The sequence below is a fragment of the Ranitomeya imitator genome, chromosome 3, assembly GCF_032444005.1.
Source record: "Ranitomeya imitator isolate aRanImi1 chromosome 3, aRanImi1.pri, whole genome shotgun sequence".
Classification (NCBI taxonomy): Eukaryota; Metazoa; Chordata; class Amphibia; order Anura; family Dendrobatidae; genus Ranitomeya; species Ranitomeya imitator.
In genome coordinates, this window is record NC_091284.1 from 399,548,902 (window position 1) to 399,693,080 (window position 144,179).

General features: G+C 43.3%; 2 protein-coding genes across 2 annotated transcripts; one reads left to right on the forward strand and one right to left on the reverse strand.

Annotated features, from left to right (window-relative positions):
- Window positions 1-2,554: 2,554 nt before the first annotated feature.
- HPCA (hippocalcin) lies at window positions 2,555-21,359 on the forward strand. Its single transcript, XM_069757071.1, has 4 exons — window positions 2,555-2,749; window positions 14,778-15,158; window positions 16,309-16,414; window positions 18,461-21,359. The coding sequence occupies exons 2-4, from the start codon at window positions 14,781-14,783 to the stop codon at window positions 18,556-18,558; spliced, it is 582 nt and encodes a 193-aa protein (XP_069613172.1). The 5' UTR covers window positions 2,555-2,749; window positions 14,778-14,780; the 3' UTR covers window positions 18,559-21,359.
- On the reverse strand, window positions 21,008-85,996 carry TMEM54 (transmembrane protein 54). The gene is made up of 6 exons (XM_069757070.1): window positions 85,876-85,996; window positions 54,572-54,765; window positions 33,568-33,627; window positions 33,237-33,425; window positions 32,985-33,113; window positions 21,008-21,774 (listed from the first exon to the last, which is right to left on the reverse strand). The coding sequence occupies exons 1-6, from the start codon at window positions 85,886-85,888 to the stop codon at window positions 21,694-21,696; spliced, it is 666 nt and encodes a 221-aa protein (XP_069613171.1). The 5' UTR covers window positions 85,889-85,996; the 3' UTR covers window positions 21,008-21,693.
- Between the last annotated feature and the right edge of the window lie 58,183 nt (window positions 85,997-144,179).

The following is a 144,179-nucleotide window of genomic DNA, read 5'->3' on the forward strand; positions in this document are numbered from 1 at the left end:
CCTCTTCCCCCCCCTAATAGCCCCACAATCCAGTTATCACTCAGTGATATATTTAAAAAAAAAAAAAACACTCTCCTCTCCTCATGCCCAGTGCTGCTCCTGGCTGCAGTCTCAGCAGCTGCAGTCTGCCCGGTCACACAGTAGGTGCGCGATGATATGACGTCATCGCGCACCCGCAGTGTCAGCGCAAGGCAGAGCAGGGAATGATGGGAGAGGGAGCGTCAGCAGACGCTCTCTCCTCCATCATTGCATTCAACTGTATCGGCGGGGGGGTGAGTCGGCGGGGGGGGGGGTTGGTGAGTCAGGTGGAGGGAAGTCAGCGTTGGCGAGCGGCCCACGACTGCCACCGGCCCTTCTGGCATTTGCCAGAACTGCCCAATGGCCCGTTCGGCCCTGATGGGTCCTCTACTTTTATCATATGCAAAAAGAAAACCAAACTAAAACTAATGAAAGTGTCCCAAGATTCTTCTAGGAACCATGGAGTATAAATCGGATGACAATTGCAGTCAATACTCATGTAAAAAACCTTTGGCCATGTTCACAAATAGTGTAAATGCTGTTTTTTTTCCTCATGCATTTTATCCGCATATTTCCAAACTATGCAATAACAATCTTCTCTGATTATTGAGGGGTTTTTATGCTTTTTTCCTTTTACTTCTCTTTGAAGTAGTGTTTTTTAAAGCTTTTTTTTTGTACAGAAAAGCTTTGATGCTGCTCAAAAAAGCGCAACTGTGTCTTTTTTTCAGGATCCTCATAAAAACCTTTGAAGAAAAAAAAGCACCAAAAATGTTCTTGGTCTCTAAAATCTTTTTTTGTCATGAATTTTTAATCATGAAAAATCGATGTCAAAATAAAGTTTGTGTGAACACGACCTCCCGGTGTGCTTACACCCAGGCTCTGAATCATCAAATTGATGACACCAGAATTAAATCTCTTTGAAAAGTTGCAATATTGCTGCGCATGATGGAGTTTCTGAGAAATGTTTTCCCGCCAGATTCGCCCAAGTGGGCAGAGCGGAGGCAGGACGAGGGCATGATGCCACAATTCGCCTGATTTATGACAAGCTGTGGCGTGCCTTATAGGGGACAAACGGCCATATCTCTCGTGTGAGGATCGCATCCCAAACCCCGGACTGACCGTCTGGTCTCCTGAGTGTGACTGCTGCATAGAAATACATCCTGTCATGCTCAGGTCAGGAGAGCCGAATGCCAGCCCGAGGATCGCGATGTGATCCTCACACGAGAAATACATCCGTCTGCCCCTTGCACCAGAAATCTTACTTTAGTCCCTGACTGGAGTAAGATGTGTGACGAGATGAGAGACACTTTTCAGACACTCCTGATTAATCAAGACACGTCTTTCACACGCCTTCCATCGCCGGTCTGGGTAAATCGAGACTTGACACATTTCGCTCAGTTGTTGGAACACGAAATTCTCCAAATTCCTCCTGCGTATTTTCTTATCATAGTACATTTCCACGATGAGCTTTTGATTATTTTTTTACTTTGTGTATTTTCAAGAAAAAAAAATGCAAGTGAGGCTACTTTCACACTAGCGTCGGATTCGGCCCGTCGCAGTGCGTTGGGCCGAGATTCCCACGCTAGCGTTGGATGCGCTGCCCAACGGGTGCAGCGGATGCATTTCTCCGGCGCATCCGCTGCCCCATTGTGAGGTGCGGGGAGGTGGGGGCGGAGTTCCGGCCGCGCATGCGCGGTCGGAAAAAGCGGTCCGTCGGCAGCAAAAAACGTTACATTTAATGTTTTTTGCTCCCGGCGGTCCGCCACAATACGGCGCAACCGTCGCACGACGGTTGCGACGTGTGTCAATACGTCTGTAATGTTACTCTATGGGGCAAAAACGCATCCTGCAAACAACTTTGCAGGATGCGTTTTTTCCCCTAAACGACGCATTGCGACATATTCAAAAAAACGCCAGTGTGAAAGTAGACCTATTTTACTTAATGGGTGCAGAAAATCTGCAACATCAAAAAGTCACCAAAAACTCATTGTGGGAAAGTAGCCTTAGAAATCAATGGAAGTTGAGTTTCCAAGAGTTTTTGAAGCAATTTTTGAGGCGGATTTAAGTTTTCAATTCAAAAGCTCCTGAAAAAAACGAAGTGTGAACGAAGCCTGAGCCAGCAGTGATTTCTGAGGGCACAGTAACGCCTGAGGAGAGGATAGCTGCGCACACAGCGCCCGGGAAGTCTCCCAGGTCTCCAGCCATCACAGGAGGAGAGCGGTCGCTGCTGTGCATCAGTCTCTGATCTTTCTGAAGCCTCATTCAGTTTGTGCTGAGAACTGGACTGAACCACGTCCCGCATAGGGGGGTGCACTATTTTACATGTATTATTCTGCTTGGTTTACGGTTCCGATGTCTTGACTATTTTACTCGCTGTCCATAATACATTTCTATAGACGCCGGTAAAAGCGAACGAGTCCTAAAGCCTGTGTATAGGACACTGGTGTGGAAGGTCGCACACGCGTCCCCCCTCTCCTCAGCTGTGAGCTGTGCCGGCTCCCGGCTGCTCGGTGTAAGCTGTACAATCCGCTCAGCTGCTCCAGGGAGAAGCACACGCTCAGACACACCGGGGCTGCTCTACCGGACTCGCTCACCTGGGAAGCACGACAAGCGGCGGTCACCGGCCTCTCACACCCACCGAGAGCGGGGGCAGAGCCGTTACATAGGAGGCAGCACACCCTGGGGCGCTGGAAGATTACATCTTCATCCGAGGACAGGACACAGGGATAAGGTAATGCCTCGCTCCAGTCAGTGTATGTATGGCACGTTATTGTGTGCCCCTGGCAGTGCCATGACGTATCAGCAGGGGTATATATGGAAACTTCTCCATACACAGGGTCCTCAGGTTACTATGAAGCCCTCCATTGGTCTGGATCGCATTGTAGAGATGGTGTGTGACTTGTGCATATATTATATAATGGGAATTATGTAATATGGCATCATTAGACATGGGCACAGCCTGGCATCCTGGTAAAAGTCTGGATTCTGTGTCCGGTACATGTGGAGCAGCTCCACTGATGGGCTCCTTCATCACTGCTACATGGTACCCACTCACATGGGGGCATTCCCGGGGTAACTTCATGCCCAGTCTGTTGGGCAGCCCCTACCAAACAGGAGAGATCCCTCTTTGGGCTCGCCCTGGTACTCCCTCTCTCTAAGGGGTCACATCTGCTGGGTTTGGTGTCCAGAGATACTCCGCACATGCCAGCTGTGCTGAACAGCTGCACCAGACTCTGGGATAATCCGAGATCAGCCAGCCGGTAATGAATTCCCATCACACACAGGGAGGAGGTGACATGCCCGCGTTCAGCGCAAATATACACCAGGGTATCTGGATCAGCACTGGCCATAAAGCAAAAATAGATGACTGTATACATATGGGAGCCTTCTAGGTCATAGTATATTATTACACGTTGTCCATGCGGGAATGTCATCACAGACGTAATTACGCTTCCCGAAATAAAGTGGTTGGTCACCTTTGGGGACCGTTTTTTTTTTTTTCCTTAGTTAAATGCATGTATTTATGGCTAAAATTGATTTTTGTATTTGGGTTTCATTAAAGCTCTTGTACCCTTTGCCTTCTACAGCCTCTGTGTGCCGCTGCCTATCGCTGGCTGCAGAATGAGTTATCTGAGAGTCCATAAGCGAACTCCATTATGCCGGCCCGATATGTTTGGTTTTTTTTTAGCTCATCTCAGTTGAATTATGACCACAGGGGTTGAATGTGCAAGGAAAGAAAACTTGTGAAAGCAAAACAATGCAACGTTTTTAATGAAATTAAATTGCAAAAATAATTTTTAGACCCAAATACATGCATTTCAGTAAAAAAAAAAAATTATCCCCAGAGGTGAATAACCCATATATACTCTAATGTAGCAATGCGCCACCGAACATTGTAATTCCCAGTTACTACCTACTCCACTCATAACTGGGGCAAATTAACGAAGCGGCCCATATGTAGACGTTTCCATTTTCCACATCCCTGTTTGTGCCACCAGCATTCTCATGTTGTCACATCTGGGCAGGCATGGTCAACAACTAACCAAATGTAGAATTTACATGACAATAACTTACAATTACATATTGCTTCGGTGCCCTATAAAATATCTAACCCTAGGCATGAGCCAATGTGCCAAACAAGACTGGATGGCTGAGATTGCGTTTGCCTCCCCCTGCTGTAATGACCAGACTTCTGGCATGTAATTGATTTCTACTCCATTTCCAGAGTAAACAAGGTTTCCATAGGAGTACATTTTATTTTTGTAGGAATTAGAAAATAATTTCACACATCATATCTGGACAAAGTCTAGTTTCGCCTAGTTTTCAATGCTACAGACATTCACCACGGGCTGCTAACTCTGAGATCTTCTTCCTGCATGGATGTATCTGAAACTACAAAAATAAGCGATTATAATCACTGCTGCCATTTTTCATGAATACTGACAAGGTGGGAAATCGTGATGCATTTTACGCTAGAAATCCAGCTCTAAAACAATCACAAATTTTGTTTGCACATGTAGTTGCATGCAAATGGCTGCAGATTCCTTATACAAAGAAAAAACACACAAAAATTGAGCTTGGTTTGAGTTGGTATACATGCAGCACATAAACGCATGTTCACATTGACCATAAAGCGCACAAAACCTACAAGAAACAAAATGAGCAAAAATCCCTGCTGTAACTAAGTAAAAAGCAAAAGTACATCTAAATAACAGAGTTCATAGTAATAGTGTTTTTGATAAAAAATAACACAAAAGTCATCCCACCACGACAAGGTAACTCTGATCGGGACAGTCCTACACTGTCTAATATTAAAAACCTTACGATGTCAGAGTTGACCTCAGTGTGTGAATAATTTGTCTGCCCTTATTCACACACTGAGGTCAACTCTGACAGATGGTAAGGTTTTAATATTAGACAGTGTAGGACTGTCCCAATCAAAGTTACCTTGTCGTGGTGGGATGGCTTTTATGCTATTTTTTATCAAAAACAGTATTACTAAGAACTCTGTTATTTAAATGCACTTTTGCTTTTTACTTATTTAGTTACAGCAGGGATTTTGCTCATTTTGTTTCTTGTAGGTTTTGTAGATTCCTTATACAGTACCTCCGAGCTCCTCCAATCTTTGTACATACCCTCACCAACATTTTTTTTTCTCTTTCAGTAATTGCATGAGAACCTGTGAAAAAATAATCAAGGGACGCTCCATTAGTGCCATATAAGAACACACAGATTCGTTCATAGTTTACAGTGCCAAAAAGATGCACTCTATCTTCTCTGTGGGTCCATAAGAAAGATCTGTATTATTATTATTATTATTTATTGTTATAGCGCCATTTATTCCATGGCGCTTTACATGTGAGGAGGGGTATACATAATGAAAACAAGTACAATAATCTTAAACAATACAAGTCATAACTGGTACAGGAGGAGTGAGGACCCTGCCCGTGAAGGCTCACAATCTACAAGGGATGGGTGAGGATACAGTAGGCGAGGATAGAGCTGGTCATGCAGCGGTTTGGTCGATCGGTGGTTACTGCAGGTTGTAGGCTTGTCGAAAGAGGTGGGTCTTCAGGTTCTTTTTGAAGGTTTCGATGGTAGGCGAGAGTCTGATGTGTTGTGGTAGAGGGTTCCAGAGTAGATGTGATACGCGAGAGAAATCTTGTATACGATTGTGGGAAGAGGAGATAAGAGGGGAGTAGAGTAGGAGATCTTGTGAGGATCGGAGGTTGCGGGTAGGTAAGTACCGGGAGACAAGGTCACAGATGTATGGAGGAGACAGGTTGTGGATGGCTTTGTACGTCATGGTTAGGGTTTTGTACTGGAGTCTCTGGGCAATGGGGAGCCAGAGAAGGGATTGACAGAGGGGAGAGGCCGGGGAATAGCGGGGGGACAGGTGGATTAGTCGGGCAGCAGCGTTTAGAATAGATTGGAGGGGTGCGAGAGTGTTAGAGGGGAGGCCACAGAGCAGGAGGTTGCAGTAGTCAAGGCGAGAGATGATGAGGGCATGGACTAGGGTTTTTCCAGATTCATGGTTGAGGAATGAACGGATTCGTGAAATATTTATATCTGTAGAGACTTTTCAGGGAACTCATCAAGACTAGCGTTTAGTATGCCAGTTTTGATTCGGAGTTTGCTGGAGTAAGATGTTCCAAGTTAATTACAGAGGTTCTCCACTACTTTTACATTGATGGCCTATCCTTAGGATATGTCATCAATATCTGATTGGTTGGGATCCGAAACCCGGCTTCTCCGCCAATCAGCTGTTATCGGTGTCGGTGGCCACTGGCTGGAAGTACTCACTTGCGGAACTGGCTGTTTTCTGATAGTGGCCGAGGCAGGGTACTATACATCCGCCTGCTATTCAAATCAATAGGAGGTGGAGTTGTAGTACCCTTCAGCGGGCAGACGAGCTCCAGAAGTGAGCACTTCCATCCGGTGGACACCGATTAGACAATGATGACCTATCCCAAGGATAGAATACAAACGAAGAAAAAGCTACAGACCAAAAATTGGGGATCACCAAACACAAATACAAAAATAATAATTTTATTGAATACTAAGCCAACAAACATGTTAAAAACAATTGTCAGCAAAACTTGACATGAAAAAACCCAGACAGCTTACAATAAAGCCTATGGCTCCCCCTCCCAAGACCAAATAGACAGTCAGAGTAACATGTAACATGGTAAATACAGTGAACAGAAATATCAATTGTTGATGAAGGTAAGGGCAATGCATACAGGTGCCAACAGTAACTCAATGTAAGTCTCAATGATACATATAAGTACATGAACATACACTATCAAAATAGCGACAAACCAAAGTATACCGTTACTCCACTGCACTGGTTCAACCTAATAGTGGGCAAGCAGCCTATAAGTTGTCTATCCACAAAGTGCAGATATCAAACATAGGACTCGCACCGGCCAAACAACCATACTGTGCAAGATAGCAGGGACCTTGTGGTGGTGACACGCGTCAGGCATCTCCATGGGTTCCCCTGCTCCCAAGCCTTTATCCGCACCATATGCTGTTATAGGTCTGTATTAGCCACTGTGCTATCTTGCACAGTATGTTTTTTTTGCTGGTGCGATTGCTATGTTTGATATCTGCATTTTGTGGATAGACAACTTATAGGCTGCTTGCCCACTATTAAGTTGAACCAGTGCAGTGGAGTAACGGTATACTAAAGATTGTCGCTATTTTGATGGTGTATGTTCATGTACTTATATGTATCATTGAGACTTACATTGAGTTACTGTTGGCACCTGTATGCATTGCCCTTGCCTTCATCAACAATTGATATTTCTGTTCACTGTGTTTACCATGTTACTCTGACTGTCTATTTGGTCTTGGGAGGGGGAGCCATAGACTTTATTGTAAGCTGTTTGGGTTTTTTCATGTCAAGTTTTGCTGACTTTTAATTGTTTTTAACATGTTTGTTGGCTTAGTATTCAATAAAATTATTTTTGTGTTTGGTGATCCCCAATTTTTGGTCTGTAGCTTTTTCTTTGTTTGTATTGTATAGCTTTTGTATAGACCTTGGGTGTATCCCACTATATTTATTGTGGTCCCCTCCTAAACACATTTGGTACTATCCTAAGGATAGGTCATCAATGCTAAAGTAGTAGAAAACCTTTTTAAGTTCTTTATTAATTTGGTGCATCATTCAAGTTCTGTGTCAGAAAATGCTTCAGCCGTGAACTGGAGTACATTTCTGCTATAATATAAGCCATTTTTGTGGCTTAAATGATAGTGGATCTATTGGGCTGTGTTAGGCCATACCTTACACTTATGCTACAATCACTTTTCAAAAAGATGGCGGATCCGTCGTAAAAACACCATGCTTATGTGGTTGTTGTTCAAAAAATTGTACGTTTTAAATGCAATTTTTTTTGCGTAAAACTCTTAATGGGATATTCGCAAGTTTAAAAGTTATCCCCTATCCATAGAATAGGGGATAACTATCTGATCGCTGGGGTGAGACCACCGTGGCCCCTACTTTTGGGCTCTGAAGAGCCCCGGATGAATGGATCGGATGTTGATCATGTTCTCTATCGCTCCATTCATTCTTAATAGGAGTGCCGGAGATTGCTGAGCGCAGAATGAACTAGAGTGAATGGAGAGGAAGTGCGCATGATCGTCCTCCGCTCCACTCAACTGGTGCTCTTCAAAGGATCGGTGGGGGCCATTGCGATCAGACCCCCCAATCGGAAAGTTATCACTTATTCTTTGGATAGGAGATAGCTCTCAAATTTGAGAAGACCCTTTTAATGAATCAGTAACCCTACAATGTGTGTGAACTCCTGATTTACTAGTGACATGTGCAGGGCAGCCCTAGAGAATTATTCACCCAGCAGGGGCAGTCAGTGCCATACAGGTCTGATCTGTGGTCATTTACCCACTTCTGACATATGTCTGCTTCCACGTTAGGGCCTCCCACTGTTCATGGTAATTGCTGGTTGCAGGATCTTTGCTTTCTTTAATAAATTACAGGGGAAATTCTCTACACAATCTGTTGGCCTGGATTAGATAGGCCATCATCCACTGTGTTGTCTCCTGATTTCAGGGCTGTCATGCGGCAGAATACTATTTCTCCCATCATGGGCAGATGGGAAAGAACCTAATTTCATACTGAATACGGGGGGGTTTTAAGTGTGAAGACCATGCTCATAGCAACCAGATTCATCCAGGGTAGGAAAAGAGAACTGTAATCCAGTGAGTTATTAGGAAGACGGCTCCACATTCCTGTAATTCTGCTGTTCGCAAATGATTTCTGTAGAGCTTCATTTAGTAAATGGGTCATAGACTTTACGATATTTTTTTCCAATGTAAATGTAGCATAAGACACCTCACCAATTCTTTGGGTCCCGAAATGTGATGGATAAATCTATTGAAGAAATATGTCTATTACCAGAGCATTCATGCACAGAAATTCTGTTACAATTATGATTTTCATGAGCCACAAAGTGGTTGTGGCTTATTATAACACAGGTGGTATATATGGATAGGTCCTTATTTTTATAATGTATAGAATGACCTAAAATCTGTCCTTTTTAAAAAAAAAAAAAAATAATTTTTAGATGTAAGTTGTTAAAAATTGCACTTTGTTATGATAATCAACAATAAAAGACAGCATTTAGGACAGGCACTCTATTTTCTGCAAATAGTAGTCCTAGTTCATAATCCTAATTTTAAAAGGGGTTTCCTTTACTTTGTATTGATGACCTATCCTTTGGTGGGAGTCAGACCCCCTATCAGTTGTTACCAGCTCTAGCATCTGCTGGATGTAAACAGTGTATGTAGCAGAACACCACAGCCCCACACACTGTTTAGTGGTCACCCCCAGGTACTGCATATCAGCTCCAGGAGTGGCCAAGCAGTGTGTGGGGTTGTGGTGCTCTGCTCCTGGAGCTGATAAGAACTGATTGGTGGGGTTCCAGGTGTCGGACCCCTTAGAATCTTATAATTGTAACCTTTCCTAAAGCCAAGGATAGGTCACAACCATTATAGGTGATAATGGTAGTGGGAATCCTCTATAAATGTGAATAGTAGGTGTCCTCCACTCAGTATTATAATTAGAATTATGTAGATCCATAATTAAGAAAAATATGCACAGTTAGCAGCTCTTTATTGTTGATAAAGATGAAAACCTGAATTTATTCACGTAACTTTCAATTTTTTTCGCCCTATTTGTATCTGACATGCAGGTTGACAAAGCACCATGTTCAGACTATAAAGGGAATCTGTCAGCATGTGTTTGCTATGTAATATGACAGTAGCATGAGGTAAGCACCGAGATCCTGAGATGTAACACTTATAGTGATGAGCGAATATACTCGTTACATGAGATTTCCCGAGCACGCTCGGGTGTCCTCCGAGTATTTTTTAGTGCTCGGAGATTGTTTTTCTTGCCGCAGCTGAATGATTTACATCTATCAGCATAAGTACATGCGGGGGTTGCCTGGTTGCTAGGGAATCCCCACATGTACTTATTCTGGCTAACAGATGTAAATCATTCAGTTGCGGCATGAAAAACTAAATCTGAGTACTAAAAAATACTCGGAGGACCCCCGAGCGTGCTCAAGAAATCTCGAGTAACGAGTATATTCGTTCATCACTAATCACTTAGTTTACTAGGTTCAGCAGGTGTGATAGAATCACAGTTTTCTCTGCTGCAAATCTATCAGAGCTCAAATGCTGAGCCCTGTGTAACCCCGCCCACACCACTGATTGTCAGTTTTCTGTGTACAATGTGTATTAATAATAATAATAATAGTAATAATAGTATTAACAGAAAGCTGCTAATGAGTGGTGGGGGTGAGGTTTGATCAGGAGGCACATGACATACAGTCTTGTAGTGGTAATCTCCTGCTGACAAAACAGCAACACAGTCTAGTAAGGCTACTTTCACACTAGCGTTGTGTGACGAACGTCGCAATGCGTCGTTTTGGAGAAAAACGCATCCTGCAAAGTTGCCCGCAGGATGCGTTTTTTCTCCATAGACTTGCATTAGCGACGCATTGCGACGTATGGCCACACGTCGCATCCATCGTGCGACGGATGCATCGTGTTTTTGGCGGCCGCGACGCACAAAAAAAAAGTTGTGTAATGTTTTTTTTATGCGTCGCGGCCAAAACTCTGCCCCCTCCTCCCCGGGAACTCACAGTGGGCAGCGAATGCATTGTAAAACTGCATCCGCTGCCCACGTTGTGCTACATTAACACACTGTCCGTCGGGCCGACAGTTTGCGACGGCCCGTACCGACGGACTGGTGTGAAAGTAGCCTTAATGACATGTCGCTGGAATCAGCACCTCAGCACCTACATCATGCTGCTCTCAGATTACAATACATTAGATGCATGCTGCCCATACCATGGGCCTAATCAGAGCTTGGCTATGCAATTTCAACCAGGTGTGCTTTATTCTGAAATGATGCAACGTTTCAGAGAAAACATCATTTAAAAAGCCGGCTGGGGACTATAGGGGAACTTGACTAGAGTGATGAGGTTCCAAGGACACAAGTGGAGTCAGGTCTCTCTATGTAATCCCTGGCTGGCTTTTCAAATTATGCTTTTTCTAAAACAAAAAAAAACAAAAAAAACCGGCAGTGTTTTAGAGTAAATACATACCAGATTCTCTACTCCAGTTACCCGACCATTCTCTCCCATGTGTGTACATAGAGCTTAAGAAAAAGGCATACCTAGCGGCCAGGCTTTTATTCACGCCGCCCATGGTTTGGGCAGCATGAGTCTATTGATAATTCCCTTTACTAACTTGCATCTGTCCTGGTCTTCGCCCTATCCTATGAGCGTCACACAAACTCTAAGATCAGTTATGGTCTGAAATAGTTAGTTTCTCTGTGTGTTTTTAGCAATAGAAGACAAGCAGCACATAGGCACCATGAATGGGTGTACTTGGTCAGCATACTTGTATACTTTTATGCTAATTAAAGGGAATCTGTCACCCCATTTTTTGCCTATAAGCTGCTGCCACCGCCATTAGGGGTTATCTACAACATTCTGTAATGCTGTAGATAAGCCCCTGAGGTAACCGGAAAGATAAGAAAAACGAGATAGATTATACTCACCCAGGGGCGGTCCGGTCCGTTGGGCGTCGCAGTCCGGGTACAGCGCTTCCTATCTTCATACGACGTCGTCCTCTTTGCTTCGTGCCGCGGCTTCGGCGCAGGCGTAGTTTTATCTACCCTGTTGAGGGCAGAGCAAAGTACTGCAGTGCACAGGCGCCGGGAAAGGTTAGAGAGGCCTGGAAAAGTAGAGGAAGATGGGAGGCGCTGAACCCGCACTGTGACACCGACCGCACCGCACCAGGACCGCCCCCGGATGAGTATAATCTAACTTGTTTCTTTTATCTTTCAGGATACATCGGGGGCTTATCTACAGCATTACAGAATGCTGTAGATAAGCCCCTGATGCCGGTGGCCTTATCTTATAGGCAAATTTTGGGGTGACAGATTCCTTTATCGCCTAGTGGTTCTCATCTATAGAAAAGTACAAGTAGAAAGCTGTAAGAATAAATAAATAAAAAATGTTTGAACTGCTGTGCCCCCATCTACCAGTAACTATAGGCGCTTTATTTGGCCTCAGAATTACATCCTCCAATGTCTCTAGTGCTTTCAAAATCCTGGCAGGTTCACATTCTTAGTGTATTAAAGGGTTTGTCCAGGTTTATCACAAACGTTTATAATGAGACGTGCATGTCCTCGCTCAATTCACTTCCATTGAGCCATGCACGTCTAGTTAGAATGTGACCAGGAGTATTCATATCGCTTACTTACGGTCTCACTGCCGACATTGGAAAATCCCCAAAGCACATGCTGCGCGCAATGTGAGGATTCACAAGTATGCAGTCACTTAGTGTTTCATGACAAACCTAGACGACCCATTTAAATAGGTATCAAAAACGCCATTCACCAGATGCCAATGATGCCATATGCACACTGAACGATCTGTATGGATAGGCTATTCTTGGCAGCTGAAGTCCAGTTTACACTGGACAGTGTGCTGCCGAGAACAATGATCCTATTGTGCAGAGAAACAGATCATTTCACCCGGCAAACGACCGTTTTGCTCATCTGTGGGGTGACCGGCAGCCTGTTTAGGCTACATGAGTATTGTGAAATGAATATTCTTAGGAAGTCTTGTTCATGATAATTATGCAGTGTAAATAGGCCGCCAGGCTTTGATGCCCATGTGCCAACATTAAATGGGACGTGCCACCAGAAAGACCACTCTTAACCTGCAGATATGGGTTTAATCTGCAGGTTATTAGCGTTATTACCGTGGCAGGTGCCTGAACTTTATTCCCCTGGCAACGTCCAGGCTTCAGTTATAGGGATAGAGCCGGCGTGCCAACTGGTTCTGCATTGGGGCTGGCTGTCAGTCAGGGCCGGGGGCACGGTTACAAGTGCTGTTCTGTATTCTCAGCGGTGCCTGAACAGGTGCTGGCGCCGCCCCTGTGTTTGAAACCGGAACGCTGCTGGGGGAATAACGTTCATTTTGTCCCCACAGCGTTTGGCTAAGTGAGGGTGCCCATGAAGATTAACCCCACATCTGGCAGGTTAATAGCATTTTAGCTGGTGAAAGGTTCACTTTAACCAATTTTTTTTATCTTGTACCTATTTTTTTTTTTTTTTAGCTTTGAATACAATCAGGGTTGTGTTTTTTTTACACTAAAAATACATTAAAAACACAATACATTAAAAGTACAATATAGGTAATCCATGTAAATGTTTTCTATTTTGGAGTCATGCGGCAGATTGTCTTGAATTTTCTCCAGAGTTCTCTTTTACAATGCAAAGGATGAATGCTGCAAATCTGCTCCTATGGCCACATTCACACTAGCAGTATTTTACATCCGTATGTGTAAGCCAAAACTAGGAGTGGGACAATCATCGAAAAGTATAATAGAAACATGTCGCCACTTCTGCATTTATCACCTCTCCTGGTTTGTTTTGTTTGGCTACTTTCACACATCAGGTTTTTTGTTTCAGGCACAATCCGGCAAGTTTTGAAGAATAACGGATCCGTTTTTTTCTCATAGAGTTGTATTAGTGCCGGATTGCGCCTGATGGCCACACGTTTCATCCGTTTTTTTCCAGATCCGTCCAAATAGTCATTTCCGGCAAACGGAGAAAACGTGTGAAACGGACATGTGAAAAGATGAATCCGGCCTCCAATTCTGATTATCCATTGAATTCATGCAGATCTCTCTCTCTCTCGAAAAACGGATCCGTTGCATCAGTTTTTACACTATTTCCAACGGATCCGTTTTTTTCAAACAAAAAACCTGATGTGTTAAAGTGGCCGTAGAAATATTCATGAGAAATACTGACCACACTACTACTCTGTGAACATGGCCTAACACACGCAGAGTTTTTTCAGTGACATCTGAAATGAAGACTGCATGCAGGAGTTTATAAACTGCCCTTTCCTTCAAAAAAGGAATATGGCTTATAGGCCTGCGGTTCCAAAATGAATGTTGTATTCAGATTAATTTTTACATTTAGCTTTAGTTAACTTGGTGCTTTATCTCCGGTAATCAACCCCATGCTTCGAACACTGAACATTTTTTCACTTCATAAATCTGGCACAATTTTTAATGCCGAAAATGAGTACTATGGCTTCTAGATGTTTCCAATCAGCTTTTACTTGTAAGATGACAGTCAGATCTCTATGGACTATGCGCAGATTTACTGTGAGATTGCATGTCTCCTTCCTTAATTACGGCCTTGAGTCTTTCATTTGTCTCGGCAGAGTGAGATACAGATGTCCCTCCTTACAGAAGATTAATAAGTTATTCTTTTCCCTTCTGTGGGTTAATGATGATTGTTAAAAATGGAACTAAAGTATCTGCGATTCTTTAAAGGCAAGTCCCTTAGCAGAGACTGATCTAACCTTGTTGGTCCATGGCCAAGAACCCATAGGACATCTGTGATTTCTACCTGTGTCCTCCGTGCAAATGAGCTATTTACCTTGCGACCTGTCTATTTGTGCTGCAAACCTTCCCAGACTCTAGAGACAGCTGAGCCTTCTTCTTGGCAACCAGGGATGGTTTTGTGGAATTGTATAGCTCCTGCACAACATTAAGACTAGTAGTCGGCTCAAAGAAGTGTGGCTAGTGTATTTTATAAATTGTCTGTATAGTGCAAGAGAACACGAGCCATAATGGCTTATATATACGCATCTTTATAGTTTGTAATATTTTTTACTAATATAATGTTTGTCTTTGCCCAGGCGATGGGGAAGCAGAACAGCAAGCTCCGTCCAGAGATGCTGCAGGACCTGCGGGAGAATACAGAATTCTCAGATCACGAGCTGCAGGAGTGGTATAAAGGCTTCTTGAAGGACTGTCCATCTGGCATTCTCAATGTGGAAGAGTTCAAGAAGATCTACGCTAATTTCTTCCCATATGGAGATGCCTCTAAGTTTGCTGAGCACGTTTTCCGCACATTTGACACAAATGGTGACGGGACTATAGATTTCAGGGAGTTCATCATTGCACTGAGTGTGACCTCAAGGGGGAAACTGGAGCAGAAACTTAAATGGGCATTCAGTATGTATGACCTAGATGGCAATGGCTACATCAGCCGGGAGGAGATGTTGGAGATAGTACAGGTAAATGGAGAATTAAAATGCATTTTCTAGACAGAGAATAGTTATAAAAAGCGATACTGTGGTATCATTCATATATGCAGTGTTAGTTACAGACAGGAATGCACAGGATTGGCTCTTCTTTGAGTATATACCAGTTGCGGAATATGATGGCTCTATACAAGCAAACATAATAAATAATACCAGATTTTTGTTAATTTTCAGAACGGTAGGGAAATTATTTTTTTATTTTTCTATTCATTTAACATTTTGTATTCATTAATTTATACAAGTCTATGTAAAATTGAAGCTACTTGTGGTCCATCAGCTGTTATGTAGCGAACCTCCTGCGTTCGCTAGGTATAGCGAGCAAACAGCCCACGCCTAAACTGTCAAATGCTTCAACAGGTATATCCTTTTTATTCTATCCTTTCCCATGCAATGATAATCAGAAAGGATGGAACAAGCCTTTAAATATAGATTGTGTTCTGTGATGTTCGGAAATAACCCTGCAGGAATATGGCCTGATTTTTTCCCTGGCTGCTGATCAGTCAATCGATTGGTTAAGATGATTGCATGCTTTATGTAGCACGCTTATCAGTGGCGTTATTGTTGCAGGAATGCATAAAAGGATTGTGCACGATATATGATGTAACATATGTACAAATATTCTCCTATACAAATGTAGTGCGCCCGCCATGCGGTCAAACCATGTCGACATGTAATTTAAAATAATTGCAGGCAATAGCAATTCATCGTTATTTGTGGCATAGTTATGCAGCTAATCCGCCATTCACCATGTGGCCATTAACAGTGGTAGACTTGTTTTAAACCACATAGATTGAGGTCGTGCTGCAGTTGCAGCTCGTGTATGTTTTTTATTTGTACAATATATATATATATATATATATATATATATATATATATATATATATATATATATATATATATATATATATATATATATATATATATATCTATCTATCTATCTATATATATCATATAGTATAATCCCACATGTATATGTAGACCCTAGTTGCCAGTTTACAGTGTTCGCCTATTGGTCGCGGTGTGCATTCATGATTCACGGCTCATGGATTTATTGTATAAAAGCCTAAGCTTTTGGTCTAGCTTATAACATTATGCGTGATTCCTTTCTGACTTCTGTTCATAGGCAATTTATAAGATGGTTTCTTCTGTAATGAAAATGCCAGAGGATGAGTCCACACCAGAGAAACGCACAGAGAAAATATTCAGACAGATGGACACAAATAATGATGGTACGTTGGAAGCATAGAGCAGTCCTTTATCCCAGCTACAGAGGGAATGACCTGCCATGTCTGTGACAGCGTGCTTTACATAATGCCTGGTTCACTTTGTATGTGTTCAGAAGCAAATGAGCAATGTTTTCCTATTTCCTTCGTGCCTGGGAAAGAGCATAACTTATTGATCTCCACCACACATGCCATATGCTGCCTCCAGTGTCAGGCTTGCGCCAGAGCAGCTTCTTTTGGCACAGGAACTATGGAAATAGACAGAAGCTGAGCAGCAGTAAGTACAACTCTGGCTGGCATCCAGTGTCTGCAAACATGTGCAACACTTGGGCTATTGGGTGATGCGATCTTGTTACTAGGTCACATGACTTTTGGAAGTGATGTCAAAATGGAACACTATTTATTTGCATCCCTGGGGTTTTGCAAAAGGGGCTAGGAAGTTAGTGCATTGGCATTGATATTTGGCATAATGTAATATTACGTACCTTGAAATGGCAGTCATACCCTGTGAATTGTTCCACATATGTACATGTTACATCCACTAACTTAAATATATTTTATTGGGGTTTTATGTGATACATGGTAAATGGTTTTCTAATTATTTTAAAAACATAAAGCTGAAAATTGACGTGCATTCATATTCAGTCCCCTGTAGTCTAATACCCCTAAAAACAATCCTGAGTGACCAGTTGCATCCAGAAGTCATCTAATTAGTTCCTTGAGTCTGCCTGTGCATAATTTATTCTCAGTATACCTACAGCTGTTCTGTGAAGGCCTCAAAGGTTTGTTTGGACATTGGGGATCAGATAGCATCATGCAAACCAAGGAACACACCAGACAGGTCAGGGATAAAGTTGTGGAGAAAAGTAAAGAAGTGTTATAAAAAAATAGCTTAAACTCTGAACAGCTCACGGAGCACCGTTCAGTCCATCATCTAAACATTGAAGGAGTATGGCACAAATAAGGAAAGCACTAATTAGAGAAAGCAGTCAGGAGGCCCTGGTCACTCTAGAGGAGCTGCAAAGATCCACAGCTTAGGTGACAGAATCCGTTCTTACGACAACTATTAGTCTTATGTTATACAAATCTGAGCTTTATGGAAGAATGCAAAAAGAAAGCTATTTTTGAAAGTAAGCCATAAGAAGTAAAGCTATGTAGGGAACACAGCGTGTGAAAGAAGGTGCTCTGGTCAGATAAACCCAGAGTAGAACCTATTGGGCTAAATGCAAAGCGCTATGTGTGGCAAAAAGCTAACACTGCACATCACACTGAAAACACCATCCCCACTGTCAAACATGGTGGTGGCAGTATCATGCTATGGGGATGCTTTTCTTCAGCAGGGACAGGGGAGCTGGTCAGAGTTGATGGGGAGATGGATGGAGCTAAATAGGGCAAACCTGGAGTAAAACCTGCAAAAGACTTGAGACTGGGGCGTAGGTACAACTTCCAGCAGGACAACAAACCTAAACATACTGTGAGAGCTACAATGGAATGGTTGAGATCAAAGCATATTTGTGTGTGAATGGCCCTGTCACAGTCCAGACCTAAATCCCATTGAGAATCTGTGACAAGACTTGAAAATTGCTGTTCAGAGACTCCTCCATCTAATCTCACTGGCTAGAGCTAATGTACAAAGAACAATGGGCACAATTTTCAGTGTGTAGATGTGCAAAGCTGGTAGAGATAATACCCCAAAAGACTTAAGCAATAATTGCAGCAAATAGAGAAGTATTTTATTCAGGGTGGCTGAATACAAATGCATGTCATAATTTTCAGATTTACATTTTTTTAATATTTAGACAACCATGCATCATTTCCTTTACACTACACAAATATCTGCTACTTTGTGATGATATATCACATAAAATCCCAATAAAATACAATTAAGTTTGCAGATGTAGCGTGAAAAAATGTAGAAAATTTCACAGTATATGAATATTTTTTTCAAGGCACTGTAGGTGTAATTCCAGGGAAACACTCTGATTTGGCAATTTTGTATTCTTTGTGTAGCTTCAGGTTCACCCCAATATGGATCTGCTCATTTCTTTGCAGGTAAACTATCCTTGGAGGAGTTTATTAAAGGTGCCAAGAGTGATCCATCTATCGTACGATTACTGCAGTGTGATCCCAGCACAGCCTCACAGTTCTGAACCTCGTTGCAGTTTGGGAAACCTTCATTTCTTCCAATGGCCGTGCCTCGCCTCTGCATAGCGGCATGTCCCAGAATCCTTTTGGGCATTAGATGGACTTGAATGCACTGCCAACCAATCAGCCCACTTCCTACCCCTTAATTTATTTATTACTCTAAATCTTGTATTATGTTTATTATATGGAGTAACCATGGGTTGCATGGAGAATTCGGGCACAAAGGTCGATGGGTGGGGAGGGCATTTTTAGGTGCGAAATGGGACCAGAGACACCTTGAAAGTTTAGATATGCTAAAAAGTAGGGTAACTGGTTTACAGTTTTTCTGCTCTGATGGAAACAAGGTGGTCTATGTGAAATGAGATATAGTGGGTAACGGATGCACTAAAGCAGGGAGTTACTATGCACGCTACATTTAATATATTTATTAGGGGAAGGGGGGGTAAGTTATTAGTTTCCTATTTTGTCTAGATTTGCACTTTGCTATGTCTCCTTCCTCTCATTAGAGGGAGTGTGGTTTAACTAGTGTCCTTCTGTTCTGGGTAGATTATCTGTGAATAATAATTTGATCCCACTTCATTTTTATACAGTATCCACTCCATTAAAACATGCCATTGTTCACTGTAAACTCATTTGGAGACGTCAGTAAATACACAATATGGGTTTCTATTGTGCATATAATATAAGATTAGAAACCATACATGTGAGGATGTAAAGACAATACATACAGAAACCTAAAGGTATATTTAAAGTTTAATTTATTACAGTTTTACTGAAACTGTAGGTTCTAAACATTATAAAAGTGTATGTGATGAAGCCAAATGACTGAAGTCACTGACAGTTGTTTAACCTTATATAAGCCCTGTACTTTTTCACGATATTGGGTCACTTGATGGCGCCAGCTAACATGCCATAAGCAAACGTGAACAAAAGGCAACATTTCATATCTGTATTTTACTGAAGGTAACTGAACAGTGGATTTACTAATTGTTACCATTATTCTCACCACAGTGTTGCAGATCTTTTAGTTCCTTTCTACTCAGCTAAAATAACCGAGATCATTGAGGAGTTATTATTTGTTTCCCTTATAAGACAACCTGAACGGGGTTGTCCCTCAAACCAAAGTGCTGCTTAATCAAGAGATAATGCAAAATTAAGCATTTCCACAATATGACGTTGTTATAATAAATGTTGCTGTTTGATAAATTTGTAATGGCGCCCAAGATGCAGCCTGTGTAAGTGCCTGTACCTAATTATTAAGATGCTTTAGCGGCTAGTCACACATGCTGTTTATACTGATCACGCCGAAGTCAGTACAGGGAAGGAGGAGAAGTGAATATTCCCTACTGTTCCATACTGCTTATTAATATGATGTTACTCTTTGCCTGTTCAGTTCATCTAAGTATCTATCGCAGATGTCCTATAAGCTCACTGCAATAAATCACACTTTTGCAATACAAGCTCATATTCCAGCCATATGTGCTGTACTGCTCCAGTGTGACTTATTGAGGTGAGCTCAAAGCTGTCCTACTATAGGACATATTATCGCTACTTAGATTAAAGCAACAGGCAGAACGGAGTAACATATATAAATAAGCAGCTAGAAGATGTCCATGCCAGTGACATCAGTAAAGATTATTTCCGTATCCTACTTACTTTTGCTATCTTCCGTGAGTCCAATAGAAACTGCATGCCTGACCAGCAGATTATTATTATTTGTTATAGCGCCATTTATTCCATGCCGCTTTACATGTGAGGAGGGGTATACATAATAAAAACAAGTACAATAATCTTAAACAATACAAGTCACAACTGGTACAGGAGGAGAGAGAACCCTGCCCGCGAAGGCTCACAATCTACAAGGGCTGGGTGAGAATACAGTAGGCGAGGCAGATAAAGAACATCTACAATATTGGGCACAGGAAGGGCACCATTATAAGTTTATCACAACATAACAACATGTTATTTTCAAACATATCCAATCGTGAAAGTTTTTAATTTTCCATTATCTACTGGTTAAACAGCACTTTTGTTTGGGGATGTCCATTTTTTTTAAATTTTTTTTTACAACACCCAGTCACAATAACAAGATAAACAGAAACAAAACTGCTACTCACTTTGCCAATTCTGTTGCGATGTTTCCGAGGTCCCCTGCAGGTCTTCTTTCTGTTTCTCTTGATATACAGGAAATTACCATTCAAGGTGACCCACCTTAACCTGTGATTGACATAAGGTCATTTCTTGTGTGTTGAGAGGCACCAGGAATTGGAGACCAGAGGGGGAATCGGTAAGCCTTGAAATCAGAGCTGCAGATAATTGGTGAGCTGAGTACCACTTGTTTTTGTTTCTTTTATTAATCTTACTTTTTTAAATTATAGTGAATATATAGTAATTTATTGATTGACACTATATTTTGGTAGCAAGAATTTGATGACTTTGGTTTGGCACCATTGGTTCAGATGATTATTTATTTTTTTATTTCTACTGAAGGTAATAAAATATGATGGCCATTATACTTCTCTTTAACCATATTTTGGTTATAGCAGTTGTCCTACTGCAGAAAAACAATGTTATCCATATCTTGTACAGTATATTGGACAATACGTTAGGTCGATTATAATTCTTGTAATGATATGCTTACAGGAGAATTGTTTGTTCTGTTACTGTACGTAATGTTCTATGGAAGATGAAGGGAAGTGGTAAAGACCACCATTAAAGCAATTTCCTTTATCACAATAATAGCCCAAGAACAGGGGGAGCACAGTTATCTATTTTATGAGAAATAGAAATAAAGTCTTGTATCCATGTACCAAATTTTGTCCTCAACTTGTTGCATGTATTTTTGTGTTTGGAAGCATAAACACATTCATATATATTTACATATAGTATTGCTCCAGCATAGAATATCCTTGGAACATCCTGGAGCCTAACATAGTAGTCATTGCGCATCATTGAAGAAAGTCAAATGAAAGTCCAATCCACTTACAACATTTGCATCCAAAATATGTGTCCATACACTGCAGATAAGCAGTCATTTCTCCACAGGATCCTGCTGCAGAGTTTGACAGACCTTTCAGAAGTATGTCTTCCTATATAGCTGGTAGAGTTGGTGTGTGTCGAATAACACAGTCTTTGTAACGTTACAGCCACTCACTGTGGGTGCCAAGCATTTCTTCTTCTGCAGCGACACTTCTTTCTTTTAGGGGTATCTGGATTCTGACCTGCATGTTATAAACGTATAAATTTTAGAAGACCGTAACTACACCTCTCTAGGAATTGTATCTAGGAATGAAGTGAGCATTTATAAACATCAGGCAATTCACCTAGTTGTATAACATTGGTCTGAGTAAATGGAAAATTATTGTTTCCACAAAAATTTGGTTGAAAACTACTTTTGAGGCACAGTGCGTAGCTCAGATGGGAAGGAGTGCCATATTGGAGTTCAGATTTTGCTGGAATGGTTTGAGGGTTGTCTGTCACATTGGCAGAGCCCCTGAGGTGCCAAAACAGCAGAACTCCTCAATAAGTGACCCCAATTTACAAACTACAACCTACAATGAGTTCATCTGTGGTTCAGTGAGCATGTTGACACCACATGTGCCTCATAGAACTTTATACCATTGGGAGGTTCAGATAGAATAATTATATTTTTACAGCTAAAATGTTTTAGCCCCAAGTTTTTAATTTTTTATAAGAGATAATAGGAAAAAAAAAATGGATCTCGGTTTGTTTTGCAATTTCTACAGAGTGTGCCAGTACCCTGTATGTAATCGGGAAATAATTTTCAGGTACAGTGGAAAGCTCAGAATGGAAGAAGTACCATATTATAGTGCAGATTTTGTTGCTATTGTTTGTGGGTGCCTTGACCCACTGGGAGAGCCCCTGAGGTGCTAGAACAGCAGAACCCCCCCATAAGTGACCCCAAAAGAGCAGTGATCATACTGACACCACATGTGTGTCATCGAATTTTATTCAATAAATTTTTTACCACAAAAAATAGTTTTGTAGCGTCGGCATCCTTGCGTGCCTCTGCTCCCTTCGCCCTGGAGGGAAGCAGACTTAATGCTATGGCTGCAAGTCTGCATCTCTTGCCTTTGCTCCAACTCCCTATGGTCTGCGCATGTCTGGTAGTGCACGCACGTGCTTGCTCCCTGATTCTTAAAGAGACAGTTTGCACTCTCCTAAAGTGTCCCCAGCCAATAGCTGGGAGACACTTACTATTTAAGGCACCTCTGCCTGCTGTTAGGTCCCTTTATCTAATCCTAACCCTACTTTGTCTAATCTATATCCCTCTTGCATTCCTGACCTGTCTGCTAAGCAGAAGCCACACAGTCTGTACCAGTACCTGTGGCCGCCTTGACTTCTATCCTGAAGCTGCACAGTCTGAACCCTTACCAGAGGCCGTCCTGTCTGCTATTCCGAAGCCGCACAGTCTGACTTGTACCAGTGGCCGTCCTGTCCTGTCTGGGACACACAATCCGAACCAGCATCTCTGACCCTTGAAGTCAGCTGCTACTGTTCCGGACACAAATCTGACCTCACCATCAGAGGCTCCAGTGAATAGCAGGTAGCTACTTAGTTACACCCCTCCAGGGTAAGCCTGGCCATAATGCACTGGGTCCACGATCCACAGGCGTTGCATGTTTTAGCGCCAGATTTTATATTTTTACACAAGGAAATTGGTAAAAAGTGCACCAAAATTTGCCACACAATTTCTGTTGAACGAGGAAATACCCCATACTTATCTGTACTGTATTGCTTAGCCACACGTCAAGACTCGGGAGAGAAGGAGCACTATTTGAGTCTTCGAAAACAAATTGCCGTAGAATAGTTTGCTGACTCCATATACAGAACCCCATCAGTGTCAGAAGAGCAGAATCCCCACCCAAGTGACTCCATTTTGGAACTTATACCCCTCTGGGAATTTATCTACAGGTGTAGTGACTATTTTGACTCCTATCGGTGTTTTCCAAAAACAGTTGTGGATATTGCTGAGTGAAATCTACCATTGTAGTGCCCAGAAAAAAAACACAAATTGAGCTTGGTTGTAATGCCCAGTACATTGTAGTGTCCATACATTATACCCAGTTCGTGCTTTTGGACACCTGTACCCTGTAAATTGAGCGGGTTCTCATTTCTACAGAAATGCTAAACATGTGGACACACTGGGGCTTCGAAGTGAGGGGGCATTTGAGCGCAGAATTCCCTCGATTTCTTTTGGGGGTGAGGAGCCTTAGAGCCATGTGCTGAAGGAGATAATCAGCCATGATAACGGATGGGTTTGTAGGTCAGAGATGGGAGGGACGTCTACTCACCATATCTCCACCTCAAGGGTGTGGCTTGGATGTAAAATGTACAGACACTGTTTTTTTTTTTGTTTTTTTTTTGTTTTTTTCTCTGTGTTGTGGTTTGGAGAGGAGAGACTCCAGATGTGGGTACAGGTGGAGCTGAAGACACATTGTGGTCTGAGCTGGTGAACCCCTCAGTAATCAGGACTTTGCTATACGTTATCTTTTGTTTTGCTGCTACGGCAGAAAGGTCATGTTTACTTTTCTGAATCCTGCTATGGTTTATGCTGTTCCATAATAAACCAGCAGGTGATTTACCACAAGAAGCGTTCCTGTGTTTACCTCTGCAAGCAGCTGAGTGAGTCAACCCCTCACACCATGCTGCCGGCATTGTCTAAACAGGCCACTGTGTATGGCAGACCCGAAAGTCATCATGAAGACATAGGCTTGCCAAGACCATTGGGCCCTTGTGGTTACATCGCATGGGTGCTGATCGAATGGGAGGAGCCCCCTCACTCTTCCATCCTCCTAAATATTGTGATCGATATTGATTGCAGCATTTATTATTTATATAGCACCATTGAATCCATGGTGCTGTACATGAGAAGGGGTTACATACAAATTACAGATATCACTTACAGTAAGCAAACTAACAATGACAGACTGATACAGAGGGGCGAGGACCCTGCCCTTGCGGGCTTACATTCTACAGGATGGTGGGGAAGGAGACAATAGGTTGAGGGTTGCAGGAGCTCCCGTGTTGGTGAGGCAGTATCTCCGGTAGTGATCAGGAGGCAGCGGGGTCAGTTCAGGCTGTAGGCTTTCCTGAAGATGTGGGTTTTCAGGTTCCATCTGAAGGATCCGAATGTGGTTTAGTCGGGCGTGTTGGGGCAAACAATTCCAGAGGATGGGGGATATTCGAGAGAAGTCTTGGAGGCGGCTGGATGAGGAGCGAATTTAGTGGGTTAAACAGCTCCTGTGCCATGCACGATTGCCATGATGTACGTATGTGACATTGGTCGGGAACCCCTACGTTGACGTATACAGTAGGTACGTCAAATGTCGTACATGGGAACAGGACAGCTGAGACACTTCGGGCCACCTCCAACTGAAAAAATTATACGGGAATGGAGGCAACAGGAGGATCAGCTGCAAAAAATGGACAAAGAAAAAATGTTTTTGTGGGCATGCTGCAAAGTGGCCAGATTTAAAAGTGGATGTGAAGGAGTGGATCATACGTCACAGGAACAATGGATATTCTGTATCTACAAAAATGATCATTTATGAAGCTAAACATCTTGCTGCAGAAAAAGGCATTCAGGACTTCACAGGATCACCATCATGGTGCTATAGATTTCTGAAGAGATGTAGCCTTGCTATGCGCACAAAAACTAGGATTGCACAAAAAATGCCTAAAGAATACGAAACCAAGATTGGGTATTTTCACAAATTTGTACTGGAAGCAAGAAAGAAAAATGGATACGAAATGACTCAGATCGGGAACATGGATGAAGTCCCGTTGACCTTCAATGTTCCATCAAACAAAACTGTTGATGTGAAAGGTGCCAAAACTATAGCTGTGAAGACCTCAGGGCCTGAGAAAACCCATTATACAGTTGTGTTGTCCTGCTGTGCAGATGGCACCAAATTATCTCCACTGCTGATTTTCAAGAGAAAAACCATGCCGAAAGAGGCAATCCCAAGAGGAGTCATTGTTCATATTCATGAAAAGGGATGGATGGATGAAAATTGCATTAAGATATGGATAGAAAAAGTTTGGTCCAAACGTCCTGGAGGACGTCTGAAAAAACTGCTCTATTAGTGCTGGACCAGTTTAGGACATATAAAGTTGTGGCCAAAAGTATTGACACCCCTGCAATTCTGTCAGATATAACTCAGTTTCTTCCTGAAAATGATTGCAAACACAAATTCTTTGTTATTATCTTCTTTTAATTTGTCTTAAATGAAAAAACACAAAAAGAATTGTCCTAAAGCCAAATTGGATATAATTCCACCCCAAACATAAAAAAGGGGTGGACAAAAGTATTGGCACTGTTCGAAAAATCATGTGATGCTTCACTAATTTGTGTAATTAACAGCACCTGTAACTTACCTGTGGCACCTAACAGGTGTTGGCAATAACTAAATCACACTTGTAGCCAGTTGACATGGATTAAAGTTGACTCAACCTCTGTCCTGTGTCCTTGTGTGTACCACATTGAGCATGGAGAAAAGAAAGAAGACCAAAGAACTGTCTGAGGACTTGAGAAACCAAATTGTGAGGAAGCATGAGCAATCTCAAGGCTACAAGTCCATCTCCAAAGACCTAGTTCCTGTGTCTACCGTGCGCAGTGTCATCAAGAAGTTTAAAGCCCATGGCACTGTGGCTAACCTCCCTAGATGTGCATGGAAAAGAAAAATTGATGAGATTTCAACGCAAGATTGTGCGGATGTTGGATAAAGAACCTCGACTAACATCCAAACAAGTTCAAGCTGCCCTGCAGTCCAAGGGTACAACAGTGTCAACCCGTACTATCCGTTGGCGTCTGAATGAAAAGGGACTGTATAGTAGGAGACCCAGGAAGACCCCACTGCTTACCCGAGACATAAAAAGCCAGGCTGGAGTTTGCCAAAACTTACCTGAAAAAGCCTGGAAGAATGTTCTCTGGTCAGATGAGACAAAAGTAGAGCTTTTTGGGCAAAGGCATCAACATAGAGTTTACAGGAGAAAAAAAGAGGCATTCAAAGAAAAGAACACTGTCCCTACAGTCAAACATGGCGGAGGTTCCCTGATGTTTTGGGATTTCTTTGCTGCCTCTGGCACTGGACTGCTTGACCGTGTGCATGGCATTATGAAGTCTGAAGACTACCAACAAATTTTGCAGCATAATGTAAGGCCCAGTGTGAGAAAGGTGGGTCTCCCTCAGAGGTCATGGGTCTTCCAGCAGGACAATGACCCAAAACACACTTCAAAAAGCACTAGAAAATGGTTTGAGAGAAAGCACTGGAGACTTCTAAGGTGGCCAGCAATGAGTCCAGACCTGAATCCCATAGAACACCTGTGGAGAGATCTAAAAATGGCAGTTTGGAGAAAGCAGCCTTCAAATATCAGGGACCTGGAGCAGTTTGCCAAAGAAGAATGGTCTAAAATTCCAGCAGAGCATTGTAAGAAACTCATTGATGGTTACCGGAAGCGTTTGGTCGCAGTTATTTTGGCTAAAGGTTGTGCAACCAAGTATTAGGCTGAGGGTGCCAATACTTTTGTCTGGCCCATTTTTGGAGTTTTGTGTGAAATGATCAATGCTTTGCTTTTTGCTTCATTCTGTGTTTTTTCATTTAAGACAAATTAAATGAAGATAATACCAAAGAATTTGTGATTGCAATCATTTTCAGGAAGAAACTGAATATTATCTGACAGAATTGCAGGGGTGTCAATACTTTTGGCCACAACTGTATCACTGAAGCCACAAAAAGGAGATTTTAAGAATAGAAAACCAATCTTGCCGTAATTCTTGGGGGCTTACCAGTCAGTTGCAACCTTTGGACGTTTCAATCAACAAGCCATTTAAAGTTTTCATGAGAGAAGAGTGGAATGGATGGCTGCTGGAAACCAGGATCTGACACCAACTGGACGAATTAAGAGGCTCACAATCACCCAAGTTTGTGAATGGGTAAATTCCTCATGGCAGTCCATTAAGGATGAAACCATTGTGAAGTCCTTAAAAAAAAAATGCGGCATCAGCAATGCCTTAGATGGCTCTGAAGATGACATCCTCTCTGAAGAGAGTGAAGACAGTGATACTAGTGATTCTGAGGAACCGAGCTTCATAAATATGGACAGTAGTGATGAAGAGTTCTTGGAGTTCCCTGATGACTGAGGAGTTTCTGTATTTAAACCACTAATGGTTGTTAATGTTGCTGCTGAGTTCTATTTACATTTGCATTAGTGAAATATGTTATTTATATTATTAAATATTTTACCCCATTATTTGCTTCAAAACATTTTTTTTCCTATTTTCAACCTCTAAAACCAAGGTGCGTCTTACGGTCTGGTTCGTCTTATAGTCCAAAAAATACGGTATGTATTTTTTATTTAATATAAATATATACACTACTCGCCATTGACATTGCAACACCAGGAAGAAAAAAATCAGGAAACTATTTCAAGCATAGGATTGATAGACATGTTAATGACAAGGAAATCATGAAATATTAGATGCAAAATTTTCAAAATATCTCGATTTATTCAGTATCGAGTATGAGCTCCACGTGTGGAAATACATGCACTCACACGTCTTGGCAAACTATCAATGAAGTTATTAATGGTTGTTTGAGGAATGTTCTGCCACGCTGAATGCACTCAGACACACAAATCATCAAAATCCACTGCTAACAGCTCCCTTTGCAATTGCCGACCAATGACTTTTCAGATGTGCTTGATTGAAGACAAATCCAGAATCCTTGAATGCCATGTTAGCATGTTTAGATCACACAAGTTGCTAACAGCGCGAAGAATGGTTTAGTTCTGTCTTGAAAAATGGCTCTTGGGAGACTTTCACATTCCCTCATGAAGACCTCTTCATGGAGTTGTCCTCATGGTCTCCAGATCAAGCTCCAACTGTTATGGCTACCAAAACAAAAGTGTGACTCATCGCTAAAGAAGATACACCTCTAGTCCAGTCTCCATTGCCATCTTATTCTGCACCATAACGGCCTTTTCGAGCAGTGACATGAGGATAATAGGACACATTGCTCCATTCTTTGCATCTGACAAGACCATAAAGATGCTTTCATGATGGAAGGTCATACCTGTCCTCCCAGGATTATAATATAGGGTGGCATAATGTACGGTAGACAGACCCCTCTAGTCTTCATTATAGGTACACTAATTGCTTGCCATTACACTGATTGGGTCATGATACCAGTGGTATGGTCAATTCTTAAGTGTCCCTTGAGCCGTTTCTCATCACTACAACATAAGGCCACATGCTGCTGGTGTCTCTCATTGAGCACATCTAAGACCTCATTGGTCGGCAATTGGAGCTGCCAACCATCGATCTAATGATTCACTTGCCCAAATGCATTCAGCATGGCAGAACAGTCCTCAGACAACAAGTAATAACCTTACTGATAACAAGCCTAGACATGTGAGGCTAAGTTCACACGCTTGTATAAAAAAATCGTCTTTTAGAATTTAAATTGTCAACTGTATGCAATCCATAAAGGATCCGTTTATATTTCAGCACTTATTAAAATTTACAACCTGTGACCAGCATTAACCTAATGACATCTAATGAATGCCATTTCTGCGGCGCCAAAGGGCTGATGTTCTTAGTCTGAGCACCAATATTCATGGCCCCGTCCAAGCCTATTAATAATAATCTTTATTTTTATAAAGCGCTAACATATTCTGCAGCGTTTTACAGTTTGCACACATTAACATCGCTGTCCCCGATGGGGCTCACAATCTAAATTTCCTATCAGTATGTCTTCGGAATGTGGGAGGAAACCGAAGTGCCCGGAAGAAACCCACGCAAACACGGGGAGAACATACAAACTCCTTGCAGATGTTGTTCTTGGTGGGATTTGAACCCAGGACTGCCCAGCGCTGTTTAGCATATGTTGATTAGTAATTATAGGGGGACCCCACGTCATTTTTTAGGGGGTCCACTCTATAATAATCAGTAAAGCCTAAGCAAACAGGTATGAGATGTTATTAATATGCTGGGAACCTTTACGGCTATTGACCCCTTCCCAGAATATTATCAGCTACCAGCTGTTGGCTTTCACTCAGCTGGTTAAGAAAATGAGAGGGTACCCCACGCTGTTTTTTTTTAAATGTATTTAATTAATACACAATATACACATTCAGCAGGTGCTGAATCCAGCTCCCATCAGCGTCACCTGGCTGTGTTGATTGCAGGGAGACCAGGCGACAATCATGAGAGCTGCATTAATCACCTGGTGCCTGAGAACAGCGCTAACTGTATTGCTTTTCCTTGGATGCAACACATATGTTACACACAAACATGGATAGCACCAGTACTGGTACTATCAAGACTAGTGATGAGTGAGTATACTCGTTGCTCTGGTTTTCCAAGCACGCTCAGGTGGTCTCCGAGTATTTGTGAGCGCTCGGAGATTTCATTTTTGTTGACGCAGCTGCATGATTTGCAGCTGCTAGACAGCTTGAATACATGTGGGGATTCCATAGCAACAAGGCAACCCCCACATGTTATCAGCCTGGCAAGCAGCTGTAAATAATGCAGCTGCATCGACAAAAAAGAAATCTCTGAGCACTCATACTCGGAGACCGCCCGAGTGTGCTCGGGAAAACCCAAACAACGAGTATACTCGCTCATCACTTATCAAGACATGTGAAGGGGGCTCTTTAGACAGATTCTGGTTTGTCTCTCTTAAGCTCCAGCACAACCCACCCTGCTCAGCTTCCCCAAACTGACTAAGCAGTGAACACAGGGCCTGGTTCTAGTCATAGCTATCCATGTGCATCTAATCAGTACCTATATAGTGATAGGACTTAACCCTAGCCCTAGACCGCAATCCCTAAGCCTATCAAACCACACTAAAGGTAGCCGTGGAGCGCTCCTGACCAGAACCTAGGCGCCTCGTCACAGCCTGAGAAACTAGCTAATCCTGAAGATAGAAAAATAAGCCTACCTTGCCTCAGAGAAATTCCCCAAAGGAAAAGGCAGCCCCCCACATATAATGACTGTGAGTAAGATGAAAACACAAACATAGAGATGAAACAGATTTAGCAAAGTGAGGCCCGACTAGCTGAACAGAACGAGGATAGGGAAGATAACTTTGCGGTCAGCACAAAAACCTATAAAAAACCACGCAGAGGGGACAAAAAGACCCTCCGCACCGACTAACGGTACGGAGGTGGTCCCTCTGCGTCTCAGAGCTTCCAGCAGGCGAGAAAAACCAATAAAGCAAGCTGGACAGAAAAATAGCAACAAAATAACATAAGCAAAACTTAGCTTTGCAGAGCAGCAGGCCACAGGAATGATCCAGGGAAAAAACAAGTCCCACACTGAAACATTGACAGGAAGCATAGATCAAAGCATCAGGTGGAGTTAAGTAGAGAAGAAGCTAACGAGCTCACCTGATCACCTGAGGGAGGAAACTCAGAAGCTGCAGTACCACTTTCCTCCACAAATGGAAGATCCCAGAGAGAATCAGCCGAAGTACCACTTGTGACCACAGGAGTGAACTCTGCCACAGAATTCACAACAATTGGTTGATACTTAGGGGATGCAATTTTTTGGCACACCCATAGATTTGAATAGGCGAGTCTCTCCCAACATAGAGAAGAAACTAGTGCATGCTAGGATGTTTTTTTTTCTTGCACAGACTCGGTCATTGAAAAAAAAAAATGCACATTTGAACAGCCCAATTGAATAACTTTGGTCTGAATGCTGTCCGTTTTTTCACAGGCAGCACCGGACCAAAAATACAGTCATGTGAATTTGTCCTAAGACCCTTTATTTCTGCTCTGGGTCATCTTACTTGATCCTACATAAATCATATACTTTAAGACACAAAAGAGAATAGTAAAACCAAAAACACTCAGTTTGAAAAAATCTACCAATCTTCACGGTATACCCTCATCTGTATATAACCTGTGTAGACACAAGAGTTCCACCACTCCTCTTGGGCTATCTGCACAAAAGCTGTTCTACCCTGTATGCACACATGGATTTTTCCTTTCTGAACCCTGTTCACACAGGTTATATACAGATGATCAGGTTTTTAAATACATCAGATAGGGATTGCATACATTAGTTAGGACTGCTCTGATAAGGGTATACCGTGAAGATTGGTAGAGCAGCTTAGTATACATTTTTTGCAAAAAACGTATCAACCAAATACCCTGTTTTTTACATCTTTTACTAGCACTTGCGGATTACTGCAACATTTTTTCAAACTGAGTGTTTTTGGTTTTACTATTCTCTTTTGTGTCTTCAGGTTTCTTGGTGGTGTGTGAACATGATCATACAGACTTGTTCACTGTGCAAGTAGCCCATGTGTTCCTGTTTCCATATTTGTTCTCTTGTGTCTACAAGACTGGGGAGTTCCACCACTCCTCTTGGGCTATCTGCACAAAAGCTGTTCTACCCTGTATGCACACATGGATTTTTCCTCTCTGAACCCTGTTCACACAGGTTATATACAGATGATCAGGTTTTTAAATACATCAAATAGGGATTGCATACATTAGTTAGGACTGCTCTGATAAGGGTATACCGTGAAGATTGGTAGAGCAGCTTAGTATACATTTTTTGCAAAAAACGTATCAAGCAAATACCCTGTTTTTTACATCTTTTACTAGCACTTGCGGATTACTGCAACATTTTTTCAAACTGAGTGTTTTTGGTTTTACTATTCTCTTTTGTGTCTTCAGGTTTCTTGGTGGTGTGTGAACATGATCATACAGACTTGTTCACTGTGCAAGTAGCCCATGTGTTCCTGTTTCCATAATTGTTCTCTTGTGTCTACAAGACTGGGGAGTTCCACCACTCCTCTTGGGCTATCTGCACAAAAGCTGTTCTACCCTGTATGCACACATGGATTTTTCCTCTCTGAACCCTGTTCACACAGGTTATATACAGATGATCAGGTTTTTAAATACATCAGATAGGGATTGCATACATTAGTTAGGACTGCTCTGATAAGGGTATACCGTGAAGATTGGTAGAGCAGCTTAGTATACATTTTTTGCAAAAAACGTATCAACCAAATACCCTGTTTTTTACATCTTTTACTAGCACTTGCGGATTACTGCAACATTTTTTCAAACTGAGTGTTTTTGGTTTTACTATTCTCTTTTGTGTCTTCAGGTTTCTTGGTGGTGTGTGAACATGATCATACAGACTTGTTCACTGTGCAAGTAGCCCATGTATTCCTGTTTCCATAAATCATATACTTTGTAAATTTTATCTCTATTTTTTATCATTTGCATATCATTAATACGTTGATTGCTCAAACCTAAAACTGGCATTGGCGGTAAATGTAGATACCATTTGTGGCAACATTTACATCGCCTAGGACACAGTTTATTAGATTGTGTTGCTGGGAGTTGTTCCCTTTTTTGAGGATGTGATGTTTAATATATCACTTACTTTCTTTTTCTTTTTGTGACACAGATGCACATCCATCAGCTGGAGTACTATGAAGTAGCAGCGTGCACTAAACACCATTTCTGCAGCATCCAGTATTATAGAGATCACCCAGAGACATAATGTAGTGCTCTGTAAGATAAAACAAAGGGATCGTCCATAATATCTCACTGCACCATGGTTTTATAGGAGATGACCCACTCTATTGCAATCTGGGATCAAAATATAGTAATACAGCTGTGCTCCATCACTTACATAGATTCGTGTAGGATCAAAGGGACATTCATGTGATATCTGTATAAGCTGCAGGTTGGAGAATGTACATGTAGACAGCAGAGTACGTCCTTCATTAGCCACAGTGATTATAACAGACACAGTAAGGCCTACCGTACAGGCCGCAGAGACTACTGCATTAATTATACTCAGAGTCACAGCTGCCCAGCGCTGCAAAAATAAGCACAATGTCAGTAAGGACACCATTACTGTATGATTTATAATGAAATATTAAAGACAGAAGACATTTAATCCCATTAATTCTTCATTCCCAGCCTCAAATAGTACCCGTACGTCATATGTTCTTTCTCACCAAAGAAGTGTGTGCTAGATACCGCGAGAGAACGATAGCCACAATTCCACAGGATATGCTCTGAGGAAAGAAGGTACAATAATTACTAAGTATCACGGCTGCAAAATCTCAATTATTAGTAAGTACAAAATATGGGTTCTAAAGTGGTACCCAACAACAGGTTTCTGTATTAATGAGAATAGTAATAAACTTATTTAATTTCCACAGTTTCATAAAGCATATATGGATACACAAAACTATAATAAAGTCATTAATTATGTGGGATGTATAAATGGTTTTGGAGCAAGGGTGGGCGATTAATTCTCCCAAGGGGCCAAATTATATATTGCAACTATTGTGGATGTTCATCACTGAATATTGAGCACAATTAAGTCTGTTGACTAGTTACCACTGCTCATACATATCACAATAGGGCTTTTTATAACTTGTATGCTTGCCTGTATCAACAAATTAAATCCATATAATTTACTGCTTTTTATAAAGTTTATATAAAGCAGTAAATTATACGGTTTCTGCTATTAAGGCCTTGTATTTTGAACAATAACTCTCAACACAATATAGTGCCCCACAGTCTCAATGTTCAGCATGATGTCCTCACCTATCCGGCCCCCAAGCAGATTCCCAGGGACCTTGGTGCTTGGGTATTTTGACAGTCCCCGGCCCATTCATTTTTTCTTGCTCTGTGTGAAAGTGCACGCAGTGTTCACTACTGACCACTGAGGCACGTGCAATGAAAGATTATGTCCCATCCCTAGTGCTAGCATCAGGAAGTACTTTGTGGGCAGAGTTGGCGTTATTTGTATGGCCCCCAAAAGACGGTATAAATATCCAAATGGCTGCTGGGAGATAAAAAGGTTTCCCCCTGGTCTACAGTCTGGAAAACATCTTCAACCAAACATGGCACATCTAATATACACTGCTCAAAAAAATAAAGGGAACACTAAAATCCCAGATCCTAGATATCACTGAATGAAATATTCCAGTTGTAAATCTTTATTCATTACATAGTGGAATGTGTTGAGAACAATAAAACCTAAAAATGATCAACGTAAATCACAACTAATATCCCACGGAGGTCTGGAGTTGGAATGATGCTCAAAATCAAAGTGGAAAATGAAGTTACAGGCTGATCCAACTTCAGTGGAAATGCCTCAAGACAAGGATATGATGCTCAGTAGTGTGTGTGGCCTCCACGTGCCCATACGATCTCCCTACAACACCTGGGCATGCTCCTGATGAGGCGGCGGATGGTCTCCTGAGGGATATCCTCCCAGACCTGGACTAAAGCATCTGCCAACTCCTGGACAGTCTGTGGTGCAACGTGACATTGGTGGTGGTGCGAGACATGATGTCCCAGATGCGTTCAATCTGATTCAGGTCTGGGGAACGTGCGGGCCAGTCCATAGCTTCAATTCCTCCTTATTGCAGGAACTGCTGACACACTCCAGCCACATGAGGTCTGGCATTGTCCTGCATTAGGAGGAACCCAGCGCCAACTGCACCAGAATATGGTCTCACAAGGGGTCTGAGGATCTCATCTCGGTACCTAATGGCAGTCAGGCTACCTCTGGCGAGCACATGGAGGGCTGTGCGGCCCTCCAAAGAAATGCCACCCCACACCATTACTGACCCACTGCCAAACCGGTCATGCTGAAGGATGTTGCAAGCGGCAGATTGCTCTCCATAGCATCTTCAGACTGTCACGTCTGTTACATGTGAACCTGCTTTCATCTGTGAAGAGCACAAGATGCCAGTGGCAAATTTGCCAATCCTGTGTTCTGTGGCAAATGCCAAGTGTCCTGCACGGTGTTGGGCTGTGAGCACAACCCCCATCTGTGGACATCGGGCACTCGAACCATCCTCATGGAGTCGGTTTCTAACCATTTGTGCAGACACATGCATATTTGTTGCCTGCTGGAGGTCATTTTGCAGGGCTCTGGCAATGCTCCTCCTGTTCCTCCTTGCACAAAGGCTGAGGTAGCGGCCCTACTGCTGGGTTGTTGCCCTCCTACAGCCCCCTCCACGTCTCCTGGTGTAGTGGCCTTTCTCCTGGGAGCGTCTCCAGCCTCTGGACACAGCAAACCTTGTGCCATCCTGGATGAGCTGCACTTCTTGAACCAGTTGTGTGAGTTGTAGAGTTCGTCTCATGCTACCACGAGTGTGAAAGCACAACCAACATTCAAAAGTGACCGAAACATCAGTTATTTAAGTGTTCCCTTTATTTTTTTGAGCAGTGTGTATATATATATATATATATATATATATATATATATATACATATGTATATCTCAAGGTTATATGTATCAAACATATAAATATATGTGTAGAGAAGAGCTGATGGGCACAATTATAAAGGGTAATCATACAGTCATAAGCTGGGATATGGACACATACGTATCATATCAAATAAAAGTTCATGTCTAAAAGTGCCCAACGGTATGCATGACAAATTAATATGTTGGAAACATATAGCTTTGACATATATACATTTTTTTTTAATATTCTGTTTTTATGATGTTCACAACTTCAGTGTGTGCGCCTGTCTTTTTTCTACATGTCCACTGCACACCAATCCAAATAAAGGTTTTTATGTTGTCATTGTACATTGTCCATGTACTTTTTGGACCCCTTTCAGAGTATAACAATTTAGACCATGCAAACTTAGACTAAACAGTCCTAAAATGCGTCCAAAGACAGTATTGTCTACGTTGACAACATTTTTAGTTGGTTTACTTTGAGGCAGAAATGTATCCCGCAATTTTAGTGCGTTGTAATAGTGTGTCACACTTTAGGCCACGCTACTTTTCTTGAAAACCATGCCCTTTTTTATCAGCAATGTCATGCCCTCTTGTCTGACAAGTAATAAAAAGTGTTTAAAAAACATAATAAATATGATGCTAGTTATGAAACCCAATCTTGCCTTGCGCAGGCGTGTACTACAGAGGACAGAGAATGAACTTCAATCCAATATTGCAGCCAGCATGCAGCCAGCGGGTAAGGAAAGGGTGAATCAAACACCCGAAAACCCCGCCCCTATGGCTGAAGATTGTTCCCTCCAAATTCAGGTGACAGAGTCCCTTTAATTATAGCCAATAATCACTGTTACATAATATCACATTATAATGTGATTATGATGATTGTTGTAATAAAAAAATACACAATGTAATCAAGATTAATTTTGATATAATCAACATAATATAAAAAAGCTGGTCTACAGAGAAGGACATTAACATACTGTGATTGGCTATACCTGACACTGAACTACATACACAAACGGTATACTGTATATGTAGTACAAGTGCTTCTCACTAAATTAGAATATCATCAAAAAGTTAATTTATTTCAGTTATTCCATGCAAAAAATGAATGTCATATATAGAGTCATTACAAACAGAGTGATCTATTTCAGTTGTTTATTTCTGTTAATGTTGATGATTATGGCTTACAGCCAATGAAAACCCAAAAGTTATCTCAGTAAATTAGAATTAACAAAAAAACACCTGCAAAGGCTTCCTAAATGTTTATAAAGTTTCCTTAGTCTGTTTCAGTAGGCTCCACAGATGTCCAGAAGGCAGTCATTGACACACTCCGCAAAGAGGGTAAGTGTCACGCAATGTGAACGAAAGGCTAAGTGCAAAATGAAGGGCTTAGGGAAAGGGAACCAAACAATAGGGAAAGGGGGAGTGGAGACCCCTAGACAGATCTAACTTCACCCTGTCTGCCCTATCGTACCTATATAGATTCCGCACCTATTGCCGAGCAGGGAGCAGGATACCTAATCTTTGCCTGACCTTGGCAATAAGCTCTGCACCGGGAAAGACGAGATGAGCGTTAGTCAATCCCCTACTACCGCTAAAGACAACTGGGATAGACAAATGAAACAAGGGAACACTTAGCTCAAGAAGACTCAGAGAGAAACACCAATGTCTTCCAAACTCCAAAGATGACAATAAGCGAATGCTACAGCTCCATGCCTCAACAGGGAAATGCAAATATAAATGTCACCTGCAACTCCCAACAGCAGGTTGGGAGTTATAAACACCCAAGTCTAGGTGTGACCATTAGAGCCAGGAGAGGAGTCCACTGGGTCCTAGCGTTAGGAGGACCAGGTAGAAGTCTGCAAAGCAAACTGCTAAGACCTGCTGCAGACAGATGCAGTGCATCGGTCTGCAGCCTCTGACACATCCGTGACAGTAAGCTACAAAAGGTCATTGCTGAAGAAGCTGGCTGTTCACAGAGTGCTATATCCAAGCATATTAATGGAATGTTGAGTGGAATGACAAAGTGTGGTAGAAAAAGGTGCACAAGCAACCGTGATCACAGCAGCCTTGAAAGGATTGTTAAGAAAAGGCCATTCAAAACTTGGAAGGGAGATTCACAAAGAGTGGACTACTGCTAGAGTCATTGCTTCAAGAGCAACAACACGCAGACTATCCAAGACATGGACTACAAGTGTCGCATTCCTTGTGTCAAGCCACTCATGACCAATAGACAACGCCAGAAGCATCTTACCTTAGCCAAGTAGAAAAAGAACTGGTCTGTTGCTCAGTGGCCAAAGATGTTATTTTCAGATGAAAGTATATTTTGCATTTCATTTGGAAATTACGGTCCCAGAGTCTGTAGGAAGAGTGGAGGGGCACACAATCCAAGCTGCTTGAGGTCTAGTGTGATTTTTCCACAATCAGTGATGGTGTGGGGAGATATGTCATCTGCTGGTGTAGGTCCCCTGTGTTTTATCAAGACCAAAGTCAGCGCAGCGGTCTAAAAGGAAATTTTAGAGCATTTCATGCTTCCCTCTGCTGACAAGCTTTTTGGAGATGGAAATTTCATTCTCCAGCAGGACTTGGCACCTGTCCACACTGCCAAAAGTATCAATACCTGGTTTAAAAACAAGAGTATCGCTGTGCTTGATTGGCCATCAAACTCGCCTGACCTTATCCCCATAGAGAATCTATGGGGTATTGTCAAGAGGAAGATGAGAGACACCAAACCCAACAATGCAGATGAGCTGAAGGCTGCTATCAAAGCAACCTGGTCTTCCATAACACCTCAGTAGTGCCACAGACTGATCGCCTCCATGCTACGCTACACTTATGCAGTAATTGATCCCCAACCAAGTATTAAATGCATTTATTGAACATACATTTCAGTAGGCCAACATTTTGGATTTTAAAATAATTTTTCAAGCTGGTGTTATAAAGTATTCTAATTTACCGAGATAATGACTTTTGGGTTTTCATTGGCTATAAGCCATAATCATAAAATTAACAGAAATAAACACTTGAAATACATCACTCTGTTTGTAATGACTATATAATACACTGTGTGCAGAATTATTAGGCAAGTTGTATTTTGATCACATGATACTTTTTATACATGTTGTCCAACTCCAAGCTGTTCAGGCTTGAGAGCTAACTACCAATTAAGTAAATCATAGTAACATAGTAACATAGTAACATAGTTAGTAAGGCCGAAAAAAGACATTTGTCCATCCAGTTCAGCCTATATTCCATCATAATAAATCCCCAGATCTACGTCCTTCTCCAGAACCTAATAATTGTATGATACAATATTGTTCTGCTCCAGGAAGACATCCAGGCCTCTCTTGAACCCCTCGACTGAGTTCACCATCACCACCTCCTCAGGCAAGCAATTCCAGATTCTCACTGCCCTAACAGTAAAGAATCCTCTTCTATGTTGGTGGAAAAACCTTCTCTCCTCCAGATGCAAAGAATGCCCCCTTGTGCCCGTCACCTTCCTTGGTATAAACAGATCCTCAGCGAGATATTTGTATTGTCCCCTTATATACTTATACATGGTTATTAGATCGCCCCTCAGTCGTCTTTTTTCTAGACTAAATAATCCTAATTTCGCTAATCTATCTGGGTATTGTAGTTCTCCCATCCCCTTTATTAATTTTGTTGCCCTCCTTTGTACTCTCTCTAGTTCCATTATATCCTTCCTGAGCACCGGTGCCCAAAACTGGACACAGTACTCCATGTGCGGTCTAACTAGGGATTTGTACAGAGGCAGTATAATGCTCTCATCATGTGTATCCAGACCTCTTTTAATGCACCCCAAATCAGGTGATGTGCATCTCTGAAATGAGGAATGGTGTTGTCTAATGACATCAAAACCCTATATAAGGTATGCTTGATTATTAGGAAACTTCCTTTCCTTTGGCAAAATGGGTCAGAAGAGAGATTTGACGGGCTCTGAAAAGTCCAAAATTGTGAGATGTCTTGCAGAGGGATGCAGCAGTCTTGAAATTGCCAAACTTTTGAAGCGTGATCACTGAACAATCAAGCGTTTTATGGCAAATAGTCAACAGGGTCGCAAGAAGCGTGTTGAGCAAAAAAAAGCGCAAAATAACTGCCCATGAATTGAGGAAAATCAAGCGTGAAGCTGCCAAGATGCCATTTGCCACCTGTTTTGCCATATTTCAGTGCTGCAATGTTACTGGAGTAACAAAAAGCACAAGGTGTGCGATACTCAGGGACATAGCCAAGGTAAGGAAGGCTGAAAAACAACCACCTTTGAACAAGAAGCATAAGATAAAATGCCAAGACTAGGCCAAGAAATATCTTAAGACTGACTTTTCAAAGGTTTTATGGACTAATGAAATGAGAGTGACTCTTGATGGGCCAGATGGATGGGCAAGAGGCTGGATCAGCAAAGGGCAGAGAGCTCCACTCCGAATCAGACACCAGCAAGGTGGAGGTGGGGTACTGGTATGGGCTGGTATCATCAAAGATGAACTTGTGGGACCTTTTCGGGTTGAGGATGGAGTGAAGCTCAACTCCCAGGAAGAAGTCGGTATCGTTCAAGAAAAACATGATTTTCATGCAGGACAATGCTCCATCACATGCCACCAACTACTCCACAGCCTGGCTGGCCAGTAAAGGTCTCAAAGAAGAAAAAATAATGACATGGCCCCCTTGTTCACCTGATCTGAACCCCATTAAGAACCTGTGATCCCTCATAAAATGTGAAATCTACAGGGAGGGAAAACAGTACACCTCTCGGAACAGTGTCTGGGAGGCTGTGGTGGCTGCTGCACGCAATGTTGATCGTAAACAGATCAAGCCATTGACAGAATCTATGGATGGAAGGCTGCTGAGTGTCATCATAAAGAAAGGTGGCTATATTGGTCACTAATTGTTTTGGGTTTTGTTTTTGCATGTCAGAAATGTTTATTTCTAAATTTTGTGCAGTTATATTGGTTTACCTGGTGAAAATAAACAAGTGAGATGGGAATATATTTGGTTTTTATTAAGTTGCCTAATAATTCTGCAATAGTTACCTGCACAAACATATATCCTCCTACGATAGCCAAATCTAAAAAAAACCACTCCAACTTCCAAAGATATTAAGCTTTGATATTTATGAGTCTTTTGGGTTGATTCAGAACATAGTTGTTGATCAATAATAAAAATAATCCTCTAAAATACAACTTGCCTAATAATTCTGCACACTGCATATGAGATTTTTTTTGTACTGTATTGAAGAACGTAAATAAATTAACTTTTTGATGATATTTTAATTTAGTGAAAAGCACTTCTACATAAGGAAAAAAAATCTGTAGAGATGATCTTTCACCAAACTTTCATGTTGAACTTGACACAGGATGTAATAGTAGCTGCAGAACAGAATAAAACATTGTATCTTTATTTCACCGCTTTTTCAAAGTATTTGGCATCTAGTTGGTTAATTTTTTTAAAAGTACAAGTGGGTGTTATGAAATAGTTTTCACTGGGGGGGGGGAGGGGTGTACCTCTTCCTCCTGTATGATGCTGATCAATCATAAGCAGCATACTAGAGAAAGAAGAACATGCCCTCACCATAGTTTAGAGCAGGTTTCTCAGTGTGTGAGATGTAATCATTAATTACACTACTTAAGGTACCGGTATGTCTGCTGTGCTTAGGCAACTTGTCCTCGATCTGCAATGAGAGCAGGCTCACTAAGGGTACCGTCACACTATACGATTTACCAACGATCACGACCAGCGATACGACCTGGCCGTGATCGTTGGTAAGTCGTAGTGTGGTCGCTGGAGAGCTGTCACACAGACAGCTCTCCAGCGACCAACGATGCCGAGGTCCCCGGGTAACCAGGGTAAACATCGGGTTACTAAGCGCAGGACCGCGCTTAGTAACCCGATGTTTACCCAGGTTACCAGCGTAAAAAAAAAAAACACTACATACTTACATTCCGGTGTCTGTCCCTTGCCGTCTGCTTCCCGCACTCACTGACTGCCGGCCGTAAAGTGAAAGCACAGCACAGCGGTGACGTCACCGCTGTGCTCTCCTTTCACTTTACGGCCGGCAGTCAGTGAGTGCGGGAAGCAGACGGCAAGGGACCTGACGGACACCGGAATGTAAGTATGTAGTGTTTTTTTTTTTTTACATTTACGCTGGTAACCAGGGTAAACATCGGGTTACTAAGCGCGGCCCTGTGCTTAGTAACCCGATGTTTACCCTGGTTACAAGCGAACGCATCGCTAGATCGGTGTCACACACACCGATCTAGCGATGACAGCGGGAGATCCAGCGACGAAAGAATGTTCCAAACGATCTGCTACGACGTACGATTCTCAGCAGGATCCCTGATCGCTGCTGCGTGTCAGACACAGCGATATCGTATGGATATCGCTGGAACGTCACGAATCGTACCGTCGTAGCGACAAAAGTGCCACTGTGTGACGGTACCCTAAGGAGCAGTCTGTTTTGTGCTAGTCCTGAGTGAGATGTAATATTACTCTGCTCTGATCTTACTACAGAGTGATTACAAGTTGAGCACAGCAGAAATGAGTGGGATTGCTGACACCTCTCTGGACAGACAGTGTGGGGAGAGGGGCAGTACAACAAAGGTGATAATGCAATTTATTCTCAGTATAACTACAGTTGTTCTGTGTAGACCTCAGTGATTTGTTTGAAAACATTGGGATAAAACAGCATCATGGAAACTAAGGAACACCCCAAACAGGTCAGGGATAATGTTGTGCAGTAGAGTAAAGCAAGAGTAGGTGATAAAAAAATAGCCCAAACTCTAAAACATCTCAAGGAGCACTGTACCATGCACCATCTAAAAATGTATGGAGTATGGCACAACTGCAAACTCACCAAGACATGAATGTCCACTTAAACTGACATCCCAAGCAAGGAGAGCGCTAATTAGAGAAGCAGCCAAGAGATCCATGCTCATTCTGGAGAAGCTGCAGAGACCCACAGCTCAGGTGGGAGAATCTGTCCACAGGACAACTATGAGGCTACATTCATGCACTCAGTATTTGATCAGTATTTTGCATCATTATTTGTAAGCTAAAATCAGAAGTGAAACAGCAGTAAAACACAGCAGAGGTTCTTACCTGCCTAGGCCTCCAAACAAATGCACTAACAGGATGCAGTGGACCCATGTGGTAAAATAGAAACACAGGTGCAGCATAACCGATGACGCAGCCACTCACCAGCTACCAAACTAATGGAGGGGGTGGCTGCTTGGCACATAGCTGCACATAAAAACTTGTATGTGGCGCTGTTCACACAATGGAGATGCACAGCATCCAGGCAGGCCTAGTAGTGACACCCTTCTATTAGATCAGGCGGGCCTGCCCAGCGCTATCCAAATGCACCCCATGTGCACAGACACCACAGTTTACAAGCAGAAAATGGGCCCAACTGCACCCCGAAAAAAAGTGCAAAAAACACATAAAAAAAATATTATGTGAGGTATTGGTTTATATTCTGGCCAAAATATGTAAGCTCATAACCCACGTCAAGGGTCCTCACGCTTATGAGTCCTCTGTGCACTGTGATACCAGTGTGCTAGCAGCCCCCCACTGAGTAGTTTATGGCTCTAAGCTGGCTGAAGGCCGTTGTGGAAAGATGTGCTCCTTTCTTCATTTAAAAACTTAATTGTAGGCCATAACTTGAACCCAATTAGTGATAGATATAAAAGTTACATATTCCGAATGTCCCCCGATAGATCTATAACCCACTGAAATCACTAGGATCCAAACCCAAAAAAATCCAAGGAATGGATTTCTCCATAAGCAGGTCATGTATCCACTTCATGTTTATACTTAAATGAACCCCCATGTCATGCTGAGTATAATGATGATAATTTTGTCTTTCTTCTATGAGGTTCATCCCAAGGCTAGGGTCACATTGCGTTAGTGCAACCCGTTTAGCGCTAGCGCTAGCGGGTTGCGCTAACGCAATGTTTTTAATGGGGCCGCGTCCTGGGGTCGCGGTAACGTCCCCGCTCTCGCAGATCCCCGATCTGCGAGAGCGGGGAACGGACCGCGGGCGCGCCTCGGACGCTGCGAGCAGCGTCCGCGGCGCGCCAGGAAACACCGGCGCGTCGCTAGCGTGTGCCGAACATGGCACGCGCTAGTGCTGCGCGTTCCCATTGCCGTGAATGGGCGCGCTAACGGACGTGTTGCACGGCGTTAATTTCGCCGTGCAACGCTGTCCGTTAAGCGCGTTCCCATAACGCAATGGGAACCCAGCCTAAGAGATATGGGTAATAGAGTATTTCATAATTGATCAGAAAGGGCAATTCTCCAACCACCCAGTGAGGGCAGCACAGTGGGAGTGCCTTAAGTTTGAGCACAGGTATAAGACATGGAGGCGGGACTAGAGGCGCTCTCTCTCCTACTGTCTCTCTTGACCTGGGAAGCAGATACTGTGTTGGATGCATTGGGACATATGCTCCTCCTCCCTGAGGCATAGCTCATAATGGATTGACATAAGACAAATGTGATTTTATTTTCATCTTTAATCCCTTTTATTTTGTAATCAATCTGTACATACTATAATTGTCTCATCTTGTAACATCGTTTTTATACTTTTTGTAAACACTGCCTAATCTTTTTTTTTTTTAGTAAAAGTTATAATATTTACTAGCTTAGTTTTCCTTGCTCTAAAACATACCCCCAACGTCCTCTGAAGTAAATTGTGCTACTGTTTGGGCTGGCTCCTGACCCGCCATTAATCATAGGAATAGGAGCTGGTGGCAGCAGATCATACTGAGCTTGTTGGGTATAGCTGGCAGTGACGGACGGCATTTGATAATTATAATTCCTGTCTGAGCGGGAGTAGTTATATCGCCCCTGCTGCAGCGTGCCCAATAGCCCGTACATGACCACGCAGCCTTTCTGGTGACTAATTATCCTAGGTGCAGTTCCCTGACCGACCTGAAGGTAAGGGAGGTGCCAGAGAGCTGCAATTTTCAAACCGGAACTGGGAAACGGGATATAAATAAATCCCTGAAGAAAGAACCAGGGCAACCAAACACCCCCGGTTCATGACAAGAAACAAGTGCACCACTTCGGCATTTTTCACCCACTCCTGATTTTGCCTCACAAATACTGATGGAAAATACTGACCAAATACTGAAGGTGTGAACATGGCCTTAGTCCTATGCTCCTCAAATCTGGACTTTATGGAAGAGTGGCAAGAAGAAAGAAAAAAATGTTAGGTCTAAATGCAAAATGCTGTATGTGTGTGAAAACATGACCCTGAAAACATCATCCCCACTAGCAAACATGGTGGTGGCAGCATCATGCAGTGGGGAATCTTTTCTTCAGCAGTTACAGGGAAGCTGGTCAAAGTTGATGGAAAGATGGATGTAAATACAGAGCAATCCTGGAGAAAAATATGTTAGAAGCAGTGAAAGACTTGAGACTGGGGCATAGGTTCACCTTCCATCAGAACATCAACCTTAAACATACTGCCAGAGCTACAAGAGAAAGATTTAGAACAAAGCATATTCATGTGTTTGAATGTCCCAGACACAATTCAGACCTAAATCCCATTGAGAATCTGTGGTAAGACTTGAAAATTGCTTTTCACAAATGCTTTCCATCCAATCCCACTGAGCTAGAGCTGGTTTACAGAGAAAAACTGACAAAAAATTTAGCCTCTAAATGTGCAAAGCTGGTAGAGATCTGGTAGAGACATACCACAAGCATTGCAGCAGTAATAGCACTGAAAGTTGATCCTACAAAATTTTGAAAGGCATGTCACAATTTTAAAATTGATATTTTTAAAATATTTTGAAAGGCATGTATCAATGGTAATATTTCCGGGGTGTAGGAGCACTCCAGTGTCCAGTCACTCTTGTCTATAAATTGGGTCTATCATTCCAGATCAGCCCCTTTCAAGAGAATTGATGCTCCATTCGTATACAGAACTTCTGTTTTCATGGCTATAGGAGATGTCTTCCATTTCCACTGTGCGAGCAGCTGGTATTAGTGCAGTGCCCTGGAACCTTATATGTTTTCCATTGATTCAAAACTTTGTGAGTGTGATTAAAAAAATGGAACCCCTTCACCCACGGGGCAATTTTCCGTTTTTCATTTTAGTTTTTTCCTCCCCTTCTTCCAAGAGCCTTATAGCTGTTCGACCCGGGTCTTGTTTTCTGTGGGACAAGTAGTATTTTAGGCTGCACGGTGGCTCAGTGGTTAGTATTGCAGCACTGGGGTCTTGAGATCAAATCCCACCAAGGACAACATCTGTAAGGAGTTTGTATGTTCTCCCCGTCTTTGCGAAAGAACACGATATTGTTCGAAACATGTTGCCTGCTACTCACTATTATGTGAATTATTTGACTGGACTTTGTATTTTATTCTCAATAAATTTGGAATATTTTGGAAACTGGATTTTTTATATTTCCTGTTCAATTTAGATTGTGAGCCTGAGCAGACTGATATATAATTTTATGGGAAAAGATTAAATATTACATGTTTACTTATTACAATCCTTGTTCATTTTGGGCCTATCATTCAAGTGATTGGTCCTAATCAGTAACTGATAACCAGGGGCATAAGCAGAGGCGTAGCTAGGGTTTTGGTTCGGGGGAGGGGCGAAACTTCAGAGTGGGCCCCTAACCAGGTAACCTTGATTACAACTCCGTGACGCGCCCTAATACTGGAGGAGAACCTCAGCAGATGACCGCGCTGTTACTGAAGATAATCTCTATACAAAGACCAACAGATATTACCACCATATGGTCAGTGGTAGATACCAGCCCTACAGAACATATAACGGATCACTGCACAGTTACAGATAATATCTTACTGCTGACGTCCTTTCTGATGGAATCGTTCATTTTTCCCGTCTTTTCCATCTGGCCCAGACCGACATGACAACTTCTTCCAGCTACAACTCGTCTGCAGAGAATACAACAAAGACACATTTAACTTCTCAAATTCCAGCCCCATCACCATCTATTCCCAACCAGCGCAAACTCCTCATCCTACCGATACCCCAATGCTGAGCCGCTGCTGCCGTATATGACCCTATTACTGCCCCTGATACCCCAATACTGAGCCGCTGCTGCCATATGTGTCCCTATTACTGCCCCTGATACCCCAATACTGAGCCTCTGCTGCCGTATGTGTCCCTATTACTACACCTGATACCCCAATACTGAGCAGCTGCTGCCGTATGTGTCCCTATTACTGCCCCTGATACCCCAATACTGAGCCGCTGCTGCAGTATGTGTCCCTATTACTACACCTGATACCCCAATACTGAACCGCTGCTGCCGTATGTGCCCCTATTACTGCCCCTGATACCCCAATACTGAGCCGCTGCTGCAGTATGTGTCCCTATTACTGCCCCTGATACCCCAATACTGAGCCGCTGCTGCCGTATGTGCCCCTATTACTGCCCCTGATACCCCAATACTGAGCCGCTGCTGCCATATGTGTCCCTATTACTGCCCCTGATACCCCAATACTGAGCCTCTGCTGCCGTATGTGTCCCTATTACTACACCTGATACCCCAATACTGAGCAGCTGCTGCCATATGTGTCCCTATTACTGCCCCTGATACCCCAATACTGAGCTGCTGCTGCAGTATGTGTCCCTATTACTACACCTGATACCCCAATACTGAGCAGCTGCTGCCGTATGTGTCCCTATTACTGCCCCTGATACCCCAATACTGAGCCACTGCTGCCGTATGTGTCCCTATTACTACACCTGATACCCCAATACTGAGCAGCTGCTGCCGTATGTGTCCCTATTACTACACCTGATACCCCGATACTGAGCCGCTGCTGCCATATGTGTCCCTATTACTACACCTGATACCCCAATACTGAGCCGCTGCTGCCATATGTGTCCCTATTACTGCCCCTGATACTCCAATACTGAGCCGCTGCTGCCGTATGTGTACCTATTACTGCACCTGATACCCCAATACTGAGCCTCTGCTGCCGTATGTGTCCCTATTACTGCCCCTGATACCCCAATACTGAACCGCTGCTGCCGCATGTGTCCCTATTACTGCCCCTGAAACCCCAATACTGAGCCGCTGCTGCTGTATGTGTCCCTATTACTGCCCCTGATACCCCAATACTGAGCCTCTGCTGCCGTATGTGTCCCTATTACTGCTCCTGATACCCCAATACTGAGCTGCTGCTGCCGTATTTGTCCCTATTACTGCACCTGATACCCCAATACTGAGCAGCTGCTGCCATATGTGTGCCTATTACTGCCCCTGATACCCCAATACTGAGCCTCTGCTGCTGTATGTGTCCCTATTACTGCACCTGCTGTGTGGTTCTCTGTGCCTTCTAAATTCTAAAGCAACTCTCTACAATATAGTAATGCCAGGTGCAAGTGCCCTAGAAAACAGTGCCCATATTCTACCCCTAGAAATAATGCCCGGTGTCCCCCTTGGACAGTCACAGTAACCTGAGTTCCCCTATAACAATAAGTGCCCACTTTACGTTTAATAATGTCCCGAGTCTTCCCCTGTACAGCTCCTCTATACACAGCATGATGCTCTCTTATACACAGTATAATGCACCCACACAGTATACTGACTCCTTAGTAGCCTCCAAACTGTTTGATGGCTCCAACAATGTATAATGACCCCCACACTGTAATCTCCAGACTGTATGATGGCCCCCTAGATAGCCTCCATATACAGTAGCATAATGCACCAAATAGTCCACAATATAGTATAATGCACTCCCCATAGGCAGACTCTATAGCATACGGCAGCCCCCATAGGCAGACACTGTAATAAGGCAGCACCCCCATATAGGCAGACCCTGTAATAAGGCAGTACCCCCATAGGCAGGCTCTGTAGTATAAGGCAGCCCCCCCAAAGGCAGACCATGTAATAAGGCGGCAGACCCTGTAATAAGGCAGCACCCCCATAGTCAGACTCTGTAATAAGGCAGCCCCCATAGTCAAACCCTGTAATAAGGTAGCACCTCTATAAGCGGACCCTGTAATAAGGCGGCACCCCCATAGTCAGACCCTGTAAAAAGGCAGCCTCCATAGGCAGACCCTGTAAAAAGGCAGCTCCCACATAGTCAGACCCTGTAATAAGGCAGCCCCCATAGTCAGACCCTGTAATAAGGCAGCCCCCATAGACTAGTCAGACCCTGTAATAAGGCAGCACCCCTATAGGCAGACCATGAATTAGGCAGCCCCCATAGTCAGACCCTGTAATAAGGCAGCACCCCCATAGTCAGACCCTGTAATAAGGCAGCCCCCATAGTCAGACCCTGTAATAAGGCAGCCCCCATAGGCAGACACTGTAATAAGGCAGCACCCCCATATAGGCAGACCCTGTAATAAGGCAGTACCCCCATAGGCAGGCTCTGTAGTATAAGGCAGCCCCCCCCCAAAGGCAGACCATGTAATAAGGCGGCAGACCCTGTAATAAGGCAGCACCCCCATAGTCAGACTCTGTAATAAGGCAGCCCCCATAGTCAAACCCTGTAATAAGGTAGCACCTCTATAAGCGGACCCTGTAATAAGGCGGCACCCCCATAGTCAGACCCTGTAAAAAGGCAGCCTCCATAGGCAGACCCTGTAAAAAGGCAGCTCCCACATAGTCAGACCCTGTAATAAGGCAGCCCCCATAGTCAGACCCTGTAATAAGGCAGCCCCCATAGACTAGTCAGACCCTGTAATAAGGCAGCACCCCTATAGGCAGACCATGAATTAGGCAGCCCCCATAGTCAGACCCTGTAATAAGGCAGCACCCCCATAGTCAGACCCTGTAATAAGGCAGCCCCCATAGTCAGACCCTGTAATAAGGCAGCCCCCATAGGCAGCCCCCATAGTCAGACCCTGTAATAAGGCAGCCCTCATAGACTAGTCAGACCCTGTAATAAGGCAGCACCCCCATAGTCAGACCCTGTAATAAGGCAGCCCCCATAGTCAGACCCTGTAATAAGGCAGCACCCAAAGTCAGACCCTGTAATAAGGCAGCACCCCTATAGTCAGACCCTGTAATTATGCAGCCCCCCATAGTCAGACCCTGTAATTATGCAGCCCCCCATAGTCAGACCCTGTAATAAGGCAGCACCCCCATAGTCAGATCCTTTAATAAGGCAGCACCCCCATAGTCAGACCCTGTAATAAGGCAGCACCCAAAGTCAGACCCTGTAATAAGGCAGCACCCCTATAGTCAGACCCTGTAATTATGCAGCCCCCCCATAGTCAGACCCTGTAATAAGGCAGCACCCCCATAGTCAGATCCTTTAATAAGGCAGCACCCCCATAGTCAGACCCTGTAATAAGGCAGCCCTCCATAGGCACACCCTGTAATAAGGCAGCAGCACCCATTAAAAAAAAAAACCTCTCTTCTTCCTGGTTCCTGCGCTGCTCCCGCTGATCTTCTGACAGCGGGTGCCGGGCAGTGACGTCATCGCGCCCGCTGTCAGTGTCCGCGACGTCAGACGCCGACACTGACAGGGATGATGGAAGAAGGAGCATAGCGCTCCTTCTGCCAGCAATGCGATCAGCTGTATCGGCTAAATGCCGATACAGCTGATCTTCCGATGACGGCGGGGGGCCTACTGCTGGCACCGGGCCCCCCACTTGCTCAGGGGCCCCGTAGCGGCCGGGCAGCAGAGCAGGGAGATTGATTCTCCCTGCTCTGCCACAGCATGTAACTGCATCGGCGCGCTGAGCGCGCCAATACAGTTAAAGTAGCTTAGCTCCGGGTGGGCCCCCTCAGAGCACCGGGCCCGGGCGCCCACACCCTCTGCCCCCCCTCCCCGGTAGCTACGCTACTGGGCATAAGGACTGTGGTTGCAGAGGGTGGTAATATTATTGGAAGGGGCCCAGGATGGGAGTCCATCTGACACCAAGTACCAAGCATACTGCTAAAGCAACATTCAAGTGGTTTCAGGGGAAACATGTAAGTGGCCTAGTCAAAGCCCAAACTTTAATCCAATTGTGAATCTGTAGTTAGGCATGAAAATTGCTGTTCGCCAGAGAAAACCATCTAAGGCCTCTTTCACACATCCTGGTGATTCCTGTACAGGAAAAAACGGTCCGTGTCCGTGTGTGCGTATGTAATATCCATGTGCAGTCCATGAGTCAATGTTTAGGGTACGTTCACACAGGACTTTTTTGCTGCTTTTTTATGCTAATTTTCAGCGGCTTTTTACAGTTCCAGCAAAGCCTATGAGATTTCAGAAAGCTGGAGGCAACCGTCGTAATTGTATCCTGCTCACATTGAGATCAGCGCTACCAGGAGATATTGATACGAGTTGTCATAAGTGTGATAAGTATTGGTGCCAGGGAAGAAGCGGTTCAGCTTGTGCTGTTCCCTAGCGCCGTCCGGCTGCTGGAGGCAGCTCTCATCATTGATCACAGTGCCACCAGGAGACAATGATGGGAGTTGTATTCAGCAGCAGCTGTGAGCCTCCTGTGTAAAATAAATAATTAAATAAAAAAACTGCATGGAATCCTACACAATTTTCATAACCAGCAGATGGAAACTTTATGGCTGGGGCTGATGTTAGTAACCTGGGACAAGGGACAATACCCCATAAGGTTCCCAGGCTATTATTAAGAGCTCACAGCTGTTTGCTTAGCCTTTTCTGGTGATTTTACGTGGGAACCCCAGAACAAAATGAAGTAGGGTCCCCCTATAAATTCAAACCAGCAAAAGCTAAACAGACAGCTGTGGGTTGATATTAATAGCCTCGGAAGGGGTCAGAGATATTGCCTTCCTCCTCCAGACTACCACATCAGTCCTCAGCCACCCCAGAAATGGCGCATCCATAAGATGCGCCAAATCTGGCGCTTAGCCTTGCGCTTCCCACTTGCCCTGTGGTGGTGGCGGCAAGTGGGATTTATGTCACCTTTGTCTTGTCAGGTGAGATCAAGCCCACCGGTTAGTAATGGAGAAGCGTCTATAAGACGCCTATCCATTACTAACCGCTTAGTCAAATTGTAAATAAACACACCGCAAGAATAAAGTCCTTTATTTGAAATAATACAAAACACCCTGTTTAACACATTAATTTAAAAATAAAAAAACACAGTTATACTCACCTTACTCCCTTTCCATTGAACCCCTCGTCCCCTGTAAAAACAGAAAAAATAAACCATATACTCACCTTACACCCATTTTATTGATGCCCTTGTCTCCTGTAAAAAAGAAAAATAATAAACCACTATACCAAACTACGTGTACTGATTTTAGGGGTGAATAGCTATTCAGACTGAAGTTTTCAGTTATTTGAACCAAATGTTCAGAGTTGTAGGCATGTTCTTTACACGAACTGACGCAAACCATTAAAAAAAACTGGTTGTCGGGAGCAAAGCCCGAAAATTACGTGAATACGTTCACAAGCCACTGTGTACAGTGGTCAAATATACAAATTCAAGTGGTAATACACAAGGTATAAGTAGGTGAAACATGTTAGTTACCGGCTTAATGTTCGGCCTTGGAGCTTGACCACATAGGGGGTGTGGGGTGTCAGCTGTTTCTGGTTCCTTCCAGCATGATGCACCTCGTGACCCCCCTCCAAATTGAACAGCAAGAAAAAGAGAGAAAGCCACACGGCCTCACATGTGCATTTAACCCCTTGGTTGGTCATTCCCGTTCCCACCCCTGGGATGGTTCTAGTCCTCCTTCCCTTTGGGTTCTGGCAGCTGAAACTCCAAAACTTATGATGATCATAACTTCTCCACAGAAGGTCATAGGGTGGTGGCTTTGGCGCCATGGGATCCAACCAGACCCCCGTTACACTTGAAGACCAAACACGGCTTCTCTACCTGGCTTCTTCTAGCCATTCTACATATCTCCTTACCCTTAGGTGCTAGAGTGGATAGAGACCCTGGCAGCCGTTCGGCCTGTCCCCAAGATCTTATGAAATTCCCATCTGACTAGGGAATTTGAATTAAAGCAGAAAGACAGTTTGTTCCCAGCAGGATGTCATCCTGTCAAGAAGGTCTTGGTATAAGCTAAGCTGCATAGGAATGTGAGTTTTTCCCTTTGAAGCTGATGAGGCTGGACCACCTGCTGAACCAGGTGTCCTGTTTCAGCTTCACATTTTGAAGGAGAATTGTAGTCTTGGACTGGATATGATACAGTTGATTGGCATGACATTAAATCACCCCATATTCTTCACATAGGCTACTACTTTTTTTTCACATGTGTCTTTTTTTCACATTTTTAACACTGCGGTTTTTGTCTTATTTTGGTGAGTCTTGTTTTAAATAAAGATGCTTTGCTTTTGATTCATCCTGATATTTGGCTTTGACTAAACTTTATTGATGCAGTCATTTGCAGATTATGTGATTTTTACCTGACTTGTTACTGCAGGTCACTTTATGTACACTGGACATGAGATTTCTATAAGTCCCATCTTTTCTGGAACTGTGAGATGCTGCGTTTTTTTGTGCAGCGAAAAAACACAGCGCAAATACTCCCCAAATACTCATTGTGGGAACTTAACCTAACATTGTTTAAACCTATTTTAAAGGAGTTTTCTGGGCTGAGAACAAAAGTCTTCAGCCACTGACTGCTGATAGCTGAATTGTGACGGTGTGCAATGTGCACATTGTCACGCTTTCCCTGTATTCCCCGCATGAGTGGTCGGTCAAGTGTAGGCATATATGTGATTTGCAAACTTGCGATCATGTGACACCCAGAATTTCATTTAAATAATTAAATGGAAACTTGAGAGCAGTGGAGGAGAGTCTAGCCGACACGTCACGGCAAGTATGCAAATCACATGCAGGTTGCGATAGTGTGCGCACTGCACAAAGTCACAGCATGGCAGTCTTCAGTCACAGAGTGACTCAAGAATTTTATTCTCAGCCCAAGAAACATCTTTAACTAATAAGTAATTAAAAAGTTTAGAAATAGTGCTAACACCCTGAATGTCTCCTATTTATTAGTCATACAAGAGGCACCTTGGAGATTTCAGGTGTCACAGGAGGAGTTGGCTGGCTCTTCTATTGTTAAACAGAGCAAATATCATTTCTCAAGAGTTAGGCAACTTACTATGACATTATAATTACTTATAGCCGACATTGTTTTACAGCTTGGATTAGGCTGGGATTTCAATTGAGTTATTGTATGATATTGTATTCTCATAATTAACTAAACATTTTTTTAATTCAACAATAATCGAGTGGTATAGACAAAAGAGTGACAGAAAAGTGAATCACAGACAAAATCAACTATTTCACATCATGTATTTCCCTTTTCTGATATTGACACCAAATCAGTGTGTTCAATTCATTGTATTTAAAGTTAAGTTCCAGGTTTCTTGTAAATCAAACTGTTGGCTTAAATAAAAATGTTCCTTTCTACCTAAAAGAAAACAAACAAACAGCCCTGATAAATATGTCTATTGAAAATTTTAAAAGTTTTAGGCCCCGATTCATCAAGACCGACGATTTTCTTACCGGGTTTGATGAGGGTCAGTTGAACCTGATTCATAAAAATTCATGAGTCTGGATTGTGTGACAAATGGCTTTTGCCTCCATTCATCATGCCAGACATTTTACTCCAGTCAGTGACTGAAGAGAGATTTCTGGGATAGGGAACATCACAGCTCGTCATGAATTAAATAAACTGTGGCGTCACTCCCCCGCCACACCCTTATTCTACCCTGGATGAAATATGGCAGATAGAGGTAGGTAGGGGAACAATCCCTAGATACACATTATACTCACTGTAGTTATGGCATGGATATCTTAACACATTCCTTTAACCTACCAGAATTGCAGAAGCCACAGCAGTGATGTTGGTTACAGAATACTGTAGTGATACACTGTCCACCAGTTTGGCCACATGTCTCAGAACCAATCCATGAACTATAGCTCCAACTATAAAATTAAGGTGCCCAGTTACAATGAGTGCCAGGCCCTGTTTCATCAGAACTTTGCCAAACAGTTTGTTATCCAGGGCCTCTGTGGAAAAAGAGGAGTTTATGTTAAATATTATTAAACTAATAAATAATCAATATCATACATACAATCCATATTTTAAAGAGAACTCAATGTTATTAAAAATTATATAAGGATAAAGAAAATAAATCATGTGTTTCTTTAAAAAAAAAAAAATATTCCAGGATAAAGTCATATTGGAGACACAAGTTTTCCTATATTGTCCCTATAGAGCAGTGTTTTCCAAACCCCGTCCTCACGGCCCCCAAACACATCATGTTTTTGGAATTTCCTTAGTATTGTACAGGTGAAAGGACTGGAGTTTGGGAAACACTGATCTAGACAGTCCAGAAATGAGCGTATTCTAAATGGCAGCTGAAATGAATGATAATCATTTTACAGAATTCCCGCACACAAAGACCAGTGAGTGATGCATACTCCGTAGAGATGGGAAAACCTGAATGGTAACGCTTCTGACACCTAGTGTCCTTGCTCGGCAACCTGAACAAATATTGTTGAAAGGCTACAGTGCAGCCAATCAACAAGCTTTTCCTGTGTGGACACTTCTTCTGGCCCCATCACAGCCAAGTCAAGTATTGGCATGGCTGTGATTGGCCGCAGCACTGTGTAAAAAATAAATAAATAAAAAGTTGTGGCGTCTCTTCCATTCTTGATAACCAGCTGAGGTAAAGCTGATAGCCGTGTGCTGTAGCCCTGAGTTGTCAGCTTTATCTTGGCTAGTTATCAAAAACAGAGTGGACCCCAAGCCTTTTTTTAATTATTTAGATGAGGGCCCCCTCATTTTTGGCAACCAGCCAAGCTAAAGCAGACAGTTGGGGGCTGGTATTCTCAGGCTGGGGATGGGCCATAGATATTGACCCTCCCCAGCTTAAAAACAGCAGCCCACAGCAGCCTCAGAAAAGGCACTTTGCCCTGCTCTTCCCGCTTGCCCTCTGCTACATCTGGTTGCATTGCTGAGCGGTGACATAAGTAATGTTACCTCTCAGCCCAGCAACCAGATGACACTAAGCTGAATGTGAGAACACGGCTGCGTGTGACCGGCAGTAACCTTAATGACGTCACCACCGGTTATACGCAGGCACGTTCTTACACTCTGCTCGGTGTGAGCTTGTTGCTGGACTGAGTGGTAACATTTGTCACCTCTCAGCAGTGCAACCAGATGTAGCAGAGTTGGGGATCGTCGTGGGAAATCAGCATTATGGATTATCGGCCGACATGTGAGTATAAATTAGATTTTTTATTTTTGTTTTTACAACCTTTTCACCGCTGGTCACTTCTGTTTACTCACACAGATAGCAGCGTGGGAACATCAGCTCTGTGACTGGCTATAATGTGTTAGATTACCGCTGATCAGAGCCAATGTTTCTCGCACTGTCACACAGGTGATAGCATGGGAACAGAGGATGTTCTGGCCCCCCATTCATTTGAATGGTGTCCGAGTTCGAGTTCGGGTACCCAAATAGAACTTTCTTTTTTAAAGTTCGTCTGAACCCGACGCACCTGAACGTCCACGGGTCCACCCATCGCTAATATTGAGCATTATCTGTATATATACTGTATATAGTGTATCACAGTGCTCCCAACAGTACTTCTCTAGTTCCCTCTTTTTGATAAAGCCTATGCGAAACGCGCATCAGGGGGGTTGATTCGGCACCCCAGCATCTGGCTCTACTCACCATGGGTAAGATACTTTATCACTAGGTATACTGCTATTGCTCTTTTCCCCTATATGGATGATGGTCACTGTGACAGCCTTTGTGGTATGCATTATCTTACAGACATCCAATTCTCTGACTTATATTGGTGCTATGTGAATACTATTTGGATTGGGTGCCATATACTCTATATGATTTATAGTGGATTATACTAGTACCATGCGTTTGGTTTATACAAATTTACTTGTCTGGAACAGGGATTCACTGTTTCTAAACTAGGGCCTTTTCCTTTGTTCTACTTTTGTGTTATTTTGTGATTTATTTTGTTCACAGTATTTATAATAAAATGTACAATTTTTAAAATTTAATTTTCTTTGTGTATGGAACTCCATTTTTCGGTGTTTAAATGTATATCTGGAGTATACACTCACTATCCAGTTACCTTATGGGCAAATATATGAAGTCACTTGGACATTACTCTTTATTATATGGGACCCATATTCTCTCTGTGAGTTTGAGTATAGTACTTCTCTAGTTGTTGGCAGCTGTAGTCAGTATTGTGCGCAAGTGACACCAAGCAGGACATAGCTCTGTAAGAACTTGGAACCAGAGTCAAAACTGTACATCACTGGCAATTAACACTAATTAATATATTGTACTAGATGGTACTAGATGGTGGCCCGATTCTAATGCATCGAGTATTCTAGAATATGCATGTCTTCTGGGTAATTTCGCAATGCATCGCCGGGAACGGAAGATGGCGGACAAAGGAGGGTGAGTATAGCAGGTTTTTTTTTTTATTATTATTTTTAACATTACATTTTTTTACTATTGATACCGCATAGGCAGCATCAATAGTAAAAAGTTGGGGACACACAGGGTTAATAGCAGTGGTAACAGAGTGCGTTACCCGCGGCATAACCGTTACCGCCGGAATTAACCCTGTGTGAGCGGTGACTGGAGAGGAGTATGCGGGCGCCGGGCACTGACTGCGGGGAGTAAGGAGCGGCCATTTTCTTCCGGACTGTGCCCGTCGCTGATTGGTCGTGGCTGTTTTGCCTCGACCAATCAGCGACTTGGATTTCCATGACAGACAGAGGCCGCGACCAATGAATATCCGTGACAGACAGACAGACGGAAGTGACCTTTAGACAATTATATGGTAGAATATTAATAGACTATTTCACTTTATACACTCAGCCTGGCTCACTATCTCTTGTATTTGAAAATGTCTTGCAACCTAAAGCAGCTTGAGTCACTGGGCAGAGAGACATTTGTCTCCTGGACCCATTCCCCATTAACTGTTTAGGGCAACCCACCCGTCTGCTTGCACTCCATAAATGTCGCGGCTCATCCGCATCACAGTCGGGCAGACACGCCCACGCAATACGCTGTGCGAGGTCACGTCTGCTTAAGACACGTAATGCAACGTGTCTGGTGCTGTTTCTACCTGCCAGAGACAAACTTTTTTGAATGGACATCCAACCACCTGGCAGTATGTGTTTTTTCTTAAAGAAGCAATCCTCCCATCAAAGTTTTTTTTTCTTTTAATATAATGCAATCATCATATTATATAGGAAAAATAGTGAAAAACCAGCTCACCTATTAGGCATTTGTTGTGGGGAAGCCCGGATACCGTGCAGTCATCACGTGGAACGATAAGGCAAACAGGAAAAGAAATCCAGCTTCCAAAAATATCAAGATTTATTGAGGATAAAATCCAAAGTCCAATGACATGGTTCACAGTAGAATGAGTAGCAGCAGGCTACGCGTTTCGAGTTCTTTTTAACGGTTGCTAACATACGTGGCTGGGCAATATACTACGTGACTGGCCAATATACTACGTGACTGGGCATTATACTACGTGTCTGTGCTGTATAGTACGTGGATCTGTGCTGTATACTACGTCGCTGTGCAATATACTACGTGGCTGTTCAATATACTACGTGCCTGGGCAATATACTACGTGACTGGCCAATATACTACGTGACTGGGCAGTATACTACGTGTCTGTGCTGTATACTACGTGGCTCTGTGCTGTATACTACATCGCTGTGCAATATACTATGTAGCTGGGCAATATACTACGTGACTGGGCAATATACTACGTAAAAGAGAAAAATGTTCCAGCTTCTTGATAAAATGTAAAACTTTAATCCATCATATAAAATAGTAGAAGACACACTCCTGGGACAATGCCATATCACAAGTGAAGAAAGCTACGCGTTTCGACCATACGGTCTTTGTCAGAGCTGTGATGGATTAAAGTTTTACATTTTATCAAGAAGCTGGAACATTTTTCTCTTTTACTTGGATCTGCACTACGTCGAGTCAGGACGAAGTTCCGTGCTCCTTGCACATATCGGTGAGCTGGCTTTTTTCTTTATTTGTACTCAATATACTACGTGACTGGGCAATATACCACGTGGCTGGGCAATATACTACGTGGTTGGGCAATACACTATGTCACTGGGCAATATACTACGTGGGCTGTGCAATATACTACATGGACATGCATATTCTAGAATAAAAAGAAAAAACATTGTATTTCAGCTCACCCGCATGGCAGAATTTACCATAGTCCAAATGTAATCCGAGCACGGAAAGCGTCTCTGTCCAACGCTGAGGTAAATGAGCAAAAAAGAAAAAAAATTATGCTGAAGTTTAAGATCGCTTTTGGCGCTCGAAACGCGTCCAGCGAATTGATGTTTGTCTTCATCCTTATTTTGTGATTTATATTTTTGGTAAGCAGCTTTCCAATTTTTAAAGATAATTAATAAAAATTTTTGTTTAATTTTACTCCTGGAGCTGGATTTTTTTTCTTTTTTGCTCATATTCCAGAATACCCGATGCGTTAGAATCGGGCCACCATCTAGTAAATATATATATATATATATATTTAATACAGGGCTAGATAGCATAAAAGCCGGTAATTCAATAGCGGGCTTTTGCTAACGCCTTACCAAACCTGACAGGATATGAGACATGGTTTACATACAGAAAGCCATTTCATATCCTTTATATTTTTTAATATTCCTCACTAATAATGTTAGTAGTTTGTGTATGCAAAATTTTGGAGCTCTAGGTGTTAAAATAAAGGGTTAAATCACAGAAAAACTGACGTGGGCTCCTGCGCAATTTTCTCCGCCAGAGTGGGAAAGCCAGTGACTGAGGGCAGATATTAATAGCATAGAGAGGGACCATGGTTATTGGCCCCCCGGCTAAAAACATCTGCCACCAGCCACCCCAGAAAAGGCACATCTGTAAGATGTAAGATATACAGATATAAGTTCCTTACACAATGCGGATGATGCTGCCGCTCTATATAACACCACAATAGCTGTAGCTTTGGAATCTGCTGCCCCACTTACACATACCAAAGCTCGCAAAATCAACAGACAGCCCTGGCATACAAGCCTGACCAAAGAACTGAGGCGAGCTTCCAAGGGCTGCTGAGCGCAGATGGAAAAGTTCCCACTCCAACGAGCACTTCATCGCATTCAAACAGTCCCTCACTACTTTCAAGACCACACTCGCCATAGCTAAACAAACCTACTTCTCATCTCTCATATCCTCCCTGTCTCACAACCCTAAACAGTTATTCAACACCTTCAATTCTCTCCTCTGTCCCCTAGCACCTCCTCCCTCCCCACTCATCTCAGCTGAAGACTTTGCCTAATTTTTCAAGCAGAAGATTGATAACATCAGAGACAGTTTTGGTCAACAACCCCCAGAGCCCTTCCTCCCGACTTCCCAGCCCTCCACCTCCAAAACCAACTTCTCCACCATTACAGAAGATTGACTCTCCTCTCTACTCTCAAGATCACATATCACCACCTGTGCACTTGACCCAATCCCATCCCACTTCTTCCCAAACCACCCCACAGTCTTCATCCCAACCCTAACCCATCTGTTCAACCTATCACTAACAACTGGTGTTTTCCCCTCAAGCTTTAAACATACCTCTATCACACCTATCCTCAAAAAGCCCTCTCTTGACCCATCCTCTGTATCTAGCTATCGCCCTATATCACTTCTCCCCTATGCCTCCAGGCTACTGGAACAACACGTCTACCTTGAACTGTCCTCCCATCTCTCTTCTTGCTCCCTCTTCGACCGCTTACAATCTGGCTTCCGGTCACACCACTCCACTGAAACTGCCCTAACTAAGGTCACCAATGACCTCTTAACTGCCAAGAGCAAGCAACACTACTTTGTCCTCTTCCTCCTGGACCTGTCGGCTGCCTTTGACACAGTGGACCATTCCCTATTATTACAGACCCTCTCATCCCTTGGCATCACAGACTTGGCCTTATCCTGGATCTCATCATACCTAACAGACACACTCACACTCCACCTCCTCACCTCGCCCCCTATCTGTCGGAGTCCAACAAGGTTCAGTCTAGGGCCCCTGCTCTTCTCCATTTACACTTTTGGCCTGGGACAGCTCATAGAATCTCATGGCTTTCAGTATCATCTCTATGCTGATGACACACAGATGTACATCTCTGGACCTGATATCACCACCCTACTAACCAAAATCCCTCAATGTCTATCCGCTATTTCATCCTTCTTCTCCGCTAGATTTCTGAAACTTAACATGGACAAAACAGAATTAATCATCTTCCCCCATCTCACGTGACCCCCCAACGAACCTATCCATTACAGTAAATGACTGCCCACTCTCCCCAGTCCCATAAGCTCGCTGCCTCAGGGTAATCCTTGACGCTGATCTCTCCTTCAAACCACATATCCAAGCCCTTTCCACTTCCTGCCGACTTCAACTCAAAAATATTTCACGAATCCGTTCATTCCTCAACCAAGAATCTGCAAGTCCATGCCCTCATCATCTTTCGCCTTGACTACTGCAACCTCCTGCTCTGTGGCCTCCCCTCGAACACTCTCGCACCGCTCCAATCTATTCTAAACTCTGCTGCCCGACTAATCCACCTGTCCCCCCGCTATTCCCCAGCTTCTCCCCTCTCCCCTCTGTCAATCCCTTCACTGGCTCCTCATTGCCCAGAGACTCCAGTACAAAACTCTAACCATGACGTACAAAGCCATCCACAACCTGTCTCCTGCATACATCTGTGACCTCTTCTCCCGGTACTTACCTACACGCAACCTCTGATCCTCACAAGACCTCCTTCTCTACTCCCCTCTTATCTCTTCTTCCCACAATCGTATACAAGATTTCTCTTGCGTATCACCCCTACTCTGGAACCCTCTACCACAACACATCAGACTCGCGCCTACCATCAAAACCTTCAAAAAGAGCCTGAAGTCCCACCTCTTTCGACAAGCCTACAACCTGCAGTAACCACCGATCGACCAAACCGCTGCATGACCAGCTCTACCCTCGCCTACTGTATTCTCACCCATCCCTTGTAGATTGTGAGCCCTCGCGGGCAGGGTTCTCTCTCCTCCTGTACCAGTTATGACTTGTATTGTTTAAGATTATTGTACTTGTTTTTATGATGTATACCCCTCCTTGCATGTAAGCGCCATGGAATAAATGGCGCTATAACAATAAATAATAATAATAATGCGCCTATTCTGGCACTTAGCCACTCTCTTCCCACTCCCATGTAGCGGTGGGATATGAGGTAATAAGGGGTTAATGTCACCTTGCTATTGTAAGGTGACATTAAGCCTGGATAATAAAGGAGAGATGTCAATAAGACACCTATCCATTAATAATCCAAAATTAGTAAAGGGTTAAAAATACACACACACAAACATTAAGAATAAAGTATTTTAATGAAATAAATAAACACATAGGGTTTTATTATCTTTATTGTATGCTCAATTCAACTGAAGACCCTCGTTCTCCTGTAAAAAAAAGGAAAATAAAAAAGCAACAATATCCCATACCTGTCCGCCTTACAGTCATGCCTCATGATGTAAATCAATTTGAAGGGGTTAAATAAAGTTACAACCAGAGGCTGCTAATGCAGCCGCTCCCTGCTGTAAAAGACTGGGGAATAGTGTTGAGCATTCCGATACCGCAAGTATCGGGTATCGGCCGATACTTGCGGTATCGGAATTCCAATACCGAGATCCGATACTTTTGTGGTATCGGGTATCGGTATCGGATCCATAGGGATGTGTAAAATAAAGAATTAAAATTAAAAATATTTTGAATTGCTCACCTCTCCGGCGGCCCCTGGACATCACGCTGGTAACCGGCTGGCTTCTTTGTTTAAAATGAGCGCCTTTAGGACCTGCGAATGACGTCGCGGGTTCTGATTGGTCGCGTGCCGCTCATGTGACCGCCACGCGACCAATCAGAAGCCGCGACGTCATTCTCATTCACTAAACTCCTAATTCTAGGAATTAAGGACCTGCGAATGACGTCGCGGCTTCTGATTGGTCGCGTAGCGGTCACATGGGCGGCACGCGACCAATCAGAACCCGCGACGTCATTCGCAGGTCCTAAAGGCGCTCATTTTAAACAAAGAAGCCGGCCGGTTACCAGCGTGAAGTCCAGGGGCCGCCGGAGAGGTGAATATATCAATATTTTTTATTTTAATTCTTTATTTTACACCTTAATATGGATCCCAGGGCCTGAAGGAGAGTTTCCTCTCCTTCAGACCCTGGGAACCATCAGAATACCTTCCGATACTTGGTGTCCCATTGACTTTTATTGGTATCGGATATTGGTATCGGCGATATCCGATATTTTTCGGGTATCGGCCGATACTATCCGATACCGATACTTTCAAGTATCGGACGGTATCGCTCAACACTACTGGGGAATGAATGAAATGAAGGTAACAAATCTTTGGTGACTAGCAGTTCCGTCACCGTAGCTGCGCCCCCTGGTGGCATAAACTGTAATGAACTGTAGTGTGGGAATTTTTCTGAATATTTTCTCACGCTACAGTTCATATGAGTTTATGCCACCAGCGAATGCAGCTTCGGTGACGGCATCGCTACATGTGGGGGTAAACCACTGTTTGGGCACACGGCAGGGCTCGGAAGGGAAGGAGCGCCATTTGACTTTTTGAATGAAAAATTAGCTCCAATCGTTAGCGGACACCATGTCGCGTTTGGAGAGCCCCTGTGTGCCTAAACATTGGAGCTCCCCCACATGTGACCCCATTTTGGAAACTAGACCTTCCATGGAACTAATCTAGATGTGCGGAGACCACTTTAAACCCCCAAGTGCTTCACAGAAGTTTATAATGCAGAGCCGTGAAAATAAAAAATAATTATTCTTTCCTCAAAAATTATTTTTAGCCCGCAATTTTTTATTTTCACAAGAGTAACAGGAGAAATTGGACCCCAAAAGTTGTTGTCCAGTTTGTCCTGAGTACGCTGATACCCCATATGTGGGGAGGAACCACTGTTTGGGCACACGTCGGTGCTCGGAAGGGAAGTAGTGACGTTTTGGAATGCAGACTTTGATGGAGTGGTCTGCGGGCATCATGTTAGCCCCTGATGTGCTAAACAGTAGAAACCCCCCACAAGTGACCCCATTTTGGAAACTAGAGCCCCCAAGGAACTTATCTAGATGTGTGAGCACTTTGAACCCCCAAGTGCTTCACAGAAGTTTACAACGCAGAGCGCGTGAAAATAAAAAATCATTTTTCTTTCCTAAAAAATGATGTTTTAGCAAGCAATTTTTTATTTTCACGAGGGTAACAGGAGAAATTGGACCCCAAGAGTTGTTGCCCAGTTTGTCTTGAGTACATTGATACCCCATATGTGGGGGTAAACCACTGTTTGGGCACACGTCAGGGCTCGGAAGGGAAGTAGTGATTTCTAAAATGCAGACTTTGATGGATTGGTCTGCGGGCATCATGTTGAGCTTGCAGAGCCCCTGATGTGCCTAAACAGTAGAAACCCTCCACAAGTGACCCCATTTTGGAAACTAGACCCCACAGGGAACTTATCTAGATATGTGGTGAGCACTTTGAACGCCCAAGTGCTTCACAGAAGTTTACAACGCAGAGCCGTGAAAATAAAAAATCATTTTTCTTTCCTCAAAAACTATGTTTTAGCAAGCAATTTTTTATTTTTACAAGGGTAACAGGAGAAATTGGACCCCAATATTTGTTGCCCAGTTTGTCTCGAGTACGCTGATACCCCATATGTGGGGGTAAACCACTGTTTGGGCACACGTCGGGGCTCGGAAGGGAAGCAGTGGCGTTTTGAAATGCAGACTTTGATGGAATGGTCTGCGGGCGTCACGGTGCATTTGCAGAGCCCCTGATGTGCCTAAACAGTAGAAACCCTATTTTGGAAACTAGACCCCCCCAAGCAACTTATATCATGTTATAAGGTCAGAACGTTGATCTGACACTTTGTAGAGCACTGTGTCTGATCAGCGATCTGATATGCAGGGCTACAGGCTTACCAGAGCTTGCTCTGAGCAGGCGCTTGGTAAGCCACCTCCCTGCAGGACCCGGATGCAGCCCCGCAGCCATTTTGGATTCGGGGCTTTAAGGGAGGAGACGTTCGGTTCAAGGTGAGCACATCGCCTTGGAACGCTGCGATCATGTTTAATCGCAGAGTGCCGGGGGTTAATGTGCCGGGGGCGGTCCGTGACCGCTCCTGGCACATAGTGCCGGATGTCAGCTGCGATAGTCAGCTGACACCCGGCCGCGATCGGCTGCGCTCCCCCTGTGAGCGCGGCCGATCGCTATGACGTACTATCCCATCCCTGGGAATTAAGTCCCAGGTCACCTTGATGGGATAGTACATCATATGGGATTAAGGGGTTAATCATGTATTGTGGTGTGTGAAGTTGTGTAGGTAGAAGTGTGTATGTGTGTGCCAAAACATATTTGGTGGAATTAATTTGCAAAACAAAACACATAACTGATACAAATGGAAGTAGCCTGCGCCCTGTCTGAGTTTTGTTAATGTGTCAGTTTTCAAAAAAAGAGAAAATAGGTCTTGCAAGTAAAACTTTTTACTCCATTCTAAAAACTGTCACATAATGGATCCATTTCTGAAGCAGAAAAGACAAATTGAATTCTCAAACACAAATGTGAAAGAAGCCTACCTTAGGTGCTATTCACATTGTGATCTTAGGCTGGGTTCCCATTGCGTTATGGGACCGCGTTAAACGGACAGCGTTGCACGGCGAAATTAACGCCGTGCAACGTGGCCGTTAACGCGCCCATTCACGCTAATGGGAACGCGCGTCGCGGGATCTGCGAGAGCTGGGACGTTACCGCGACCCTGACCGCAACCCCATAGAAAACATTGCGTTAGCGCAATCCGCTAGCGCTAGCGCTAAACGGATTGCACTAGCGCAATGTGACCCTAGCCTTACGTTGGCAATGTACATTTGAAAAATCACAAATAACGTCTCAGAGGAGATCTCATTTATGGGAATAAATATATATGTGTGCTCAATACAAAGGACTTGCTCATGACTTAGGCCGGGGATCACACATGCGAGAAATACGTCCGAGTCTCGCATGGTAATACCCGGCATTGCCGCCGTCTCTCTGGAGCGGAGCGTGAGGCTCCATGTATTGCTAGGCGGCCGCACCCTCCGCTCCAGAGAGAGAGCGGCAATGCCGGGTATTACCATGCGAGACTCGGACGTATTTCTCGCATGTGTGATCCCGGCCTTATTTTTTCCAAAGACCATACTGAGGACCAGGGGACAATCATTACTGGTGGAAGAAAGGCGATTCTAGCAGCTAAATAGGAAAGGATTCCTTACAGTTAGGGCAGTCAGACTGTGGAATATTATATACACTGTAACAGCTTTTAAAAAATGACTAGATGATTTCCTCGGTACACATAACATTGTGGCTTATAGATAATATAGTGACAAAATGTATAATTGGTAGAGAAAGGTTCAACTTAATGGCCCTAGGTCTTTTTTTCAAACTATATAACTATGTATCAGAGGTAACGCTCCCCTAACCCATAAATTGCAATAATCAAGACATATATACTTATGTTTCACATACTTTACACTGGTTATCCATTTCTCTTTACAAGTATAGTAAAGCACATCATATGCTACACTTATAAAAAAACATGCGCCTGATTCAATGATAGCCGAACAAAAGCAGCATAGTTGTACTGCATTTGATAACTACAATCTATGGCTCTGCAGGGCACTAGCTTTGAATAACTCTTGTGTTTTTTTTCTATGTATTTGCTGCCAAGACTGTAATGCGAACAACCAATTATTCCACATTAGCACCAGGGTCTTAAATATATGCAGGTTTTCTACAGGCTAGGGAATGCAACTATGTGTAAATGATATGCTGTTTTAAATGGATTTTATTTTGTTTTGTTGTACAATAAAGATGGCTACATGTTATCTCCTAAGGCTATGTGCACACATCGCGGATTGGCCTTAGGAATTTCTGCCTCTCCTGGCAGAAAACGCAGCTGTGGATTTGTCGCGTTTTTGTGCAGATCCGAAGCGTTTTCTGTCCGTTTTTTCTGCTGATTTTTTGCGGATTTTCAGCGTTTTTTACCCCTGCGGATTTCTATAATGGAATGGGTACTAAAACGCTGCAGATCCGCAAAAAAGAAGTGACATGCTACTTCTTTTAAACCGCAGCATTTCTGCACCAGATTTTTCGCAACGTGTGCACAGGCTTTTTTTTTCTCATTGATTTACATTGTACTGTAAATCAATTGTAGCAAAAAACGCTGCGGATCCGCAGAGAATCCGCAACGTGTGCACATAGCCTTATAGGATTTCACACTGACTCCTAGCATGTAGGAGCCTAAAAGTCAGTAATTAAATGAAATACACTGTTAGGGTACTGTCATTTTCACACTAGTTATCTATGTAGTAAACTTGGATGTGTTCTCGTATCTATAAAGTATGCTTTGTTCTGGTAATGTGTCTATGTACTAAACTTGATCCTGGTACCTTATGCAGTAAGCTTTGTTTTGGTATTGTGTCTATGTGGTAGGCTGGTTTTTATTCCAATATCTATATAGTAAGCTTCATTCTGTTCCCATATTTAGAGAGTAAACTTTGCTCTGTTCCCATATTTATGTAGTAATCTTGATTCTGTTACTGTATCTAGGAAGAAAACTGGGTCCTGATATTAATATAGGAGGCTTGTTTCTGTTCCAAAATCTATATAAGGCCTCATTTACACGTCAGTATTTGGTCAGTATTTTGCATCAGTGTTTGTGTGCCAAAGCCAGGAGTGGAACAATTAGAGGAAAACTTGAATTGAAAGATTGACACCTGTTCTGTTTTTTGAAGACTCTCCTGGTTTTGGCATACAAATACTGATGAAATACTGATGGAGAAATACTGATGTGTGAATGAGGCCTAATAAGGTTTTTTTTGCTGTACAGTAACTGTGTAGTAAGTTTGTTTCTTGTATTGCATCCATGTAGTATACTTAGTTCTGCTCTTGTATCTATTTATTAAGCTGGTTTCAATTCTCATACCTATGTAGTAAGCTTGATTTTGTTGCCATGTCGATGTAGTAAACTTGGTTCTGGTCCTGTATCTATATAGTAAGCTGGTTTCTGGTTTCATATCTATGTAGTAGACTGGTTTCCGTATCTATGTAGTAAGATTGGTTTTGTTCCAATATCTACAGTATTTTGTAAGTTTGGTTCTGTTTCCATAGCTACAGTATATAGTAAGTTTGGTTGTGTTCTTGTAGCTATGCAGTAAGTTGGATTTTACCTGTCTGTATGTAGCAAGCTTGGTTCTATTCCTATATATGTAGTAAACTTGTTTTTGTTCCTGTATCTATATAGTAAGCTTGGTTCTCTTCCTATATCTATGTAGTAAGGTCGGTTCTGTTCCCGTATCTATGTATTAAGCTTGGTTCTGCTCTCTTATTGGTTTTTAAGATAGCTTCTATTACCATATCTATGTAGTTAGCTGGGATCTGTTTCCACATATATGTAGTAAGCTGGTTTCTTTTCCTATATGTAATAGGCTTGTTTCTGTTTCCATATTTATCTATCAAGGTAAGCTGTGTCCTTTTCCATAATCTATGTAGTTAGCTGGGTTCTGTTTCAATATCTATGTAGTAAGCTGGGTTATGTTTCTTTATCTATGTTGTAAGCTTGGTTCTGTTCCAACGTCTATGAGTAAGCTTGTGTTCTGTTTCCCTATCTACCGTATGTAATAAGCTTGATTCTGTTCCTAGATATAATGAGCATAGTTCATTTATTGTTTCTATGCAGTAAGCTGGGTTCTGTTTCTCCATCTAAGTCCCTAAGTTCAGCTCTGTTCCTATATCTATGTAGTAAGCTTGATTCATTTCCTGTACTTATGTAATCTTGGTATCTATATAGTAAGTTGAATTCTGTTCTCATGTCTACGAAGTCACCTTTGTTCTGTACAAGTTTCTATGCAGCAAACTTGATTCTGTTCCTTATCTAGTAAGACTGGTGCTGTTCCCATATCTAGCTAGTAAGCTTGGTTATCTATAACCAATCTCTTGGTATCTATAAAGCAAGCTTAATGTAACGTCACACATAACGATATCGTTAACGATATCGTTGCTTTTTGTGACGTAGCAACGATATTGTTAAGGAAATCGTTATGCGTGACAGCGACCAACGATCAGGCCCCTGCTGTGACATTGTTGGTCCCTGGGGAAAGTTCAGGACTTTATTTCGTCGCTGGATCACCCGCTGACATCGCTGAATCGGCGTGTGTGACGCCGATTCAGCGATGTCTTCACTGGTAACCAGGTTAAACATCAGGTTACTAAGCGCAGGGCCGCGCTTAGTAACCCGATGTTTACCCTGGTTACCATTGTAAAAGTAAAAAAACAAAACACTACATACTTACATTCCTGTCACGTTCCTCAGCGTCAGCTTCCCTGCATCCCCCAGTGTCAGCGCCGGCCGGCCGTAAAGCAAAGCACAGCGGTGACGTCACCGCTCTGCTTTCCGGCCAGCGCGCTTACACAATGCAGGGAAGCTGAGGCCGGGGGACGCGACAGGAATGTAAGTATGTAGTGTTTGTTTTTTACATTTACAACGGTAACCAGGGTAAACATCGGGTTACTAAGCGCGGCCCTGCACTTAGTAACCCGATGTTTACCCTGGTTACCTGGGGACTTCGGGATCGTTGGTCGCTGGAGAGCTGTCTGTGTGACAGCTCTCCAGCGGCCAAACAGCGACGCTGCAGCGATCGGCATCGTTGTCTAGATCGCTGCAGTGTCGCTTAATGTGACGGTACCTTTAGGGTTTTTAAAAAACTTTTTAAATTCAGCATTAGCATTACTGCAATCCTATTGATTGATACTATGAAATTATTTTACTGCATGGTAAAATAAAAAAAAACAATTGGCAGAATTGTGGTTTCTTTTATCCATCCCTCCTACCAAAATATAAAATAAAAAATTATCAAAAAGTTGAATGTCCCCAAAATGCATCCAGTTAAATCTACAGCATCTTACACAAAAAAAATAAGGGTTCACCAAACACAGTTGATGAAAAAAAAATATTTAACTTATGGCTCTCAGAGTATGTGAACATACCGTAACTTATATTGTTAAAGTATTTATTGCATAAGAGCAAAAAAAAAAACATAAATAAAATGCATAAATTTGTTGTGTGATAAATGCGCTGACACACAGAGTAAAGTTAACACTTTATTTCTGCAACAAATGAAAGTGTAAAATTTAAAATTAATTAAAAATGAATAAATAACAGAAGAAAGCTCATTGTTTTCTATTTCTTCCCATAAAGAGTTGATAAAATATACCTAGGTATTGTGTCGTATGCATCTCAAAATGGTGCCACTCTGAATAATTATCCCACAAAAAAAATAGCCCTGAAAAAGCTTCATCAGTTAAAAAATAAAAAGTCAATAGTGTAAACATAAACAGATATGTGGATCTTATCTCCTCTTCCCACAATCGTATACAAGATTTCTCTCGCGTATCACCCCAACTCTGGAACCCTCTACCACAACACATCAGACTCTCGCCTACCATCGAAACCTTCAAAAAGAACCTGAAGACCCACCTCTTCAGACAAGCCTACAACCTGCAGCTACCACCGATCGACCAAACCGCTGCATGACCATCTACCCTCACCTACTGTATTCTCACCCATCCCTTGTAGATTGTGAGCCCTCGCGGGCAGGGTCCTCATTCCTCCTGTACCAGTTATGACTTGTATTGTTTAAGATTATTGTACTTGTTTTCATTATGTATACCCCTCCTCACATGTAAAGCGCCATGGAATAAATGGCGCTATAACAATAAATAATAATAATAATAATAAATAATAATAATAATATTAAGGCCAATTTAGACCTAGACCTTAAGAGGTTATTCGGGACTAAATTATTATGTTTTAACTATAAGCCAAAAACTAACAGGCCTGCCTGTTCTATTCGGCACCGGTAAAGAGCGGTCACTGCCAACGATTCAGCTGCTCCATGTCAACAGAGCAGCTCTTCATCTTCTCGGCTGCTCTGTCAAGGGGCATGACTGCCAATGTCATGCTGATTGACAGTAAACTTCCCGCAGGTATGCAGCATGACGTTGGCAGTCACAACCTGTCATCAGAGCAGGGCGGATGAGAAGCCGCTGCTCTATAGACGTGACGTCAACGAAAGCCTCTGAATCACCGACAGGAGTGGTCTGTGCTGTAGAGATCGGCACATTAGGCTGGTAGTTGCTAGCTACCTGTTTGCTGTTAAGGAATCCTTCTAACATCTTTTGAAGATGTGAAAGGGCACAAATAAGGTTTTGCCATTCTGAGAAACATACAACTACCAGCTGAATTATTTTTTATCCAAACAATAGGGGGCAGCACAGTGAATTATATTTTCTTTAAAAAAAAAAGTTAAGAGTAGCACATACTCTACTTAACTTGCGATGCAAGGACATCTCTATAGGATGGGATGGTTCATTCCCGAAAATTAAATCAATCATCTATATTGGCAGTTTTTTGTTAGGGGTAAATTTTGCACATTCCTTTAACTCTTTCCTTTCGATTGTATCACGCTTTTGATTACATTAGTATAGTAGCTTCTCTAGTAACCTTTGGCAGCAAACCATCCTTGCATCACTGGGTCTGTTAATCATATACACAACAGTTTCAATACAAATAGCATTGGTTAAGTAACAATGGCATCCCACCTAGAGACTGAAACAGTCGTTGAAAAGAACTGATGAAGGGAACGTAACGTGTTTACATCTCTTAGCAGCCCCCTTCCACAAGTTACAAAGAATAAATGAGTATTGCCCTACCAGGGGGTAATTCCTTCTGGAATGTAGGGATACTGTGTGGGAGTGAAATTTAGGCACTATACAAGGTTATAAAGTGGAATAAATATTTACTTTGGATATAAAAGTTTAAGCTATTTTCTAGTCACCCCATAGACTTGAGATACCTTTAACATATGATAGCTGTGCAATAGCTGCATCCATCAGTATCATATCATTTGTCTGAAGTAATCTATGATCCCAAATTTAAACTGAACCGGTCCCATCCAGCTCTGCCCATTGTAGCAGAGCTGGGAGAATCTAGTGTGAAAACACAGAAAGTCGGAAAATGTTTGTGCAACTTCGAGTTGTGCAAAAAGTTTACAACTTTTCAAGCCAATTGACGTCAGAATTCTGGCAAAATTGTTTTGATGAATTGCGATCTAAATGCGCCCATGCACAGTAGATTAACGTTGGTGAAAATGGGCAATTCAACCACTGCTATATACTGCTTACATTTTTATTAAAACTTATGGTGATTTAAAACGGTTTTTCTTCAATGAATATTTATCAACTATTGAAAACATAGTGTGTAAAATAAAACTAGTGCATTGGGCAACAACCAATAATTATTACCATGAATGCAGTAAAGGGTGCAAAAACACAATGATCAAAACTAATAAAACAATGTTTAAATGAGAACTGTACTTTCAACAAACTTTTCAAACATCAATACTATAAGTAAATATACACTAATGGATGACTAATGACTGAAATGATAACGAATAGTGATGAGCGAGCAGTAAAATGCTCTAGTGCTCGTTTCTTGAATCGAGTAGGTCAGAAGGGCTCAACTCGAGTAACGAGTATAATGGATGTCAATGAGAAACTCAAGCATTTTTCTACCAGACCCACCCAGGAGATCTGGGGTGGGCAGGAAAATTGCTGAAATAGATGGGAACAGAGCTCAAATGGAATAGGAACAGCATGGGGAAGACACCTGGGCCATTTCTGACTCCCAAGTCACTGCTGGAAGTGAGTCGCCCGCCAGGGCTGTGGGACACTCTGTACCGGGTCCGGTACTTAAAGAGGATGTCACGGTGGCTGCGACCCGGTCCGTGAAGTTTGTGTTCGTGACGCCACCTGTGGTGTTCGGTCAGTGGGGATCGATGCTGCTTAAAGGGGTCCTCTGGGGTCATGTTATGGCAGCTAGATGGTATAACTTCCCACAGGTGAAGTAGGTCCCAAGGGCTCCTGGTGTGTAGATGAGGATGGTGAGTGGTGCAGTAGAGAATGGAGGACACAGGTTTGCAGTCTCTTTATCTGGTTTACTGAAGGCTTCAGGCAACCGACGTCCATGTCACCAGATCACAGGTATAGGCAGGGTGCGGCCGGCTTGGAAGTGAAATCTGAGTCTCCTTTACCAGGTGGAGATAGAAGCCTATGGCTTCTGGCAAGGTCCTCACAGTTCTCTCTGTCCTCCATGAAGGTTAGGACACAAACCCGTATGACAGGTGACTCGAGCCTTTTTACAGGGTCTCTATCACAACCCGGGCTCTATATGCCACTGTGCCTCCTGGGTACTAGGGCGGACAGGGGAAGTCAGTGAGCAGTCTGTCAGGAGGACAGGAAGAGAGCAGTCATACCTTGAGTGTCAGAACGACTGAAAGGGCCATGCAGCCAGAGTTGCTGCAGCTCCTGGAGAAAGAGAGAGAATACAAAAGGAAGAATATTGTTTAGTGAGCGTGCAGGAGAAGGAAGCACAGGAGAGTGGCACAAGGGGAGCATAGCAACGTTTGGGCTACCTCTCTGGCTGAGCGCAGACTCCGGTAGCCAGAAGACTGAGGCTGTGTTGGGCTCTAGGAGGCACAGCAGAAACCGGCAGGACAGCTGGATTATATAATGTTGCTTTATTAATATTGTTCACTGAACTTTTGACTGTAGCATCATATTGTTGGTTTTATGTTTGTATTTTTGTACTGGTAAAAAGAGTTTTAATGTTGTGGGTGTGAAAAACTGAACCATGTGATGGGCTTTTTTTTTTTTTTTTTTAAATTCTCAGTCCCTGAATCACTGGTGTAACACTAGGTTACAAATAAGGGGCATATTTGGCCTTGAAATGCGTAAACTGGTGTCTGGGATCTCTGCTATTTGTGCCATTTTTTCTATTGTCGGTTGTCTATGCTTTTATATGAAGATTTTGGAATAAAGCTTATTGGAGTGCAACCTCTTGGTGCTGGATTTTTTACTACTTGTTGGATTTTCCTGGGATGGCAGCCATGCACAGAGTGGGCAGGTGAGCTGAAAAATACTTTTTTATTTACTCTCTCCATAGTGATAGGATGTGGAGACGCTGAGCAGGTATAGAGAAACCCGGGTGAAATTCTTTAAGGAGCGGTGTTCTAATGGAGAGGTAACCCACTATGATCAAAGGAGGGGGGATGGGTTCATCCATGAGCATGGGACCGTTGATAAGGTGTATGTCAACAGGCATTTGGTGAAGGAGTACTTACCCCGTCTACTATATAATCTCTACCCGGGTGAAGTTCTTAGACCTGCTGGGATTCTGTTGTTGGGGCAGCTCAGCAATGTACGGTGGCTGAATTACACAGCCAGCCATGAGGCCTCAGGACCCTTGGTATGGGACCGATATGTTTAGTGAAACATCTATGATGCAAAGGAAGTCGAGAGTCGGCTACAACTTCTCAGGTGTCTGTCGCAGGTTAAGTTTTTAAAAATAACTGGGCACACACGTGGTTAGATGCAGTAAAAGATTTTAATCAGTGAAGGAGAGTACATACATTAGACGTTTCGGTCAGAATTAGACCTTCATCAATGTACCTCGCTTAAAGCATTTCAAGCTTATGGGTCACAAAGGGTTAATCCCCACTTCTAGTAGAAAGACAAATGGGAAACCGGACACATCCGAGCAAGTGAAGTGTTTGACTGGACGAGCGGTGGATACTGAGCGTACCTGCATGAAAAAGACGTTGTGCACACATACTCTCAGGGCGTGTGTACCTGCATCGTATTTGGAGCCGAAGACACTTCAGGAAAACACTGTTTTGTTTTTTTTCCCCCTGTGGCACTATTTCTGATATCTTTTGCAGCATTTTTTTATTTTATTTCATACATAATATAATGGCAGATTCTGAGCAGAAGCTGTGAAAAGAATTGACTGGTCACTTCTTTTTGTCACTTTACGGTTTTTTAAGCCCAAGGCAGCAAGTTGATTTGACATTGCTGTGTATATGTTCATACTTTTTTTTAAGCACATTTTCAGGGTTGAGGTGGAATCCACCAAAGCTATTGTGTGCACATACTCTTATTATTATTACTGACATTGAAAGAATTAAAAGGTTCTTATTCCTCATGTTTGGCCCTGTTAAAATAAAAACACTTATACTTCCCTCCCATGCCGGCGCCATTCCAGCGGTTTTCTGAGGCTCATGTGAGGTTGTGACGTTACATGATTTGTGCCATAACAATTGCATGTGAGTCCCGAGAACACGAGTGACAACACTGCTGGCGCTGGCACCGGAGGTGAGTATAAGGCCGGCGTCACACTGGCGTTTTAAACGGCCGAGTGCAATGCGATAAAAAATCGCATTGCACTCGGACCAATGTTAAGCTATGGGGCAGCTCCCAGCAGCCGACTTTTTGTCGGCCGTTTTCCTCGGTCCGAGACAATCGCAGCATGCTGCGATTGTCTCGGACCGAGGAAAACTCTCGGCTCACTCGCACCCATATAAGCCTATGGGTGCAAGTGAGACAGCGCACAGTGCTCGGATATCATCTGAGTGATGTGCGTTATAAGCGGACCCCAGCAATGGAGGAGATGGAGAAATTCATTTCTCCGCCTCCTCCGCAGCTGTGCTCCGATCCTCCCTGTGCAAGAGAATCGGCGCACAGACGCATGACACTCGGCTCCTGCTCTGCTGCGAGCAGGAGCCGAGTGTCATTAGCATATCACATCCGATGATCTCACATCGGATGCAATACGCCAGTGTGACGCCAGCCTGACGGTTTTGATCTTAAGGCTGCCGTCACACTATCAGTATTTGGTCAGTATTTTACATCAGTATTTGTAAGCCAAAACCAGGAGTGGAACAATTAGGCCGGCCTCACACTGGCGTATTGCATCCGATGCGAGATCATCGGATGCGATAGGCTAATGACACTCGGCTCCTGCTCGCAGCAGAGCAGGAGCCGAGTGTCATGCGTCTGTGCTCCGATTCTCTCACACAGCGAGGATCGGAGCACAGCTGCGGAGGAGGCAGATAAATTAATTTCTCCATCTCCTCCATTGCTGGGGTCCGCTTATAACGCACATCACTCGGATGATATCCGAGCGGTGTGCGCTTTTTCACTCGCACCCATAGGCTTATATGGGTGTGAGTGAGCCGATAGTTTTCCTCGGTCCGAGACAATCGCAGCATGCTGCGATTGTCTTGGATCGAGGAAAACGGCCGACAAAAAGTCGGCTGGTGAGAGCTGCCCCATAGCTTAAAATTGGTCCGAGTGCAATGCGATTTTTTTATCGCATTGCACTCGGCCGTTTAAAACGCCAGTGTGACGCCGGCCTTAGAGGAAAAGTATAATAGAAACATATGCACCACTTCTGCGTTTATCACCCACTCCTGGTTTTGGCTTGCAAATACTGATGTAAAATACTGACCAAGTTTTCTTAGTAGTGAAAACCTATTTAAAAGTGATTAGCATTTTTTAGCTAAGGAGGTAAAGGTTGGCATAGATATGCAACAGAAAACTATTCTGTATGGGTGAGGAATATTATCTATAATTAGTCATTACCCTCACAGGTAACCTTGAAGGGACTCTGAAAATGCCAATATCGATGGGTTCTGCCGATACTCTAATGTGCATGGGAGTACCGTACAACTGATTGTCAAGGTAGATATCGGTCCGGCATGTCTGATTTCGGACTGCTGATCGCTCTTTTCCCAAACAGATAAGCCATGACTGCTATCTCATAGAGAAGAAGAGTATGTATTAAAAAAAAAAACAGTAATGTGTAGCTTCTCCACAACCTCTCCAAAATTCATTAGAAATATTAGGGAGCATCTTAGCTACCTTGAGAGGTGAATTATACTATCTATAAATAGTATTTTAATAAATGTTTCAAGGAAATAGTGTATGGGTTAACAGTACACATTAAGTACAAGTGAAAGATTTATTCAAGTCACATTCCCATGTAAGGATATGAGATTGTTGGTTATGTATGCTTAGGTCACTATAGATCGAATAAAAGCTACTAATACCATTTTGTGTTTTTATAGTGTCAACTAGCTGAAGAGCCCGGCGTTGCCTGGGCATAGTAAATATCTGTGGTTAGTTATAGCACGTCACTTCTCTTATTTTCCCATCACGCCTCTCATTTTCCCAATCACATCTTTAATTTTCCCCCTCACATCTCTCATTTTCTCCCTCACACCTCTCATTTTCTCCCTCACTCCTCTCATTCCCGCCTAACACTTGTCATTTCGACCTCACATCTGTCATTTTCCGATCACTACACTATTTTCCCTCACTCCTCTCATTTTGCACTCACACCTTTTCATTTTCACCTCACACCTCTCATTTTCACCTCAGTATATACATGTTTGTCATCTCCCTTATATATAGTATGCACCTGTATGTCATCTCCTGTATATAGTATATACCTGTATGTCATCTCCCCTGTATATAGTATATACCTGCTGTGTGTCATCTCCCCTGTATATAGTATATACCTGTATGTCATCTCCTCCTATATATAGTATATACCTGTATGTCATCTCCTCCTATATATAGTATATACCTGTATGTCATCTCCTCCTATATATAGTATATACCTGTATGTCATCTCCTTCTATATATAGTATATACCTGTATGTCATCTCCTGTATATAGTATATACCTGTGTGTCATCTCCCCTGTATATATAGTATATAGCTGTGTGTCATCTCCTCCTGTGTATAGTATATACCTGTATGTCATCTTCTATATATAGCATATACCTGTATGTCATCTCCTCCTGTATATAGTATATACCTGTAGGTAATCTGCTCCTGTATATAGTATATACCTGTGTGTCATCTCCTCCTGTATATAGTATATACCTGTATGTCATCTCCTCCTGTATATAGTATGTACCTGTATGTCATCTCCTCCTTTATATAGTATATACCTGTGTGTCATCTCTCCTGTATATAGTATACATCTGTGTGTCATCTCCCCTGTATATAGTATATACCTGTGTGATCTCCTGTATTAGACCTCGTTAACACGTTATTTGCTCAGTATTTTTACCTCAGTATTTGTAAGATAAATTGGCAGCCTGATAAATCCCCAGCCAACAGGAAGCCCTCCCCCCGGCAGTATATATTAGCTCACACATACACATAATAGACAGGTCATGTGACTGACAGCTGCCGTATTTCCTATATGGTACATTTGTTGCTCTTGTAGTTTGTCTGCTTATTAATCAGATTTTTATTTTTGAAGGCTAATACCAGACTTGTGTGTGTTTTAGGGCGAGTTTCGTTTGTCAAGTTGTGTGTGTTGAGTTGTGTGTGGCGACATGCATGTAGCGACTTTTGTGAGATGAGTTTTGTGTGGCAACATGCGTGTAGCAACTTTTTGTGTGTCGAGTTGCATGTGACAGGTTAGTGTAGCAAGTTGTGTGCAGCAAGTTTTGCGCATGGCGAGTTTTGCGCATGGCGAGTTTTATGTCTGGTGCCTTTTGAGTATGTGCAAGTTTTGTGAGGCAGCTTTTGCATGTGTTGCAAATTTTGTGCATGTGGCAATTTTTCCGCATGTGCAAGTTTTGCGTGTGACGAGTTTTCCATGAGGTGAGTTTTGCACTTGTGGCGAGTTTTGCGTGAGCCTATTTTTTGCATGTGGCGAGTTTTGCGCGTGGCGAGTTTTGCGCGTGGTGAGTTTTGAGCGGCGACTTTTGTGTTTCGACTTTTATGTGGCGAGGTTGGTGTATGTGTGGTGAAATGTGTGCTGAGGGTAGTATATGTGTTCAAGCACGTGGTAGTGTGTGGCGCATTTTGTGTGTGTGTTCATATCCCCGTGTGTGGTGAGTATCCCATGTCGGGATCCCACCTTAGCAACTGTACGGTATATACTCTTTGGCGCCATCGCTCTCACTCTTTAAGTCCCCCTTGTTCACATCTGGCAGCTGTCAATTTGCCTCCAACACTTTTCCTTTCACTTTTCCCCATTATGTAGATAGGGGAAAAATAGTTTGGTGAATTGGAACGCGCGGGGTTAAAATTTCGCCTCACAATATAGCCTATGACGCTCTCGGGGTCCAGACGTGTGACTGTGCAAAATTTTGTGGCTGTAGCTGCGACGCCTCCAACACTTTTCATTTCACTTTTTCCCCATTATGTAGATAGGGGCAAAATTGTTTGGTGAATTGGAACGCGCGGGGTTAAAATTTCGCCTCACAATATAGCCTATGACGCTCTCGGGGTCCAGACGTGTGACTGTGCAAAATTTTGTGGCTGTAGCTGCGACGGTGCAGATGCCAATCCCGGACATACACACATACACACACACACACACACATTCAGCTTTATATATTAGATTTGGAACGTAAGAGCTAATAAAGGGAGGACTAGTGAGGAGAAGCTGAACTGAGAGAAATGGTCTAATCTGAAGATATTTATAGAAATTGGCTTTGGATAAAATGCATTTTTCAGTAAATTCTAAGAAGCAATGAATCGTTTTGTTTTTATATGAATCTTCTAAACCATTAATTCCAGCAGAAGACCAAAAGGAAACAGATTAGAAATGCAATTCTCAAGAAGGAGAGTCAGTGGAGTGAGACTCTTGCTGTGCTGACAATTATTATTTTTCAGAATCCGTATATAATAATAGAAAGGCGATGGAGATTTTTAGAATTATGATTCATTTGTGATGATAAAAGTACCGTACATCTTTAGGACCTAAATTTGGAAAAGCAGATGCTTCAATTTGAGACTATAATTTTTCTTTAGCTCTAGAAACCAATATTTCATCTGGTCTAATAGGACTGCTAAGTGATAATTATGTACATTTGGAAGTCTCCTTAAGCCTTATTATCTGTTATTATGTTGATTTTCATGCAATTTATTCATTTGGAAGTGTAATTGGTTAATGATGTATTTAGGTATAGGTAAATGGGTATTTTATGCAATGCTATTGTACCAAACCATGAAAATTCATACTTGGAGAAGTTATTTAATTCTTTTAATATTTATTGGAACAGTTAGTCCAAGGGGTCATTTAAGTGGGTCTCATGCATATAATAAAAAAAAATAAGCATAAAAAGTTACATACTTTATTGGTAAAATAGTAAAGAAACATCTAAAAAACAGTACAGAATCCCAGAGAATGTAAAGAACAAAGAAAGCAGAGAAACAGAACATTGGGATGGAACAAATTGGCGTCTCTAAGATGTGGTTATATTCTCACGTTGGTATCAATAACGATAAAATTCTATAGACTTAAAAATATACATGAGATGTGGCAAGACTCAGTGAGTGGCACCAATGACCACAGGGAATCAATTGTAAAGGGCAGAGTGTCGGGCAATATTAAAAAAAAAACAAAATGGAACAATCACCATGCTTACATTCGAGAGCAATATAAAGGAGCATATCAGAAATGCTTGTCACTGAGGTCAATATAACAATGCATCATTCAACAGCACACACACATATATAATGCATAAATAGCAGCATAATACCAACCACAGTAAGGGAGAAATGAAGATGTACACCCCAACCAATAAGACAGTCTTCATCTACTGTGAATTGATCGGGCTCACCTCCTGAGCACACTCTACTTATCCGTACCTGATGAGCATCATACATACTGTATATGCCACTGTTGACAAGGGGTTCAAGATGACCTTTCACCAGTTACAGCATGTTACACTAGTCACATCATGGAATATTGGCTGCAGAACTGAATAGTTTTAAGGTTGAAAAAGACAAAAGTCCATTTTGTTCAACCATAGCCTAACATGCTTATTCAAAAGAAGGCAAAAACCCCATGAGGCAGGTGCTAAGTGCCCCGTATTAGGTGAAAAATTCCTTCCTGAGTTCACGCAGGAATTATTAATACTATAAATAAACATAGCTTTTATTTTTAATCTCCATTGCGGATATATTAGCTTGTAAAAGTTAGATTATAATCAGCCCTTCAACCAAGGGGAAGTTAGCACATATTTGTCTCAGGGGAGGTTACTTTTTGCCCTGAATGACATTGACCAAACATAGGTAGGAGGCATCATACAGGGGAAATATAACACGCCCCTTGAAAAGATCAGACCTGGCTTTTTCAATAAGATACAGCCCTGCTCTCCTCACTGATTTCACTGCTGGCACCTACTGTGATTACAAGCATTTTCTATCATATAGAGAAAAAAAGGTCTGACATTCTCTGGGGACGTGTTTTTTTTTTACCCAGCATGACACCTTGTGCTTATGATTGGTCAATGTCATTCAGGGTAAAAAGTAACTGCCCCAGAGATGGCTAATTCTCCCATGGTTGAAGAGGAAATTAAGATCTAAATTTTACAAGTTAATATATCCACAATGGAGATGATTCATTATCCTTGCTTATATAGTAGTAACACTTTACAGATATCATCATCAGTGCCCACGTTGGGGGCTCACAATCTAAATTCCCTATCAGTATGTCTTTGAAGTGTGGGAGGAAATGTAAGCACAAATATTGAGCAGAAATGCAAACTCCTTGTAGCTGTTTTCCAGGGTGGGATTCGTACCTGAGACCCCAGCACTGCCAGTGCTAACCACTGAGCCATCATGCTGCTCTGAGATAAAAAAAATCTTTAAAAAAAATAAAAGTAATTGTTTATACAGGTCTGCAGCCAGACACTATTCTTTGATGTGGCCATATTGTTCTTCATTAAATGTGTGCATGTGCATGTGATGTAGTGTGAGTGGAATATTATACATACCAACCGCCGCTCTATCTGGGATCCAGCGCCTTTCTGCTCCACTTCTCAGTGACATCACCGCTCTGCAGAGACTCCTCGGGCCACAGTGCGCTCTGCGTGACCCTGGGGTGGCTCTGACAGAGACTTCCGGCGCCCACATAAAGTGAGCTGGCTAATTAGAATTGCGTTAATGTCACTGAGAAGATGAGCAAATTTCGATTTAATAAAAATAAATCTAATATATGATTTACTTTCACCCACTAACATCAAACAGTATCTGAGCGACTCTCATATTTATATTACTATCCATTGTCATTCCATTCTTCTAAGCTTCCATATCTCTACTATACCTTTGTGATAGTAGTGAACACGTTAGTGAATGAACATTTCAGACATCTGAAGTGCGCCGTTTTATGGCTGCGATTATTGAGTGCAGCTGGTAGCATGATAAGCTTGACAGGACTGATTACTATGTGAGCCATCTGTGAAAGGTACAGGGTCCCACTGATACCTAGCGTTCAATAAACAGTCTGTAATTATTAACAAGATCCATGCAAGTCTGTGGTCATAAGCAAACATGACTTTTGTTGTGAACCCCCTCTTAGGACTACAGAGGATTTTAGTCATATTATTTAGTTCGATTTTCCTTTAAAATCCCGTACTGATAACTATGTTTAATTCCATGAAAATATGCTGTATAGTCGTTATCGTGATTAATATTTAAACATCACAACAAATGTAAAGTATCTCCAGTAGTTCACTTTTTTACGGCGTTCTCCAAATTCGCATAAATACTGGTAACAGAAAAGTGCAATGAACTTTCATGGGCAGTTTGTTGCCCAAGAACAGAATTCATAAAGACGGGAACATCATTTAATATTTTTAAAATATTTAGTAGGGTTTCATATGACCATAATTCAGCAGCTGCATTCTCCAGATTCCACGTGCGTCTCTATAGGGTCTAGATGCCTATACGCCTTTACACACCTTAATTTTTTGCTCACATGTACAGGTTCTTCCACTTCTCATTTTGCCACAAATCTGCCTCAAATCCATATAAAATCAGCAACAAATCTACATTTGTCACATTTAAAAAGTAGAAATCTGCAGTATAAATTGCCATGCTGCTGATTTATAGTCTGCACTGCATGTCAGTATACGCTGCAGATTTTTCTCTGTGTGTGAATAATCTTTGGTAAATTCATATCCACTTTGTTACTATTGATATATGCTAAAAGTGTACTGTATAGGTGCTCATTTACACTGTGGTTCTTAACAAACATAACACTGGAAAAAAAGGAAACAAGCAAATACTGCAAGCAAATAAGTAAATAGTAATAGTACATGTAAGGGCTCATAGTCACATGTGAGAAACTCGGATGAGTCTCGCACGTCAATACCTGGCACTGCACCCGGCACTCAGATTGGAGCGTGTGGCCGCATAGCAATACTTGCAGCCGCACGCTCCGCTCCTGAGTGCCGGGTGCAGTGCCGGGTATGGAAGTGCGAGACTCATACGAGTTTCTCGCAGGCGAGTATGAGCCCTAAATAACATAGTATACTAGCGATAGGACCATCCTGATTGGGTACACCTTGTTGCGGTGGGATGGCTTTTACGCTTTTTTGATCAAAATAGTGTCAACTAAGTAGCCAATGTTATTTACATGTATTATTACCATTTACTTACTCCAGGGTACTTGCTCATTTTGTTTTATCCTAGGTTTTGTTTGTTATTGGCCACAGTGTGAACGTGCGCGTACACATTCCACTTATACCAATATGTGTTCCAGCTCATTTATTTGGTTTTGCTGTACTTTTTGTGTACTTTGTACATACAGTGGCATGGCACCCCCTTTTTGGGCTGTAAATTTAATCTATATAGCTTTCCATGGACCGGGCAGATGTTTAGACAGTCAGGACTGGTCCTGGGCACAGAAAGAGGTTTAATACTACACGATGGACCATCCTAACTGGGTAAACCTTGTCATGGGGTATGACTTTTACTCTTTTTTTAAATCAAAATAGTGTCAACTAAGTACCCTATGTTATTTACATGTATTATTGCTATTTATTTATTTACTTACTGCAGGGTATTTGCACATTTTGTTTTTATCTTAGGTTTTATTGAAATATGCTGTGTTATTTTGTGTACTTGGTCAGTTTTGATGTTGCAGAATGTATGCACCTATTAGCTCAATTAGATTACTTCTTTGCATTTTTTAATCTGCTTTTTGGTATGCCATTTGCTTTGCTTTTAATACTTCCTGGTATTTTCATAGTACTTTATTGATACAGTGGTGTGGGGATTATATGCATTTTTTGTGGGTTTCTGCAGTGCAAATGCCCTCAAACTGCATGAGTTTTTCATCTGCCCATTTTTGTATGTAACGCTATGTGGTTGTACTTGTAAGAGAAATTGTCAAGTTGCGGATTTCAAACATGCGCCACAGCGTTAAAAAAGTACAGTGCGCATCAGATTTCTGTGAATCCTATCCACTTTGCTGGAACTGTAAGATGCTGCTTTTTTTGCACAACAAAAATTCACAATGGAAACTTGACCTAAGTATTTTGTGAGTTTTTGAGGTTGCATATTTTTTAAGCATTTTTGCACCCATTAGTTAAATTAGGTTACTAGCATATTTTCATTGTGTTTTTCAGTGCTTTTTTGTGCAAGCATTTTTATCACGTTTTTGACGCTGTGATGTTAGTCTCTTTTTGTTATGTTATGTATGTTTTAAATAAAGCTGCTTTGTTTTTTAAACTTTCTGGTATTTGGTTTTGACAAAACTTTATTCATACAGTCATGTGCGGATTTATAAGTGTTTTTGTCCTTCTCTGAAGCGGAAAGGCACTAAAAACGCGTATGAGTTTTCTAACTTTGGATTTTCCAAGTTTCATGCAAGTCTATGGGAAAAATCCACTCGGAAAACTCAGCGTACTTGCAAGAGAAACTCACATGTTGCGGATTTGAAACACGCACCACAAATCAGTTTACTCTTAGTAAAAAGAAAACACATAGGGCGTGAGATTTCTATAAATCACATCCATTTTACTGGAACAACAGCTCTGGCAAAAATTAAGAGACCACCACATCAAAACCCTGTCTTGGGCAGCCCAATCTCCAGACCTAAACCCCATTGAAAACCTCTGGAATGTAGTCAAGAGGATGATGGATAGTCACAAGCCATCAAACAAAGAACTGCTTACATCTTTGCACCAGAAGCAGTGTGAAAGACTGGTGGAAAGCATGCCAAGACGCATGAAAGCTGTGATTAAAAATCATGGTTATTCCACAAAATATTGATTTCTGAACTCTTCCTGAATTAAAGCATTAGTATTGTTGTTTCTAAATAATTATTAACTTGATTTCTTTGCATTATTTGAGGTCTAAAAGCACTGTTTTTTTTTAATTTTGACCATTTCTCCTTTTCAGAAAATAAATACAAAACTCAATGCTTGGAAATGTTGTCAGAAGTTTATAGACTAAAAGAACAATTTACTTTTTACTCAAAAATATACCTATAAAGAGAAAAATCTGAAAAAAATGAAAATTTTGCAGTGGTCTCTTAATTTTTGCCAGAGGTGTATAAAATGCTGCAGTTTTCGTGCAGCAAAAATATGAAGTGTCAAAAACCCACCAAAAGCTCATCAAAGGAACTTAACTTAAAAGAAAACGCGCATATAAAAAACTTTCCTACAGATGCTACAACAACAATGTCTCAAACAGCTAAAAATAAGTCAAGACAATTAAACTGTCCAAAAGAGAATAAACCCCAAGATCCCGAGAGGTGTCCAGTACCATTTTACAGTACGTAGTATTAAGTTGATTTTTCACTTATAAGAATGCACTGGAACATTCATCTACAGGCATAACACAGGGTATTCTTTTTTCAGCGCTATTTATATCAGATAATGATGGCAGGATCAGACTTGTTGAAAGTTACGAATATTTAACAGTATGAATGAGAAAATAAACTGATTTTGAAGGACTTTCCGAGAAACGATGGTTTTCTAAACCAGAGAACGTTTAAGTATATCATTTTACTGACCAACCTATAGGTGTTATATCCTGTTAACATGGCACATTGTATCTCTCTATATGTGTATACATCCAGATAAAAGTATCAACCAATAATTCTCATTTCAAGTTCACATGCAATTCTTCAATAAGTTATCTCTCTAAAATCACTTCAAGCATTAAGGTCATTCTACATAAAAGACACATTACATGCAAATCTGCTAAAAAGAAGATATCCTGGGTAAATAATTGTGACTTATGTCTGGATACACAAAGTGCTGAAAAGTCCTCGTTTGCATAACTATTAACACAGTGTATTAACAAAGTGTAAAAATGGCAACTTACTGGGTCCACACATGGCTGCTTTGTAGTGATGTGTTTCTGTGTTTCCCTCTTCTAAGTCTCAGATCCCTGCTGGGACATTTTTCTTTCTGGGATTCACCTCAGGGCGGCTCTACTTTCAACCAGTCTGACTAGTTTCCAAACTCCACCTACATTGTGCATTTATGTCTGGGTAGTATGTGGATTCCCATGGCAAGCTGCTTTCTTAGATAATATTGTAGTTTATATTTTAATATACACTACTTTATCAGTGCAATATGAATATAATCTACAAGACTATAGCAGTTATTTTGTGTTACTTTGAGAAGCTCTGGAGAGGGACAGAAGCGCACACAAAATAGGGTAATACAGTCTGGTAAAGGACAGGTATAAGTGATGGTAGTCATCACCTAAGGCCATGTTCACAGTTTGCGGTTTTTACTGCGGAACCGCGGCGATTTTGATGCTGCGGGTCCGCTGCAGTTTCCATTGCGTTTCCAGTAACATGTAAACCCTATGGAAACCGCAAACCGCTGTGCACATGCTGCGGGACAAACCGCGCGGGAACCCAGCGGTTTACAACCCGCAGCATGTCACTTCCTTGTGCAGAATCGCGGCGGTTCTGCACCCATGGGAATGCATTGATCCGCTTACTTCCCGCATGGGGCTGTGCCCACCATGCGGGAAGTAAGCTGATAATGTGCGGGTGGTACCCGGGGTGGAGGAGAGGAGACTCTCCTCCAGGCCCCGGAAACCATATTTGTGTAAAAAAAAAAAGAATTAAAATAAAAAATAATGATATACTCGCCTCCCAGCGCTGGACGCGGCCGTCCGATCTCAGGTTTGCTATGCGACCAGGACCTGCGGTGACGTCGCGGTCACATGACCGTGATGTCATGAAGGTCCTTCTCGCACAGCATCTTTGGAACCGGACCGCCGCCTGCAGCGCCGAGGAGATCGGGACGTCAGAGGGTGAGTATATCATTATTTTTATTATTTTTAACATTACTATTGATGCTGCATATTGCTGCATATGCATCATCAATAGTAGGGGTAAAATCCCGCAACGGAACCCGCAACACAAACCGCGTTAAATCTGCAGGGATAACCGCAGCGGGTTTGCACTGCAGATTTATCAAATCCGCTGCGGGAAAACCCGCTGCGGGAAAACCCGCGGGAGAACCCGCAGCCCCCTTCCTAGGTGTGAACATAGCCTAAAGGTGCTGTGTGCAGGCCCAACACCTATAAATATGGCGTGGAAAGGCTGCGCTGCTGCCCCATGGCTGGATGAAAAGGTTCTTCCAGATGTATAATGGCAAAAATGAAAGCTGTATAATGGCAAAAATAAAGAGCCTTTAGATTCCAAACTGGTTTCTATTAGCATCAACGCATTTCTGCATCGGACCAGTGCCTTTCTCAATGTATAAAAACCAAGTGACTGCACCCCAACTTTGTATAGACCAGTTGTCTCCAAATTCAGTCCTCAAGTGCCAACAACAGATCATGTTTTCAGGATTTCCTTAGTATTGCACAGGCAAAAATTCCATCACCCAATACAATATTAAAGTATTCCTGAAAACATGACCTGTTGGTGGCTCTTGAGGACCGTAGTTGGGGAACACAGATCTAGGTAGATAAAAAAGAAAACCAAATCACTCTCCAAGCAGTCTAACCAACAGGGAAGCCCGTGATCCACGCCACTGACAAACATTGAACAATATGAGAAGAAAAAGGTTGATCTAGCTTCCAATCCACATCCAAAACACATTAAAATTGTAGATATTTCATTCCATTTGTTAAAATATGACAGCAGAAAGTCTACAAACTGCAGCGATAACCTCCAGCAAAACAGAGGTAAGGGGCTGGGGCAGAAGGAAGTACGGTATTTTCAGACACATTTCGACCGCAATAGACTTGGCTTGAAAGAATTGCAAGGAAAGGGAGGAACCTTAAGGCTGCCGTCACACTAGCAGTATTTGGTCAGTATTTTACATCAGTATTTGTAGCCAAAACCAAGAGTGGCTGATAAATGCAGAAGTAGTGCATATGTTTCTATTATACTTTTCCTCTATTTGTTCCACTCCTGGTTTTGGCTTACAAATACTGATGTAAAATACTGACCAAATGCTGATAGTGTGACGGCAGCCTAAGAGTGCATTTGAGCAATTGGTAAAGGTTACAGGTGTGTAAAAGCAAGCATGAAGAAAGAGAAAAAGGGGTCAAGTTCACTGATACATAACATGGTTAAAAATCTAAATGAAATGCAATAAATACAACCAACCTTGCAATAAACTATTGACAAAGAATTAGTAATGTAACATTACTTTTCACCTAAGATTTAGACATTCCATCAAAATCTGCATTCCTAAACGTCACTCCATCCTTTCTGTACCCTACCGTGCGCCCAGACATTAGTTTCCCCCAACATATGGGGTATCTGCATACTCAGGAGAAATGACACAACAAATTTTGTGGTCCATTTTTTCCAATTACACTTTTTAAAATAAAAAATTTGGGCCAAAATATTTTTTGTGGGGGAAAATATATATTTTTTCATTTTCACCACTGAACGTTATAAACGTCTATGAAGCACCTGGGGGTTCAAGGTACTCATTACATATCTAGATAAGTTCCTTGAGGGGTCTAGTTTCTAAAATGGGGTCACTTTTGAGGAGTTCTTTATGCACATCAGGGGTTCTCCAAACTCATCATGGCGTTCACTAATGTTTCGGCATTTTGCATTCAAGAAGTGAAATAGTGCCCCTTCCATTCCAAGCCCTGCCGTGCACACAAACAGTAGTATTCCTCCACATTTTGTATATCGGTGTACCCAGGAGAAATTGCGTAACACATTTTATCATGCATTCTATCCAGTTATCCTTGTGAAAATAAAAGAAATGGTGCTAAAAGAAATTTTTTTTGTGGGAAAAAATGTAAATTTTAATTTTCACGGCTCAACATAATGAACTTTTGTGAAGCACATGGAAGTTCATGGTTTCACCACACATCTACATAAAGGTACCGTTACACTAAGCGACGCTGCAGCGATATAGACAACGAGCCGATTGCTGCAGCGTCGCTGTTTAGGTCGCTAGGAGACGTCAAACACGGCAACAGCAGAACGATGCAGGAGCGATCCAGTGACGTACTTATCGTTCTCGCTGGTTGTTAGCTCCATGAAAAAACATTGCAGGCATCGTTGCTTTTGCTGTCAAACATGACGATACACGCCGACCTGATGACCAAATAAAGTTCCGGACTTCTAGCTACGACCAGCGGTGTCACAGCAGGATCCAGATCGCTGCTGCGTGTCAAACACAACGAGATCGCTATCCAGGACGCTGCAACGTCACGGATTGCTGTCGTTCTCGTTCTAAAGTTGCTCAGTGTGAAGGTACCTTAAGTTCCCGGAGGTGTCTAGTTTCCAAAATAGTGTCACTTGCGAGCGGTTTCCACTGTTTACCAAAGAGAAGAAAAAGAGCCACTCTACAAAGAACCGCACACCACAATAGGTAACAATATATAAATGGTAAACTTTATTGATGCATAATATTAAAAACATCTAAAAACATCCCCACAAAAAACCAAAGATCCTGCTGGACATACATGAAGCCAATGACTATATGATAACAGTATATAAAGGCACAGATGATTGGCCTCGGGGAGACCAAAACATCCAACACCGCGGAGACACCATCACGTGTTTCTCAACGCAGTGATTCCAGAACACTGCCCCCATCCCTTATGGGAAATATGCAAATGCAAGTAAAGAAGCTGCGGAGACACCATCACGTGTTTCTCGACGCAAGCAATGAATAGCCAGGCCTTTCCCTGGGAAGGAACAACCACGGGAAGGGCAGCATCCTAAGAAGGAAAGCCACCTATGCCAAGCATGGTATCCATCCACAGACAGCTGTTTCGGGGTTTTTGCCCCTCATCAGTGTGGAGTAGGAATCTGGCTATTAGGAGCAGTGCCTAGTAAAAAGGCTATAAAGGCACAGATGATTGGCCTCGGGGAGACCAAAACATCCAACACCGCGGAGACACCATCACGTGTTTCTCAACGCAGTGATTCCAGAACACTGCCCCCATCCCTTATGGGAAATATGCAAATGCAAGTAAAGAAGCTGCGGAGACACCATCACGTGTTTCTCGACGCAAGCAATGAATAGCCAGGCCTTTCCCCGGGAAGGAACAACCACGGGAAGGGCAGCATCCTAAGAAGGAAAGCCACCTATGCCAAGCATGGTATCCATCCACAGACAGCTGTTTCGGGGTTTTTGCCCCTCATCAGTGTGGAGTAGGAATCTGGCTATTAGGAGCAGTGCCTAGTAAAAAGGCTATAAGGGCACAGATGATTGGCCTCGGGGAGACCAAAACATCCAACACCGCGGAGACACCATCACGTGTTTCTCTACTCCACACTGATGAGGGGCAAAAACTCCGAAACAGCTGTCTGTGGATGGATACCATGCTTGGCATAGGTGGCTTTCCTTCTTAGGATGCTGCCCTTCCCGTGGTTGTTCCTTCCCGGGGAAAGGCCTGGCTATTCATTGCTTGCGTCGAGAAACACGTGATGGTGTCTCCGCAGCTTCTTTACTTGCATTTGCATATTTCCCATAAGGGATGGGGGCAGTGTTCTGGAATCACTGCGTTGAGAAACACGTGATGGTGTCTCCGCGGTGTTGGATGTTTTGGTCTCCCCGAGGCCAATCATCTGTGCCTTTATAGCCTTTTTACTAGGCACTGCTCCTAATAGCCAGATTCCTACTCCACACTGATGAGGGGCAAAAACCCCGAAACAGCTGTCTGTGGATGGATACCATGCTTGGCATAGGTGGCTTTCCTTCTTAGGATGCTGCCCTTCCCGTGGTTGTTCCTTCCCGGGGAAAGGCCTGGCTATTCATTGCTTGCGTCGAGAAACACGTGATGGTGTCTCCGCAGCTTCTTTACTTGCATTTGCATATTTCCCATAAGGGATGGGGGCAGTGTTCTGGAATCACTGCGTTGAGAAACACGTGATGGTGTCTCCGCGGTGTTGGATGTTTTGGTCTCCCCGAGGCCAATCATCTGTGCCTTTATAGCCTTTTTACTAGGCACTGCTCCTAATAGCCAGATTCCTACTCCACACTGATGAGGGGCAAAAACCCCGAAACAGCTGTCTGTGGATGGATACCATGCTTGGCATAGGTGGCTTTCCTTCTTAGGATGCTGCCCTTCCCGTGGTTGTTCCTTCCCGGGGAAAGGCCTGGCTATTCATTGCTTGCGTCGAGAAACACGTGATGGTGTCTCCGCAGCTTCTTTACTTGCATTTGCATATTTCCCATAAGGGATGGGGGCAGTGTTCTGGAATCACTGCGTTGAGAAACACGTGATGGTGTCTCCGCGGTGTTGGATGTTTTGGTCTCCCCGAGGCCAATCATCTGTGCCTTTATAGCCTTTTTACTAGGCACTGCTCCTAATGGCCAGATTCCTACTCCACACTGATGAGGGGCAAAAACCCCGAAACAGCTGTCTGTGGATGGATACCATGCTTGGCATAGGTGGCTTTCCTTCTTAGGATGCTGCCCTTCCCGTGGTTGTTCCTTCCCGGGGAAAGGCCTGGCTATTCATTGCTTGCGTCGAGAAACACGTGATGGTGTCTCCGCAGCTTCTTTACTTGCATTTGCATATTTCCCATAAGGGATGGGGGCAGTGTTCTGGAATCACTGCGTTGAGAAACACGTGATGGTGTCTCCGCGGTGTTGGATGTTTTGGTCTCCCCGAGGCCAATCATCTGTGCCTTTATAGCCTTTTTACTAGGCACTGCTCCTAATAGCCAGATTCCTACTCCACACTGATGAGGGGCAAAAACCCCGAAACAGCTGTCTGTGGATGGATACCATGCTTGGCATAGGTGGCTTTCCTTCTTAGGATGCTGCCCTTCCCGTGGTTGTTCCTTCCCGGGGAAAGGCCTGGCTATTCATTGCTTGCGTCGAGAAACACGTGATGGTGTCTCCGCAGCTTCTTTACTTGCGTATGATAACAGTAAACATAGCGTAACTCCCAACCAGAGGTGACATATAAATCGTAATCTAATATGGTGACCTTAATCTTAGAACTTACCCCAGAGGTGAGCTGTAAATGAAAGTGAGTATAAGCCCATGTGTCAGAGCCTAATAACCTACCCTCTGTTTTCTAAGAGAAAACTACACCTGTATGCCAGCTGAAGATGAGCGGACCAGGAGACCAGCCAAACTGGATATATGATAGTGAAGAATCCAGAAGGCAGAAAAAGGGTAAGTCGCCTGGAAGTAACAGTAACCACAGAGGTCTCAGTAAGAAAACAAATGGCCGCTGGTACAGTCTTCAGGGCCGAGCGTGGGACCAAAAAGGCATCGGGGAGGTCTCCAGGGAGAGGGCGGCCAGGATCAGCGTGGGGAAGGACCCTACGCGTGTCGCCGTTACAAGGACGGCTTCATCGGGGGAAAGTGAACCAAACAGCGAACAATCAAAGTTTAAATACCTTAAAATGTGCGTGGGTGAGCGTGTAATCAAATCCGGAGGCCGGAACAGGGAGTGGTGTAAGGGAGAGGAGGAGCTGGAGAACAGGCAGGCCTCCCTGCCAACGGTACATAATGCGCACGCGCCGAAAAAGTATTCAGCGCGGCGCATATTACAATGAACAGCGCTGTTAGATGAACGCGAGTAGAGGGGCCAGGAATGACCTCAATAAATTGAATAAATAAGGAAATAGTGTGAATCGTCTTGGACCAAGTGATTACTGGGATGAAAGCATATAATATAGAGACCTGTGAAAGGAAATATGAATTAAACAAACAAAACAAAAAATAAATGAATGAAAAATGAAAGAAAAATTCCACTGTTTAGGCACATCAGGGGCTCTCCAAATGCAACATAGTATCCATTAATTATTCCAGCAAATTTTACATGCAAAAAGTCATATGGCACTCCTTTCCTTCTGAGCCCTGCCCTGCACTGCACCAAAACAGTACGTTTACCCCACATATGGGGTATTGGCATACTCGGGAGAACAAATTGTATGGTTCAATTTCTTCTGTTACCCTTGTGAAAATGCAAAATTTGGGGCAAAATTTTTTAGTGTGTGAAAAATGTTTTTTTTTTTATTTTCATGGCTCAATGTTATAAACTTCTGTGAAGCACCTGGGAATTCATAGTGCTCACCACATATCTAGATAAGTTCCCTTAGCGGGTCTAGTTTCCATCTAGTTTCTAGTGGCATCTGCTAATTATTCTAGCAAATTTTACATTCAAAAAGTCAAATGGCGCCCCTTCCATTTCAAGCTCTGCTGTGTGCCCAAACAGTGGTTTTCCCCCACATATGGAGTATCAATTGCACAACAAATTTTGGGGTCCATTTTTTCCTGTTACCATTGCAAAAATAAAAACATTTGGGTCTAAAGTTAATTTTTTGTGAAATAAAGTTAAATATTCATTTTTTCCTTCCACATTCTATTAATTCCTGTGAAACACCTGAAGGGTTAATAAACTTTTTGAATGTGGTTTTGAACACCGTGAGGGGTGCAATCTTTAGAATGGTGTCACTTTTGTTTTTTTTCTGTCACATAAGCTTCAGCCCCGCTCTGTGTAGCAGAAATGCTCACTTGCTATGACCACTGACTGGAGCCCAGCTCTCATAGCAATCCATCAAGGACAACCACAGGGGTCTGCTGCAGACCCGGGGTTGTCATGCCAACCCATCGGCAACACACGGTCATGTGACACGGGTGCAAATGAGCAGGATTATTCACGTGTTTCCAGTGCGATCGTGTTAAATACCGCTGTCAGAGATTGCCAGCGGCATTTAACATGTTAACAGCAGCAGGTGGATAACGATTCCACCTGCGGCTGTTAGGGGCACATATCAGCTGTTCAAATCAGCTGACATGTGCTTGCAAAATTGCGGGCTCATCGCCGGAACTTGCAGCAAACAGGGCGAGCCCACCTTAGAGGTACCTAAAGGTGTTAAAGGGAACCTGTCAGTTCCTCCATGCCCTCCCACCCAGCGGCATTCACGTGTGTATTAGGTCTAAATTTTAGGGGAGAAATGAATGTTACATAACTAATTTTTTTGTCAATAGTTTATTGCAATGTTGGTTGTTTTAATTGCATTTCATTTTGATTTTTAACAATGTTATGTATCACTTGATTAACCCATTTTTTTCTCTCTTCATGCTTGCCTTTACACACGTGTATCCTTTAATAATTGCTCACATTCACTCTTAAGGTTCCTCCCTTTCCTAGCAATTCATTCAAGCCAAGTCTAAGAACGCAGTTGTGTTCGAAACGCATCTGGAATGCCATACTTTCTTTTGTCCCTCCCTTACCTCTATATTGCTGGAGGTTGTCCCTCGAATATGTGGACTTTTCTGCTGTCATGTTTTAACGAATGAAATAAAAAATCTACAGTCTGGATGTCGATTGGAAGCTGGATCAACCTCTTTCTTCCCAACACCGGTCTAGACCCATTTTTGTTACAAGTATGGTAACGGGGGTTGTCTAGTGCTTTATTTTGATGGCCTATTCTTAGGATACACTTATCCTTATTATAGGTCCTCAATATCAGATTGGTAAGGGTGTGATCTTGGTACCCCGGCTGATCAGCTGTTTTTGATAGTGTAGGTGGAAGGATGTGCTCAGTTGTGGAGCAAGACTACACAGTTCTGTATAGTGGCCATGGTCAGGTACTGCACATCCACATCTATTTATTTAACTCTGTTGTGGCCACTATAGAGTTGGTGGAGCTTTAAAGTTCTGTTCTGCTAGCAGCTGATCAATTCCAGACGGCATTGAGAACAGTTGATTAGCGGTGGTGCCGGGTGTCACACCCCCACCAAACAATCCCTTTAAGTGTGATATAAGAAAATGTTGGTAGGGTATCAGTTTGATTTGGTTCGAGAGATGTCCAACTTTAGTATTATCAGTGCTCTCACCAGAATGGTTTTACTGTAAATCACTAAATTACTGAATACCTATCATCAAGGTTTGCTTTCCAGTGAGTGCCCACATAGTTAATAATAACTCTTATGCAGCAGTGTACTGAGCAAACAAAATGACAATCACTGAAATAGGCACATTCCTCAATGAAACAAAAGAATCCTAGGAGACTTTGCCCATAAAAGCAAACGATCTAAAAGGGAAAGGAGATCAACACAAAAAGTGAAGACAACCAGTGACAATGCACATTGGGGGTGTAAAGCATGCAATTGTGGTAACAAGAGATATAAAGTGCATTGTAATGTAAGGAGTGTAGCAAAATCATTAGGGAACAGGAAAGATCCTTTTTAGTGAGTGACAATTTTTTAGATTGGCTTTCTAAAGTTAAAGCCACAAAGAATTTGTTCCGAAAGGGCATTGTGGACTGAAATGGCCAGTTAGAATTATATGGCTATGTAAGGCCGGTTTCACACTAGCGTTTCTGTGCGCAGTGTAGGCCTGCGCACTTCTTTCCTTAAGATCCGCATACATCCGCATGCGTCTTGCGTACCTATATTTAACATTGATAATAAAATGTAAGAAAGGGTCAGCTCACCTGATTCTGGTCTGCTCCACACCTAACCCCGCATGGAAAAATGAAGCCGAGCAGCTGGTCCGAAACATGCAATGAAGAATAATCCAGCGGGGAGCAGGTATATCCTTAAAAAGTTAACTTTTATTTAGTCCATATTTTAGTCATGTACCCACAAGCGCCTCTCCCTAATGCTCTCAATGTTCAGTGAAAAACTGAGAGAAGCAGAAGAGAAGCTCGATGTCACAGGACCACAAGTATGAAAATCGCATGTGAGTGAAGTGTCCATGTGACGACTACTGGAACCTGCAGAGCTGAATCCTGACATCGCAGGCTTCTGAATTCTCACAACTAATGCACTGCACACTTTTAGGATTCTCCCTTGCCGGTGGACAGTCATGTCAGCACAAGTGAGGCCACACGTCTTGTCAGCGCATGACCACATGTATGTAAATCAGCAGCACGAGAGAATCCTGACAGCGTGCAGGGTGCACTGTGAGACTTTGGAAGTCTGCAGTCACAAAGAATAATAATAATCTTTATATATAGCGCCAACATATTCCGCAGCGCTTTACAGTTTAACAGTTTCAAACACAACAGTTATAGGTAACAACGTTAACAATACAATAAAGCAAAATAAGACGACCCTGCTCATGAGAGCTTACAATCTACAATGAGGTGGGGGAGATACAAAGTACAGGTGTGTATTTACAATGATGTATTTACAATGATGGTCCAGCCATCTTCAGGGAGTGGGGGATAGATGGAGATAGTGAATGGGCTACACACAAACATAAAATGACTTTGATTAGTTAACATGGTAGGCCGCTCTGAACAAATGTGTTTTGAGCAAGCGCCTAAAACTATGCAAGTTATGGATGGTCCTAATATCTTGGGGTAGAGCATTCCAGAGGATTGGCGCAGTGCGGGAGAAGTCTTGGAGTCGGGAGTGGGAGGTACGGATTAGTGCAGAGGTTAGTCGAAAGTCATTTCCAGAGCGCAGCAGTCGGCTAGGCCGATAGACCGAAATGAGGGAGGAGATGTATGGGGGTGCCGCACTGTGGAGAGCTTTGTGGGTGAGAACAAGTACTTTGAATTGTATCCTGTAATGAATGGGCAGCCAGTGTAATGTCTGGTGAAGAGCGGATGCATCTGAGTGACTGCAGACTCATTACAAACCTGGACATGCCCTTTAATACTCCTAACATAAATAAAAATATGAGAATTAGTTACAGTAGTTTCACAAATAACATTTACATTCAAGTACCTTATAGATGACATCGTCTCTAGAGTCGTTCTCCTTCTTTTCTTCATCTTGTCCAGACCCCATGATGAGTTTTCTCATCCACAGCCGTCTCTGCAGACTTCCATCTTCTCCGCTCTTTTGCAGAAAATTTCAACATGATGCCCTTAAAGATAGAAGTGTCATTATAATGCTCCTGAATAAAAAATTGCCCCTTACTATATTGTCTGCACAAAATATGACCCCCACACTGTCCCTCTTATGGTACATGCTCTTCACACTGACCTCTCCTTTCCATACCGGCCCCCTCTTCACACTGTCCTCTCATACTGTGCCCCCCCATAGGACCCAGTATTTATACTGTACTCTCTCATCACACTCTCCCTCCTTGGTATACTGTCCCCTCCTGGGTGTGCCCTTACACTGTCCCTCCATGCTACGCAGCCACTACTCAGTTTCTATTCTGTGCCCACTCACGTTTCTCCCCCATACTGTCTCCTCACACTATTCCCCTTCCTCTTCATGCTGACTCTCACATCCCCCCTGTTCACCATACTGTCTCCTCATACATTTACCCCCTCACTTTCTATACTGCCTGCTCACCTGACTCCCCATACTGTGTCCGTACGCATCCCATCACCCTCACTCCCCGTACTCTGTCCACATACAATTTTCACATCGCTAGTCATATTGTGTCCGCATACATTCCCCGTTCACAACCCCATACTGTCTGCACCCATCCCCATACTGTTTCCTCATATATGCTCCCCATTCCCCATACCTCCTTCATTGCCTTCTCCACCACCACCATCATTGCTTTCTCCTCCACCACCCCATTTCATTGGCCATATAACCACCTCCATCATTTCCTCCTCTCCCACCATTCTTTTCCCCACCACTCCCATCATTGCTCATTCCACTACCTCCACCATTTCCTACTCCCCCACCAATTGCCCTTTCCGCGACCACCATCCTTGCAGATTCCACCACCTCCATCATTTCCTCCCCTCCACCCCCATTATTGCCCTTTCCACCACCTCCATCATGTTCTCCTCCCCCACCACCATCATTGCATTCTCCCCCCACCACCATCATTGCCCATTCCACCACCTCAATCATTTCCTCCTCCCCCACCACCCCCATCTTTGCCCTTTCCACCACCTCCATCATTTCCTTCTCCCCACCACCCCATCTTTGCCCTTTCCACCACATCCATCATTTCCTCCCCACCATCCCCATCATTGACATCTCCCCATCAGCCCCATCATTGCCCTCTCCTCTCCCTACACACACACACAGACACACACAACACCATTTACCTCTTTACACATTCCCCTGCAGCGCTACGCATGCACGTGCACACACACACAGCACCTCTCACCTGTCCACCATTAAAATCTTCGGTGTCTTTCAGCTCCATTACCCCGTCTGGAGCACTTACCACCAACCGCAATGCCGTGCCCTGTGTTATCGCCTCTGAAGAGCCGGCAAGTGACGTCAGCAGCGTGATCATATGACCTGATCACGATGCAGGCGCTTCACTCATCAGGAAGTGCTGGGGCGATCAGGGCTTTGTTCAAGTGTACTCGCTTCTGAAGACGCTAGTACAAATCCCTTGGAACTGATGCACAGCACTTTCTCTGAACCGGCTGTCAGTTTGACAGCCGGTTCAGAGAACGGCAAAATCTCAGTGTGGGGGTGGCAGAATGCCACCGATGGGGAGCCTCCTTCTTGGACCATGCATCAGGCGGCTGTGCCCCGGGCATATGCCCCGGCTGCCCCCCCTAGATACACCACTGACATCTAATATATAATTGCCAATCGGCTCTGTCACAGCTTCCGGCGATTGTGTCGCTATCCCACAATCCTCCGTGGCCAGAAGGCCACGAACTGTGCCTCCACAAGTGACAAAAACAGCACAGGTATTCCGTCGAGAGATCAGCGGCGCTAACCGCTGATCTCCCGACGGTAGCCGCAGCTCATCTCCTGCCGCAGGGAGGTCAGCGGCGACGCAGCTGGGAGATGAGAGGTGCCAGCTGCTCATCTCCCGGCTGCTCGCATCGGAACTTCGCCGATCGCCATATTGGAACACCCAAGTTATGGGTATTCCGATATGGCGGCCGGGATTCATATCCCCGGTCAAGCTGCGTGGCACCACTCATTGGCTGAGCGCCCCTGGTGCTCAGCTAATGAGCGGCACGGGATTCAAATCCCCTGCCCCGCCGGCTGAGCCAATGTGCGTTGCCGCACAGAATTTGAATCCCCCACCAAGCCGCGCGGCGCCGCTCATTGGCTGAGCGCCCCTGACCTCAGCCAATGAGCGGCACGGGATTCAAATCTCCCGCCAAAGCCACGCAGCTCTGCTCATTGGATGAGCCGCTCGCCGGCTGAGGCTTGGCGGGGGATTCAAATCCCACATAGTACCGCTCTTTGGCTCAGCCGGCGGGCGGCTTAGCCAATAAGCGGTGCCGCACGGCTTTGGAGCTTGATTCAAATCCTTCACCAAAGCTGTGTGGCACCGCTCATTTGCTGAGCTGCCGCTGGCTGAGCCAATGAGCTGCGTGGGATTCAAATCCCACACCCCTCTGGCTGAGCCAATGAACGGTGCAGCGCAGGATTTGAATCCCTCGCCAAAGCTGCGTGGCATCGCTGCTATTAGTGCAATACACTGTTATATGTTGATGTGATACCATTTGGTGGCACACCGTGGATACTATTTTAAAAGAAATGAACTAAATAAAAGTTAACTTTTTATGGATATACCTGCTCCCCGCTGGATTGTTCTTCATTGCATATATTTAACATTGTGTAAGCAGGTGTACGCAGGGACATGCATTGTATACCGATGTTTCCCCGTACGTCGTTTTGATGTGCCCGCCGAACACAACATGTTGATGGGAACTGATGGGAAATGAATTTGAAGTAACTGATTTGTTGTTAGTAGCATATAAATAAACAAGCCCGGATTTCACATTTAGGCAATGTGCACACTTTGCGGATTAGGTTTAGGAATTTTTGGTGTGGATTCTGCATCTCTTGGCAGAAAATGCAGGTGCGGATTTGACGCGTTTTTGTGAGGATTTTGTGCGGATTTGCTGCTGATTTTTTGCGGATTTACTCGATTTTTACCCCTGCGGATTTCTATAATGGAATGGGTACAAAAATGCTGCAGATCCGCAAAAAAGGAGTGACGTGCTACTTAATTTATTCCGCAGCGGTTCCACACTGAATTTTCCGCACCATTAGCACAGCATTTTTTTTTTACCATTACTTTACATTGTACTGTGAATCACTTGCGGATCTACAGCGTTTCTGCATGGCAAAAAACGCTGTGGATCCGCAGTAAATCCGCAACGTGTGCACATACCCTCAGGCTATGTATCCACGTTCAGGAAAGTGTGCAGAATTTTTCTGAACAAATCCGGACTACTTTCGCAGGAAATCCACATGCGTATTTTTCACGTTTTCGAGCATTTTTTTGCAGATTTTTCACATTTTTTTCCCAAAGCTTCCCAATGGAATAATATAGCGGCAAATCCGCAAATAATCTGCAAAATTAATGAACATGCTGCGTTTTTTTCCGCGATGCATTTTTATGGCGAAAAAAAACGCAACATGTGCACAAAAATTGCGGAATGCATTAAAAATGATGGGATGCTTAATGTAAGGGGTTTTTTTAAGCATTTTTGCAGCAGAAAACCGCTGAAAAAACGAAAAAATCCACGAAATATCCGTAACGCGTGCACATAGCCTTACACTCTCAACAGCTGATGGTATTGAGCATGCGATATATCCTCTATCCATGAGTCTGTTACAAACCCTTTCTTTTTCTTTTGAAAAGGTAACATTGTCAGAACAAGTGTGTTTGGCCCGCACTAAGGCTATGTGCCCACGTTCAGGAAAGTGTGCAGAATTTTCCTGAGAAAATCCTGACTGCTTTCGCAGGAAATCCGCATCTGTATTTTTCGCTTTTTTCACGTTTTTTGCGCTGATTTTTCAAGTTTTTTTTCTAGAGCTTCCCAATGCAATAAATAGCGGGAAATCCGCGAAAAATCCGCAAAATTAACGAACATGTTGGGTTTTTTCCACGATGCGTTTTTATCGCGGAAAAAAATGCAACATGTGCACAAAAATACTGAATGCATTAAAAATGATTGGGTGCTTAATGTATGCATTTTTAAGCGTTTTTGCAGCGGAAAACCGCTGAAAAAAACACGCGAAAAATCTGGAAAGTGTGCACATGGCCTTTCGCAGAATGGGATGGATCTAGTCAAACCAATCTAATCAGTTTTTATGAAGAGGTAAGCTATAGACTGGACCACGGTGAGTCATTGGACGTGGTATATCTCGATTTTTCCAAAGCGTTTGATACCGTGCCGCACAAGAGGTTGGTACACAAAATGAGAATGCTTGGTCTGGGGGAAAATGTGTGTAAATGGGTTAGTAACTGGCTTAGTGATAGAAAGCAGAGGGTGGTTATAAATGGTATAGTCTCTAACTGGGTCGCTGTGACCAGTGGGGTACCGCAGGGGTCAGTATTGGGACCTGTTCTCTTCAACATATTCATTAATGATCTGGTAGAAGGTTTACACAGTAAAATATCGATATTTGCAGATGATACAAAACTATGTAAAGCAGTTAATACAAGAGAAGATAGTATTCTGCTACAGATGGATCTGGATAAGTTGGAAACTTGGGCTGAAAGGTGGCAGATGAGGTTTAACAATGATAAATGTAAGGTTATACACATGGGAAGAGGGAATCAATATCACCATTACACACTGAACGGGAAACCACTGTGTAAATCTGACAGGGAGAAGGACTTGGGGATCCTAGTTAATGATAAACTTACCTGGAGCAGCCAGTGCCAGGCAGCAGCTGCCAAGGCAAACAGGATCATGGGGTGCATTAAAAGAGGTCTGGATACACATGATGAGAGCATTATACTGCCTCTGTACAAATCCCTAGTTAGACCGCACATGGAGTACTGTGTCCAGTTTTGGGCACCGGTGCTCAGGAAGGATATAATGGAACTAGAGAGAGTACAAAGGAGGGCAACAAAATTAATAAAGGGGATGGGAGAACTACAATACCCAGATAGATTAGCGAAATTAGGATTATTTAGTCTAGAAAAAAGACGACTGAGGGGCGATCTAATAACCATGTATAAGTATATAAGGGGACAATACAAATATCTCGCTGAGGATCTGTTTATACCAAGGAAGGTGACGGGCACAAGGGGGCATTCTTTGCGTCTGGAGGAGAGAAGGTTTTTCCACCAACATAGAAGAGGATTCTTTACTGTTAGGGCAGTGAGAATCTGGAATTGCTTGCCTGAGGAGGTGGTGATGGCGAACTCAGTCGAGGGGTTCAAGAGAGGCCTGGATGTCTTCCTGGAGCAGAACAATATTGTATCATACAATTATTAGGTTCTGTAGAAGGACGTAGATCTGGGTATTTATTATGATGGAATATAGGCTGAACTGCATGGACAAATGTCTTTTTTCGGCCTTACTATCTATGTTACTATGTTACTATGTTAGTAGTGTGACAGCTTGATGCTAGAAGAATTGTATTGCCAGATGTTTGCTTTCTGTATAAAGAAGTATGTACCTTGCCAGTATCTGCATTACCATATAAAAGAATATCCAAAAATGATACAAGTTATGTTAGGAATGCTAGATATAAATTGTTGATTACATTCATTGTGATTCAGAAAAGCAACAAATTTGGGTGCGGACAATATGTCCCCCAACCATACAAATAGGAGGTCGTCGACATATCGTCCGTACCATACCAGGTTATCAAAAAATGGCTTAATGGAGTTAGAGATGAATTTCTCTTCCCACCATGCCATGTATAGAATAGCTAGCAAAGGTGAAAATTTTGAACTAATTAGGGCATCTTGTATCTGTAAGAAAAACTTGGAATCAAAGGAAAAATAATTGAAACTCAAAAGATGCTGTATAGCTGTAATAATAAATTATTTTATTTCTGCAGTGTATGAACTATATTGTTCTAAGTAATGTTGAATTGCTTGAATGGCTAAATAGTGTGTGATAACCGAATACAAATTAGTTACATCACAGGTGAAAAAGAAAATTTTTATTTCCGATGAAAATCATCAAATATCTATAAAACCACTGAGCTATCTTTAAGATAGCCTGGTATATCACGCTAATTATTTTTGTTTTTGAGCTTTTTTTCCTGCGGGGTTACATAGCGTACCTACCTGGAAAAGATGTCATATGCACAATCCCTTAGTTTCCTTGGGTTAGTTTTTTTTCTCTGTGAATATAATTATAGGGTAAAGCTTGTCATGGAAATACTCTGCACTGCAGATAGTTGGTCAATGATTAGTGAACAATTGTGAGAAAGAAACCAGCAGGGGGGCATAGCAGCTTTAATGTGTGGGATGCCTAATGCTGCTACCAGCCCCCTCCTCCCAAAAACGTGAGAGCATTGCCTTGGAGTGTCCTCAAAGTTTCTCTGTGTGATTTTCTTCACTAAAAACATCCCATTATAATGTAATCTTTAAAAAACCTTACCTGCCTAGTCCAATAATGCAGTATTTGATGCATTTTGGCTTTTGCAATAACTTTTTACAGTGATTTGTATTGTATAGTGAACTGCGGAGATCAGTATGACCACCAGGGCCGTATTTAGAGTTTCTGCTGCCCTAGGCACTTTTCGTGCTGCCTCCCCCATTGGTGAGTATGACTAATGCAGACACTGTCAGCAGTGACTTGGGCTACTTTCACATCAGTGATTTTTGCCATTCATGGCAGATCCGGCAGTTTTTCTGCATCTGCGGATCACTTACGGCAACACTGCGTTCGGCCTCATTCATTCCCTATGGGACTTGCAGACATGTGCGGCACTTGCGGTTTTGCTGCGATCCGGCAAATGCGGTACTTGCAGCAGCGAAAAAAAAACGCTGATAGCAGTGTTTTTTTGTCTCATCGTAAGTGCCGCACATGTCCGCAAGTAGCCATCACTACCTGTCCCTGCACCTTGCTAGCTCATCCCTAACCATCCCTCTCTGACCTAAAATTACACTATAAAGCTTTAGAAATACAATTACTTGACATATTCCTATGATAATGAGGGCCCCAGGCCCATTTGACATGGTCATTGACCACATCTAATATTCAAATATTAGTTACTTCATTATTTTCTCCATACATGGTGAAGTTTCACATCTACACTTTCGTTTAGACAATCTATGCCATTAGTCACACGGAGGTTTTCTTCTTTATGTAAATGAAAATGTAAGCAGATAACATGAGTCATATTAGGGATGTCATATAGATCATAGTCCACTTTTATTGCTTGACTCATTTACGTATATTCTAAAGGTTCCTGATATACCTGTTTTGTAGAAAGTTATATGTGATATTTAGAACTTCATTTTTTTCAAAAAATGTTTGCATATAAAATATTTAAAGGGAACCTGTCACTAGATTTTTCCCATATAAATGTTTTAGAATGCTGTATATAAGTCCCCAATGCACTCTCCACAAATCAAAAAATAGCTTTAATTATTATTTATTTATATAGCACCATTAATTCCATGGTGCTGTACATGAGAAAGGGGTTACATACAGAGTTATAGATATCGTTTACAGTAAACGGGTTTACAGTGATGGACTGGTACAGAGGGGAGAGGACCCTGTCCTTGCGGACTTACACTCTATTACATTATACTCACTTACAGCGCGGTCCAGTCCGATGGGTGTCACTTTTCTTGATCCAGTGCCTCCTCTCTTCTTGCTTAGTTTGGATGATGCTTTCTTACATCATCCACATAGTGTCTTTGGCATTGGCATAACTCTACTGAGCTGGCTCCCTTCTCTGCCCAGCTGAGGGTAGTGGAAAGTATTTTAGTGCGCATGCACTTTGCTCTAGCCTCAGCAGGGCAGATAAGTTAAATAGGCGTACATACTCCTCCACAATATAATAGCCTCACATACACACATCAATCCATACACACACACATCCATCCATCCATACACACACATCCATCCATCTATACACACATTCATCCATCCATACACACATCCATCCATCCATACACACACATCCATCCATCCATACACAAACATCCATCCATCCATACACACATCCATCCATCCATACACACACATGAGTCGCCCCGCCAGGGCCGTGGAGTACTCGGTACCGGGTCCGGTGTTTCACAGGGGGATGTCACGGTGGCGAGCCGGCCCGTGCCCTGGGCATCAACGTTAAAGGGAAAGGTATTTAAAGGGAATAAAGTTTGTGTTCATGATGCCACCTGTGGAATTCGGTCAGTGGGGACCGACGCTGCTCAAAGGGGTACTCTGGGGTGATGTTATGGCAGCTAGATGGTATAACTTCCCACAGGTGAAGTATATCCCCAGGGCTCCCGGTGTGTAGATGGAAGATGGTGAGATGTGCAGTAAAGAATGAGGACACAGGTTTGCAGTCTCTTTACCTTGGTTTACTGAAGACTTCAGCATCCGCAGTCCAGAGCACCAGATCAGAGGGCAGGCAGGGTCTTGCCGGCTTGAAGGCAAGTTAGGAGTCCCCTTACCCTGGTGGAAATCAAAAACCTTCCTCTAGCGCCATGGTGTTGTTGTTCCTTACGGCTTAAAGCTCCACATGGGGTCCTCACAGATGTTATCTCTCTCTCTCTGTCCCCGGGGTAGGATATGACATAACCCGTATGACTGGTGGCTTCAAGCTGTTTATAGGGACTCTAGCATACCCCGGCCTCTGAGGGGTGCCTCCTGTGTATTAGGTCGGACAGGTAACGTAGAGTTCAGCTGTCCTGCAAGTCTCTGATGTAAGCCACCCTTACACCCTCGGTGTTCTGGCTACCGGTCTCTGCGCCTCAGAAGGAGGCAGCCTGCTCGAGGCTGGTCTCGCCCTAGTATCTTCTCCTGTGCTTTGCTCTCCTGCACGCTCTCTGCAATGTATTCGGCTTTCTCAATGTCTCTTTCCAGGAGCTGCTGCACTGTGGCGGCAAAGCTCCGTAAAACCTTCTACTGCCTCAGACTGGTCCAGTGCGTCTCCTGACTGGTCCTGCCTGAAACTGACTTTCCCTACAGACTACCAGTTATATATATATGGGGAGTCACCTAGCAAGTAGCATCAAAAGCTCCCCCTGGTGGCCTGGAGTGTGAATGTGTTGCATGTTTGTGGTACCTGGTTGCAGTTATCCCTTCTTGCCTTCAAGCGTAACATCACTCTCCCCGTGAGGAAAGCAATGCTACTGTGACGACCAGGACCCTGGGGCGCCACACACACATCTATCCATCCATACACACACATCCATCCATCCATCTATACACACACACACACACACACATCAATCCATAAACACACATCCATCCATCCACACACATCCATCCATACACACACACATCCATGCATATATACACACATCCAGCCATCCATCCATACACACACATCCATCCATACACACACATCCAACCATCCATACACACACATCCATCCATCTATACACATCCATCCATACACACATCAATCCCTCCACACACACATCAATCCCTCCACACACACATCCATACATCCATATACACACACATCCATGCATACACACACATCCATCCATCCATACACACATCCATCCATCCATACACACATCCATCCATCCATCCATACACACATCCATCCATACACACATACATCCATACACACATACATCCATCCTCACACACATCCATGCATACACACATCCATCCATCTATGCACACTTCCATCCATACATACACACACATCCATCCATCCATACACACACATCCATCCATCCATACACACATATCCATCCATCTATACACACACACATCCATCCATACACACATCAATCCCTCCACACACACATCCATACATCCATATACACACACATCCATCCATACACACACATCCATCCATCCATACACACATCCATCCATACACACACATCCATCCACACACATATCCATACACACACATCCATCCATACACACATCCATCCATCCACACACACATCCATTCATACACACACATCCATCCATCCATACACACATCCATCCATACACACACATCCATCCATCTATACACACATCCATCCATACACACATATCCATCCATACACACATCCATCCATCCATACACACACTCATCCATCCATCCATACACATCCATCCATACACAAACATCCATCCATCCATACACACATCCATCCATCCATACACACACATGAGTCGCCCCGCCAGGGCCGTGGAGTACTCGGTACCGGGTCCGGTGTTTCACAGTGGGATGTCACGGTGGCGAGCTGGCCCGTGGCCCTGGGCATCAACGTTAAAGGGAAAGGTATTTAAAGGGAATAAAGTTTGTGTTCATGACGCCACCTGTGGAATTCGGTCAGTGGGGACCGACGCTGCTCAAAGGGGTACTCTGGGGTGATGTTATGGCAGCTAGATGGTATAACTTCCCACAGGTGAAGTATATCCCCAGGGCTCCCGGAGTGTAGATGGAAGATGGTGAGATGTGCAGTAAAGAATGAGGACACAGGTTTGCAGTCTCTTTACCTTGGTTTACTGAAGACTTCAGCATCCGCAGTCCAGAGCACCAGATCAGAGGGCAGGCAGGGTCTGGCCGGCTTGAAGGCAAGTTAGGAGTCCCCTTACCCTGGTGGAAATCAAAAACCTTCCTCTAGCGCCATGGTGTTGTTGTTCCTTACGGCTTAAAGCTCCACATGGGGTCCTCACAGATGTTATCTCTCTCTCTCTGTCCCCGGGGTAGGATATGACATAACCCGTATGACTGGTGGCTTCAGGCTGTTTATAGGGACTCTAGCATACCCCGGCCTCTGAGGGGTGCCTCCTGTGTATTAGGTCGGACAGGTAACGTAGAGTTCAGCTGTCCTGCAAGTCTCTGATGTAAGCCACCCTTACACCCTCGGTGTTCTGGCTACCGGTCTCTGCGCCTCAGAAGGAGGCAGCCTGCTCGAGGCTGGTCTCGCCCTGGTATCTTCCCTTGTGCTTTGCTCTCCTGCACGCTCTCTGCAATGTATTCGGCTTTCTCAATGTCTCTTTCCAGGAGCTGCTGCACTGTGGCGGCAAAGCTCCGTAAAACCTTCTACTGCCTCAGACTGGTCCAGTGCGTCTCCTGACTGGTCCTGCCTGAAACTGACTTTCCCTACAGACTACCAGTTATATATATATGGGGAGTCACCTAGCAAGTAGCATCAAAAGCTCCCCCTGGTGGCCTGGAGTGTGAATGTGTTGCATGTTTGTGGTACCTGGTTGCAGTTATCCCATCTTGCCTTCAAGTGTAACATCACTCTCCCCGTGAGGAAAGCAATGCTACTGTGACGAACAGGACCCTGGGGCGCCACACACACATTTATCCATCCATACACACACATCCATCCATCCATCTATACACACACACACACATCAATCCATAAACACACATCCATCCATCCACACACATCCATCCATACACACACATCCATGCATATATACACACATCCATCCATCCATACATACACACACATCCATCCATACACACACATCCAACCATCCATACACACACATCCATCCATCTATACACATCCATCCATACACACATCAATCCATCCACACACACATCAATCCCTCCACACACACATCCATACATCCATATACACACACATGCATGCATACACACACATCCATCCATCCATACACACATCCATCCATCCATACACACATCCATCCATCCATCCATACACACACACATCCATCCACACACATCCATCCATACACACATCCATCCATACACACGTACATACATCCTCACACACATCCATGCATACACACACATCCATCCATCTATGCACACTTCCATCCATACATACACACACATCCATCCATCCATACACACACATCCATCCATCCATACACACACATCCATCCATCTATACACACACACATCCATCCATACACACATCAATCCCTCCACACACACATCCATACATCCATATACACACACATCCATCCATACACACACATCCATACATCCATACACACATCCATCCATACACACACATCCATCCACACACATATCCATACACACATCCATCCATACACACATCCATCCATCCACACACACATCCATTCATACACACACATCCATCCATCCATACACACATCCATCCATACACACACATCCATCCATCTATACACACATCCATCCATACACACATATCCATCCATACACACATCCATCCATACACACACTCATCCATCCATACACATCCATCCATACACAAACATCCATCCATCCATACATACACATCTATCCATCCATACACACATCCATCCATACACACATCCATCCATACACACATCACTATAGACTGAGGTTCTGTAGCAGCTGAAGTATATTATGTGGTAGATATGTATATCTACACACACATCACCACAGACTCTTCACCTCAAAGTGCTATGTCAGGGGTAATGTGGGGACATGTGACATGCTATCACCACTGTGGATATGTTGTGGGGACATGTGAAGCTCTGTCACCACTGCGGATGTGCAGAGGGCGGTACAGGACACTGAGGTCCGGTGGTGCCAGCTCTGGATGTGAGGTTAGGTAATAAAGCACAGGGAGCTGTCAAGTTTGGTAGAGATGCAGGGAAATTTGGTACAGGGAATGAAGTCAAATTCAGGAGGAAAAAAAGGCAGAAACAAAAAGCAAAATTTATAGGAATATTGTATATCACAATACAGCACAGATTAGATTTAAAAAAGAAAATTGGATTTCGGGGTTGGACAACCTCCTTAACCCCTTTAAGGCTACGTTCACATTTGCGTTGTGCGGTGCTGCGTCGGCGACGCAACGCACAACGCAAACAAGAACCCATGCAAAACGCATAGTTTTGTGACGCATGCGTCCTTTTTTTGCCGGATTTTGGACGCAAAAAAAATGCATATTGCTGCGTCCTCTGCGCCCTAACGCTTGCGCAAAAAAGACGCATGCATTGCAAAATGCATGCAAACGCATGTCCATGCGCCCCAATGTTAAATATAGGGGCGCATGGCGCATGAACGCAAATGTGAACGTAGCCTTACTCAAAGCCTGTTTTCACCTTCCTGACCAGGGCAATTTTTTCAATTGTGACCACTGTCATTTTATGAGGTCATAACTCTGGAATGCTTGAATGGATCCCACTGATTCCGAGACTGTTTTTTGTGTGACATATTGTACTTTATGATAGTGGTAAAATTTCTTTGATATGACTTGTGTTTATTTGTTTAAAATTAGAAATTTGGCAAAAATGTTAAAAAAGTTGCAATTTTCAAACGTTTAAATTTTTATGCCCTTAAATCAGAGAGTTATATCACACAAGATAGTTAATAAATAACATTTCCCACACGTCTACATCAGAACAATTTTTGAAACATTATTTTTTTTGTTAGGAAATTATAAGGATTCAAAGTTGACCAGCGATTTCTCATTTTAACAATAAAATTTACAAAAACATTTTTTTAGGGACCACATCATGTTTGAAGTGACTTTGGGGTGCCTATATGACAGAAAATACCCAAAACCCTTCAGGTGCTTCACAGTAATGAATGGAACGTGGAAGGAAAAAAATAAACAGTTATCTTTTTTTTCACACAAATTTTCCTTTAGACCTAATTTTTTTTCTTTTTATAAGGGTATCTGGAGAAATTGCACAATACAATTTGTTGTGCAGTTTCTCCTGAGCATACCGATACCCCATCAGATGATATACCACAGTTTGGGCGCATGGCAGCGCTCGGAAGGGAAGGAGCGCCATTTGACTTTTTTAATGTAAAATGTGCTGGAATAATTAGCGGATGCCATGTCGTATTTGGAGATCCCCTGATGTGCCTAAACAGTGGAATCCCCCCACAAGTGACACGATTTTGGAAATTAGATCCCTCAGGGAACTTATCTAAATGTGTATTGAGCACCTTGAAACCCCAGGTGCTTCACAGGAGTTTATAACGTTGAGCCGTAAAAAAAAAATCACATCTTTCCCGTAAAAATGATTTTTAGCTCCAAACTTTGCATTTTCATAAGGGTAACTGGAGAAATTGCACAATACAATAAAATTTGTTGTGTGATTTCTCCTGAGCATGCTGTTATCTCATATGTGGGGGAAAACTACTGTTCGGGTGCACAGCAGGGCTCGGAAGGGAAGGAGCACCATTTGACTTTTTTAATGTAAAATTTGCTGGAATAATTAGCCATGTCGCATTTGAAGAGCCTCTGATGCACCTAAACAGTGGAAACCCCCACAAGTGACGCCATTTTAGAAACTGGACCCCTCAGGGAACCCATCTAGATGTGTAGTGAGCACCTTGAAACCCCAGGTGCTTCACAGAAGTTTAGAATGTTGAGCTATAAAAATAAAAAAACAACACATTTTTCCCACAAAAACATTTTTTTAGCCCCAAATTTTGCATTTTCACAAGGGTAACAAGAGAAACTGGAGAAACTGGACCCCAAAATTTGTTGTGCAATTTCTCGTAAGTTCACCAATATCCCTTATGTGGTCAAAAACTACTTTTGAGGCATGGTGCAAAGCTCAGAAGGGAAGTAGCACCATATTACAGGGCAGATTTTGCTGCACTGATTTGAGGGTGCCATGCCACATTGGAAGAGCCCCAGAGTTGCCAGAACAACAGAACCCCCCATAAATGACTAAATTTTACTAACTTAAAGGGACACTGTCACCTGAATTTGGAGGGAACAATCTTCAGCCATGGAGGCGGGGTTTTTGGGTGTTTGATTCACCCTTTCCTTACCCGCTGGCTGCATGCTGGCTGCAATATTGGATTGAAGTTCATTCTCTGTCCTCCGTAGTACATGCCTGCGATTGCCTTGTGCAGGCATGTACTACGGAGGACAGAGAATGAACTTCAATCCAATATTGCAGCCAGCATGCAGCCAGCGGGTAAGGAAAGGGTGAATCAAACACCCAAAAAAACCCGCCTCCACGGCTGAAGATTGTTCCCTCCAAATTCAGGTGGCAGTGTCCCTTTAATCTCTCAATAAATATATGGGTGCAGTGATGATATTGGCACCACAGATGTCTCACAGAATTTTATACCATTGATCAGTGAAGAAAAATAATTACATTTTTACCACAAAAATTGTGTGTTAGCACCAAATTTTAAATTTTTATACTAGGAAAATGGGTAAAAATGGCACCAAAGTTTGTCCCACAATTTATGATGAATGTAGAAATACCGCACATAAGGCTGTACAGCAGTGCTTGGCCATATGGAGAGACTCGGTAGGGACGGAGGGCTATTTGCCTCCTGGAGTGCAAATTTTCCTCGAATAGTTTGTGGACTCCATATACAGAGTCTCTAAGTGCAAGAAAAGCTTAATTCCCCCTCAAGTGACCCCATCTTGGAAATTATGCCCCTTTGGGAATTTATCTACAGCTGTAGTAATGATTTTGACTCCATGAGTGTTTTGTAGAGACCAGTACGTTGTAGTGTCCAGTACATTATGCCCAGCTCATGCTTCTGGAGATACGCACCCGTAAATTAGGCGGGCCCTCATCATTACAGAAATGTCAGACATATGCGTGCTATATGTGGTTTAGACACACTGGGTCTCAGAAGGGAAGGGGGCATTTAGATTTGGGAGTGCAGAATTTGCTGAATTTCTTTTGAGGGACGAGGAGCCATTTTGCTTTTCCAGAGCCTTTGTGCTACCAATAACGTAAAACCCCCTAAATTTCCGTTAACAGATGACGCCCCTGAGTGGGGACTTGTTTTTTGTGGATTGATTTGAAGCTTTTATTGGGAACATTTTACATAACATTTTACATAATATTTGGGATCACATTTATCCGGCGCTCTACGCTGAGCACTTACTTTGGCGTTTCCATCTAAATTCTAAATCTCTGAGTGACATGATTCAGATGAAACTACAGAGGGATGCATTCTCTATAATGAGGCAGCAGGGTTACTCTGGTCTTTGTCTGGCCTCTGTTCAGCGGTGTCATTCTTTTCAGAAGTGCACAAAACTGTGATCGACCGCATTTTTATGCTTGCCTAAAAACATAGACACTGCTGGATCACAGGTCAGACGGCATCCAGAGTGTCTCCATCTGCATCATTTAGTCCGGTTCACTATGTATTGATTTAGGCCTTCGCCGGATTTTTTTGGAGAGTCTGAAAACTATACATTTTTGGAAAGGTTATAGTATAAGCAATACGAAAAACAATGTTTCCATTTGCCCCGAGTCCCACGTGACCGCCATATTGGATTTGACAAAATGGCTGACGTAAAACCAATTTTCGTTAATATCTCAGCTTATAAATAACATAAAAATAAAATTTGACAGCTAAACATACATTTTAGGGCTAAGAAATGCAATATTACTAGTTGCAGATGTGTTTTAGATATTTACTACAGCAGTTTTTTATAATTAATTAGTATTGACATAATAATACATAATGACAGGAATCACATGTTTTTTTTTTCTTTTATTACAGGAGTTGAACATGACAGACAAACCACAAGCTACTGAAGTCACTTGTGAAGGTGAGGCACCTATCAACTGGAAGCTATGTATGCTCTGTCAGTCTTCCAATGGCAATGAGAAGTTGGTGCAAAATCCTCGGATACAGTCTTACCAGCGCGTTTTGGACATAGTAGCAGAGAGGGCAAGTTTACAAGATGGCAACTATGTTGATATCCATCGACGGATTAGCAACAGGAAAGACACAATCGCTACACATCAGGCAGTCTACCATCGAAGTTGTTACACAAATGCAATTAACAACGACCAAATACAACGAGCCCGGGACCGTTATGCACATGCATTAGCTACTGGTAGCCACATTACCAAGAAACGAGGATTAAAAAGAGGACGTGCTGAAATGGACGAATCAGGTTCATTAACATCTGACTCTTCATCACCATTCACGAGGTCACATACATGGCCACTGGATAAGGAAAAATGTTTCTTTTGTCAGAACGATGAGAATGAGAAGCTTTATAATGTGAGGACAGTCAACGCAGGGAAATCGTTGAAACAAGCTATTGAAACATCAGATAATTTAACACTGAAAACAAGACTGAACACATGCATTGCACCAGGGGATGCACATTCTATTGACGTCCGGTACCACAAAAGCTGTTGGACAAAGCATGTTTTTCATGGACAACGAGAACGTAGTACCAACAGAACAGACCACAAAGAACCCTTATTACAACGTGCAAGTCTGCTAGAGTTGATAAACCTAGTGGATATGCAAACACAGAACCAATCATATCTATCTATACAAGATATCGAAACCACTTATTTGAACATGCTTGGTATAGAAGGCGTGGAAAATCACAAACCTACATTCACTAGAAAGTGGCTCAAAGAAATTATAATGAATGCCTTGCCACATCTGAAATCCTGTCTTTCAAAAAACAGAAGGGAATCAGCAGTTCTTTATTCACCAGAAGCCTGTGAGGAAATCATGGTTAATTCTGCAATGGAATGTCGTAGTGATGATGCAGACAACATGCAGACAATCTACAAAGCAGCACAGTTAATTAGGAAAAGCATTGCTAATTTTACAACGGAAGTCAATGATAAAAACACCATAACGGTCACTAGTGACATAAACGACGTTCCAGCAGAATTATATTCCGCTATCCGTTGGATCATAACAGGGCCGATTGACAGCCTTGAAACTCAAAGAAGGACCAAAATTGTTGACCGAGCAGCACTCACTATGAGTCAGAACATCATGTATGAATTCAAATCAAAACGCCAGGTCAACTACAAGCCAAAAACCGAATCATCAGTATTCAGACAACCCAACGCACGAGAAAACCCACAGGTCCTGGGGCTAGCTCTGACTGTTCATCACACAACTCGCGATAAGAAATTAATGAATCTTCTTAGTTCACATGGGTTTTGTGTTCCCTATGGCCGTACCCTACGAATGGAAACTGCTTTGGCTAATGCTGTTGTAGAAAACACCCGAGAGTTAAAAGGTCTTTACGTGCCACCATTCTTGAAGAAGGGTACCTTTGTGTTCTTTGCAGTTGATAACACAGACTTTGCAGAGGATACCCCTGATGGGAAAGGAACCACACATGGAACTATTACTGCTGTATATCAGCAAGTAGATGCTGTTGGAGAACCAGTTGCACCACCCTTGAAGATAACAGATGCCCACACTTTATCTGTCACTCCATACCATGTACATATGTTGCACTGTGACAAGCCAAAAGTACAACATACCCAAAGATCAGAACACTTTGTCACAAACAAGGAAATATCAGGTTCTTCCCAACTTTCACAATTTGGATGGATTGTTGCTACTGCTGTATCCAGAATGCAGCAACTAGAGAAAGCATCGAGCAAAATTCCTGGATGGTCAGGATACAACTCACTGTTGTCCGAAAGCAAGCGATTTACCAACGTTGGAGCCTTACCACTGCTACCAGAGCTAGCACACGAGTGGTCAACCTTGCTGACTGTGATCATGCAAGCAAGTGAACTGAGGAAGTTGACTGTTGGTGAAGATCATCCCACTGTTATTTCATTTGATATGGCTCTGTATGAGAAGGTTGTCCAACTTCTAGATGCAAGACCTGATCTGAAACGCACCGTTGTTCCACGACTGGGAGAGCTACATGTTGTAATGGCTGCCCTGCGCGCTCTGGGTACCTCTACGGAGAACTCGGGTATTGATGATGCATGGATAGAAGGTGATGTGTATGGGTCTGCAACAACAAGGCAAATACTGAAATGTACCCATTACAAGCGTGCTCTTCGTGCTCACACATATACATATGTTGCTCTGTATGAACTGTTGCTGGACGAGTTCTTCATTGATAATCCAGAACTAAAACAGGTGTGTTTGATGGCAACAGAGGGAATTGAAGCTGCCTGTTCTGAGGAAAACAAGAACACAAAAAGTAAGTCAGTGAAACAAGCAAGCACTACCCTACTAGAGGCCTTGACCACTGCTGACATAATCACAGTCTTTCAAACATGGGTGAAACAGAGATCCAAAAATGCAATGTTCAAGTCAATGATGAACTACCTACAGCGAGTGGAAACAATCCTTTTATTTGTTGCTGCAACCAGGAATGCAGACCTTGAGCTTCATCTTCAAGCCGGAGAGCAGCTCAGCAAGCTCTTCTTTGCATTTGACCGGATGAAATACAAGCGATTGTGGCCAAGGTATATCACGGACATGCATGACCTTAAAATAAATCACCCTCAAACATGGGAAGAAATGAAAGCGGGTAACATTTCAGTCACGAAAAGTGCTATCCCATTTGTATCCATTGGGGCGGACCATGCATGCGAGCATCTGAACAAGCTGATGAAAATCCATGCTGGCATAGTCGGCATCTCGAACAATGCCAATGCTCGTCAGAGATTCTTCATGGCCACACCTGAACTCTCCCGAGTTGTCAAAGAATATACCAGACAGTTTGATTTAGAACGTGACAAAACCAGAGAGCATCACGATCTTGGGCCAAGTGCAGTCAAGAAGTGTCATCATGTTATTGACAAGATTAAGGAAGCAATTTTGAAACATGGCAACCCATTTGCTGTTGTAGGTGACAAGTTGCACAATGTAATCACCCATGCCTACATCCCTGATGAGTATGTAAAAATGATCCTGAATGCAGATGAGACAGGTCAAAAGCTGTATGAAGACTATGTGTTGGCGCGAATCAATGGGGATGTTAGCCTATGGCCACCAGTAAAGAAGGAGAACAACAGGATGTTCATGTCGGCAAACAAGAAAACCACAGTAAAACTCCGAGACAAGACTGTTGATCTTAAGGAGACCAAGGACTTGTATGGAAGAATGATGGTTTTGGCAAGGTCCAACAGAGACATAAACCAGAAAGTGGCCATTGGGAACTACGAATTCACTCTGACCCCAAGAGCCTTTTTTGCTCCAGATGGTACAATGTTACCATGCCATGACAAATTGAAACTGATCAGTCTCCTTAACAAGTTGGTTATAGTAGAAACTCCACAGAAAGATCTGCAGCCAGAAGATAGGATGGACACAAGATCAGATGATCCAAGTCGCAAGATAGCCCTGGTAGATGGAATGGTTCTTCTGCAAAAGATGGCCAAGAAACCGGCAACACTAGTGACAGTCAAAGATCTCAGTTACTGCTTCAATGACAGGCTTATGTCTCTCACAGAAAATTACGATGAAATAATCCTTGTGTTTGATACGTATAGGGAAAATTCTCTCAAGGATGCTACCAGGGATAAAAGAAGAAAAGGAAAGGCACCAATTCAGTACCAGGTCAGAGATGAAACAAACATTAATCATATTCCAATGAACAGGTTCCTTTCACATGACAAGACAAAGGCTGACCTGACCAACTATCTTGCTGCAAAGACTCTAGAGTTCAACAGTTCATCACAAAAACTGGTCATCACTTGTTCTTCAGGGTGTACCAGGAGCAACAAAAACTTAGTTTTCGACGACAACAATCACGAAGAAGCAGACACACTGTTGATCTACCAAGCTGTCTTGGCAACACAACGAAACCCACCGGATGCAAGGATGGTTTTCTTCTCCCCTGATACCGATGTACTGGTGTTGGTCATAGCTAACTATGACCTCATGCTGAAGAATACATCGATTTCAATGGTCTCTGGGATGATCGAGATAGAGCCAATAAGGAGAGTCATAGGGGCAGACAGAGCAAAGGCTTTGACAGCCTTCCATGCATTCACTGGTGCTGACACAACTGGAAGGTTCTCTCGAATTGGCAAAGCAATCTGGCTGCAAGCTTACATGAACGCAACACCAGATGTAATCAGTTCTCTGCAGATGCTTTCGACTGAAAAAGAAGTGAGCAAAACTATGTTGTCAACTCTTGCTACCTTCGTATGTTTTGCTTACTCTCCAAAAGGCATTTTTATTAAGAATATTCCCGAACTGCGATGGCATCTATTTTGCAAGCATATGGCAGAAAGTGACAGGTTACCTCCTACACTCGGAGCTCTAAAACAACATGTCCTCAGAGTCCATATCCAAGCCAGAGTGTGGGGACAAGCTAACATTGCTTTGCAGGATTCTCAGCTGGATCCCGAGAAGAATGGCTATCACAAAGGGTTGGATGGACAGTTGAAACCAACCATGACAGATGTTCTTCCAGCTCCAAAAGCAATAATCGAGATGATTAGTTGTCAATGCAAACATGACTGTTCTTCTTCAAGGTGTTCGTGCCGAAAAAATAACTTATCCTGTACCGATCTTTGTCAGTGTGACAGCGAGTGTATGAATGACGAGGACACTCAGACCAAATATGAAACTGATGATGACAGTGATGGTGGCGATATGTAAAGACACTCTGGTTGTTCAAAAGTTAAAAACATTAACTCTCTGCTTTTCGAGTTCGAAAATTTGTTCAAATATAAACCGATACAATTTGTAGTCGTATATAGAGTATTTATTTGGATACCACTGCATTTCTTAGTACTCAAAATGTATGTTTAGCTGTCAAAATTTAAGTTTTACGTTACTTACAAGCTGAGATATTAACAAAAATCGATGTAAATCAGCCATTTTGTAAAATCCAAGATGGCGGCCACTTAGGACTCGGGGCAAATGGAAACATTGTTTTTCTTATTGCTTATACCATAGCCTTTCCAAAAATGTACATATTTGAAACTCTCCAGAAAATTCCGGCGAAATTACATAGTGAACCGGGCTAATTATAGGGAATCTTCCACTAGAATCTTACTGCGATCTTTGGGAGGCAACAGCAGGTGAACAATTGATTTTATTTATTTTTGACGCCGTTTCTCGTGCGGAATAAGTGATTAGACAACTTTATTCTTTGGGCTGGTGAGATTACAGCGATATCAGATTAATATCTTATTTTTATGTTTGGTTGTTGTCACACACTAAGGCCAGTTTCACACATCCTGATATCTCTGGTCCATGTGTATAATACTTGTGGCACAATGTGTGGCAACCGTGTACTCCATCAATACCACACGCATCGGCGCTAGGGAAGCAGTGGTACAGTTAGCATTGTTTCCTGGCAGCGGGTGCTGTTCTGAATTCTGTGGCAGAGCTCCCTCCTGTGGTTACAAGTGGTACTTCGGCTGATTCTCTCTGTGAGCTTCTGTTGGTGGAGGGAAGTGGTACTGCGGCTTCTGAGTTTCCTCCCTCAGGTGAGGTCGTTAGGTGCTTCTCTACTTAACTCCACCTAATGCTTTGATCCTGGCTTCCTGTCAATGTTCCAGTGTTGGACTTGCTTTTCCCTGGATCATTCCTGTGGCCTGCTGCTCTGCATAGCTAAGTTCATCTTTGCTATTTGTTGCTATTTTTTCTGTCCAGCTTGTCTAATTTGTTGCTGGAAGCTCTGGGACGCAAAGGGTGTACCTCCGTGCCGTTAGTTCGGTACGGAGGGTCTTTTTGCCCCCTTTGCGTGGTTTTCTTTAGGGTTTTGTGTAGACCGCAAAGTTACCTTTTCTATCCTCGATCTGTTAAGAAAGTCGGGCCTCACTTTGCTGAATCTATTTCATCTCTACGTTTGTCTTTTCATCTTAACTCACAGTCATTATATGTGGGGGGCTGCCTTTTCCTTTGGGGTATTTCTCTGAGGCAAGGTAGGCTTATTTTCTATCTTCAGGCTAGTTAGTTTCTCAGGCTGTGCCGAGTTGCATAGGCAGAGTTAGGCGCAATCCACGGCTGCCTCTAGTGTTGTTTGGAGAGGATTAGGGATTGCGGTCTGCAGAGTTCCCACGTCTCAGAGCTCGTTCTATGATTTTGGGTTATTGTCAGATCACTGTATGTGCTCTGACCGCTATGTCCATAGTAGTACTGAATTGCCTTTCATAACAGTACAGGAAGCCAAAAGTACTAATGATTCTCAATAGAGGGAAAAAAGAAGTTCTGAGACCATTTTTTTTTCTTTGCACTGTGTTTTGCCTTTTTTTTTCCCCTAGACATTTGGGTGGTTCAGTACACAGGTGTAGCGATGGACATTAGAAGTCTGTCTTCATTTGTGGATCAGCTCTCGGCAAGAGTACAAAAGATTCAAGACACTATTGATCAGAAAGCTATGTTGGAACCAAGAATTCTTATTCCTGATTTGTTTTTTGGAGATAGAACTAAGTTTCTGAGTTTCAAAAATAATTGTAAATTATTTCTGGCCTTGAAACCTCGCTCCTCTGGTGATCCAGTTCAACAGGTTTTGATTGTTATTTCTTTTTTGCGCGGCGACCCTCAGGACTGGGCATTTTCTCTTGCGCCAGGAGATCCTGCATTGAGTAATATCGATGCGTTTTTCCTGGCTCTCGGATTGCTGTACGATGAACCTAATTCAGTGGATCAGGCAGAGAAAAATTTGCTGGCTCTTTGTCAGGGTCAGGATGAGATAGAGGTATATTGTCAGAAATTTAGAAAGTGGTCCGTGCTCACTCAATGGAATGAATCTGCGCTGGCAGCTATGTTTAGAAAGGGTCTCTCTGAAGCCCTTAAGGATGTCATGGTGGGATTTCCTATGCCTGTTGGTTTGAATGAGTCTATGTCTTTGGCCATTCAGATCGGTCGACGCTTGCGTGAGCGTAAATCTGTGCACCATTTGGCGGTATTACCTGAGCTTAAACCTGAGCCTATGCAGTGCGATAGGACTTTGACCAGAGTTAGTAATGTATAATCACTGCACTCGTACTATGAAATTTGCTTGATGCAGGTGGAAAAGTTTATTGAAACAATTGTTGCAAACGGTAAAATGGTGAAGCAATAGGCATAAACGACGTTTCGGCCAACTCGTGGCCTTGATCACGTTATCGCTGGAACAAATGATAAAAAAAGAGACAGTAAATAACTATATACAAAGCAACTATGTACAAAAATATTTACATATATACAGAACTGGAAAACATGTCCCAGAACCAAGGTGGAGGTCAAACAATAGATGCCAATGCTCATATACGTAGCGCAAATCATTAACAGGACGAAAAATAGAGGCACAGGAAAACAGGAAGATACATGTGTCGTGCGCTAAAGTTGGAGAACGAGATGATAAGACCGAAGCATACCCTAGTAGGAGTTTTCCTTATGTACTGTCGTATTACAGTGTTGCAGAGGGTGTCAGCCAAACAGAAAACGGCTAAAACGTACTTATTAATTGCTGTTTAATACACGTGTAACGAACTGTTGGTCGCCGTGTAATGGAGTATGCATCTGGGTATTACTGTAGGAACAAATAATACGTTATCCGTTGAATCCGTGGTGGGTATATAATAAGTAAAAATAGACTATGGTATACTTGCCAGTATACTGTTCTTATTGCACCCAGTGGAACGTTTTAGCCGTTTTCTGTTTGACCCCTACTATTAGATAGAATCATGTCTGTATGACGATAATCGGAAATTATTGCCTTCGGTTTTTTCTAGGACTATTCAAATTCCTTTATTTTTGGCTGACACCCTCTGCAACACTGTAATACGACAGTACATAAGGAAAACTCCTACTAGGGTATGCTTCGGTCTTATCATCTTGTTCTCCAACTTTAGCGCACGACACATGTATCTTCCTGTTTTCCTGTGCCTCTATTTTTCGTCCTGTTAATGATTTGCGCTACGTATATGAGCATTGGCATCTATTGTTTGACCTCCACCTTGGTTCTGGGACATGTTTTCCAGTTCTGTATATATGTAAATATTTTTGTACATAGTTGCTTTGTATATAGTTATTTACTGTCTCTTTTTTTATCATTTTTTCCAGCGATAACGTGATCAAGGCCACGAGTTGGCCGAAACGTCGTTTATGCCTATCGCTTCACCATTTTACCGTTTGCAACAATTGTTTCAATAAACTTTTCCACCTGCATCAAGCAAATTTCATAGTACGAGTGCAGTGATTATACATTACTACGTTTGTTGGGACTATTGGTTCCGTTCACTCGCACCGTCACGTCCTAACTAGTCGAGTGCTAACCTTCGAATTCGCCACATTGTTTGACCAGAGTTAAACGGCAAGAACACAGACGTCTGAATGGGCTGTGTTTCTACTGTGGTGATTCCACTCATGCTATCTCTGATTGTCCTAAGCGCACTAAGCGGTTCGCTAGGTCTGCCACCATTGGTACGGTACAGTCAAAATTTCTTCTGTCCGTTACCTTGATCTGCTCTTTGTCATCGTATTCTGTCATGGCATTTGTGGATTCAGGCGCTGCCCTGAATTTGATGGACTTGGAGTATGCTAAGCGTTGTGGGTTTCTCTTAGAGCCCTTGCAGTGTCCTATTCCATTGAGAGGACTTGATGCCACGCCTTTGGCCAAGAATAAGCCTCAATACTGGACCCAGCTGACCATGTGCATGGCTCCTGCACATCAGGAGGTTATTCGCTTTCTGGTGTTGCATAATCTGCATGATGTGGTCGTGTTGGGGTTGCCATGGCTACAAGCCCATAATCCAGTATTAGATTGGAAATCCATGTCGGTGTCCAGCTGGGGTTGTCAGGGGGTACATGGGGATGTTCCATTTCTGTCAATTTCGTCATCCACCCCTTCTGAGGTTCCAGAGTTCTTGTCTGATTACCGGGATGTATTTGATGAGCCCAAGTCCGATGCCCTACCTCCGCATAGGGATTGTGATTGTGCTATCAATTTGATTCCTGGTAGTAAATTCCCAAAAGGTCGACTGTTTAATTTATCCGTGCCTGAGCACGCCGCTATGCGCAGTTATGTGAAGGAATCCCTGGAAAAGGGGCATATTCGCCCGTCATCGTCACCATTAGGAGCAGGGTTCTTTTTTGTAGCCAAGAAGGATGGTTCGCTGAGACCTTGTATAGATTACCGCTCTTAAATAAGATCCCGGTTAAATTTCAGTACCCCTTGCCATTGTTATCTGATTTGTTTGCTCGGATTAAGGGGGCTAGTTGGTTCACCAAGATAGATCTTCGTGGTGCGTATAATCTGGTGCGAATCAGGTGAGGAGATGAATGGAAAACTGCATTTAATACGCCCGAGGGTCATTTTGAGTATCTAGTGATGCCATTCGGACTTGCCAATGCTCCATCAGTGTTTCAGTCCTTTATGCATGACATCTTCCGAGAGTACCTGGATAAATTCCTGATTGTGTACTTGGATGACATTTTGATCTTCTCGGATGATTGGGAGTCTCATGTGAAGCAGGTCAGAACAGTTTTTCAGGTCCTGCGTGCTAATTCTTTGTTTGTGAAGGGATCAAAGTGTCTCTTTGGTGTGCAGAAGGTTTCATTTTTGGGGTTCATCTTTTCCCCTTCTACTATCGAGATGGATCCTGTTAAGGTCCAAGCCATCCTTGATTGGACTCAGCTGACATCTCTGAAAAGTCTGCAAAAGTTCCTGGGCTTTGCTAATTTTTATCGTCGCTTCATCTGCAATTTTTCTAGTATTGCCAAACCATTGACCGATTTTACCAAGAAGGGTGCTGATTTGGTCAATTGGTCTTCTGCTGCTGTGGAAGCTTTTCAAGACTTGAAGCGTCGTTTTTCTTCTGCCCCTGTGTTGTGTCAACCAGATGTTTCTCTTCCGTTCCAGGTCGAGGTTGATGCTTCTGAGATTGGAGCAGGGGCTGTTTTGTCGCAGAGAGGTTCTGATTGCTCAGTGATGAAACCATGCGCTTTTTTTTCCAGGAAGTTTTCGCCTGCTGAGCGAAATTATGATGTGGGCAACCGAGAGTTGCTGGCCATGAAGTGGGCATTCGAGGAGTGGCGTCATTGGCTTGAAGGAGCTAAGCATCGCGTGGTGGTATTGACTGATCATAAGAACTTGACTTATCTTGAGTCTGCTAAGCGGTTGAATCCTAGACAGGCTCGTTGGTCGCTGTTTTTTGCCCGTTTTGACTTTGTGATTTCGTACCTTCCGGGCTCTAAAAATGTGAAGGCGGATGCTCTGTCTAGGAGTTTTGTGCCCGACTCTCCGGGTTTGTCTGAGCCGGCGGGTATCCTCAAGGAAGGAGTAATTGTGTCTGCCATCTCCCCTGATTTGCGGCGGGTGCTGCAAAAATTTCAGGCTAATAAACCTGATCGTTGTCCAGCGGAGAGACTGTTTGTCCCTGATAGGTGGACCAATAAAGTTATCTCTGAGGTTCATTGTTCGGTGTTGGCTGGTCATCCTGGAATCTTTGGTACCAGAGAGTTGGTGGCTAGATCCTTTTGGTGGCCGTCTCTGTCGCGGGATGTGCGTGTTTTTGTGCAGTCCTGTGGGATTTGTGCTCGGGCTAAGCCCTGCTGTTCTCGTGCCAGTGGGTTGCTTTTGCCCTTGCCGGTCCCGAAGAGGCCTTGGACACATATCTCTATGGATTTTATTTCTGATCTTCCCGTTTCTCAAAAGATGTCAGTCATTTGGGTGGTCTGTGATCGCTTTTCTAAGATGGTCCATCTGGTACCCTTGTCTAAATTGCCTTCCTCCTCTGATTTGGTGCCATTGTTCTTCCAGCATGTGGTTCGTTTACATGGCATTCCAGAGAATATCGTTTCTGACAGAGGTTCCCAGTTTGTTTCAAGGTTTTGGCGAGCCTTTTGTGGTAGGATGGGCATTGACTTGTCTTTTTCCTCGGCTTTCCATCCTCAGACTAATGGCCAGACCGAACGAACCAATCAGACCTTGGAAACATATCTGAGATGCTTTGTTTCTGCCGATCAGGATGACTGGGTGTCCTTTTTGCCTTTGGCTGAGTTCGCCCTTAATAATCAGGCCAGCTCGGCTACCTTGGTTTCGCCATTTTTCTGCAATTCTGGGTTCCATCCTCGTTTCTCTTCAGGACAGGTTGAGTCTTCGGACTGTCCTGGTGTGGATACTGTGGTGGACAGGTTGCAGCAGATTTGGACTCATGTAGTGGACAATTTGACCTTGTCCCAGGAGAAGGCTCAACGTTTCGCTAATCGCAGACGCCGTGTGGGTCCCCGACTTCGTGTTGGGGATCTGGTTTGGTTATCTTCTCGTCATATTCCTATGAAGGTTTCCTCTCCTAAGTTTAAACCTCGTTTAATTGGTCCGTATAGGATTTCTGAGGTTCTTAATCCTGTGTTTTTTCGTCTGACCCTTCCAGATTCTTTTTCCATACATAACGTATTCCATAGGTCATTGTTGCGGAGATACGTGGCACCTATGGTTCCATCTGTTGATCCTCCTGCCCCGGTTTTGGTGGAGGGGGAATTGGAGTATATTGTGGAGAAGATTTTGGATTCTCGTGTTTCTAGACGGAAACTCCAGTATCTGGTTAAATGGAAGGGTTATGCTCAGGAAGATAATTCCTGGGTTTTTGCCTCTGATGTCCATGCTCCCGATCTTGTTTGTGCCTTTCATGTGGCTCATCCTGGTCGGCCTGGGGGCTCTGGTGAGGGTTCGGTGACCCCTCCTCAAGGGGGGGGTACTGTTGTGAATTCTGTGGCAGAGCTCCCTCCTGTGGTTACAAGTGGTACTTCGGCTGATTCTCTCTGTGAGCTTCTGTTGGTGGAGGGAAGTGGTACTGCGGCTTCTGAGTTTCCTCCCTCAGGTGATCTGGTGAGGTCGTTAGGTGCTTCTCTACTTAACTCCACCTAATGCTTTGATCCTGGCTTCCTGTCAATGTTCCAGTGTTGGACTTGCTTTTCCCTGGATCAGTCCTGTGGCCTGCTGCTCTGCATAGCTAAGTTCTTCTTTGCTATTTGTTGCTATTTTTTCTGTCCAGCTTGTCTAATTTGTTGCTGGAAGCTCTGGGACGCAAAGGGTGTACCTCCGTGCCGTTAGTTCGGTACGGAGGGTCTTTTTGCCCCCTTTGCGTGGTTTTCTTTAGGGTTTTGTGTAGACCGCAATGTTACCTTTTCTATCCTCGATCTGTTAAGAAAGTCGGGCCTCACTTTGCTGAAACTATTTCATCTCTACGTTTGTCTTTTCATCTTAACTCACAGTCATTATATGTGGGGGCTGCCTTTTCCTTTGGGGTATTTCTCTGAGGCAAGGTAGGCTTATTTTCTATCTTCAGGCTAGTTAGTTTCTCAGGCTGTGCCGAGTTGCATAGGCAGAGTTAGGCGCAATCCACGGCTGCCTCTAGTGTTGTTTGGAGAGGATTAGGGATTGCGGTCTGCAGAGTTCCCACGTCTCAGAGCTCGTTCTATGATTTTGGGTTATTGTCAGATCACTGTATGTGCTCTGACCGCTATGTCCATAGTAGTACTGAATTGCCTTTCATAACAGGGTGCTGAAGACTGCTCGCATCATTCTCCCCTGCTCTGCAGACAATCAGCACGAGCAGGGGAGAATGATGAGAGTTATACAACCCCTGGCAAAAATTATGGAATCACCGGCCTTGGAGGATGTTCATTCAGTCGTTTAATTTTGTAGAAAAAAGGCAGATCACAGACATGGCACAAAACTAAAGTCACTTCAAATGGCAACTTTCTGGTTTTAAGAAACACTAAAAGAAATCAAGAACAAAAATGCGGTAGTCAGTAATGGTTACTTTTTTAACCAAGCATATGGGAAAAATTATGGAATCACTCAATTCTGAGGAAAAAAATATGGAATCATGAAAAACAAGCAAACAAAAAAACACTCCAAAACATCACTAGTATTTTGGTGTACCACCTCTGGCTTTTATAACAGCTTGCAGTCTCTGAGGCATGGACTTAATGAGTGTCAAACAGTACTCTTCATCAATCTGGCTCCAACTTTCTCGCATTGCTGTTACCAGATCAGCTTTGCAGGTTGGAGCCTTGTCATGGACCATTTTCTTCAACTTCCACCAAAGATTTTCAATTGGATTGAGATCCGGACTATTTGCAGGCCATGACATTGACCTTATGTGCCTTTTTGTCAAGGAATGTTTTCCCAGTTTTTGCTCTATGGCAGGATGCATTATCATCTTGAAAAATGATTTCACCATTCCCAAACATCCTTTCAATTGATGGGATAAGAAAAGTGTCCAAAATATCAACATAAACTTGTGCATTTATTGAAGATATAATGACAGCCATCTCCCCAGTGCCTTTACCTGACATGCAGCGCCATATCATCAATGACTGTGGGAATTTGCATGTTCTCTTCAGGCAGTCATCTTTATAAATCTCATTGGAACGGCTCCAAACAAAAGTTCCAGCATGATCACCTTGCCCAATGCAGATTCGCAATTCATAACTGAATTTGACTTTCATCCACTCATGCACAGTCCACGATTGCTTTTCCTTGAGCCCATTGTAACCTTGTTTTTTTTTTGTTTAAGTGTTAATGATGGCTATCATTTAGCTTTTCTGTATGTAAATCCCATTTCCTTTAGGCGGTTTCTTACAGTTCGGTCACAGACGTTGACTCCAGTTTCCAGCCATTCGTTTCTCATTTGTTTTGTTGTGCATTTCCTGTTTTAGAGACATATTGCTTTAAGTTTCCTTGACGCTTTGATGTCTTCCTTGGTCTTCCAGTATGTTTGCCTTTAACAACCTTCCCATGTTGTTGTATTTGATCCAGATTTTAGACACAGCTGACTGTGAACAACCAACATCTTTTGCAACATTGCATTATGATTTACCCTCTTTTAAGAGTTTGATAATCCTCTCCTTTGTTTCAATTGACATCTCTCGTGTTGGAGCCATGATTCATGCCAGTCCACTTGGTGCAACAGCTCTCCAAGGTGTGATCACTCCTTTTAAGATGCAGACTAACGAGCAGATCTAATTTGATGCAGGTGTTATTTTTGGGCATGAAAATTTACAGGGTGATTCCATAATTTTTTCCTCCGAATTGAGTGATTCCATAATTTTTCCCCTATGCTTGGGTAAAAAAAGTAACCATTACTGACTACCACATTTTTTGTTCTTGATTTCTTTTAGTGTCAGAAAGTTGCCATTTGAAATGACTTTAGTTTTGTGCCATGTCTGTGATCTGCTTTTTTTCTACAAAATTACAGTAAATGACTGAATGAACATCCTCCAAGGCAGGTGATTCCATAATTTTTGCCAGGGGTTGTATTCAACCTATAACAGCGAGAGCAGGTGGCGGCTAATGGGACTACTACTCCCATCAGCCTACAGCTGCTGCCGCTAATAAGAGTGAGAGCAGGTGGCAGTTGATGGGAGTATTCATCAGACGTCGCCTGCGCTATAAATAAATTGGCATGAGTTCCCCTGTATTTTTGATAACCAGCCTTGCTAAAGCAAACAGCTTGGGGGCTGGTATTTCCAGGCTAGTAAGGGGCCTTGGATATTGACCCCCCTAGCCTAAAAATAGCAGTCCGCAGCCACCCAGAAAAGGCACATCTACTAGTTGCTCGGCTCTTCCCACTTGCCATCAAGCCAACGGATTAATAATGGAGAGGCGTCTATAAGAAAAAAAGACATAGCAAGTATAAAATCCTGTATTTTAAATCAAAACAAAACACACTTTTCCATTTTTATCTAAAAATTAGTTGAAGAGCCATGCGTTACCCGGGCATAGTAACTAACTGTGGTTAGTTATAACAAATTATAATGATTATATTGCACATAAAAACATTTCACATCATATATTCAACACTACAGATTTGCAACACAAATTAACTAAATGATTACCCAAGTATTAATAGTATTATATTTTCAACTCATTCAAGAGCCTTTTGATAAACAACATTTTAGTTTTTTCCTTCTGGTGCAAAGATGAACATATTTTTGGCAGTTCCAACTCTTGAAAAGGCCACATAAAGTTGACCATAAGAAAAGCATGGAGATTGCAAATCGATCCCTACTAATTTCAAGGACTGTCCCTGAGCCTTGTTAATTGACATTGCAAATGCCTGTCGAACTGCAAACTGGAGGCGTTTAAAATCAAAAGGCAAATCAGATGGAATGAGTGGAATTCTTGGAATGGAAATGTCCTCTCTTTTGGCTTATCCTCTCAAAATGGTTGCTTCAATTACATTGCTGAGACGTTTTAGTGGCCAGGGGATGGCTGACACTTTTCAGCCTGGGGGGCAATCACAAGTTGTGGCCCTTTTGCCCTGCTTATCTCTGTCCAGTTCATTAAAGCAGCAGAGATAACAGGCTTTAAAAACAGGCTGGTACATAGATATGGGAAATTAACGGAGCTAGCTGCATATACTGTATATGGAATCAGAACCAAGCTTGCTCCCTACATAGATACTGTAACATCAATAACATAATCAATAACATAATCTGATATGGCAGGTACCATAAAAGAAGGAAGTGAAAGATATACTCAATAAAATAAATATTTATTTATAAATAAAATTTAAAATATGCTTGTACATCTACTATATAAAGCTGAATGTGTGTATGTGTGTGTGTGTGTATGTGTGTGTGTGTATGTCCGGGATTGGCATCTGCACCGTCGCAGCTACAGCAACAAAATTTTGCACAGTCACACGTGTGGACCCCGAGAGCGTCATAGGCTATATTGTGAGGCGAAATTTTAACCCCGCGCGTTCCAATTCACCAAACAATTTTGCCCCTATCTACATAATGGGGAAAAAAGTGAAAGGAAAAGTGTTGGAAGCGTCGCAGCTACAGCAACAAAATTTTGCACAGTCACACGTCTGGACCCTGAGAGCGTCATAGGCTACGTTGTGAGGTGAAATTTTAACCCCGCACTTTCCAATTCACCAAACAATTTTGCCCCTATCTACATAATGGGGAAAAAAGTGAAATGAAAAGTGTTGGAGGCGTCGCAGCTACAGAAACAAAATTTTGCACAGTCACACGTCTGGACCCTGAGAGCATCATAGGCTATGTTGTGAGGTGAAATTTTAACCCCGCGCGTTTCAATTCACCAAACAATTTTGCCCCTATCTACATAATGGGGAAAAAAGTGAAAGGAAAAGTATTGGAGGCGTCGCAGCTACAGCCACAAAATTTTGCACAGTCACACGTCTGGACCCTGAGAGCGTCATAGACTATGTTGTGAGGTGAAATTTTAACCCCGCGCTTTCCAATTCACCAAACTATTTTTCCCCTATCTACATAATGGGGAAAAGTGAAAGGAAAAGTGTTGGAGGCAAATTGACAGCTGCCAGATGTGAACAAGGGGGACTTAAAGAATGAGAGCGATGGCGTCAAAGAGTATATACCGATCAGTTGCTAAGGTGGGGCCCCGACATGGGATACTCACCACACACGGGGATATGAACACACACACACAAAATGCGCCACACACTACCACGTGCTTGAACACATATACCACCCTCAGCACACATTTCACCACACATACACCAACCTCGCCACATAAAAGTCGAAACACAAAAGTCGCTGCTCAAAACTCACCACGCGCAAAACTCGCCACATGCAAAAACTAGGCTCACGCAAAACTCGCCACAAGTGCAAAACTCACCTCATGGAAAACTCGCCACATGCAAAACTTGCACACGCGGAAAAATTGCCACAAAATTTGCAACACATGCAAAAGTTGCCTCACACAAAACTTGCACATACTCAAAAGGCACCAGACATAAAACTCACCACGCGCAAAACTCGCCATGCGCAAAACTTGCTACACACAACTTGCTACACTAACCTGTCACATGCAACTCGACACACAAAAAGTTGCTACACGCATGTTGCCACACAAAACTCATCTCACAAAAGTCGCTACATGCATGTCACCACACACAACTCAACACACACAACTTGACAGACGAAACTCGCCCTAAAACACACACAAGTCTGGTATTAGCCTTCAAAAATGAAAATCTGATTAATAAGCAGACAAACTACAAGAGCAACAAATGTACCATATAGGAAATACAGCAGCTGTCAGTCACATGACCTGTCTATTATGTGTATGTGTGAGCTAATATATACTGCCAGGGGGATGGCTTCCTGTTGGCTGGGGATTTATCTGGCTGCCAATTTATCTTACAAATACTGAGGTAAAAATACTGAGCAAATAACGTGTTAACGAGGTCTAATACAGGAGATCACACAGGTATATACTATATACAGGGGAGATGACACACAGATATATACTATATACAGGAGGAGATGACATACAGGTATATACTATATACAGGAGGAGATGACACACAGGTATATACTATATACAGGAGCAGATTACCTACAGGTATATACTACATACAGGAGGAGATGACATACAGGTATATGCTATATATAGAAGATGACATACAGGTATATACTATATACAGGAGGAGATGACACACAGATATATACTATATACAGGGGAGATGACACACAGGTATATACTATATACAGGAGGAGATGACATACAGGTATATACTATATATAGAAGGAGATGACATACAGGTATATACTATATATAGGAGGAGATGACATACAGGTATATACTATATATAGGAGGAGATGACATACAGGTATATACTATATATAGGAGGAGATGACATACAGGTATATACTATATACAGGGGAGATGACACACAGCAGGTATATACTATATACAGGGGAGATGACATACAGGTATATACTATATACAGGAGATGACATACAGGTGTATACTATATATAAGGGAGATGACAAACATGTATATACTGAGGTGAAAATGAGAGGTGTGAGGTGAAAATGAAAAGGTGTGAGTGCAAAATGAGAGGAGTGAGGGAAAATAGTGTAGTGATCGGAAAATGACAGATGTGAGGTCGAAATGACAAGTGTTAGGCGGGAATGAGAGGAGTGAGGGAGAAAATGAGAGGTGTGAGGGAGAAAATGAGAGATGTGAGGGGGAAAATTAAAGATGTGATTGGGAAAATGAGAGGCGTGATGGGAAAAAAAGAGAAGTGACGTGCTATAACTAACCACAGATATTTACTATGCCCAGGCAACGCCGGGCTCTTCAGCTAGTATAGTAATAAAGACAAAAAGGAGGGGGGGGGATCCTCCAAATACCATCCTGCGTCCCCATCCTGTCATGTGCTGCACCCATCCTGCGCCCCCATTCTGTCATGTGCTGCACCCATCCTGCGCCCCCATCCTGTCATGTGCTGCACCCATCCTGCGCCCCCATCCTGTCATATGCTGCTCCATCCTGCGCCCCCATCCTGTCATGTGCTGCTCCCATCCTGCGCCCCCATCCTGTCATGTGCTGCTTCATCTTGCGTCCCCATCCTGTCATGTGCTGCTCCCATCCTGCACCCCCATTCTGTCATGTGCTGCACCCATCCTGCGCCCCCATCCTGTCATGTGCTGCTCCCATCCTGCGCCCCCATCCTGTCATGTGCTGCACCCATCCTGCGTCCCCATCCTGTCATGTGCTGCTCCCATCCTGCGCCTCCATTCTGACATGTGCTGCACCCATCCTGTGCCTCCATTCTGACATGTGCTGCTCCCATCCTGCGCCACCGTTCTTTAATTTGCTGCTCCCATCCATATGTCCCATACTCTGCTCCATAAAGGTTTATGGCCCCCATAAGATGCTCCATAGTATATGCCCCGTACACTGCTCCATAAAGGTTGATGGCCCCCATAGGATGCTCCACAGTATATGTCCCCGTACGCTGTTCCATAAAGGTTTATGGCCCCCATAAGATGCTCCACAGTATATGTCCCCATACGCTGTTCCATAAAGGTTTATGGCCCCCATAAGATGCTCCATGGTATATGCCCCCGTACACTGCTCCATTATGGTTTATGGCCCCCATAAGCTGCTCCATGGTATATGCCCCCGTACACTGCTCCATTATGGTTTATGACCCCCATAAGATGCTCCATTGTATATGCCCCCGTACACTGCTCCATTATGGTTTATGGCCCCATAAGATGCTCCATGGTATATGCCCCCGTACACTGCTCCATTATTGTTTATGGCCCCCATAAGCTGCTCCATGGTATATGCCCCCGTACACTGCTCCATTATGGTTTATGACCCCCATAAGATGCTCCATTGTATATGCCCCCGTACACTGCTCCATTATGGTTTATGGCCCCATAAGATGCTCCATGGTATATGCCCCCGTACACTGCTCCATTATGGTTTATGGCCCCATAAGATGCTCCATAGTGTATGCCCCCGTACACTGCTGCATTATGGTTTATGGCCCCATAAGATGCTCCATTGTATATGCCCCCGTACACTGCTCCATTATGGTTTATGGCCCCCATAAGATGCTCCATTGTATATGCCCCCGTACACTGCTCCATTATGGTTTATGGTCTTCTAGCTGAAGAGCCCGGCGTTGCCTGGGCATAGTAAATATCTGTGGTTAGTTATAGCACGTCACTTCTCTTATTTTCCCATCACGCCTCTCATTTTCCCAATCACATCTTTAATTTTCCCCCTCACATCTCTCATTTTCTCCCTCACACCTCTCATTTTCTGCCTCACTCCTCTCATTCCCGCCTAACACTTGTCATTTCGACCTCACATCTGTCATTTTCCGATCACTACACTATTTTCCCTCACTCCTCTCATTTTGCACTCACACCTTTTCATTTTCACCTCACACCTCTCATTTTCACCTCAGTATATACATGTTTGTCATCTCCCTTATATATAGTATACACCTGTATGTCATCTCCTGTATATAGTATATACCTGTATGTCATCTCCCCTGTATATAGTATATACCTGCTGTGTGTCATCTCCCCTGTATATAGTATATACCTGTATGTCATCTCCTCCTATATATAGTATATACCTGTATGTCATCTCCTCCTATATATAGTATATACCTGTATGTCATCTCCTCCTATATATAGTATATACCTGTATGTCATCTCCTTCTATATATAGTATATACCTGTATGTCATCTCCTCCTGTATATAGTATATACCTGTGTGTCATCTCCCCTGTATATGGTATATATCTGTGTGTCATCTCCTCCTGTATATAGTATATACCTGTATGTCATCTTCTATATATAGCATATACCTGTATGTCATCTCCTCCTGTATGTAGTATATACCTGTAGGTAATCTGCTCCTGTATATAGTATATACCTGTGTGTCATCTCCTCCTGTATATAGTATATACCTGTATGTCATCTCCTCCTGTATATAGTATATATCTGTGTGTCATCTCCCCTGTATATAGTATATACCTGTGTGATCTCCTGTATTAGACCTCGTTAACACGTTATTTGCTCAGTATTTTTACCTCAGTATTTGTAAGATAAATTGGCAGCCAGATAAATCCCCAGCCAACAGGAAGCCATCCCCCTGGCAGTATATATTAGCTCACACATACACATAATAGACAGGTCATGTGACTGACAGCTGCTGTATTTCCTATATGGTACATTTGTTGCTCTTGTAGTTTGTCTGCTTATTAATCAGATTTTTATTTTTGAAGGCTAATACCAGACTTGTGTGTGTTTTAGGGCGAGTTTCGTCTGTCAAGTTGTGTGTGTTGAGTTGTGTGTGGTGACATGCATGTAGCGACTTTTGTGAGATGAGTTTTGTGTGGCAACATGTGTGTAGCAACTTTTTGTGTGTCGAGTTGCATGTGACAGGTTAGTGTAGCAAGTTGTGTGCAGCAAGTTTTGCGCATGGCGAGTTTTCCATGAGGTGAGTTTTGCACTTGTGGCGAGTTTTGCGTGAGCCTAGTTTTTGCATGTGGCGAGTTTTGCGCGTGGTGAGTTTTGAGCAGCGACTTTTGTGTTTCGACTTTTATGTGGCGAGGTTGGTGTATGTGTGGTGAAATGTGTGCTGAGGGTGGTATATGTGTTCAAGCACGTGGTAGTGTGTGGCGCATCTTGTGTGTGTGTGTTCATATCCCCGTGTGTGGTGAGTATCCCATGTCGGGGCCCCACCTTAGCAACTGATCGGTATATACTCTTTGGTGCCATCGCTCTCATTCTTTAAGTCCCCCTTGTTCACATCTGGCAGCTGTCAATTTGCCTCCAACACTTTTCCTTTAACTTTTCCCCATTATGTAGATAGGGGAAAAATAGTTTGGTGAATTGGAAAGCGCGGGGTTAAAATTTCACCTCACAACATAGCCTATGACGCTCTCAGGGTCCAGACGTGTGACTGTGCAAAATTTTGTGGCTGTAGCTGCGACGCCTCCAACACTTTTCCTTTCACTTTTTTCCCCATTATGTAGATAGGGGCAAAATTGTTTGGTGAATTGGAAAGTGCGGGGTTAAAATTTCACCTCACAACGTAGCCTATGACGCTCTCAGGGTCCAGACGTGTGACTGTGCAAAATTTTGTGGCTGTAGCTGCGACGCCTCCAACACTTTTCCTTTCACTTTTTTCCCCATTATGTAGATAGGGGCAAAATTGTTTGGTGAATTGGAAAGTGCGGGGTTAAAATTTCACCTCACAACGTAGCCTATGACGCTCTCAGGGTCCAGACGTGTGACTGTGCAAAATTTTGTTGCTGTAGCTGCGACGGTGCAGATGCCAATCCCGGACATACACACACACACACATACACACACACACATACACACATTCAGCTTTATGTGTATTAATAAAGACAAAAAGGAGGGGGGGATCCTCCAAATACCAGAGGAGTTGGCCCAGCACCAGTCTATAATTGTATGTGAACCATAAATAATCAGACTGCAGTATAATTGAACATAATGATTACAATAAATAGACTGCTCAGTGACAATATATTTACACTAGCTATTGAACCCGTTCTACGCCCGGGGGGCGAGCATTTATATTGGAATATGGTCTCCATTGGTATGTGCTGCTCCATCCTGCGTCCCCATCCTGTCATGTGCTGCACCCATGCTGCGCCCTCATTCTGTCATGTGCTGCACTCATCCTGCGCCCCCATCCTGTCTTGTGCTGCACCCATCCTGCGCCCCCATCCTGTCATGTGCTGCTCCATCCTGCGCCCCCATCCTGTCATGTGCTGCTCCCATCCTGCGCCCCCATCCTATCATGTGCTGCTTCATCCTGCGTCCCCATCCTGTCATGTGCTGCTCCCATCCTGCACCCCCATTCTGTCATGTGCTGCACCCATCCTGCGCCCCCATCCTGTCATGTGCTGCTCCCATCCTGCGCCCCCATCCTGTCATGTGCTGCACCCATCCTGCGTCCCCATCCTGTCATGTGCTGCTCCCATCCTGCGCCTCCATTCTGACATGTGCTGCACCCATCCTGTGCCTCCATTCTGACATGTGCTGCTCCCATCCTGCGCCACCGTTCTTTAATTTGCTGCTCCCATCCATATGTCCCATACTCTGCTCCATAAAGGTTTATGGCCCCCATAAGATGCTCCATAGTATATGCCCCGTACACTGCTCCATAAAGGTTGATGGCCCCCATAAGATGCTCCACAGTATATGTCCCCGTACGCTGTTCCATAAAGGTTTATGGCCCCCATAAGATGCTCCACAGTATATGTCCCCGTACGCTGTTCCATAAAGGTTTATGGCCCCCATAAGATGCTCCATGGTATATGCCCCCGTACACTGCTCCATTATGGTTTATGGCCCCCATAAGCTGCTCCATGGTATATGCCCCCGTACACTGCTCCATTATGGTTTATGACCCCCATAAGATGCTCCATTGTATATGCCCCCGTACACTGCTCCATTATGGTTTATGGCCCCATAAGATGCTCCATGGTATATGCCCCCGTACACTGCTCCATTATGGTTTATGGCCCCATAAGATGCTCTATAGTGTATGCCCCCGTACACTGCTGCATTATGGTTTATGGCCCCATAAGATGCTCCATTGTATATGCCCCCGTACACTGCTCCATTATGGTTTATGGCCCCTATAAGATGCTCCATTGTATATGCCCCCGTACACTGCTCCATTATGGTTTATGGCCCCATAAGATGCTCCATTGTATATGCCCCCGTACACTGCTCCATTATGGTTTATGGCCCCCATAAGATGCTCCATTGTATTTGCCCCCTACACTGCTCCATTATGGTTTATGGTCCCATAAGATGCTTCATATTATATGCCCCCGTACACTGCTCCATAAAGGTTTATGGCCCCCATAAGATGCTTCATGGTATATGACCCCGTACACTGCTGCATTATGGTTTATGGCCCCCATAAGATGCTCCATGGTATATGCCCCCGTACACTGCTCCATTATGGTTTATGGCCCCATAAGATGCTCCATTGTATATGCCCCCGTACACTGCTCCATTATGGTTTATGGCCCCATAAGATGCTCCATGGTATATGCCCCCGTACACTGCTCCATTATGGTTTATGGCCCCATAAGATGCTCCATTGTATATGCCCCCGTACACTGCTCCATTATGGTTTATGGCCCCATAAGATGCTCCATGGTATATGCCCCCGTACACTGCTCCATTATGGTTTATGGCCCCATAAGATGCTCCATAGTGTATGCCCCAGTACACTGCTCCATTATGGTTTATGGCCCCATAAGATGCTCCATTGTATATGCCCCTGTACAATGCTCCATTATGGTTTATGGCCCCATAAGATGCTCCATGGTATATGCCCTGTATGCTGCTGCAATATATGAAAAAAAAAATACCATACTCACCTATCGTCGCTGGGCGCCGAGTGCTGGGGGGCCTGAGCAGGCGGGGACACAGGCGCGCTGTGGGGGTCAGGTGCCGGTATCGCCACTAGTTCAGGCCCGCCAGCACTTGCTATATTCACCTGGCCCCGTTCCACCGCTGCGCGCCACCATCTTCTGGCTCCTCTGGCTGTGACTGGTCAGTCAGAGGGCGGCGCGCATTAAGCGCGTCATCACACCCTCTGAACTGAATGTCACAGGCAGAGGACCCGGAAGATGGCAGCACGCAGCGGTGGAACGGGGCCAGGTGAATATAGCCGATACTTACCCTCCTGGCGGTCCCTGCTTCTCTGTTGGAGATCGCGGTGTGCGTTCAGTGTTTACGCATACCGCGATCTCCTGGGAGCGTCACTCTGTGGGGGCCAGACTGCGCCGGTGCTTGCGCTTGCGCAGTCTATAAAGGCTTCGGGCAGAGTGACGCTCCCAGCGTTATATTATAGATAGCAAACAACAGTAGTTGATATATAATTGACAAGTTTCTATATTACCCAAAAGAGAGGTAAAGGCAGGTGAAAAAATACTCAGCAATGCAAAAACCTGTTGCTAATAAATACTGAGCAGTGCTCCACGCACTAAAGCAGCCTGTGTATCCCTTTAGAAACAGAGGGGTATATGTCAAGGTGAAAAGATATATCTTCATACACTTTTTGTACTTTTATATTCCTATGCTGTGAAACAATAAGTTTTCCCCTTTGCTTGCTGATGCAAATGTAACTGTATTTAAAATGGCTGCTAGTATTCACCTATGCCTTAGTTTCGTTTCTGCTGAGAAGCTAAGTATCGTTTCTGCTGAAATCGAAACCTGAGTGACGTGGAGAGAGGAGGATCCACCAGATGACGTCAGGACTAACCAGAAAGACCGGATACTAGACACATATTGCTTAACCCCGCCTAATCCCGCCTATTGCACGCCTTCCCCTCATAGAGCATATAATGCTGTGTATCAGGAAATAAAGTTCAGTTGCTGTGACCGTTGCAAATACTTGTAGCAGCACGAGCATGCACTGAGATTGAACCAGCACTTTGTCTGACTCATTCTTACCCGGTACCAATGCTCATAGTCTAATTTGGAATGACTGGTGAATGAAGGGTATTGTCGTGACGACCCCGACAATTTGGCGCAAACAACGTGGGGCGTGGCCGGCGATCCAAGACCCCCTGGACCCATCCCTGGACGTCCGTGGACGACACCTGTTGTGGCTGACCTCGAGGACTGATCACCCTCCAAACACGGTAAGTGGAGATCATATACTCTGTATGTGTCACACTTTCTAGTGTTTCAGCCATTATTGGTTTGTCTGTGGTCTCCTTGGGTCCGAGGGGTGACCGGTCAAGTGGTGAGACCGAGCGCGATCCCGTGCCACGCTTCGAACCAGCAACTGAGAGACGTCGCATTCTGCGCGTCCTCGTGTACACCATGCCTCCTTCACCGGTCATCGTACTCCATTCAACCACCCTACCCGTGACTATTATCTAGTAGCGAAATAGAGTGAAAGATTGAGAAAGTTGTAGATTGGGGGGCGGCTTAGAGAAAGGGATAGGAGACGCAGCCTCTGTGATATTGTATAGATAGGTAACTAAGACGTCCCGAGAGGGGACCACCTGTATTTCAGTGGAGGGCTCTCATTAGGAGACCACCTCCCAACAGTTTGGAATACCGTGACAGGACAGTCTGTAATCACTGGTGTTCAGGTTAGGGACAGGGAATATCAAGCGCGAGGCTCTATATTCATAGTACGTTGAACGTGAGGTTCCGTGCTTTAGGACACAGTGTTGATTGTCGTTGTCAGCGGCCTGAGCTGTAGCAGGGCGTAGTATTCTGTGAGTCATGTTGCGTCTCTTAAAGCAGGAGAAGTCCGTGCCCCACAAGTTAGATGAGGAATGCTGTGATGTTCTTATCTGTTCTGTGTCTCTGGTATGGAGGGGGCAAGTCGCTGCGTTCTCTCGGAATTTTCTATCCTTGTGTAGTATGTGCTGGGAGATCTGTGTTTTGTTTGAAGCAATAGTACAATATTGTATTGAATTAGAAAAAAATATTGTAAGTTTAAAGTAAAATATGGTGTCTTGTTTTAGAAGGAAACTTGTAAGTGATAGTTTGGTTATCAGTGTAATTGAAAGATTGGTAAAAGATTCACCTGCTTCAAGTTGAGTGGTTGATATATAGCAAATTAAGGATTAACAGAAGAAGTGAATTCTGATTTGTTTTTGTTACGTTGAAAAAGGAAAGTTGTCCATTACTATGACAAAAACTGGATGTTTGTGGTGCAAGAAGGAACTGAGAAAGTGATTGAGGGTAATGTGTTAGAAAGACAAATAATTAAAAATAATAATCTGAAACAGGGGGGCTCCCTGTTAGGTAATATGGTCCCTCCCCAGGAAATTAAGCCTCTTCTCCCGACTGTAAGCCCTATGCCCCTTAGCCCCAAGGCACCAATATATCCTGGACTGCCGAGAAGTTCTATGGGCGTCTTATGGTAGTATTTAAAGATCTGGGGTTTTCACTGTATAATAAAGCCCATTCACACCTTTTTGTGGCAGCTTTGATGTCCGAGCCTTAAATCTGAATTGAAAAAGGCAATAATGTCAGTCAGACCCGATAGTGAGATTTCCATTCCGGACGATGCATTAAAAAAAGTAGTACAAAGTTTTCAGAAGAACTTAACCCATTCTGCATCAGCAGGGAAATTAGAGGTTAAATCAGCAGCTGCAGCGATTTTCGCTCACTCTCTAGCCCCCACCGCAGCTTCAAGGAGCCGCAGCTTCAAGGACACAGCTCTGTTCCTTATCAGTGGCCCAGACTCCAGCTCCAGCCCTCCTCCCACCTTACACAAATCCAGTCCCATACTCCAATATCCCTTTTTAACCCTATGTCTGGGAATCTCCCTCGCCATGTTAATTCTCAGACCAAGAGCTTGTTTTAACTAGAGTAGATGGCAGACCCAATAAATATACTCTCACAAAACCCATCCCTGTGGGACCCTTCCCTGAAGTTACTGCTCAGTTCGTAATCTCTCCCTCATGTCCGGTAAATTTACTGGGGGCAGATTTATTATCACAGTTCCGCTCCAGAATACAATTCCAAGATGATGGTCAGATGGTATTTACGTTATATAACCCCTATGCAGATGAACATCATGAGATGTGTATCTTACATGCCCTTCCCACGGTTATGATGGCCCTGATAGGCCCAGATCCACCCCCAATAATGCCTGTAGAACCAGTAAAAGTGTTTCTCAAACCTGGTGCCCCTTTCCCCAAAGTCCATCAGTACCCTTTGAAATATGATCAGGAGCGGGGCCTCAAGGGGCAAATACAAACGTTACTCGATAATGGTGCCCTGGTAACCTGTGTTTCTCCATGTAACACGCCCTTGTTTCCCGTTAAGAAAAAGACCCCACCCGGCCAACCCCCTGTGTACCGGCCGGTACAAGACCTACGGGCAGTTACATAGTAACATAGTAACATAGTTAGTAAGGCCGAAAAAAGACATTTGTCCATCCAGTTCAGCCTATATTCCATCATAATAAATCCCCAGATCTACGTCCTTCTACAGAACCTAATAATTGTATGATACAATATTGTTCTGCTCCAGGAAGACATCCAGGCCTCTCTTGAACCCCTCGACTGAGTTCGCCATCACCACCTCCTCAGGCAAGCAATTCCAGATTCTCACTGCCCTAACAGTAAAGAATCCTCTTCTATGTTGGTGGAAAAACCTTCTCTCCTCCAGACGCAAAGAATGCACCCTTGTGCCCATCACCTTCCTTGGTATAAACAGATCCTCAGCGAGATATTTGTATTGTCCCCTTATATACTTATACATGGTTATTAGATCGCCCCTCAGTCGTCTTTTTTCTAGACTAAATAATCCTAATTTCGCTAATCTATCTGGGTATTGTAGTTCTCCCATCCCCTTTATAAATTTTGTTGCCCTCCTTTGTACTCTCTCTAGTTCCATTATATCCTTCCTGAGCACCGGTGCCCAAAACTGGACACAGTACTCCATGTGCGGTCTAACTAGGGATTTGTACAGAGGCAGTATAATGCTCTCATCATGTGTATCCAGACCTCTTTTAATGCACCCCATGATCCTGTTTGCCTTGGCAGCTGCTGCCTGGCACTGGCTGCTCCAGGTAAGTTTATCATTAACTAGGATCCCCAAGTCCTTCTCCCTGTCAGATTTACCCAGTGGTTTCCCGTTCAGTGTGTAATGGTGATATTGATTCCTTCTTCCCATGTGTATAACCTTACATTTATCATTGTTAAACCTCATCTGCCACCTTTCAGCCCAAGTTTCCAACTTATCCAGATCCATCTGTAGCAGAATACTATCTTCTCCTGTATTAACTGCTTTACATAGTTTTGTATCATCTGCAAATATTGATATTTTACTGTGTAAACCTTCTACCAGATCATTAATGAATATGTTGAAGAGAACAGGTCCCAATACCGACCCCTGCGGTACCCCACTGGTCACATCGACCCAGTTAGAGACTATACCATTTATAACCACCCTCTGCTTTCTATCACTAAGCCAGTTACTAACCCATTTACACACATTTTCCCCCAGACCAAGCATTCTCATTTTGTGTACCAACCCCTTGTGCGGCACGGTATCAAACGCTTTGGAAAAATCGAGATATACCATGTCCAATGACTCACCATGGTCCAGCCTATAGCTTACCTCTTCATAAAAACTGATTAGATTGGTTTGACAGGAGCGATTTCTCATAAACCCATGCTGATATGGAGTTAAACAGTTATTCTCATTGAGATAATCTAGAATAACTGTTGTGAATTCGGTTGTCGGGCTCCCTCCTGTGGTCATGAATGGTACTTCGGCTGGTTCTGTCCATGGACTTCCTCTGGTGGGTGTTTCTGAGTTTCACAGGTGACAAGGTTAATTCGTTAGCTGCTGCGCTATTTAACTCCACTTAGATCTTTGCTCCATGCCACCTGTCAATGTTCCAGTATTGGTCTAGTTCACTCCTGGATCGTTCTTGTGACCTGTCTTCCCATCAGAAGCTAAGTTCCAGCTTGTATTTCTTTGGTTTGCTATTTTTCTGTCCAGCTTGCTATTTAATTTGTTGTCTTGCTTGCTGGAAGCTCTGGGACGCAGAGGGAGCGCCTCCGCACCGTGAGTCGGTGCGGAGGGTCTTTTTGCGCCCTCTGCGTGGTCTTTTTGTTGGTTTTTGTGCTGACCGCAAAGTAACCTTTCCTATCCTCGGTCTGTTCAGTAAGTCGGGCCTCACTTTGCTAAATCTATTTCATCTCTGTGTTTGTATTTTCATCTTTACTCACAGTCATTATATGTGGGGGGCTGCCTTTTCCTTTGTGGAATTTCTCTGAGGCAAGGTAGGCTTTATTTTTCTATCTTCAGGGCTAGCTAGTTTCTTAGGCTGTGCCGAGTTGCATAGGGAGTGTTAGGCGCAATCCACGGCTATTTCTAGTGTGTTTGATAGGTTTAGGGATTGCGGTCAGCAGAGTTCCCACGTCCCAGAGCTCGTCCTTATTATCAGTAACTATCAGGTCATTCCGTGTGCTCTTAACTACCAGGTCCATTATTGTCCTGACCACCAGGTCATAACAGTACAGGTGGCCCAAAGTACTAATGCATCTCAATAGAGGGATAAGAGAAGTTCTGAGACCATTTTTTTTTTCTTTGCAGTGTGTTTTGTCTCTCTTTTCCCCTTTACCTCTGGGTGGTTCAGGACACTGGTGTAAACATGGACATTCAAGGCCTGTCCTCTTGGATAGATAATCTCACTACAAGGATACAAAACATTCAAGATTTTGTGGTTCAGAATCCGATGTCAGAGCCTAGGATTCCAATTCCTGATTTGTTTTTTGGTGATAGATCTAAGTTCTTGAATTTCAAAAATAATTGAAAATTGTTTCTTGCATTGAAACCTCGCTCCTCAGGTGACCCTGTTCAACAAGTAAAGATCATTATTTCTTTGTTACGTGGTGACCCTCAAGACTGGGCATTTTCCCTTGCGCCAGGAGATCCGGCATTGCGTGATGTTGATGCGTTTTTCCTGGCGCTTGGATTGCTTTATGACGAACCTAATTCAGTGGATCAGGCAGAGAAAATCTTGCTGGCTCTGTGTCAGGGTCAGGATGAAGCGGAGATATATTGTCAGAAGTTTAGAAAGTGGTCTGTGCTCACTCAGTGGAATGAATGTGCCCTGGCAGCAATCTTCAGAAAGGGTCTCTCTGAAGCCCTTAAGGATGTCATGGTGGGGTTTCCCATACCTGCTGGTCTGAATGAGTCTATGTCCTTGGCCATTCAGATCGATCGACGCTTGCGTGAGCGTAAAGCTGTGCACCATTTGGCGGTACTATCTGAGCATGGGCCTGAGCCTATGCAATGTGATAGGACTTTGGCCAGAGCTGAACGGCAGGAACACAGACGTCGGAATGGGCTATGTTTTTACTGTTGTGATTCCACTCATGCTATCTCCGATTGTCCTAAGCGCACTAGGCGGTTCGCTAGGTCTGCCACCATTGGTACGGTACAGTCTAAATTTTTATTGTCTGTTACTCTGATTTGCTCTTTGTCATCCTATTCTGTTATGGCATTTGTGGATTCAGGCGCTGCCCTGAATTTGATGGACTTGGAGTATGCTAGGCGCTGTGGTTTTTTCTTGGAGCCCTTGCAGTGTCCTATTCCATTGAGAGGAATTGATGCTACGCCTTTGGCCAAGAATAAGCCTCAGTTTTGGACCCAATTGACCATGTGCATGGCTCCTGCACATCAGGAGGATATCTGCTTTCTGGTGTTGCATAATCTGCATGATGTGGTCGTTTTGGGGTTGCCATGGCTACAGGTTCATAATCCAGTATTGGACTGGAAATCTATGTCTGTGTCCAGCTGGGGTTGCCAGGGGGTACATGGTGATGTTCCATTTTTGTCTATTTCATCTTCCACTCCTTCTGAAGTTCCAGAGTTTTTGTCGGATTATCGGGATGTATTTGATGAGCCCAAAGCCAGTGCCCTACCTCCTCATAGGGATTGCGATTGTGCAATTAATTTGATTCCTGGTAGTAAGTTTCCTAAGGGCCGATTGTTCAATTTATCTGTGCCAGAACACGTCGCTATGCGGAGTTATATAAAGGAATCCTTGGA

Bases quoted from the DNA above. Each gene is read 5' to 3' on its own strand.
- HPCA (XM_069757071.1), top strand. From the start codon at position 14,781: ATGGGGAAGCAGAACAGCAAGCTCCGTCCAGAGATGCTGCAGGACCTG. The intron at 15,159-16,308 runs GTAAATGGAGAA...TTCTGTTCATAG, and splicing joins AGATGTTGGAGATAGTACAG to GCAATTTATAAGATGGTTTC. The intron at 16,415-18,460 runs GTACGTTGGAAG...ATTTCTTTGCAG, and splicing joins GATGGACACAAATAATGATG to GTAAACTATCCTTGGAGGAG.
- TMEM54 (XM_069757070.1), bottom strand. The intron at 33,426-33,567 runs GTGAGAAAGAAC...TTATTTTTGCAG, and splicing joins ATCTAGCACACACTTCTTTG to CGCTGGGCAGCTGTGACTCT. The intron at 33,114-33,236 runs GTAAGTGATGGA...TTTATCTTACAG, and splicing joins TTGATCCTACACGAATCTAT to AGCACTACATTATGTCTCTG.